The sequence below is a fragment of the Mchenga conophoros genome, linkage group LG11, assembly GCF_057382185.1.
Source record: "Mchenga conophoros isolate Kocher_MC1m ecotype Shallow Benthic linkage group LG11, M_conophoros_male_GT1.1, whole genome shotgun sequence".
Taxonomy (NCBI): Eukaryota; Metazoa; Chordata; class Actinopteri; order Cichliformes; family Cichlidae; genus Mchenga; species Mchenga conophoros.
In genome coordinates this window covers 28,564,976-28,706,628 of record NC_140536.1, presented here as the reverse complement: position 1 = coordinate 28,706,628, position 141,653 = coordinate 28,564,976, and the positions used below count along the sequence as shown (strand labels likewise).

The window sequence follows — 141,653 nt, the reverse complement described above, 5'->3', positions numbered from 1 at the left end:
TTTCCTGTGGACTTGTGCTGCAATCTGCTGATTTCAGTGGAAATATAGACATGACTTTTATTTTTATTGCACAAAAGGACAAGAGCACAATGGTAAAATACAAACTGTGTCCAGGACAGAAACAACTGCATTAAGCTGCTAACAGAACGTTGGATCTTTGGATGTCTTTGCACAGACAGCATGCTAACATAAAGCTATCCATGAACCCAGAGTGATGTTAAAGCGTATGTTGACTTCTGCCCAGCAGTCAGAACCTGAACTTCAACGGGTAATAAACGCAGTGATGAGCACTCAGGCTTGTTGCTGTTTGTGTTTTTGCATTTCAATCTGCACTTTGAAGACTCTTGGGGTTGCTCAGCTTTCATAAAAAACTAAAAGAAAGACCTTTATCCTCAGGGATTTGCGTCACTGTGGAATAGTAGCCTAAGGTTTATGTTGGTAACAGGAAATAATAAGACAATGTGTTTCAGGTAATTTATAGAGTAAAGCAACATGTACTGTAACTAATGACTTTCACTGGCAAGTAAGTGAAGTACTGCAATACTTTTATGGGTACTGTGTGATATATTACTTTTTTGAGTAACATTCCCAACACTGGGTAAGGCCTCATAGTATCACATCTGTTGTGTAAAAGTGCTTTTGAAATCACAGACTACACAGACAAATGTCTTTAATTTTGTAAAGTTAAAAATATTCTAAACTAAGATTCATGTGAAATATGCCTCTGCATACTTAGCCTGATTATTAATTTATATTTAGTTTAGATTTGAGTGTTGAGCCTTGAATGCTTTTCTGCATTTTTATGAAGAATAGATGGTAAAAACTGTGATGTTCTTTCTTTGTTTTGTCCTGTTTCACATGGTTTCTCTCAGAGAAATCCAAGGCTTTGCAGACATTCAACATTCAGAAAAGGGTCTTAAGAAGTATTCACTGAACTCTTATTAAAACCCAAATAAACACAGTGCTCAAAGAAGGATCTACTTAAGTTTTTTTTCCACTTCACAGTTTCAATATTTCTGCTTTCCCTGAACTATTAAATTTTAAGGTCTTCAGGTTCAATAAAAAGAAAAAAAAAAATTTTTAAAAAGCAGTGTTGTTTAAAATAAATTTTGCCATATGCTATCTTCACATTTATTTGTTTTTCATGCAAGCAAACTGTGTAAGCTTCAGGATTGCATTAAAGACTTACATTTTCAGCGCAGCATGAGGTGCACTCACTGTGGCCGAGCACATCAGTGGAGCAAATGGTACTTCAAGCAAAAAGTGTTTCCCATTGTCTGGAGGATTGGACCTTTAGAAATTCTCATCTCCCTCACTCTGTTGAGGTAAAAGTTGCCCTCCATTACATCAGGAACCAGCTAGCCTATCACAAGGGGCTTTTCTGAGTTTTCACACAGCACATATGCTTAATTGATTCAGCACAAATGTCAAAAGTGAAGTGTTTAAAGTGAGCAGGGTTACTGCTGCAGCTCCAGTCTTGCAGCCTAATTTATTGTGGAAGCCCCTGGAGGTTTGCAAGTAGGCTACAGCATCACCAGTGCCATGGTTTGAGGAAATGTTGCAATTCCTTCAGAAAACGAGCTCAACCTGGGCAAAACAATGTGATGATGAATAACTCGATGTTTTGGTTAATTCCAAGCGCATGTTGAAGGTGGTACAAACCTGCAAGCTTCTGTGTCTGTAACTGGGTGAATCCTCTTTAAAAATATTACAAGAATGCGTTTTGCAACAATAACCACTCTAGGAGATTTATTGTGATTTAAAGTGGATATTTCCACTTTACCTGCTATCTTTTCTTGGTAAGCTCTGCCAAGGAGTTACTCAAAGACAGAAATCACTAAAGTTTTTGGTCTTCTATAAAGTAATACCAAGCATTCATATCTAAAAAAAAAAAAAAAGGCTTAAAAATACAGTCATTAAAGTTGAATTAAGAAGCCATAAAAAGAGGAGAAATATAGAATAATTACAAGCTGCTCAGTTTAATATCCAGGCATTGAACTAAGTAACACTAGTTCTGATATGAACCATTAAATCATAGAGCATTAGATGGATTAATGGTTGTAAAAATGTAGGTGGAAAATTGAATGTAGTTTTGTGACTGTCTATGTGACATAGAGGAAATTCTTTTAAAGCACTGATATTCTGCCTTTCCTCGGGTTTTGTCCTAATTTGATCCTAATGTGAGCTGTGCAGTTTTACAGTGAATAAATCAACATGACTTCACGAGCACACTCGTGCAGGAGTCTAAGTATTCCTCCTATCCTGCCTTCAAGGGCTACAATCATAAAGATAATATAAAGCAGAATTTACTCACATTTAGATGAATGTGTAGAGATGAGCTCCACAAGGAGAGCCAAGAGCTGACTCAGTCTTCATAAACATGGATGATAACACATAAAGGGGAACTGAATTATGTTCAGAGGTCAAAAAGTCCAGGGAACCCTTGCTTTATACTACAGTGTTATAAATGGTTTGTCAGTATAGTCATAAAGGACACTGGACACAAGACTGCAGTTCAAAATGATTGTTTTTAATGAACTATGAAGAAGAACATTAGAGAAATAAAATGACACATGATCACACATCGTAATGCTTCGCTGCACCAAGACAATCTGGCAGAAAACACAGGGAAGAGTATTTATACTGAGGAAACTATTTATTATTATTGATGACAGGAGCTGGTGTAAAAGAGAAACCCCAAACTATTATACACATACAAAGCAATTAATTAACATGTTTTTCTTTAAATTGATTATTCTGATTAAGCATGAGATTGTTTTTTTCATAGAAATGAAACTGATTAATGACATTACCCTACCCAAAGACCAGCTGCAGATGTTTTCAAGCTTCTTCTGAATGACTTGATTTATTTATAGTGTAACTTTATTCACAAGTCAGCTTATTTTCTACTAGCACTCTGCCTGTGGCCTCGAACTCTAGCGCCCTCCAGTTTATCACATTCCCAGGAGTGAAGTTCAGATCTTCTAAGCTGGATCTCACAAGGGGAAAGGTCATAGTTCCACATGCGGAGATCAGACATCATCCCAACAAAACACTGATTGATGTCAAATCCCCCGCCATGGGAATCCTGCTCCTGTATAAATTGCAGAGAGTTAGGATGAGTTCTCACAGAAATATATTCATACAATAAATAAATTCTCCAGAATACCCAGAAAGTATGAATTTACCTATCCTATGATAACAACTGGATCAGTGATGACCAATCCCCCAATGAATTTCTTTATTGAGGGCTTTCCGTTAAGCCACAGCTGCACCAGTTCAGATTCGGAATCCCAAGTGGTGCAAATAGTTCGTCTTGTAATCGGAAGGTTGCCGATTTGAGCCCCGACTCGGACAGTCTCGGTTGTTGTGTCCTTGCGCAAGACACTTCACCTACTGCCTACTGGTGTTGGCCAGAGGGGCCGATGGCGCGATATGGCACCCTCGCTTCTGTCAGTCTGCCCCAGGGCAGCTGTGGCTACAACTGTAGCTTGCCTCCACCAGTGTGTGAATGTGAGAGTGAATGAATTGTGGAATTGTAAAGCGCTTTGAGGGTCCCGAAAAGCGCTATATAAATGCAATCCATTATTATTATTTTCATGGCCCCATTAGCCATTCAGTATATAAATATAAATTGAACTATTATTTAATACAAGATTTAATGATGTACAGCATGTGCAAAACTCTTGATCCACCCTTTTATTTTTTGCTAGGAAAACATGTCCAGCAATTTGCTGAAGCATGCGAGGGCAAAAACACAGTTTATACAACCAGATGATCATACCAAACTACACTTAATATGACCACACAGCCTGAACTCCCTGAGACAAGCTTTCTTTTCCAAGTAGCTTTAGTAGTAGTTGCTCTTCTTATTTCCTTCGTACTTATTCTGGGTGGGTCTTTTTAAAAGTCAACCATGTTATTAAATAACCTAATTATTAAAGTGTGTCTGTGAAGGTTCTCAGTCATCCAGGTCATCGTAGTCTTAGGACCTTGGAAAGAAAAGCGTCTGGACTTCTTTGAGTTGCTTGAAGACATTTCAACTTTTTTTCGGGAAGCTTCTTCAGTTCTAAGGTCAAATGGTGGAGAGTCCCAGATTTAAACCCAGTGGGAGTTTCCCCCCAAAGAGGGACAAAGGACCCCCTGATGATCCTCTACCTAATCACATGAGCCAAAGTGTGAAAGTGGGTGTGGGTCACAATCAGCCAGGGTTTTGGGTGAGCTCATTGTGAAACCTGGCCCCACCCTATCATGTGATTTCCTGAGGTCAGATGGCCCAGGATGTGAGTGGGTGTTAAGGTGTCTGGGAAGGGATCTCAAAACTGGATTATAGATGGCAGAGAGTTGGTGTCTTAAGCCACCGACTCTGTTCAAAGATGGTCGTTCACAGGGGACATAGATAGCTTCTTTCACTCCTCTTTCAAACCATCTGTCCTCTCTGTCCAAAATGTGAACATTGGCATCCTTGAAAGAGTGACCTTTGTCCTTTAGATGCAGATGGACAGCTGAGGCTTGTTCCGTGGAGGTGGCTCTTCTATGTTGTGCCATGCGCTTGTGAAGTGGCTGTTTGGTCTCTCCGATGTGGAGGTCTGGGCATTCCTCGCTGCACTGTACAGCATATACCATGTTGTTAAGTTTGTGTTTAGGGTTTTTTTGTCTTTCGGGTGAACCAGTTTCTGTCTGAGTGTGTTGCTGGGTCTGAAGTACACTGGGATGTCATGCTTGGAGAGAACCCTCCTGAGTTTTTCTGATACACCAGCTACATAGGGGATGACAATGTTGTTGCGTCTGACTTTCTTATCCTCCCTCGCTGGTGTCTGATCTTCTTTTCTGTGCATCTTTGCTGACTTTATAAACGCCCAATTAGGATAACCGCATGTTTTAAGTGCTTCCTTTACATGTGTGTTCCTTCTTTTTCCCTTCAGGCTTAGAGGGAACATGTTCCCTCTAGCCTTCCTATATATGCATATCCTATATATACATATATAAATATATATATAAATATATATATACATATATATTTATATATGTATAAGGGGTGCAACAATGCACAAAATTCACGGTTCGGTTCGGTTCGATACTTTGGTGTCACGGTTCAATATTTTTTCGATACAAAAAATGTTCATGCCTTTTTAATTTGTCATTTATTAAAATTATAATATCAGTATCTGTATCACTAGCTTGTAAATAAATCTAAAGATGGACTAGAAAGGACCCTGAGTTGTTGCTACATTTTAAACTAAACTAAATAGTTTATATGTTCATGTGAGAGCGTCCTGTTTTGTTGAAAATGTAATAGAGAAGAAAAAGAGAAAAAAGAAAAGAAAAAAAAATTATAAATATATATTTTAACTCAAAAGTACAGTTTTTAAATTTAATGTTGCTGAAACAACAAAATAATAAAACATAAATAAATCTATCTGATTGAGGAATCACTCATCTTTGGAAAAGAGAGTTTATTACAGAGAAATGGCTCTTTCCAAAATAAAAGCTATACTATACGCTTCTTCTGGGCTATATTCTCAGCAGCATATTGAACATATCAGGTCCCCATAAGGAGAATCATGTGCTAACGGCTGTCTAAATGACTCGGGTAAAATTTGTAGCATCCGTGCTTGTTGTTTTTGTCTGCTTCCACTTGTCTTTGCACTAGGATGATGTCGGCATAAATGTGCAGTCATATTCGTTATGTTCCCACTAGTGCTGTCAGCGTTAATCTCGTTAAAATGACATTAATGCCATAACGCGGCAAATCTCCATTAACGAGTTACCGCGGATCGCCCCGTGTGTGGGGCTGGACACGGCGTCAACACGTTAACGAGCTAACTGCGCTAACGCACTAGTTCCCACCAATGTAATTGAGATTGCGTAGCACATCCAACATACCGTTTTACTTTTGTCCATGACGTGCTTACCATCAGGGTCATGCTTCACATGAAAACCAAGATAGTTCCAAACGCCAGATCTGAATGAGGGTGGTGGAGGTTCAATTTCGGGTAGCGTTGAGGCAGTTGCCATGTTGCAACGAGCTTAGCATCTGTCTTGCTAGCTTGCGCTGCGCTCAGTGGATCTGCACTCGACAGTGCAGCCTAGGCAGAGTAGTCGAACACAGATTCACTGAGTGCTCAACACAGACAGCATCGTCAGAAGAAAAGTTGATAAAAATAAATAAGAAAATGTGTATTGTTCGATACATATGCGTACCGAACCGAAAGCACTGTATCGAACGGTTCAATATCGATACGAGTATCGTTGCACCCCTAATATATAAAAAAAACACCCAGCACGCCCCTGCGGGCGGTTTATCCTTCAAGCTTGGGTCCTCTACCAGAGGCCTGGGAGCTTGAGGGTCCTGCGCAGTATTTTAGCTGTTCCCAGGACTGCGCTCTTCTAGACAGAGATCTCCGATGTCGTTCCCGGGATCTGCTGGAGCCACTCGCCTAGCTTGGGAGTCACCGCACCTAGTGCTCCGATTACCACGGGGACCACCGTTACCTTCACCCTCCACATCCTCTCGAGCTCTTCTCTGAGCCCTTGGTATTTCTCCAGCTTCTCGTGTTCCTTCTTCCTGATATTGCTGTCATTCGGAACCGCTACATCGATCACTACGGCCGTCTGCTTCTGTTTGTCTACCACCACTATGTCCGGTTGGTTAGCCACCACCATTTTGTCCGTCTGTATCTGGAAGTCCCACAGGATCTTAGCTCGGTCATTCTCCACCACCCTTGGGGGCATCTCCCATTTTGACCTCGGGACTTCCAGGTTATACTCGACACAGATGTTCCTGTACACTATGCCGGCCACTTGGTTATGGCGTTCCATGTATGCCTTGCCTGCTAGCATCTTGCACCCTGCTGTTATGTGCTGGATTGTCTCTGGGGCATCTTTACACAGCCTGCACCTGGGGTCTTGCCTGGTGTGATAGACCCCAGCCTCTATGGATCTTGTGCTCAGAGCTTGTTCTTGTGCTGCCATGATTAGTGCCTCTGTGCTGTCTTTCAGTCTAGCTTTGTCCAGCCACTGGTAGGATTTCTGGATATCAGCCACCTCCTCTATCTGCCGGTGGTACATACCGTGCAGGGGCCTGTCCTTCCATGATGGTTCCTCGTCTCCCTCCTCTTTCTTGGGTTTCTGCTGCCTGAGGTATTCACTGAGCACTCGGTCAGTTGGGGCCATCTTCCCAATGTATTCTTGGATGTTCGTTGTCTCATCCTGGACTGTGGTGCTGACACTCACCAGTCCCCGGCCCCCTTCCTTCCGCTTAGCGTACAGCCTCAGGGTGCTGGACTTGGGGTGAAACCCTCCATGCATGGTAAGGAGCTTTCTTGTCTTTATGTCAGTGGCTTCTATCTCCTCCTTTGGCCAGCCTATTACCCCAGCAGGGTACCTGATCACGGGCAGGGCGTACGTGTTGATGGCCCAGATCTTGTTCTTACCATTCAGCTGACTCCTCAGGACTTGCCTGACCCTCTGTAGGTACTTGGTGGTTGCAGTTTTTCTAGCGGCCTCTTCATGGTTCCCATTCGCCTGCGGGATCCCCAGGTACTTGTAACTGTCCTCTATGTCTGCAATGTTGCCTTCTGGTAGTTCAATCCCCTCAGTTCTGACGACCTTCCCTCTCTTTGTTACCATCCGACTACACTTCTCCAGTCCGAACGACATTCCAATGTCATTGCTGTATAGCCTGGTAGTGTGGATCAGTGAATCGATGTCTCGTTCACTCTTGGCATACAGCTTGATGTCATCCATGTACAGGAGGTGGCTGACAACTGCTCCGTTCCGTAGTCGGTATCCGTAGCCAGTCTTGTTAATGATCTCACTGAGGGGGTTCAGGCCTATGCAGAACAGCAGTGGGGACAGAGCATCTCCTTGGTAGATCCCGCACTTGATGGTGACTTGTGCTATGGGCTTGGAGATGGCCTCTAGTGTTGTGCGCCACATCCCCATTGAGTTCCTGATGAAGGCTCTTAGGGTCCCATTGATCTTGTACAATTCTAGGCATTCCAGTATCCAGCTGTGGGGCATTGAGTCATAGGCCTTCTTGTAATCAATCCAGGCAGTGCACAGGTTGGTCAGTCTGGTCTTGCAGTCTCGGCTGACTGTTCTGTCTACCAGTAGCTGGTGTTTTGCGCCTCTGGTATTCTTGCCAATTCCTTTCTGTGTCCCGCTCATGTATTGACCCATGTGCCTGTTCATCTTAGCCGATATGATGCCTGACAGGAGCTTCCATGTAGTACTGAGGCAGGTTATTGGTCGGTAGTTGGAGGGGACCGGTCCCTTCTTGGGGTCCTTGGGGATCAGGACCGTCCAACCATTAGCCATTCCGGGTGTCTCTCGTTAACTAGCAGCTGGTTCATTTGTGCTGCCAGACGCTCGTGGAGTGCAGTCAGCTTCTTTAGCCAGTAGGCGTGAACCATGTCGGGCCCTGGTGCTGTCCAACTCTTCATACTCTTGGATATCTGCCACTGTGATGGTTACTGGACCCTGTTCAGGGAGGTCGCTGTGGTCTGCCCTCAGATCCACTAGCCACTGAGCATTGCCGTTATGGGTTGCGTCCTTCTCCCATATGCTCTTCCAGTATTGCTCCGTCTCCAGCCTTGGTGGTGCTGTTCTCTTATTGTTCCCTTGCCACTACGAGTACACCTTTGCTGGTTCTGTGGAGAACAGCTGGTTTATTCTCCTGCCTTCTATCTCTCTGGTGTACCTCCTCAAGCGGCTGGCCAAGGCTATGAGTCTTTGCTTGGCAGTTTCCAAGGCCTCAGGTATGGACAGCTTGCTGTATTTCTTAGGCACCTTCTTTGCCACACCTTTCTGCAACTCCGTTAGTTGGCTAACCTCCCTCCGTGCCACTTTGATCTTGCCCTCTAGCCTCCTTCTCCATGGAGGGTACTGCCCCTTGTCGCTGTTCAACTTGTAGCCAAGCATCTCACTGATCACTGCTGCCGTATTGTAGATCAGCTTGTTAGTGTCGGTAATCGTGGTTGTAGGTATTGCCCGTAGTGCTGCATTAACATCATCTAGCAGACCTTCTGAGGGTACTTCACGTAATCTTGGTAACCGGCTACGGGGGATCCAGGTTTCAAGCTTGGCCATGATCCTATTTTTCAGGTCAGTTTCTCTCGCACTCAACGATCCTTCTCCTATCGCACTTGGGGCTATGTACCCAATCTCGGGTGGGGGCGATGATATCTCCCCCCTGACCTGGCGTCCTGACTCCTCCTTGTTGTACCTCGTCAATCTCTAGGTGTGAGAGCAGTCCCTTCTTTCGAATGTTGGAACACTGAGCTACTAGTTGTTTTGCCGTCATTGTGGATGTTGGGTATCGAAGAATCCATAGGTCCCTCATCCTATTCATGTAGCCCCTTCCACCGGGGTTACTTGCGTAGTAGCATTCCAACAACACCCTGTTTTCGTCTCTTGCCCACCGATGCCTTCTTGTTCCAGTAGCCCACTTTTCGTCAGGGTGCCCTGGTTCCTCAACACCTGACGCGGATCCGGGCGACGTCCGAGCCGGCATGCCTTCATATTTATCTGTCTCGCTCATGTCTGCGGTAGGCTTGCTTTGCATAGGGGGTCTAGCCTTAGGACCCTTACTAGATACAGACGCCCCAGGCAGGAATCGACGAACTTGCGATCCTCCATATATATATATATATATATATATATATATATATATATATATATATATATATATATATAAAAAAACACCCAGCACGCCCCTGCGGGCGGTTTATCCTTCAAGCTCGGGTCCTCTACCAGAGGCCTGGGAGCTTGAGGGTCCTGCGCAGTATCTTAGCTGTTCCCAGGACTGCGCTCTTCTGGACAGAGATCTCCGATGTTATTCCCGGGATCTGCTGGAGCCACTCGCCTAGCTTGGGAGTCACCGCACCTAGTGCTCCGATTACCACGGGGACCACCATTACCTTCACCCTCCACATCCTCTCGAGCTCTTCTCTGAGCCCTTGGTATTTCTCCAGCTTCTCGTGTTCCTTCTTCCTGATATTGCTGTCATTCGGAACCGCTACATCGATCACTAACTATATATATATATATATATATAACACCCCCCCCCACTACCCCCCCCCACTAATAAAATAAATATATATATATATATATATATATATATATATATATACACACACACACACACACATATATACACACACACACACACACACACACACACACACACACACACCGCGGATATACACTCAACAAAAATATAAACGCAACACCTTTGTTACTGCTCCCATTCCCCATGGGATGGACGTAGAGACCTAAAATTCATTCCAGATACACAATATAACCATCCCTCCCAAACAGTGGTCACAAATCAGTCCAAATGTGTGGTAGTGGGCACATCTGCTATATTGAGATAATCCATCCCACCTCACAGGTGTGCCACATCAGGATGCTGATCTGACAGCATGAGTAGTGCACAGGTGTACCTCAGACTGCCCACAACAAAAGGCCACCCTGGAATGTGCAGTTTTTTGCGCTATTGGGGGTCTGGGGACCCAGAACCGGTCAGTATCTGGTGTGACCACCATTTGCCTCATGCAGTGCAACACATCGTCGCATGGAGTCTATCAGATTCTCAATTGTGGCCTGTGGAATGTTGGTCCACTCCACTTCAATGGCTGTGCGAGGTTGTTGGATATTCGTGGGAACTGGTACACGCTGTCGTATACGCCGGTCAAGCACATCCCGAACATGCTCAATGGGTGACATGTCCGGTGAGTATGCTGGCCATGCAAGAACTGGGACATTCTCAGCTGCCATCTGCCCTGAACAATGTGAACCATGATTCATCCGTGAAGCGCACACCTCTCCAACGTGCCAGACGCCATCGAATGTGAGCATTTGCCCACACAAGTCTGTTACGGCGACGAGCTGGAGTCAGGTCAAGACCCCGATGAGGACGATGAGCATGCAGTTGAGCGTCCCTGAGACGGTTTCTGACAGTTTGTGCAGAAATTGTTTGGTTGTGCAAACCAATTGTTCCAGCAGCTGTCTGGGTGGCTGGTCTCAGACGATCTTGGAGGTGAACCTGCTGGATGTGGAGGTCCTGGGCTGGTGTGGTTACACGAGGTCTGCGGTTGTGAGGCCGGTTGGATGTGCTGCCATGTTCTCTGAAACGCCTGTGGAGACGGCTTATGGTTGAGAAATGAACATTCAATGCACGGGCGACAGATCTGGTTGACATTCCTGCTGTCAGCATGCCAATTGCACGCTCCCTCATTGCTTGTGGCATCTGTGGCATTTTGCTGTAGACAAAACTGCACATTCCAGGGTGGCCTTTTGTTGTGGGCAGTCTGAGGTACACCTGTGCACTACTCATGATGTCAGATCAGCATCCTGATGTGGCACACCTGTGAGGTGGGATGGATTATCTCAATATAGCAGATGTGCCCACTACCACACATTTGGACTGATTTGTGACCACTGTTTGGGAGGGATGGTTATATTGTGTATCTGGAATGAATTTTAGGTCTCTACGTCCATCCCATGGGGAATGGGAGCAGTAACAAAGGTGTTGCGTTTATATTTTTGTTGAGTGTATATATATTAGGGGTGCAACGATACTCGTATCGATATTGAACCGTTCGATACAGTGCTTTCGGTTCGGTACGCATATGTATCGAACAATACAAAATTTTTAATTTATTTTATCAACTTTCCTTCTGACGATGCTGTCTGTGTTGAGCGCTCAGTGGATCTGCACTCGACAGTGCAGCCTAGGCGGAGCAGTCGAGTGCAGATTCACTGAGCGCAGGGCAAGCTGCACTCGACAGTGCAGCCTAGGCGGAGTAGTCGAGTGCAGATTCACTGAGCGCAGGCAAGCTAGCGAGACAGAAGTTAAGCTCTCCTTGCAACATGGCAAATTGAACCTCCCCCACCCTCATTCATATCTGGCGTTTGGAACTATTTTGGTTTTCATGTGACGTATGACCCTGAAGGTAAGCGCGTCATGGACTAGCTAGTGTGTTAGCGCAGTTAGCTCGTTAACGTGTTGACGCCGTGTCCAGCCCCACGCACGGGGCGATCCGTGGTAGCTCGTTAACGGGGATTTGCCGTGTTGTGGCGTTAACGTCATTTCAACGAGATTTACGCTGACAGCACTAGTGGGAACACAACGAATATGACTGCACATTTACTCCGACATCATCCTGGTGCAAAGACAAGTGGAAGCCGACCAAAACAACAAGCACGCATGCTACAAACTTTACCCGAGTCATTTAGACAGCCGTTAGCACATGATTCTCCTTATGGGGACCTGATATGTTCAATATGCTGCTGAGAATATAGCCCAGAAGAAGCGTATAGTATAGCTTTTATTTTGGAAAGAGCCATTTCTCTGTAATAAACTCTCTTTTCCAAAGATGAGGGATTCCTCAATCAGATACAGGGCTCGCAAAATTGGCATCGGTGAGCCACTGTCAATATGTGACTAAAACCAGCTGAATTTGCGCTTGTTTTTTGCTTTCACTTTCCAATCGCGCGAACTGTGTATAGAGAGCGACAGTACTGATTGATGAGTGATGATCATTTGCGCACCAATTCCTCTGACATCGTCTTATCAATCGTTAGCTTACTATGCAAACATGACAAGTGAAATCTCCGGCAGCTTAAACATGTGAGAGGTTGATCGCGCAGAGGATCGCTGAGCATTATGTGAGTGCGTGTGTAAAAGCAGCAGGATATATATTTTAGTTCTGCTGAACCAAATAAGACAGGTCAGGGTGAAGAAGTGACAGCCAAAGAAAAGCTCACCACAAAAAGGAAAAGTTATGACAAATCAGACTATAAGGCAAAAAGAAAGTGCAGCTTTATGGTTTCATGGACAAAAGAATTTCTGTGGCTGCAATATGACGAGCTAAATAACCAGGGCTGCACATAAGTGGTCCACAGGTGCGCATTCGCTGTCAAAATAAAAAATGTGCACAAGATAAGAAGTTGCAACGCGTGTTTGCGTACATAAGATTTTCAGGAGGAGGACAGACATTTGTTTAGAACTCTTAAAGATGTCGAAGAAGCTCCTTTAAGCAATTACTTTGGTGTTCCTCCACCTCCAAAGAAATGTCAGAAGGAGTCTGAACCACAAAAGAAGCACGTATTCTCAGAAAAGTAGTTGCAGGATGTGAGCTGGCTTCAAACAAATGATGAACGCACAGAGATGTGGTGCGGAATGTGCCGTGAAAATTTAATAAATGACAAATTAAAAAGGCATGAACATTTTTTTTTGTATCGAAAAAATATCGAACCGTGACACCAAAGTATCGAACCGAACCGTGAATTTTGTGTATCGTTGCACCAACTAATATATATATATATATATATATATATATATATATATATATATATATATATATATATATATATATATATATATACACACACACACACACACAATTCAGAAGGAAAACAAAGTACAGCCACCTTAACACTCTGGCTCTTTTCCATTAGACAAAAAGCCTTTGTCAAGATCAACAATGAACTGTAATTTTGAGTTCATGCCTTCACAGCTTCCCCATTCTAGCTGGAATCGATGTGCAATTCAGTTGGAGCATTCATGATTACACCATGTCCTGGTAAATAACAGTGTGCAACATGTTTTTCACTGGTTTACTGTAAATGTGACCATTTTAAGAAGAATGAACTTTAAAGGTCAGGACTGTGCTGGTGTTAAAAATATTGTCTCTTTATTTTAGAAAATGTTTAAATGGAGTTGCTGAGAGTGGATGAGAGGAATTAGGTTGATCAGTAATTCTAAATTGCCCATAGGTGTAAATAGTTGCCTGTTTCTCTGTGTTAGCCCTGCAACAGACTGGCGATCTGTTCAGGGTGTACCCTGCCTCTCACCCAGTGGTAGCTGGGATTGGCTCCAGCCCCTCCTGGTGACCCTGATGAGGATAAGGAGAAGAAAATGGATGAATGGACAGTGTAAGAGAAAGTTAAAATAAAAATTCAAATGATAAAAATTCAATAATGTGGGTGATAAAACTCATAATAATAAAACAAGGAAATAAATCAGCGTATATGCAATTTAAAAAAGATAAACACACCCTTGCATCATTAAATTGAGGCAATAAGGACTACAAGCAGACCCACTAAAAGGTAATTTGGCTGAAGTCCTAGTCATATGGGACGTCAAAATAAAACAGACTGCAGCAGCTTACAAAGTGTTTCTTTTTAAAATCCATGTGCAAACCAAGACACTGGGAAAGCTACATGTAACTGTCAGTGGTGTTAGATGCCTCAATCTGCTAAAGGATGCAATATATTAGAGATGGAAGAGATAGAGAAGAAATAGGGGAGGCATGATTAGATAACTATCACCAGCTGCGCCGGCCAGCCTCCCCTGGCATTACTCATGAACCCACTGCACCTCTCCTGCAGCTGATCCACAGACCACACCCCACCATCATAATATGGTACTTTAATTTAATGCCACCTTTTCAACAAATGCAACCAAAGTTTAGGATCGTGCTCCAGTCCTCTGGTTTTTCATGCTGCAGTTATCTGATCTTTTCGTTAGTCAGAAGTCCAGAATTTCTTTATTTAACTAGCATTGATGAGAGTGAGAAGCTCTTTTGTGAGCATCCTTTTTTGTAAACGTGTGCATTTTGATATGCGAGACAGTATTTCCTGATTTCTTTCTTTTTTCCTTTACGGTCTTTTTACTTACCCTTTTCCCGTTAGACTTAAATTAAATAAGGGTTGATTACTTGTGATAAGCAGCTGTCGGTGGTCTGATAAAATCATTGCTCTTGATTAGCTGACATGGCTTGTCTAAGCACAACATCAAGGGCCTATTTGTACTGTCACATCCAAATATTACACCATGTCTTCAGAGGACATCTGTGATGTGTCTGTCATGGAGAACAGAATCATGAACTGGAGGGATGAACCCTGGAGAGGGATCAGACTGAAATGACAAGGCAGAGCACACTGAACTCAGCAGGGAAAGACTCCCCAAGTTTCACCTCCAGACAGGATGAGACGTAGTTGGCAGGCAAGAAATGGAGCAAAACTTTTGAATCAGTTTGAGGAACATTTTGACGTTTTTTACGCTCAGGTATGAAGCTGGTTTTAGATATAATCGTGAATATAAAATGCTGTACTATTTTAATATTGTGTTACTACTGAAAGGAAATGAGTACTATTGTTCTTTGTTTCCCTTCTTAACAAGAGAGTGCAGAACAACAGGTGTAACTGGTCCTCAGGTATTCATACATTGAAGCATCTTTGTATATATCTGTGCCCAAGACATTGCTACTGTTTAGAATATGCAATATATCAAACTACTACAATACTACTCTTTCATAATTTATAACTTCATAAAAAAGTTCCATATTTTTCTAAAGCAATTGTAGTCTGCATCAAATTTTAATGGCTTCATCTATTGCTCATGCTCTACCTCCATCAAGTTTCAGGAAATTTAGCTAAGCATTTTTCCCCCAATCTTATCTTGCTGAAAGACAAAGAGAAAGATAAACATACAAAAACAGAAGAAAATGACTTTTCTGTGACGGTTCTGGGAATCGACTCTGTATTTGTAAAACATTTGTTATTAACAAGATTTAAATGCAAAATGGGTGTTCTTATCAGTTTCTCAACACAAGAGGGAATGTTTCATTCTCATAAATGTTATCACAAAGTAAAAAAAGACTCTAATACTACAGAGGTAGCAGTAGGAGGTGTGGTATTTTATCAACAAGAACCATACTATCATAATGAAAATAACAGATAAATAATAATAACTAGCTAAGCCAAAGGCTGCATTTTGAATTAGGCCTCAGTGAGGCCTGGCATCTGTGAGAGAGGATGACAAATAAAGAATGAGGAAGGGAAGAGCAAGAACGAACATATATGCCAGCATTTACATGCCTATGATGGGAAGAGGAGTGTTTCAAGTGTGAACCTGCTTTTCAACTTCATATGAAACAATGTGAATAAACAACTGTCAACAATATAGTGTGACATAACAGACATAAAGAGGAAATGGCACGAGATGTAAGTTATTCTCTGAGAAGTTTGTTAAAACAGCATTTGTATGGTGCAGCAGAGGACAACACTAAGCAGTGACCTGCATAAAGAGCCTTAGGCAACTGTCAGAGTGTCAGACTTTACCTTGTAACCACTGAGCTGCTGTGCAGAAATTTGGCAATGAAAAACATAAAATGTAACAGCCTGTCAGTAAAACCACAAGCCATGATGGTGATGAAACGGTGAACAAAATATTAATTATACCTATTATCTTGATGGTAATATTCCTTCATATAAGGGAATCATGATTTCACTACACACAATAGTTTTATTTTCCCTCTGTGCGTGCAGAAGTCTGGTGAATTACATTTATGTCTAGGAAACATTTTTAAGTAAAACTGGGGAATGACAAAAATCCTAAAAACCTTTTTGTGCCATGTAAAATAAATCCGTTTGCATGACTGGTTCGTCTTGTATGTGGGATGTTTTACAGGGTGAAAAAAGTTAAAACTACTACTACTGAAATGAAGACCACAAGCGCACATACACATGCACAGGGCTACATCAGGGTTTTTAAAAACAGTAATGTCCTTGACACAGAGCTGAATACAGCCACTATTAAGTAAAAAAAAAAATTAAATGATTAGAATAGTAATAATTAAAGGTAAGAAAAAATAATGAGTCTGTAGTATAAAAATGTTGCCATTTCCAAAAACATAAGGATATGTGTATGCTGAGCAAGTGAGGGATGAAATCACCATCTGACCAGTCAGTTCTTTGGATATAGTGCCACAATTCCTGCATTATCCCTCAGACCTCTTAACGTCCCTCTTAGACCTCTATATGCAGAAATCTATTTACCAGATTAGTGCAAATGCAAATGCTAGGGATGCAAGTGGTGCACTGGTACTTACACCCTCACTCAACATGAAATAAGCACACTAAAGTGAATTAAGGGTGCCCTGGTTGTATTAAGTGCACTGTTAGCCTTTGCAGTAATTTCCAGAGCTTAGTACTGCAAAATCAACAGTAAAAAACTCTAAAGGATGTTAGCAGTTTAGTACTGTAATTTGCATGTAAATGTGGGAAAATTCCATGAGATTACATTATTTTTACGGTAACTCATCGTACTCATGGAAACAGCTGTAAAATACAGCAAATGTAACAATTGGTGATGTTACTGAGATTATACTATTACACCATCCGGATTTCTGTTGTTTTCTACTGTAGATCTAAGAGTAATTACTTAAATTCTTATTCAGAGTGTATTACTATAAAATGTGATTCACTGTGAAAGTAGTATAACATATAAACTACAATATACAGCATAATTTTTAACTTAAGGAGTAAGTTGCAGCCACACTAAAATTTAATTCCTTGAACTGAATGGAACCTCATATATTAATAAATGTATTTGTTTATTCAAACAATGTGAAACATTATTAATACTATTAATTAATAGTATACTTGTAAGGTTAGCATTGTCATAGAGTCATAGAGACATTATGACATTATGCTAGTACAATTATGGTGAACAAAAAGTACATCTAAAAGTTAATTTCAAGAATACTGTTATGTACTAAAACGGGGGCCAATATAGTCCCAAGAAGCATTATTAGTATACGTACTAGGTAAGGTATACTTATTTTTTGTATGGCCAGCAACAAAAACTAATGGCTACATTTAGAGTAATGTTTAAAAATGACTTCATTTAGCAGGGTGTTCCTTTTTTTCTCTTCTTATTCTTTCTTATACTGGACCTTCATTTGTTTTGTATAAGGTGGTACTTTTTAAGACACCTCTGCCTAACTACAGTGAACTAACCTAATAATATGCTCTGGTCGTCATTTTACACAAGTTAAGGTGTCACATCCATGAAACCTACACCACTAACCAGCATCAGTACTACAACTTCACTCTCAAAATTAATAAATTCTGGGACAAGCAGAAACTGTATTTTTAGCGGTGCATTTTGTTGCAGGCCAGACTGCTATTAGATGCACTGTCCTAAAGAAATAATTCCTTTGTAGCACCACTTCGTCTTGGTTCAGAAGAGATGTCCTGGATATACATGATAATGTAACACATTACCACAGTTTAGCGCGTTGGGTTGTGTTTTTAAAGCGATTGTTACGTTTTTAAAGCTTTTTAATGTGACAGGTGCGATAGCCGACACCACACCTTCACCTGACGTACAATGTGACGTATGACGCACACGTCAACAATGGGGATAGAAAATAGAAAATATTGCTCGAGGTGGTTAATGCTCCTTTCGCTGGTTGCCAACCACCATTAAATAACAACAAGAAGAAAATATTGATCTGCTTCTCTTAGTTTTGCACGTTTAAGCCGCAATTCTCAAATAAAGCTGCAAAGCAGGAGAACAACATGGCCATCAACTATTCTGTGCCACAGATCCAGTTCGCTGCAGCACAGAGTGATGATGAAACCGTTAACATGTGCAACTTAGAAGTAGTCAGAGGCAGAGATGGGCACTGTAATCTGATTACTTTTTTCAAGTAACGAGTACAGTAAGGGATTACTATTGCAAAAACGGTAATTGGATTACCGTTACTTTCCCGTAGGAACGCTGCGTTACTGTGTTACTGCGTTACTAAAACGAGAATGTCTCACGACAGTGACATAAGCGAGTGCGCCGTTAGTGACAACAGCTGTGTGCAGATCAACATATCGATTGTGGGAGAGAGTATGAGCGTGCAGCGTTTAAAGCGTGGAAGTACTGACCTTACTTTGAGTTTGATTCCATAAAAAGTGACAAAAACATTAGCGTCCGTTGTGCGTGGGAAGAAAACTTCTTTTTACAGCGAAAAAAACCCCCTAAACTTCCAAGCACAACGAGGTAATGGGAAACTCACAGAGAAACTCGCGGATTCTTCAACTGACCGCGGCACACCTGCACCAGGGTAAACCTCCGCCTACCCTAGTCCTGCTTTACAGGTGAAAATAGAGCAACAGCACCGCAGAGTCTTTGACTTTATTTATTTTCTGCTGTGTTTTACTTGCATCTATTTGAAAGAGTGAGTGTAAACACAAAAAATATTTTATTTTATGTGCTGGAATGTGCAGAAAATAGGTTTCAATGTTAAACTAATTTATTCAAGTCAGAATGTTGCATATAATTAAATTTTTGCTTGATGCATAAAGTTAAAAGATTAAAACTGATAAAACAAGTTAAAAAAAGAGACTTTTCCATTTGATTACATTTTGTATGATGGAGTATGTAGAAAAAGTAGAATTAGGCTGAAAGATCTATCACTCTATCACCTATTCAGGTTGTAAATCGGGTTTTTAAAAAGTAACTAAGTAACTAAGTAATTAATTACTTTTGAAAATAAGTAATCAGTAAAGTAATGGGATTACTTTTTTGGGGAAGTAATCAGTAATTAGTTACTGATTACTTTTTTCAAGTAACTTGACCAACACTGGTCAGAGGTAACTGGATGTTCAATCGGGTTAAATGCAAGGTTGATTGGATTATATCTGAAGATCATATGCTATTCGTGATAACTCTGCTAGACTCCAAATTGCTCATCCATGCGGGAGTATCTCAAAATTAAATGAAACCACTTCACACTTTTTCCCTAAAACGGACTGATTAAAGTTTGATCGGAACCAAGTGTTTTTTTCACTTATTCGAGAGAAGTCCGAAATGCGTTCCTAATACTGTTTGTTTTGACTTTTAAGCTACCCTACCCGGATATTTTCATTCAAATGCTAAGACAAAATGTCAATAGCTATGAATGTGGAGAGTCAAAAGACTAGTTTGGTAATAGTTGCCGATGGATTTATGAGAATTGATAGAAACTTGGACGTTTCCAACAGGTGAACTACCGAGGTTGCGCCCAAATGCTTAAAGCTGTTAGCTGGTCAGTGTTTTCAGGTGTGCTTGTACTACCTGTACGGTGCGGAGTGCTGACTAAGTCATGTTAAACCCATTAAAGCATCGAGCTCAAATATCTTTTCATTTTTCTGCACTGTTCTCTTGTCGGCACACATTTTCTGTTTACTGAAGCCTTTTGTGAATAATTTTGATCATGTAAAAACTGGGAATTGGTCCCTATTGACAATACTCTTATTTTTTGCCATTTAGGAAAGGTAATTGGTCACTGAACTTTTACAACTATGTGTATTTCTAAATTTTGTGGCTTCAGTGCACGCAAATTTATATTGTTCAGTTTGCATGTTAAAAGCCTGCCAAGCACCCCAAGGCTGATTATGCTTGGTAAGAAGTCATTCATGAAATAGAGCTGATTAGACCATATTAAAATTTCTGTTTGGCACAGGAGCTTTTCGTGGACACAGGTATCCAGTCTCTGTTTTGTTAGCTCAAATTTCTGTAATTTCCTTTATAAACCAAGGTTGTTGGACATGTGTCTCAGTGAATCCAGCAAAGTAACAATATCAAATTTCACATTTCATATTACTGATCAACATAGTAGTCTAGCTAGACCAACAGCAGAAATACTGAACTCAATACTGTAAAGTTTAACAGCAGCACAAACTATAAACTCCTAAATAACCATACAGTTGATTCATCTCCGGTCATCTAACTGGGCTGACTCTTTGTTAGGTGTGTTTAATGTGCAGAATAATTCCCAATTATGTACAATTATAATATGTTAAAACGGACTTATGTACATAAGGCCATTAATAATTAACTGCACATAGCTATTTGCTTTATGACTATCAAGACAGTGTGAAGAAGTGAAGTACTGAAATTATTTTATGTTGCATAATGACAACATGTTGCCCCTATACATTTAAGGACAAAGTTCAATGACCGCCACCTGCTGGATGGTGAGTGCAGAGGGGCGTGTAATTGTTGAGCTGGACAAAGAGAACATCTTTGCTGATGCAATGTCAGTCTTCTTTGGTTCATTTTATGTATTGAACCTGGAATACCAGGAGTCAGCATGTGCAAGGTCTTTTGTAAGGATAAACCCTGATGAAGCGCCTTGAGGCGACTTTTGTTGTGATTTGGCGCTATATAAATAAAATAGAATTGAATTGAATTGAATTGAAGAGGGAACAAAATGTACCTCCAAGGTTGGGACAAGCAGAAGGACTGAAGCGAAAGGTTGTTCACATTAACCCTCATGTCACAACTTTCCTCCAGCGGCTTACTGAATTTGAGTGGAGAACTTCAAATTAGGTAAGTGTTTTGGCCATTTTTAGTGAATTTCTTGTATAATTTAAGTATCCAATGTGTTGTTACCTGTGTCTCCACAGATGATCCATGGCCCATGCTTTCTGGACATTTACACAAGACGAACAACAATGAAGACAAGCTCTCTTGCCATCTTGCAAGACGCTGTCTCTGTCCAATAGGTTTTTTGAGTGCAACAGTTTTGATTTTTTTCCCTTCTTTTACCCGTTTGTTAAAAATTATTTCAGCTACTTACACTTTAATTGTCACATGTATTGGCTCACCCTACAAATCAATGAACTCATTCCACAAAGCAAGATCAGGGTTCAGTGCAGGTCAGTCAAGTTCCTTCACACCACACACGCTCATCCATGTCCTTGTGGACCCTGTTTTGTGCATTGATTTGGTAGTGTGAGCCAGTATTTTGGACAAAGTGTATATAAAGGCAGAAGTGTGGGGCTTGATATTATATTCATTACAATTCAGTTTATTTGTATGGTGCCAACAAAATGAATGCCAAGGCACTTCACATTGTAGGTTTAAGACCCTACAAAATATAACTAAGAAAACCCAACACTTGAGCATATGTTGTCTGCCATGATATGGATATGACATAATATCGTTATTGTTTGTGTTACGGAGTATAGCATGGTGGGAAAGGACGGAGAGAACCCCCCCCCCCCCCCCTAAGTTTTGTTGGTTTTGTTTTTGAGTTTGTTTTGGATTAATTGCATGTTTTTGTGTTTATTTACAGTTGTTGCACCTGTGTGGGAGGGGAGATTTTACTCTAGCCCAGCTGCCAGTGAGGCGGAGTTGAATACAGGGAGCGGCTGATTGGAGTTCCTCTTTATAAAGGGGAGAGGAAGCAGGAAGTGTTGTTGTTGTTTTTAGTAGGACCTCGGTGAAGCAGGAGAGCCCCGGAGATCCAGGACAAAGTGTGCGCATTTTTAATAGAAAGGATTCTTTTTTAGCCTGGCCTGGTTTTTGCTTTTAACGAAACGGAGGACGTGGAAAGGAGGACGTATTCCTATGGAGCTGTGAGAGGACGTGCTGGAAAAGAGAGGACGTGCTGGAAAAAAAGGGACGTGTTGGAAAAGAGGAAAACGAGCACTAGACTGGAGACCTCCTGCGCCCCGATAAGAAGAACTGGACCAGCTCGGGGAAGTTTAACTGCCGGGAGGTAATGTGGAGACCCAGCCTCGAACAAAGTTAAAGCCTGAAAAGGTGGGTGGCAAACCTGTTTTAGGGAGCTGCAGGATTGATACGTGTTGGTTGCGTGTTCGTGCAGTGACCCTCTCTCCCCTGTTTGTAACTAGGCGAAGAACTCGGACCGCGGTGGTCTTTGGGCTTTGGATCCCTGGCCGGGGTTGTCTTCAGCCGGTAGTTTGCCTAGAGGAAGAACAAATAAATTTTGTGTAACCCATTGCAGTGTGTGCGTGGTGGTTTGTTGCTGGTCCCTACTAGAATTCCTATTCTTTTTGCACGGAGGCTCTCTTAACAGACCTCCCGTAACATTTGGCGTTGTCGACAGAATTTGTGACCAGTATACAAACCTACCTGCCTTAGACTGATTAATATGGCGGATGAGTTATCTGAAACCAGGAATATGGCGTCACCATTTTTTATCGGTGCGCCCTGGGTACCAAAATTTTGTGGGCTTAATACGAATTATGAAGATTGGGAGAGTCAAATTAGCGCAATGCTCCGTGCTCAAAAGTGGTCGATAGAACAGCAATGTGATTTTGTATTGAGTGCATTAGGAGGAGAATCACGACGTGAAATTCTTATTCTGGAACAAGCGGAGCGGGATACGCCAGATAAAATCTTTCTTCAGCTTAAAGAACTGTATGGGGACAAAACAGCCGTGGGTACCCTGCGTGCCATGTTTTATGAATGTAGACAAAGGACAGAAGAGCCTATTAGAAAGTTCACGTTACGCTTAAGGGAGTTGGGCCATCGCCTGCAGACAAAAGAGCCACAAGGGTTTCGGCGGGCTGACCTGCACCTGCGTGATCAGTTTGTCTTGGGTCTTAGGGAGGGTGAGATACAGCGTGATCTGCGGCGTTTATTAAGGCACGATCCTGACCTCTCATTTGAACAGGTGCGTAAAGAGGCTCTGCAATTGGAAGCGGATGCGCTGTATGGCGTACATGAGGACTCCGCTTGTGCTGTAGTAAGAGGGGATTTAAAGTGGCAGGATACTCTGAATTGGAGAGATAAGTTTAAAGTGGAGATCCTTGCAGAAATGAAGGAGCAAATTATGGATCTCAAAAATACTCTTCAGGAGGAGCTGAGGGAATTTGTCCGACCAGCACCAATGCCACGGACGTTTTCAGCTCCTAGAGGTGAGCGAGAAAGGTGGAACCTTAGTTCCCCTCAATATAGGGGAGGTGTTGAAGTGTCCGAGCCACCCCCGGTGACAAAGCAAACCCCACAGTTAGTGGAGCGACCACGGCACAAGTGGGATGAGCATGGGCAGCCTATTTGTAGTAGGTGTGGAGTTAGTGGACACATGGCAAGAGAGTGTCGGGGCACTTCATCTCAGATGGCTTTAAACGAGTAAATCCAGTCGCTATGGGCCAGGTGATTGGAAAGGATGATAGTGGTCCAACTCAGTTAAACCACCCTCAATTTTTAGGGGCATGCCGTCAAGTAGAAGTATTCATTGATGGTAAAGAAGTGACATTTTTGCTGGATACTGGGTCTAATGTAACATTAATGCCACAAGCCTGTTTTAGGAGATTGTTTGGTGAACAGGAGCTGGGGAAAGAGAGTGATCTTAATTGGCTAAAGCTGAAGGCCGCGAATGGATTGGCTATTCCTTACGTGGGCTATGTGTTAGCTGAAGTACAGGTGGGAGACATTACCCTGAAAGATATGGGAATTGTGATTTCAAAGGACGACCCCAATAATTCTAATGCATTACCTATATTAGGTATGAACATCATCGTTCCATGTTGGGATGTGTTTTTTTTGAAACCTCAGACGCAGACCCAGACCTGGCCTGTTGGCTCGACTGTAGACGCTCAACAAGCGTGGGCATCTGCTTTTCAGGACTGTCAAAGAATTCAGGCAGCTGTCCCCGTACCACAAGTAGGGACCCTGCGACCCGCTTACCGCCACCCGGTGAAGATCCCTGAGCACAGTGAGCAGGTGATTTGGGCTAGGGCCCCACAGACACTGAGGAAAGGACAATGTATCTTGGTGGAGCCATTGGAAGGGCCTAGTACAGTTGCCGTTGCTCGATCGCTAGGAACTGTCTATAGAGGCCGGGTCCCCATCAAAGTAAGGAATCTCAATCCTTTTCCTATTACGTTACGACGTTATGAGGCCCTGGCTACATTCTCCACGGAAAATGTCGACATTCAGGAACCTTTTGAAGTCACGTTTGAGCAAACCAGGCCAGGCATCGTTGAAGTGGGCGTATCCCAGGTGAGCTCGGAACCATCTGGTAAAGCTCCTCACATTGAAGTTATGACACAAGGGCGGTCGAATCTATCTATGGAGGAGCAGGAAAAGTTAAATGGTCTCTTGAGGAAGTGGGGCGATGTGTTTGCTGCCGACGAAGAGGATTATGGCCACACAGATGTAATTACGCACTCTATTCCGACAGGTATGGCACCTCCTATTAGAGAGCGGTATAGGCCAATCCCCCCTAAAATGTATCAGGAAGTGCGAGAATTGCTGAATAATATGATTCGATCAGGGGTGGTGCGAGAGAGTACAAGTCCCTGGGCAGCACCCATTGTCCTGGTAAGGAAAAAGAATGGGGAATTGAGATTTTGTGTGGATTACCGCAAGTTGAATGCAGTGACACATAAAGACGCCCATCCATTACCTAGAATTGAAGAGACCTTGACGATGCTGACTAAATCAAAATACTACTCCACCCTTGATCTAGCAAGTGGGTATTGGCAAGTGAAAGTTTCTGAAGCTGACAGGGAAAAAACTGCATTTTGTACTCCTTTTGGCTTGTATGAGTTTGAAAGAATGCCTTTTGGATTGTGTAATGCTCCAGCAACATTTCAAAGGTTGATGCAGAGTTGTTTGGGAAGTCAAATCACAGAGTCCGCTTTTGTCTATCTGGATGATGTGATAGTATATTCACCGGATTTTGACAGCCACCTAGAACATCTGCAGGCAGTGTTTGCAAGATTGAAGAGCTATGGGCTGAAGTTGCGACCTGATAAATGTGTTCTTTTCCAGCAACAGGTGAAGTTCCTGGGTCACCTGGTGAACAGTGAGGGTGTGGCTCCGGACCCTGATAAGATTGCCGCTGTACAGAAGTGGCCGGCCCCGCAGACTATTCATCAGGTGCGTTCCTTCTTGGGCTTTGCCGGTTATTATCGGCGGTTCATTGCAGGGTTTGCGGGTGTTGCTAGGCCTCTTAACTCGCTGCTAGTGGGAGTACCGAAGAATAAAAAACAGAATATCCCCATAAATTGGGATGAGGATTGTCAGCAGTCCTTTGATCTTCTGAAGCAGAAATTGCTCGAGGCTCCTATTTTAGCTTTTGCTGATTTCAGATTACCCTTCCGGCTTTATACGGATGCCAGTAAAGTGGGCCTTGGTGCAGTACTGTCTCAAGTACAAGATGGGAAGGAATGTGTGATAGCCTATGCTAGCAGAAGCTTAGCACCCGCCGAAAGGGATGATGCAAACTATAGCTCCTTTAAACTGGAGCTGCTCGCTTTGAAGTGGGCGGTGACTGAGAAATTTAAAGATTATCTATGGGGGTCTCTGTTCACAGTTTATACTGATAATAATCCATTGGTCCATTTATCGACTTCCAAAGTGGGCGCAGTGGAACAACGGTGGGTAGCCAAGCTCGCAAATTATCAATTTGATATTAAGTATCGGCCTGGCCAGGAAAATGTGAATGCTGATGTTCTGTCTAGAATGCCATTGCAGGTGCAACCCCAGGATTTGGTGCCTCCACAGAGGGTGGACGAAAAAGCATGGGTTCAGGCTGTGAACATCGATTGGGATCCAGGATGCTGGCAAGGCTTACAAGAGCAGGACCCCACGCTGCATAGAGTGAGATACTACATGGCCCGAGGAAAGATGCCATCTGGGGAGGAAAGACGCCAGGAGCCTACTGCAGTCTTAAACTACATGAAACAATGGTCACGGCTGGAGTTGTTGGAGGGTGTTCTGGTCCGCAGGGGGGTGGATTCCAACACCTGTGAGGCGTACTACCAAATCCTTGTTCCTTTGGAGGAACAGCAACCAACATGGAAGGCTTTCCATGAAAGGAATGGTCATTTGGGGGTGGCAAAGACACTTTCGATGCTGCGCCGTAGTTTTTATTGGCTTCAAATGGAGAAGAGAGTGCGGGACTGGACAACATCCTGTGAACGGTGTGTACGTCATAAAGGTCGTGGTGACGGTCAGGCCCCACTTAGTCCTGTTCTTACACACGCACCTCTCCAAACCGTGGCAGTTGATTTCCTGACATTAGGTAGACCGGCAGACTCATACCAGTACATTTTGGTCGCCACTGATTTGTTTACAAAGTATGCTTGGGCAATACCTACCAGGGACCAGACCGCTGCAACTACAGCGAAGATGTTGTTGAAACATATTATTCAGCCAATTGGATGCCCAGAACAACTGCACTCGGATCAAGGTGCTAATTTCGAGTCCGCCCTCATAAAGGAGCTCTGTCAGTATTATAATTGTCGGAAAAGTCGAACTACTGCCTATCATCCTCAGGGAAATGGGGCCTGTGAACGTTTCAATCAGACATTAATAAATATGCTGTCCACCCTAGAGGAAGAGAGGCGGACTCGGTGGGTACAATGTTTGCCCGAACTGCTCCAGGCTTATAATAACTCTGTCCATGCGTCTACAGGTTACACCCCCCATTACCTGATGTTTGGATGGAATGCTCGTCTGCCAGGCGAGCTGTTTATGGGGACGAAGAGACCCATGGAGTCAACCACGACGCAGGAGTGGGTGAGGAGACATCATGAGCGCTTGAGGCTGGCATACCAGATGGTGGAAAAGAACAGCCAGAAGGCTGCAGGCCGGATGAAGGACAGGTATGATGTTGGGGCTAGGGCAGCACCATTGCTCCCGGGGGAAAGGGTTCTAGTCCATACGACAAGAAGGGACGGACAGGGTAAACTGGCAGCACACTGGGAGGAAGAGATCCAAATTGTAGTTGGCCAGCCAAACCCTATGAACCCAGTCTACAGAGTTCGGCCAGAAGGTAAAGATGGGCCTGTTAGAGTGGTCCATCGTAATCGCCTGCGCATATGTACTTTCTTGCCTTCCGTCAATGATAAAACAGGAGGTGGCGCCTTAGAACCAGGAACGGCAGCTGCGCATGATATAGCGACAGCCTCAGACCAGTGGTTACTTCTATGGAGTATGGCACAGCAGATGCCAGGGCCAGGTCACTATCCGTCCTCCAACAAGTCCGCCCCTGCAACTCAGGAGGGTTTAAGGAGATCTGCCCGTGAAAATCTCGGGAAGCCCCCACCTCGATATACTTAGTAGAGTGCCCGAGGACGGGCTAGGAAAAAGTTGGGGTGGGTGTTACAGAGTATAGCATGGTGGGAAAGGACGGAGAGAAACCCCCCCCCCCCTAAGTTTTGTTGGTTTTGTTTTTGAGTTTGTTTTGGATTAATTGCATGTTTTTGTGTTTATTTACGGTTGTTGCACCTGTGTGGGAGGGGAGATTTTACTCTAGCCCAGCTGCCAGTGAGGCGGAGTTGAATACAGGGAGCGGCTGATTGGAGTTCCTCTTTATAAAGGGGAGAGGAAGCAGGAAGTGTTGTTGTTGTTTTTAGTAGGACCTCGGTGAAGCAGGAGAGCCCCGGAGATCCAGGACAAAGTGTGCGCATTTTTAATAGAAAGGATTCTTTTTTAGCCTGGCCTGGTTTTTGCTTTTAACGAAACGGAGGACGTGGAAAGGAGGACGTATTCCTATGGAGCTGTGAGAGGACGTGCTGGAAAAGAGAGGACGTGCTGGAAAAAAAGGGACGTGTTGGAAAAGAGGAAAACGAGCACTAGACTGGAGACCTCCTGCGCCCCGATAAGAAGAACTGGACCAGCTCGGGGAAGTTTAACTGCCGGGAGGTAATGTGGAGACCCAGCCTCGAACAAAGTTAAAGCCTGAAAAGGTGGGTGGCAAACCTGTTTTAGGGAGCTGCAGGATTGATACGTGTTGGTTGCGTGTTCGTGCAGTGACCCTCTCTCCCCTGTTTGTAACTAGGCGAAGAACTCGGACCGCGGTGGTCTTTGGGCTTTGGATCCCTGGCCGGGGTTGTCTTCAGCCGGTAGTTTGCCTAGAGGAAGAACAAATAAATTTTGTGTAACCCATTGCAGTGTGTGCGTGGTGGTTTGTTGCTGGTCCCTACTAGAATTCCTATTCTTTTTGCACGGAGGCTCTCTTAACAGACCTCCCGTAACATTTGTACAACCATCTGAGAAAATAATGGATTACATGGTTTAGTAAAAACAAATGCTTCCTCAATGAAAATATGTTTTCAGTTCTTTTCAGTTTTTGATTTTGGAAATGTGTATTTCAGCAGGGAAAAATCAGAATTGAAATAAAGTGGTGTAAAGCACATGAATTATATTTTGTTTGTGAGTGTCTATGTATCTATCCATCCATCCATCCAATTTTTTTGGAACCCTCCAGTCTCTTACAGTATGTTACTGTTAACTGAAATTACGGTAAATTGCGACCTGTTAAACAGCAAACGACCGCCTGTTGGGACACGGTATCCTCTAGCAGAGATGAATATTTTTGGTACTGATGATGCGTGATAACGGTAAGTTACTGGTTAATATATTGCAGTTTATTACCTTGCAGCGGGCTTACAGTGACATACCGTGAATAAACGGTAGTATACCAATTTCTTAATCACAGTATGATGTTACTTTGTTGACGTAATTTACGACATAACGACATAACGGTATCTCACTGGCGTCACTGTCGCCAGTGAGATACCGTAAAAAAAGGCTACAGGTGCGTTACCATAATTTGTCCAAGAGTATTATACCACACCAGCAAAAAACGGTATCATCCTGCAGAACGGTAAGCTACCGTAACACGGCGTCATGGTATGACGCTGGCAACAGTGACGCCAGTATGTTACCGTAAAGTGGCGATGAAAAGCCTAACAGTGTGTCATATTTTAGTTCTATATCAAATTTAAAAAATAAAGAAAAACATATAGATGTGGATATTTAGTGCAAATGCACATAAAGTATGTGTGCAAAATGATCAAAAAAGTTTGTAATTCAATCCATAAAATGCACAATACCTTTTTTAAATTTGGCTGATTTCTGTTTCAAGTTAATCTCTCTGTGGACCTCTACAGCACTACCACCACACCTGCTTTATTCGGATCCCTGGAAACATTTTCTTTCTTTTTTTATGACTAGTTTCACAAACACTTTTGCAATTTCAGCCATCATGTTAAGGATCATCACTGATGTCGAGAGCTTGGTCACCATGTGTGGGCCAGAGGGCAAATAACAGTCTTCTGTGGAAGAGCCCAAAGGCAACATCAGGTAAGCAGGATTCATGTTATTTTCTGTAACATTCACAGGGCTATACAACATGTGTGTGTGTGAGAGGAAACTTAGCGCAAACAACCTGAATTGTGACATGAGACCTCATGTCTTTGTAGCTCACCGCGCACTGAAAAGACAGGAGGTTTTTTGCTATTTTTTTCTGTAAAACACAAGGAGAACCTCATATGCACAAAGACCAAAATCTGCATGCAAATGATTGAGTGCAGAGAAGATGAGAGAGAGAGGAGTCTGGTGTTACACGACAATACATGCAGCACCTTTTTTGCCCAAAGCTCAACATTTAGCCACTGAGATCGCATTATCTAGCATCTAACAATATTACCTGCACACACAATTTACAATCCCTTTGCACCAACTTGGATTGAATTATTCTTCTATTATTCATTTCAGCCTATTTCCTGGGTGCACTATTGTGTTTGTGGCTGTTTTCAGGCAAACATAAAAACAAACATCTTAGAAAATCGAAGTTTTTTCTTTTCAAAGTTCTTAAAAATGAGGCAGACCTGAGTTTTTATTTCCCTATTGTTGTTAGGATGCCTGGGTCGTTGACCCAGGGTTTTTGAGTTTATTATATTATTTATAATTTCTAGTCTTTGGGTTTTTGTTAGAGTCATGTCTTATGGTTTGTTTTAATGTGTAATCCTTAGTTGCTGTCTCCCCTGTCCGCTATATCCCCGTTTCCACTCAGTGTCTGTGTCTGCCCTGGTCCCACGTCTCTGTTCCCTCTGTTGTAGTGCCTGCATGTGAGTCTGTCTTTGTTCAGTCTGTGTTATGTGTTTCCTGTTTTACTTTGAAGGTCTCTGTCTTATCTCAGTGTGTTCAGTTTACGCTTCCTTGTCTCGTCAGTTCTGATTTGCCCCAGCTGTGTTTCCCTCCTGTTGTCCATTCCCTGATTGCTCCCTCTATGTATTTAAGCCCTGTGTTTCAGTTTGTCATTGTTGCGATTTACCCTTATTTTGCTGTGTGTTCTGTCCTTGGAGTCTCAGTTTTGTTACTTTTTGGAGTTCAGCATTAAAGCTGTATTTAAGTTCACCTTTGATTTCTGTGAGTCTGCATTTTGGGTCCTTCATATCACCACCCCTGCGTGCACACAGCCTTCACATAACAATTGTAGATATATAAATTTATATTACATTATGACCTCAGCCTTTATGACCCTAAACTTCAATAAGTAGTAAAGGCAGAACGATTTGCAGCATTTTAGCTTTCACTTCTAGCTTTACATGTTTCTACAGTAATATCACCTTGGTGATTGTGTTTATTTTGTGTTCACATGTAAAAACTAAAACAAAGAACAAAGATTGATGCGGGTCCTCAGGGATTTGTGTTGGTGTATTGAACTGTAGGTTTATATTGTTAACTGGTAATTGCGTGACAATTTATTTCAGGTCATTTTACAAAGTAATGTGAAAGTAATGATTACTGTAATGAATTACTTTTCAATTATTATAATTTTAATATTCTTTTTATTTAATTTTTTATTATAATTTCCACTGAGCTCACTGCATGATGTTTGGTATTGTTAGATTATCTCCGGCAAGTTTGGACTTAATCTTCTCATTCTTTCACAGTACGATAAAGGTAAAAGGTTGAAGGATTTTGTGCACATATACTGTGGCTGCTGATATAAATGGTTCATTTTTCATTGCATTCACTGTCTCTTATTAACCCCGATTATTTTGTCCCCGTGATAGAACAGAGAAAATCGACTCATAGTGTGTTAAAACATTTATATTTCTTTTTATTCAATCATCTTTGGGAAGAGAGAGACCCCTGCACAGCCCAAATGCCAGTTGCAGGATCTCTAACATTAGAATCATAAACTGTGCCTCATATAGGTTTTATTTTGGTACTTTACACGTCACACAGCTTCAAACATTGCTTATATGGCAAAGTTCCTCTTTTCTGTGTCTTATCTATTAATATGCCTGTGCACTAAAACTTCCTGTTTTTCAGTCTGGCTGAGCACTTTGTGAGTCAAAAGTGGCCTTGCTCTACAAGCCTTCATTATTAAAGTACATAAAACAATATAATAGGAAAATAAGGATACTAAGGATATTGATTTCATGACACTCTTCAACAATGAGACCTCTGGCCATGGTCCACTAATATGGTGTTTATAACACCACCCAGTTCTCCTGCTTTTTTTGTGATTGTCCAGTAAAAGTGTTGAATTATCATACTATTACAAAAGACATACATATGAAATTAATGCATATTGAATATAATTTAAATGTTATTATAAAAAGCAAAACTTCTTGCTTTGATCATGCCTCCAGTACACAATTAGTAAAAAAAAACATACATAGATAATTGAAATGGAAAACAGTAACACAATTTGTTATAAAAAGATAACATATTTGTCAAAAATTATTTCAACACTGAGCATTTTCAAAAATATGCTGTAAAATTTTACGTCAGTAATGCAGCACTCACTATACAACAAAAAGATCAAAGAAACAGTGCAGTTACGCCAAAAAATTATCAGACAAATATAAAAAACAAAGAAATAGTGTCGAAAAGTAAAAATTCTTAAAAAAAGACTTGATTTTAGATATATACATTTACATTGCAACACAGACAGTAAAGTTTTTGTACTTTTTCAGAAAATTAAAATTTAAACCTTTGACTTAAACATAAAATCCAACTTCAGATATTGATTTTTAAAATCTTATAAGAATTCAGAATTCTTGCCTATTGACACAACTCTTGTTTGTTTTCTATCAGCACTCTTCCAACTGTCTGAAACTCAAACGCATACCAGTTCAGCACATTGCCTGCTGTGAAGCTCAGATTATTCGAGTAGTTCTGGATCTCACAGGAGGAAAGGGTGCGGTCCCACATGTGGACATCGGACATCATGCCAACAAAGGACTGATTGATGTCAAATCCCCCACCATGGGTATCCTGATCCTGAGAAATAGCAAAGCGTTTAATTAGAAGATGTATTGTTATATTTTGATATACCTAACTGTATGGTCTCAAGCAAAATCATCTACAGTTAGACATCAGTCAAGCTGTAATCACTGGCTAAAAACAGTTTGGTGATATCACTGACACATCTTTAAATTGTATGATCTAATAAACTTTGAGTATTTCATTTATGTGTTTTAGTATTCAAATGTATAATTTCTTCTAGCCCCAGAGTATATTATACATATATTGGATGTAACATGTAGCCCACAAAACATACTCTAAATATAAACGCTCTTATGCCGCAATGAACCACATGTCCATGAACATGAACAAATGGATCAAATTTTGAATTTGTATTATATTTGTCAGTGTCTGTTTGTTTGAAGATAAAGTAAAAGCTTTCTATGTGTGGTGCTTTGTAAAGGTACCTGTCCTAAGACAATGATAATGGGTCCATTGATGTTGGATCCAGAGCTGGTGAATTTTCTACTTGAGGGGACTCCATCGACCCACAGCTGCACGAGTCCAGAGGTAGCGTTCCAAGTGGAACAAATAGAATGCCATGTGTTCAACTTGTAGGCAATCCCTTCAACTGTATTCAACTTGCCCCTGGCCCACAGTTCAAATAAGCCATTTGCAGCTTTCTTGAATATCAGGAAGTTATTGGCAGCAGAGGGTGTAGCCAGAGAGAACAAGGAATGGTCTCTATTGAGGTCAGTAAAGGACCTAAAAGCAGTGAAAAATGGATTTAATAGTCTGATATGCGGTAGTTACATGTTTCTTTATTTAATTCAGTTTGTTTAATTAAAAATACCTGAAACACACGGTTACAGCCTTCAGATCTTGTCTTGATGTAGTCACCCTCACATGAGCTGTATTGGTTTGTTGTGGGAAGGTGAATATTTTATTTGCCAGATCTTTAAAAAAATAGAGAAACATATGAATAATGCAAATAGAAAAGGAAGTAATAAGCAGCATACTATAATAAAAATGAATTAATAAAAGAATATTTGAGAAAATCTAAAATCAAAACAGAAGAATGATTTTTGTTGAAGCTGTTTGTCTTTACGGCAAAGTTTGCCCTCCACAGAGCAACAGCACTAGTGCAGCTAATGCTTCACAATACAACAACACTTCACATTCACATTAAATATTAACTATAGGAATTCTGTTCCTGAGAAATGGCCGAGAGATGAATTAGCAGGTGTATTTCACTCTTATGTTTTTATGACAGATGACAAAAAGTCTAATAGAAGAATAATGAGCTTTTTTTGGAAAACATATTGCAGACATGCAATGATTTATGCAATATGATTTTTCATTTATGCAATATTTTATCATTACCAATGCGCATTCAAATGAAATGTATACAAATTTAATTGGTAGTGAAAATGTTAAATGCAACCTTTAAAAGCTCGAATTTTCCCTCCATAATACCTGCCCATATCTGTGTGCCCTGAAACATTCTAGCTGGAAACTCAGATCACTGCATATTAATATTTGCCATTGTTTGATTATTTCTGACATATTTGGAATTAATCCCTGCCTCTAACACTAAGTATCAAATGAATTTTAATTTTTTTTTTACAATAATAGGTATAGAATTTGAAAGGAAAGAAAATTGGTTTAGCCATAAGTTTTGCCAAGTGAACGTAAGGTGTGGTGTTTAAACATATTCTGTCTCTTGTCATCGTAAGCTGTGTAGCAGGCAGTCTATGGACCCAAATGCAGGACTGAGATGCAGTATTAAACCCGAAGGCGGCAGTTTTTATTCACTGGCAGAAAAGGAACTGAGAAACACAATACTTGAGCACTAGAAAATAAAACCAAAACTCAAACTAGGAAGGATGATCTAAACTGGGAGTTCATGACGAGACCAAGGGAAGCGAAACTAGAAACTCTAACATGAAATAGGACTTTCAAAGTAAAACAGGAAGCACACGACAGGCACAGACTTGACACTGAGCTAAACCTACACTGAACACGAGGACACAGGAACAAAAATTTACAGAACATAGAAGAACTTGAGTGCTAGAAATACAAAACTAGAAGTCATAAGCCACCATAATGAAATCCAAGACCAAAAATAATAATACAAAAAACTGAAACACCAGGTCACCGACCCAGGACCGTGACATCTATTCCTGCTTTCCTTTTGAATAAGGATGAAGGAGTATATATCTAAAATGGTAAACATGGACACCTCTAATGTTAGTATTTATCAACACAGTAGGCTACACACTCTAAGTCTAATACACCTTCATTGTTATTAATTTTGGTTGCATATGTTAAATACTTGATAATTAAGATAAAAAAAAAATAGAAGGTACTTTGAGGGATTGCAGTGCACGATGTCAGCATCACCAGTAGAAGCACCAGCAGCATCTACAAAGACATGCAAACATACCAATTCACATTGTTTATTGGTACTGGTGATACAAACAAATCTGATGTCACTTTCATCATCCGCACCACAATACACGTAAAAGGGTTTCTGCACATGCAATACATTTTGTTTCAATATGAAAATCATATCTTACCTTGGATACAGTGTCAGGATAGAGCCTTCTATACTCTGGGTCCTTTTGTGAATGGTTTGTTTTTTAACAGTGCAGAATGGTTCCTTTTATACCATGGCTGCTGCTGTAAATGGTTAATTTTTTATAGCAGTCATTGTTTCTGTAAATTTCCATGTTCCTACTTCCCGCACGTGTGTTTACAACTTATGGGATTAGATCCGAGGAATCTGAAAACTTCCCCTTCACGCCTATAGCGAAGTTTGAATCAACAGTCACTAACATTCATGTCTTTGGGTTATAGAAATAAGTTAGAGTATGCGGAGTAGAGTCTGTTTTGACAATCTTGTCAATTATAAGTGACACAAAAGTGTGCATTTCATTCTTACAAATGAAACAGAGAAGAAAAAGGGGTACGTATCAATACATTACACACAAAGCCCAGCTTTGAAAACTCCAAACTATGTAATAAAAAATGCAATATACGCTTTAAAACCATTTTTATTGTGTAACATATTAATAGTATAGATTGGAAAAATTCTTTACATTGGGCATAAAATTGGTATTAACAGTATTAACAGTAATGGTATCGCTTGTCTTCTATCAACACTCTTCCTGTTATCTGAAAATCCAGAGCATTCCAGTTCAGCACATTCCCCAGAGTGAAGTGAAGCTCATCTGAGTATTTTTGGATCTCACAGGAATGCATGGTGTAGTCCCACATGTGGACATCAGATATCATGCCAATAAAAGACTGATTAATATCAAATTCTCCACCATAGGAATCCTGTTCCTGAGAAATGGCAAAGAGTTGAATTAACAGTTATATTGCACTGTTTCTGACTGACACAATGTCACAAATAAGGAGAATGAGAATATTTGGAAAACATAAATAAATAAATGCTGTGAAATTTCGAAACATTTTAATTATATAACATAATAATAGTATTGTTTGTCCAACGTACAGTGGTTTGGCTTGTAAACTTTTCCACATTTTGTCACATTGTCACTCTATTTAGTCATTAGCACTCATCAGGCAATGTCTATGGGCAACTGACTGCACTCAGACCAAAGGGGGCTGAATAATTACGTGACAAACACGTGTGAGCTGTGTTTGTCGTTTGGAATCATGTATGATTTTCGTTCCACTTCTCACATGTACACCATTTTGTGTTGGTCTTTCACGTGGAATTCCAATAAAATTGATTCATGTTTGTGGCTGTAATGTGACAACATGTGGGAAAGTTCAAGGGGGCCGAATACTTTTGCAAGCCACTGTAAGTAGTCTGAGTCACCTTAGCATAGTACCTACATAAAATGGAAATGGGGAAATCTAAAGCAATGCTGATCCCAAAAATACTAAAACCAAACCAGGAAAAATGCTTCACTGGAAGTTTGGAGCTGCACTCCTTATGGATATCAGCACAGGTTCCAGACAAGTATTGTCAGGTCTTATACTCTTTTTGTTAAATATAAAATTGTGGTTTTCACTTTAATTCTTGTCTTTAATATAAAGTGAACTTGAAGCACTAGTATGTTGGTTACAGATCCAGAGCTTCAGCCTGTTCTGTTTCCCCATCGCTCTGTGCTAAGCTAACATAATTAACCTCTCAGACCAAATCACTGTACTTTATCTAATATAGCAACTGTACACCAGTCACAGTGAGTTTGAACTGTACCTGTCCTAAAACAATAGACATGGGTTCACTGATGTTGAATCCAGAGCTGACGAATTTCCTGCTGGAAGGCTTTCCATTTACCCACAGCTGAATTATTCCAGAGGTAGCATCCCAAGTGGAACAAATCGCATTCCACGTGTTCAACTTGTAGTCTTGCAATGCAAATTCAGCATTTTTGTCCCTGACCCACAGATCAAACAAATCACTTGCATCTAGTTTGAATATCAGAAAGTCATTGGAAGCACGCGATGTTGCCAAAGAGAAAATAGGGTGGCCTCTTCTGAGGTCTGTAAAGGATCTGTAAGCAATGACAAGACACTGACATACATGATGATGCTTATGATTATGATGATGATTATTATTATTATTACTATTTGATTTTGCATATTCAACATTACCTGAGACAGACAGTTACAGCACTTAAATCTTGTTTTGTTGTTAACAGCTTCGTGTGAGCTGTGTTTGTCGCTTCTGGGAAGGTCAACATTTTACTTGCCAGGTCTTAAAGGAATTAGAGAAATAAATTAATAAAATGATCAGTAACTTTCCGTGATGCTGATAACCAGACCAGATTTCTCACACCTACAGAGAGTGCAGAATTATTAGGCAAGTTGTATTTTTGAGGAATAATTTTATTATTGAACAACAACCATGTTCTCAATGAACCCAAAAAACTCATTAATATCAAAGCTGAATGGTATTTAATGGTTTTTCCACACACTTCTTGCGACCCTGTTGACTATTTTGAATGAAACGCTTGATTGTTCGATGATCACGCTTCAGAAGCTTTGCAATATTGAGACTGCTGCATCCCTCTGCAAGATATCTCACTATTTTTGACTTTTCTGTGCCTGTCAAGTCCTTCTTTTGACCCATTTTGCCAAAGGAAAGGACGTTGCCTAATATTTATGCACACCTTATATAGGGTGTTGATGTCATTAGACCACACCCCTTCTCATTACAGAGATGCACATCACCTAATATGCTTAATTGGTAGTAGGCTTTCGAGCCTATACAGCTTGGAGTAAGACAACATGCATGAAGAGGATGATGTGGACAAAATACTCATTTGCCTAATAATTCTGCACTCCCTGTAGTGTTTAATGACTTAATACATAAATTTACTTTGAGGAGTGGCAGCACATGTTGTCAGCGTCACCAGTAAAAGCAGCAGTGCCATCTGATACAAAGAAAATACAATAATTCAAAACAAACATTGCTCAAATGTTCACCTTTCAACTTTAGTATGGAAATAAGGTGTCTGTCACTTAAGGCAACCTGCTACAATATATAATGCAGGCAGAAAAATTTTAAAACTTTTGTGTGGAAAGCATTAATTTAATTTGCCCTGTGTATCATGTCTTACCTTGAATTCAGTCTCAGGAGGTTGTGTTGCATGAGGCCAGCGAGGGAGTGAGTTTTATAGTGGCAGTGTTTGTTGGTGAAAATAGGTCTCCTTCATTGAGGTCATTGACTCTGGGTTTGTCCTACCCTTAGATCAAGAACACAGCACATTTTGTAATATTACCTCTGTAAACAACCTCTGGATTTTAAATCAAACAATCAACATGACTGGAGTACAGACAAGGGTTTTTTCCAAAGTGTTGCATTAACTTTGTAGGAATTTTAACCATTCTGATTAATTGACCCCCAATTTCACCTACTTTATAATTGCTTCCTTTAAGGCCTCAAACTCTTACAGTGAATTACAAAAAGAGAACGCGTCTCAGAAAGAGCTTTAGCACACTTAAGCAAACGTATAATTAATTCTAGTCAATTCTCTAAAATCCTATCAAACACTGGTTAAAAAAAGAATTAAGTATTGTGCTTGTACTTGTTTTGTTACTACTGGGGAGGCCTGGGCAGGAGATCCCCGGACCAGCAGCCAAAACCAGTAATTTAATGTTCTCATTAGGCTGAAAGTCTCAAAATTTCTCAACCAATTTTAAATGGAAGAACAACTTGCTACCACAGAACAGTAGACCCGTAACACTTAATAGACATTTTGATATACCATGTCATTTACTCATTGAATACTATATAGTTGCATTTTTGTGAAGGAAAAAAAAGGTGTTAAATGTAAAATCCATCAGTTTACTGCACTCGGTGACCTATTGCGCTCGACTGCACTAGGATTTATGAAAGCAATAGTAAAAATAATGTATTACGATGTCATTCTAACATCTGAAACATGTGGGTCACATTTTCAAGTCTCTGAAAGGATGCTTCACATGACATTGTGTATTTACTGCTCTAATTATAATGGCTGAGAAGAGGTCTCTTCTCCAATGAAAAGTGAATTCCATAGTCCTCTTTCTATGCTACCATAAAGCTTGGGAGTCTGAGTTAGTCAGATTAAATTGATATTTTCGAAAGTTCTTTTCCCTCCTTTGTATGACCATAGACAGTGAGTCCAGTAACACAGAGGCATTTTGTACAAAAGTGCACCATTGAAAGATCCTGTTATTTTGTCTAACTGAGATCTCTTTATGGCCACTACGGGCAAGAGGAAGCAGTTGTAGTAGCAATATTACTTTAAAACAATATTACTTTAAAACAATATTACTTTAGAGCATTGAAATGAGCATTATCTACCCTGTGAAACAAAAGTAGTTCAGTGTACTTTTGCTTTAGTGAGGACTTGGCCGTCATTTTTTTCCCTCCTTTCTAGACACACAAATGAGTTGTGTTGTTGTCATATCTCAGTCTAAAACAGTCTATAGAAGTATATGATAGAATATAATAGTTAGATGCATGTCTTCTCTGAAACATTAAACATTTTAAAAGCTGCTCTACCAAAAATATGAACTTCGTCCTTGTGAGCTGCCAAAATTCCCGCTAATCCACTCTGATATTTATGTTTGCCAAAGCTTCATTATCTCTGACATGCCTTTGGACATTGGACTTGTTTACTTGGTGAACTCTGGTGAACTCCTTGTTAGTGCAAAACAAGTCAGTGAATTTATGGAGCAGCCAAAAGTCAAAATACAGTCTATAAGACAATAGATATACAATTATGGACAACCTGTATAATTTATCTATTGCTGTTACTGTAGGAGGCATGGGTTTAAGATCTAGTAATGTTAGTTTCATCCTTAAATCAAACCACTAAGCGATAACAAGCATTAAAACTTAACACATCTAAATCCTGCACACAATTTTCATCAGCATGAATTTTCTTTGAGTTTCATTTTAATATTTATCTTCTGTACTTTTAGGACTGGCAGCAATGATGCCAGCATCAACAATAGAAGCCACAGTGCCATCTAATACAAAGACACTACTCATATTACAAATCAAACATTGCTTAGATTTTTAATATTTGACTTAGAAATAAGTTTTCTGTAGCTCAGGGCATCCTGCGACAATGTATAATACAATATTATATATTATATAAAATTGTATTATCTATATGAGTAGTTTCATGGCCAAATCAGATCTGTTTATTCAATATTTCATGTCAGATTTAACAGATAAAAGATCTGGAGATAATTCAAAGTGTTAAACTTGTAATTTGGTAGCTTTTTCTTGCATCTTATGACCATCATCAGGGTGAAAAATAAAATAAACCTGCTGCACACTAAATGCCTAAAGGCCTGGAAGACCATTGTTAAGAAACTACAATCTCAATGAAGCAGATATATTATTTTTAAAGTCTGCAATCAAGCTAAACCTTCCTGGGCGTAAATGTAGAGAGTTTACAAAGTGCTAACAACTGGTTACACTTGGAACAAAAATGGCTGAGTAGACTTTGCCAGAAAATATGTAAAAGAGCATGCACAGGAAACAAATCTTTGGACAGATTAAACCAAATTTAACTTGACTTAATTAGTTTTTCAGTTTCCAAAGACAAAACTGACGGCTGAAAAACCCACAAACAAGCAGCAAGTGAATGTGGCTGCTATAAAGGCCTTGGAGAGCATCTAAAGCCAGGAAACACACATCGGATGATGTTCATGGGTTCTGGATTCCAGACAGTAAAGAATTTTCATCCTATTGTCATATTAAAACAATCCTTATATTAGTTTGATAAACTTCCTTTGAGCCTCTGAAAGTGGGAGAGTGTAAATAAAGCTGTAAGTCCTACTTTGGTCACCAGTTGCATTACAGTTTGGTCCAAACTAAAATATCTTACGCACTTTATAGCATTATTGTGTCCTATTTAATTCCAGCCAGTGCTAAGTTACATGTAAGAAATGCAAATTTACTGTTGAATTTATTTATTTATTTATTTTTTAGTGGAAATGCAGAAGGTCACTAACACTAAGAATCGGGCCTTCAAGAGGTTCTCTTTAGTTCCCAACAAAAATATCAAAAATAGAGGTGATTGGTGAGTTGTTTTTCTACCAGAGCTGATATTCTGCAGTCATTTACAGATCAAGTCTCTGTACTTTCACTTTGATTTTGGACGCATGAAAGGCAGAAGTAGTTTTATTGACTTTTATTGACAGTTAGTATTTGTTTGGCTGAAGAACGACCTGCACGGCAATCAAAAGTCCACGTGAGTGCACGTTTCCCCCCATTTTATTAGCAAAGCACTTGTTTGCTCCTGCATGTGCTCCTTGGACTTGTTTACTTACACTCATTGATCGTTTGAACATTTGAACTGAACATAGCAACACAATTTTCATGGCAATGCCATTTCTGTATTGTAAATACATGAAGATTTAATAGATGTGTGCGTTAAACAGCTCTATGGTAATCTAAAAACACTTTTATGTGTTTTGTCATGTTTGATCTAAACAAATAAAACAAACACAGCTTTCAGTGTTCTTACACAGTGTGTGTTCATCTGTGCGTTTCACAGATTGCACCACTGTGGGGCATCTGTGAAAAAGGAACTACTCACATAAACAATAAAAATCCCAGAGTCTTCTGTGTATATGGTATAGGTCCATTTAATCATAAAATTACACAAATAGTACTCGAACGATCTGATTATTTTTTAAAAAGCCAAAACAAGGAAAAAAAACTGCATTTATCAGTTTGGGCCAGTAGAGGGCGACATCTAAAACACCACCTTTTAGATTAAGTTGAAATACTTAAGTAGAGATGCAGAGTTTTCAGATTTAATGGAGAAGTTTGGACTTCTCTGTCGATTGCACTTTGTGACACAGTGCTGATGGTGATATTTTGGCAAAAAAAAGCTTCTTCTTCTTTTCTTTTTTTTTTTTTTTATACATTTTATTGTCATGCACTGACTAGAAAAACATTTATAGCACAAGTTGATGAATTGTTCACTTTACAATAAATTTACAATTAGAAATTCGTAAAATTATTTTTTATTTTTTATATTTATGCTCACCAGTTTTTGTTCTCAATGTTGTTCATGAATTAACCAACATGTAACGTAATCACAGCGACCAGTGTAACGCTTTCATATGATTATCGTAAAAGGGTTTAAAAAAAATCATCAAATATTCTTTATGATGGACATAAAAACAAAGTAGTTTTTTTGACCAGATTTTTGACTTTGTAATTTTCTGATTAGTGACATGTCATGAGTTTATTTTCTATCAGTACTCTATCTATGATCTCAAATTCCAGTGCGCTCCAGTTCAACACATTCCCTGGCGTGAAGTTTAGTTCATCCACATAGTTTTGAATTTCACAGGAGGAAAGGATGTGATCCCACAAGTGGACGTCAGACATCATGCCAACGAAAGACTGCTTAATGTCAAATCCGCCACCGTGGGAATCTTGCTCCTGTAAAGAATGCAGTGTTTGAGATACAATAGATTAAAACTACATTGTATATTATAGTACATATAGTACATTATTAGTATATACAGCGTCTGACTGAATCTAAATAAGTATTTATAATTTATCAATAAAACATGTACCTGTCCTAAAATTATTATAACAGGTCCTACGATGTTTGTTCCAGTGTTGACAAATTTCCTAATCGAAGGTAGCCCATTAAACCAAATCTGCACCAGTCCAGACTCAGAGTCCCACGTGGTGCAGATAGAGTGCCACATGTTTGGCTTGTAGTCTCGTCCTCCAAATTCAGCTTTCCTGTCCTTGATATGGGGCTCAATCTCTTTATTTGTACCATCCCAGAAGATCAGGAAGTTATTGGAATGAACAGGTGTAGCCAGAGAGAACAAAACGTGGTCTCTTTTAAGGTCTGTAAATGATCTGTAGGCATGGCAAAGGATGACTTATTTCACAATCAGAGATACAGTTGCTTCTTATAGGAAATGCATACATATTCATTGCTACCTGTGACAGAGTGTTAAAGAACTGAAATCCAATCTCGACGCATTCAGCCTCACATGAGCTCTGTTGGATTCCAGTGGGAAAGTGAACATTTTACCAGACAAATCTGAGAAGAGAGAAAGAGGAAGACACTTTTCAAGTGGTTTTGCTTTTTTTACGAAAAAGGAAAATGCAGGAAATTATGAACACAGAGAAGCATGTGCGCGGGGTCCCGCCAACACTCAGATTTAATAAGAAATTAATAAGATTAATAAGAAAACTTAAAAGAAGGAAATACAATTTTTTTTCAATGAGTCAAATTCACATGAAGCCAGAAAGAAACAACATTAAAAATACAAATTTTAAATGTATGTAAATCCTTTTTGTTTCTCAGTCTTGTTACAAAGATTGGCTAGAAATTTTAATAACGTCATTAAAAAACAAAGTATCATTAAAAGTGAATAACAAAATACATGAACATCGTAGAAATCTGCTGTTGTATTCACTTTGTTCAGAAAAAACCAAAATACCTTGAGGTCTTGCAGCACATGCTGTCAGCATCACCAGTACAGGGAACAGCTTCATCTAATACAAGCACAAATTATACTTAATTATATAAATGGAGTTTTTTCGAATTATTCTCAAGACTAGTGACACCAGTTTACTGCTTGCTTTGGATTCCTACAATAAACAATAGAGGCGTAAATTATCTACTTCACCTGTATTGCTCGTTGTAAAAACAAAATGAAGTTTTGTATATAACAGAATGAAGGTTACGTTCTTACACATGCCAGTTTTGAATGTCTCAACTTACCTTGAAATCTGTGTCTGGTACTGTCTGTGCAGCAGTTGTGAATGCTGTGAAAGTTTGAGTTTTATATACTTCTTCCCCATTTCTGGCGGTTTGTCTGTGTCAGTGTGTTCACTTCCTTCATCCACTTCTTCTTTTTTCCTACTTTTTTCTTTTTTGCTGTAATCTGCAGTATGATGATAATTCTACAGTGGTGAAGGTCAGTTCAGTTGAAACTTCCTTGGTTTGTACTACTACTCAACTAAACCATGAACTGATAAACGGGAGACTAATGAGCTCAAAACGTTTGACTAAGGGAAATAAAACAGTGAGATATGAAATTATTATGGAAAATTCTCAAAGTGATGCCTAAGAGTTGTAGCTGATGCTACATTGTATAGCTAACAACACAATAAAGGCCAAATTTTGGTGGCATATATATTAAAAAATCGAATGGTATCCAGGACCACAGCTATTACTTGCTTATATAAGCTACTTGTTCTTTCATCTTCCTCACTGTTTGATGGCGTGATCGTGGACAGAAGAGGGACGCCTGCTGTCGATCTCTGTCTTGCTGTTTTATAACATGTCCTTTGTTCGCATAGAGCTGTCATCGGTAAATTCAAAGTTAACGTTGTACATGATAATTAATGGTTATTCTGTATTACACTAAGGCATTCATAATGATAATAATAATGTAATGAACAATGGTACTGATAATAGTTCAGTTTTGAACATTCCAAAATATTAGACTAATGATCACGTAATTATTCCTGCTGTCATACAAAGAGTGAAAGTGACTTCTCTTGTGCATTTTAAAGTACCTTGCATTTGATAAGCTAATTTTGCGGTATAATTGCTAATGTTTAACTGCCTAAATTGATGTGTTTTAGAGGTTTTTAATTACATAGCAATAACAAATGTGGATGAGGCCAGTGCAGACACTAATGTTACCTGTCTGTAATCAGTAAAAGCAGGTCTGAGATGTGACGCTGCTCCTCAGAGCTCTTCAATGGCACGAGCAACTGATTGTGACAACAAGGAAAGGCGATGCAGGGGCCAGGGGGTGTACGGCATTGCAGAATTATAAAAACACAATTGTTGGGCATTACATGCTTTCAATTAGGAATTGATGCCATGGGACTACTTTGAAATTAAAATGTAAAATTATAAAATAGACACACGTGGGAGAAAAAACTTTCCTGCCCAAAGGGTCAGGTGCTTGAGCACCACCTGGGGTCTATCTGTGCATGTGCCTGTTCAGCACTCTTTCTAAAGTCTGTAACTCCAGTGCCCTCCAGCTGATGGTATTCCCAGGTGTGTAGCTATTTTCTTGTGGATGTCACAATAAAACAAACAAAAACACACAATCCCTCACATGGACATCACACATCAGTGCCAACAAGCACTTGCTTTATTTCTAGCATCTTGCAAAACAGAAGGTAATTGGTGTTTTGAGTATTTGCTTGGAAAGCATCATGGTCATGGTCCTGAATTTTTGACCCAGCATTTTGATTTTTATTGTGCATTTTTACCTTAAGAAGATGATTTACGTTTGAGCTTTGTGCGGTTTACTCTTGAGTCTCTAGTCTTGTTTGACATTGTTAGGTTGCTTTTGATGTTTTTTGTTTTGTCCTCATTGACTTCTGTGAAAGTCGGCCTCGTCTCCATGTTTACCTATGTTTCCCCATGTGTCCCTCTCTCCTTCTCTGTTCCTCAGCCCGGTCATATCCCACTGTCTAGTTCACATGTCTTAGTCTGGGTCTTACTGTGTGTTACTTCCTGTCTTATTTTGATAGTCTCTTGTCCTGCGTGTGTTATGTTTTGTTTTGCCTCCCCCGTGTATTTAAGTCCTCAGTTTCCTTCTGTTTCTTGTCATGTCGTCAGTCTTCATGTCAGTCTTGCCGCTGAGTTTTCTCTGCGCTGTGTGCCCTGTTTCATTTCTTGTGTCTAGCTTGAAGTTCTGTGTATGTGGTTCATGTCTTGCCACGTCAAGACGTTGTATTTTGTATTTTCATTTGTAACTCCCAGCAATAAAACTGCCTCTTAGTTTATATTTTGTCTCTGGAGTCCTTTTATTGCTTTATTAAGTGTTATCATTACCAGGAGATAGCATTCCTTGGACTGTCCTTATTAGATGGCGTTATAAGGGCACTCCTTCATATCCTAACTGGCTCAAGTTAGTTGTTATCACTTCACCCGTTTATGGATAGGGCAAAAAGTTCAACTTTGACTGACACCACCAGCAGTGGTATAGATCTTTAACTGATAAGGCCCATTTAAAAGGCAACTTTATGAGACCGGAAGGTTTTTATCTCAGTGTGATGGCTGCACTTACAGCCACACAGTGGTAATACCCACCATGTTAGTGTAGAGGCTTATAAGTAACATTGCATTCACATTTGTCTTTCTTTACATATGGGAATTAATTTACAGGACAATAAATAACTGGTTTTGGTTTAGAATTAATTCACATATCCACATAACGCTGCATTCTAAAATAAGTGCGCGCATTTTAGTTTACACTGTTATGTATGATTAATCTTTTGTTTTCTGAGTTACCTTAGTTGCAGCTGTTCCAGTCCCTTGATTAAGGAGCCAAGAGGTGGAAAAGGGGCAGAGCGAGCTTTAAAGGAAGACTACAAATTGGTTCATGCCATAACTCGGGACCATGGGGGGGAATTGGAGTTCATTATGCTAGGTTTAGTTAGGTTTTGTGTGTTTTATCCCTTCTCGTGTTTTTTGTGGGCTGGTCAGCCACTATTTAAGTTTCCCCTTTGTCTCGTTAAGTTAGGTCAGTTTGTTTGAGTTATCAGTAGTGCTGTCAACTTTGAGAAGAGTTCTGTTATTTTGACCTCTTTTATGGGCCCAAGATTTTGATTCTTTTTGCACGAGTTAACCAATTATGTTTTTTGGGTTAAATAAAAAATCTTTTTTTTGGACTTTAACCTGTGCCTAAGTTTCCTTCACTGCGCGTCCATCACACTCAGCAGGAGTCACAGGAATGGTGTATCCTTTACTTTGAATACATTCTTTCACATCTACGCCTGTACTTGTTGTAACCCTGGTTAACATAGCTAACAACAAATAAAAGCCTGTTAGTAAAAACAGTCATAAGAAATATATTACAGGTGATAAATAGTCAATAAATAGATCATAATGGTTAGAAAATTCATTAAAAAACATCAGCAATGATATAATTCATGGTGTTTTATGTTAATTCAGGTAAAATGGCTAAAATATGTGTTGAGACTCTTATTGTGAAAGGGCACGCTGCAGCGTGACTCCTGTGATTAGCCACACCCAATCGGGTTGTTCCTTCTTTTTGATGCTCGAGAGGGAGAAATGCAGACAGTCCTTGCAGAGCTGCTGCTTAAATGAGTGAAAAAATTGTAAAAATAAGCCAAAAATCTACTTAAAGCCATTTTTGTACTCTGGAGAATGTATTTTTGTTTTTCCGACCTGTCCTTGCCTTGGTGACGTTGTGAACATAACCGAACGGGACTTGGTGAGTTCAGAAATTGTCTTTTATTTCATGCAAGAAATTTTTGTTGTATTATATTGCTCATTTCATGCAAATGGAGAGCCAAGGTAGCAGATTTATGTTGTTTTATGTTAAAAACGGTGGATTCGTGCTTAAACGACACACAGGCTGCAGTTCAAAGGCCTTTGACGGTGTTTCAGCGCGCCATATTGGCATCACCTCATTTACGGCTAAATAAGCTGGAAAAAACGGACTTTTACTGTTATTTAAGGGCTACCCGTGTGTTATTTTCGAATGTTTATGCACTTAATTTTGTTGTTATGGTAGGCCATTAAGGTTTGGATCGGGAAATGCTGAGCTAGAATCGGAGTTTGATCCGCTGAGCGAGAAACAAGATGGCGAGCCACCCACGGACCCATTGAACTGTACCGAGCAGGAAAAAGGAAAACGCCCCCTGCTGGACGTTGAGCTCTTTCGCTGAAAAAACTGGTAGGATTAATCCATACACCTCTGCAAAAGAACAGCGGACTTTTCAAAGCACTGGATAATCATTCGGAGTAATTCCAGGATTAATAGTTAAAGGACACAGAGACAACTTTCTTTTGTTTATTTGTTTGTTTAAGGGATTTATTCAGCCTTTTGCTGAATTGTTTTCAGTTTTACATTTATTTATTTATTTTTGTAATTTATTTTGGTCAACCTTACATTTAATGCTGTAATGGTGTTAATGGAAATGTAAATAATTTTGTTGGGTTAAAACAAAATAAGAACTGGTTGAGAATTTAAAGGTGAACCTAGACCAAGATTAAATTAAATCTTGGGCCTAAAGAACTGAACTTGATTTAAAATAACACAGTGTTAATGCAAATAGATCAAAGGATAAACTTGAACTTAGAACTTGAAATAAATAAAACAATAACCTAGGTTGAGAATAACATCCTTCTAAAGCCAAATAAAAGGTTTTGAGACAAATAGGATGAACTAACAGAACATACTGAACTAAGAAGGGGAAAGAAAAACCTTGTTTTCTTAAATGTGTGATGTTGAATGTTTTATGTAATGTGTCTATAACTGTCTATTCTCTGTCTTCACAAAATAATAAGCCGGCAATTTAAACGTATTTACTGGTCTGTGGTCTTTATTACATGCTACGCTCATTACTGCTCTAGTAGTCGAACCTAACTGGTCCTAGTATACTGTAACGACTCCAGAAGTGTTACATTGTCATGATTAGATTTCATTTACAGCTACTAATAAAATGACGTTTACGTGTTTACGTGTTACTCACTTCAGGAAATGACTTGATGCAGCGCAACATCACGGGGCTATCTGAACTGTGACAACCCAACAATAGATTCTTTCAACAGACGACGGTGATGGAGGAGTCTTAAATTCCTCTTTCCTAGTGATGAGATCCAGCGGTGACTGGGGAGAAGGCTGGTTTTCAGGCCAAATGTTTCTGAGAGAACGCTATCTGATCAGCCAGAGGGATGAACCCTGGAGAGGGATCAGATCGAGACGACTAAACGAGACACAGCCAACTCAGCAGGGAAATCTCCCAAAGTTTGAGCTTCTGGATAGAAAGAGATATAGAAAGAGAGACAAGACAAGACAATCTTGGTCTGTTACACTGCTGTTTATTTTAAAGAGTATTTACAGTGGTTACAATTAACATAATGGGTGTTTAACAATAAAGAACAAAGGAAAAGCAGTGAGAACCAAATACGTAACTATAAATGCAATAAACATAACCCACTACACACTGCAAGTTCAGATTGATAGTTCTTTTTCTTTTTTCTTTATTTTTTATAAGGATGTCATAGAGGACACAACACAGAATCTCAGATTACATTGTGTAACACTTCTGGATGTGGAAATTATTGAGCTTCAATGGAGGCGAACACAAAGGCAAAGGAAAGCTGCTTTTACATGTACCACGTTTACAACACTGAACAGTTTTCTTGTAAACATATAATCCTGGCTCTATGACATCTATGCCTTTGCGTCTGTGTTTATAATTCATTTGTACCTGCAGTGCCATTGCCTTATGTTAGGAGTAATTTTTTGCGTTCTTGCTCGGGATCAGTTCTCTCCCAGCCCTGTCGAATCCGGGTGAGAGTGCTGTCCACGCAAGGCAGGAGGAGAAGCAGCTTGAGCACTAACACCACGGAAGGCACCACCAGACTAAGCATGTAGCCAGGGAGCATAAACCATTTGTAGGATGAAGGCTGAAGAAACTCATCCCAGCCGTACAGGTAGGTGTGAAATGTACAGAAGAACAGTGTCAGGTAGCCCAGCTTAGACTGAAAGACAGTAAAACAATGAAACAGGTTCATCATGTTACATTTCATTCACCCATTTATTTTCAGAAAGCACTGATGTTATGATGTGCAGTCAGTTTTCTTTCTGGCAGACTTGTTTGCATCTATGCATAAGGAACATGTCGTCTGTGTGTGAATGCCTCAGCTACTCAGAGGAGAGAGGTGCTGAAGCATAAATGTGAATAAAATAAAAAAAAAAGAATAAAGATAAAAGACAATTTCTTTTCTTTTATATGAAGTCAAAAACTGCAGTGACAAGCTGACCTTAATAGAGACATAGCTCCATATGTGCAACGCATGCACTCTTTGACTTTGTGTACTCATATACATAAAGGTACACATACATACTTATGCACATTTAAATACATTATATACACATGAACAAAGCCTTAGGACTGAGGCCCAGGATAATATATGCCCCCAAATTACATCTGATGCATAACTTAACATTTAAATATCTGCTCTAATTTGGGCTGCAGTAAAGGGAGGGGTGGAATAAGAATATGAGCTTGACATGACCCAGATACATTTATGAATGAGTTTGTTCCCTGTAGTGTGTCCCATTTCATTTTTGATTGGTCAGAGTGGGAACAAAGGTAAACATTATTTGTGTCTGTTTAAGTAAAGACAGAGTTAGAAAGAGAAGGAGGGAAATATAACTAACAGATTTCTGACAGTTTGTTTCCAGTGGGAACTTTAACACAGCTGCCTGGCCCATGTGTGTGTTTTCCTATCCACATTTGTACTTGCCAGTCACAGTTTGTACCTTTGCAAATTAGACACAATGTGAACAATTTACCAAACAATTTTTCTGCCAGAATCGTTCCTTGAAGGCGCAGTAGCCTCTCTGTCAATTTTCACACTAACTGCTCCTCAGCAGCTTCGAGTATAAATAGGGGCAATAGTGGAGTAGCAGTACGTGGAAAATTTCAGGGTGCACTTGAAAGCATCTCCAGCAGACATATTAGAAGTGAGTGCCAACGAGGGATATTTCATAAAAAGCATCCGTGTGTTAACTGAATCATCAATCTGGTTGTCATTTGCAGCTTTTCCTGGCCAAGTGAAGAGATGATCAGTTGAAACAAATTAAATTTACCAATGAGCTTTATTGTATTCATTTTATGAGAAATTGACAGATTAAATATCACAGAAATGCTCTTTCCTACCACTGTGTTTATTTGTTCTTTGTTTAAAAAAAAAGTGTTTTGAAACTTCTGTTATTTTTGTTTTTATTTTTAAGCGTGATTGAGTAAACCAGAGACTAGCAAAAATACTCATTTACTGTAGATCCGGGATGTCAAACACATTTTATCTTTGTGACATCTTTAAATTATAGAAATCTATAACTTAATTAGTTTGGCTTTGTATGGATAGCCACGGGGAATCTCTTTATCATCAGGAAAATCTGTAAAACTTTTGAAAACACAGATGTAAATGTCCAAATGTTCTGTTTTCCAAAACCATCCAGTTGGTTGGTTTGGAGTCTTCACCGGGTTGATTCTGGCCCCCAGGCTTTATGTTTGACACCCCTGCTCTAGATGGAGAGCATGTTTTCCATTTTCTATCTGATATTAATTGATTCCAGTAATAAGCAAAGATGCCAACTTCTGTACAAGCACAAATCTGTTGGATGGATTGCTCGGAACATCAGTGGGCCAGCTCCAGGGAAAAATCCCACACTCTCATTCCTCCACTTGTGACTTGAAGTTTTTCTTCTTATAAACAGGATTCACTCATCAGGCCAAGAGTTTTGTTTCGCTGATGTGCCAATATGAGTTTGCACGAATCACATACTATAAATCAAAGATGGAAAACCTACATTTGTTTTAGTGACCATCGGAGGACAGTTCCTCTGATTGTAAAAAGTGGTGTGATTATATACAGGGAGTGCAGAATTATTAGGCAAATGAGTATTTTGTCCACATCATCCTCTTCATGCATGTTGTCTTACTCCAAGCTGTATAGGCTCGAAAGCCTACTACCAATTAAGCATATTAGGTGATGTGCATCTCTGTAATGAGAAGGGGTGTGGTCTAATGACATCAACACCCTATATCAGGTGTGCATAAATCAGAATCAGAATCAGAATCAGAATACTTTATTGATCCCTGGGGGAAATTATTTTTTGTTACAGTGCAACGTAAATATTAGGCAACGTCCTTTCCTTTGGCAAAATGGGTCAAAAGAAGGACTTGACAGGCACAGAAAAGTCCAAAATAGTGAGATATCTTGCAGAGGGATGCAGCAGTCTCAAAATTGCAAAGCTTCTGAAGCGTGATCATCGAACAATCAAGCGTTTCATTCAAAATAGTCAACAGGGTCGCAAGAAGCGTGTGGAAAAACCAAGGCGCAAAATAACTGCCCATGAACTGAGAAAAGTCAAGCGTGCAGCTGCCAAGATGCCACTTGCCACCAGTTTGGCCATATTTCAGAGCTGCAACATCACTGGAGTGCCCAAAAGCACAAGGTGTGCAATACTCAGAGACATGGCCAAGGTAAGAAAGGCTGAAAGACGACCACCACTGAACAAGACACACAAGCTGAAACGTCAAGACTGGGCCAAGAAATATCTCAAGACTGGTTTTTCTAAGGTTTTATGGACTGATGTAATGAGAGTGAGTCTTGATGGGCCAGATGGGTGGGCCCGTGGCTGGATTGGTAAAGGGCAGAGAGCTCCAGTCCGACTCAGACGCCAGCAAGGTGGAGGTGGAGTACTGGTTTGGGCTGGTATCATCAAAGATGAGCTTGTGGGGCCTTTTCGGGTTGAGGATGGAGTCAAGCTCAACTCCCAGTCCTACTGCCAGTTTCTGGAAGACACCTTCTTCGAGCAGTGGTACAGGAAGAAGTCTGCATCCTTCAAGAAAAACATGATTTTCATGCAGGACAATGCTCCATCACACGCGTCCAAGTACTCCACAGCGTGGCTGGCAAGAAAGGGTATAAAAGAAGAAAAACTAATGACATGGCCTCCTTGTTCACCTGATCTGAACCCCATTGAGAACCTGTGGTCCATCATCAAATGTGAGATTTACAAGGAGGGACAACAGTACACCTCTCTGAACAGTGTCTGACTGGGAGGCTGTGGTTGCTGCTGCACGCAATGTTGATGGTGAACAGATCAAAACACTGACAGAATACATGGATGGCAGGCTTTTGAGTGTCCTTGCAAAGAAAGGTGGCTATATTGGTCACTGATTTGTTTTTGTTTTGTTTTTGAATGTCAGAAATGTATATTTGTGAAAGTGGAGATGTTATATTGGTGTCACTGGTAAAAATAAATAATTGAAATGGGTATATATTTGTTTTTTGTTAAGTTGCCTAATAATTATGCACAGTAATAGTCACCTGCACACACAGATATCCCCCTAAAATAGCTAAAAACTAAAAACAAACTAAAAACTACTTCCAAAAACATTCAGCTTTGATATTAATGAGTTTTTTGGGTTCATTGAGAACATGGTTGTTGTTCAATAATAAAATTATTCCTCAAAAATACAACTTGCCTAATAATTCTGCACTCCCTGTAGATGTCTTTGAATCACAACTTAAGTTAGCAGGGTACAGTATATAATGCTGGCCTCTTTTATTCAATAAGAACATTTTAAGTCAGCTATATTTTCTAAATAAGTGGATGAGCAGGTCAATTCTATTAACTTGTTAGGACAGGTTTACAAGGCAACGTTGGGTCTAAGCTTTCTCCAGTTAACGTTTTTATTACTTTCTTTTCTTTACTGTCTAGCAGGTCTTGCTAAAGTGCTCCATGCTTTCATCTCATGATGTTTGGGCTGCTATAAATCCCTCCTCTTCTGCTTCCAGCTCATTGAAAACTTGGCTGCCAGACTTCTAACAAATTCAAAGATCAATCCCCTTCTGCTACATCACTTTAGATACTAGATTTTATATCCGTCTTACCTGTATAAAGCTGAACTCTCTCCAGCTGAGCACATTGCTGACAGAAGGGAGGGAAGTTATTCCCAAAAGGAGATACAGGCCAAATCCCAGAATCCCAATAACGTAGTACGAGTCAGTACGCCAGGCCATGGTGGTGTCAAACAGTGACGTTTTGTTCTCCTTGATCTTAAAATCACAGTAAACATTTTTACCAGCTGTTTACGGAGTGGTGGAACTAGGTATGATTAATAATGTTTCCAAGTCTTACCTGTGAGATAGTATGTGCTGCCAGTCTGTATCTCACATAATATCTGAGGGCAAAAATGATTATTTAGAGAAAAATCATGTGGACAATTCAGATGGGCATAACTCTTTAAGATCTGAAATAAAACCTAGATGAAGACTTCACAAGAATTGCTGAATTAACATTATTCACAAGTTTATTAAAGCATGATTTAGCCTTATCATTATAGCTGTATATATGTGAAAGGGTTACCTAGGCAACCAGACCCTGACATGTCATCTATGGGTAGTCTAAAACTAGTGCTTAAAGTTGAATCCACACATGAAGCATTTGTCAACGATGTGGCGACCAGAGACCAAAAGAAAGTCAATGATATTTGGGACCATGTACATCTTCCCAAACAATGTTATTCTAGTGAGCAGTTATAAACAGTCCCAGATATGTTTAATGAAGAGGCATGAAGATGCGCAGCTCTTACACACCTGATAGGGATGATAAGAGTGTAGAGCACATGCAGAGAAGCCAAAGCAAGAGCTACGAGTCCCAGCTGTTTCCTGCACAACATCCAACGATCCAACCAGTCGGGGAAACGCCTGAAACATGGGTTTGAGTAGTATGGCACAAAAATGATTAGAAAATTGCACACCTCTCTGCTGGGATCAAATATAATTGCATCCTATTTTGATTACTGACTTGTATTTAGTTCCTCTGTAGAGCTGAAGGAAGGCAGCTATGACTCCAGGCAAGTAACACAAAGACAGCATAATGAGCGACACGATGGGGAACACCTGAAAGAAGGAGACAGGAAGTTGTTTTGAGGATAAAAACCATGAGTTTTAAGTGAAAACTTTTTATTTGTTCAGTCATTTTTTATGGGATACATTTGGCGGTGACTTTTCAAAGTGTACCATGTGCTAATTTGTAAGGTAATAAACAGGATTTACCTTGTTGGCCAAGGATGCCATGATTCTAAAGGAGATGTCTTTATCATTCACCACATACGAATAGATGACATCTCTGATGAGTAGATAGAAGAAGAAGAAGGCAGTGAGGCCAGTGGCCAATTGCAAGGGCAGCCTCCACTCTGGGAAGAGCTGCAGAGGGAAATCCTCCAGCTCTCTGGCGGCAGTCAGAGACCCCCTGTCCAGAACAGTGAAGCCTAATTTGGTAGCCACCTCTATTACTGCCTGCTTTGCCTCAAGACTGTTCCCACACACGTACACCTGGAGAGGTAAGAAAAACAATCTATATTTTTTAACGCTCAAGAAGCGCCCCATGTGAGAAGTGCAGGTTTTCATCATTCTACATTTACACATTTATGTTTATGAATCTCACACACATGATGATCAACCAACAGAGACACACTGACAGTCAATGTGGTCATAGGAATGCTCAACACCTATGCAATGTTGCTGATGGTGCTCAAAATTAAACATAGTCCAGTGCATAAACATGTACTCCCCACAACACACGCGTTCTCCTGTGGTTTTTATTTTTTATTTATTGTCCACTGGGACTCCGAAACTGGATCAAAATGAGCAGAAAAATACACACATGCTGCAGTGAGAGAGCAAAACACATGACGGGATGCTTAGATCTAAGAGAGAGTGTGGAGTTAATTGATTCAAGGATACCACAGAGACAGCATTCTCAGGAAAGACATGAGGCTGACTCCTCTCCTCTTTCGCTTGGCTTTGGTTTGATCAAAACTTCAAAATGAGTTAATAATATAATTTGGTTGGAAATATTTTCCTTTAGGAAAGAGATTATTATTTTTAACTTCTTGGTCAGCAGTTGCTGTGTGAACATATCAGAGACTGTCAAATGCATGTGGTTCTGCATGCAAATACGTAATAGTTTTTACTATAAGGCCTTTTACATGACCCCTAGTATTCATGCAAGCAAGGAGATTGTAACACAACAAGCAGATGTAGCTTTTACCTGTCTGTTGGCATCTGAAGGTCCATTCTGAAGGGCCCATGCAGACAAGGTGTTAAATCCCTTCACCACCTGAGCTCCAGGGATTAGCCTGGTTATTAAACAACAATCATTTGCCTCATGTTCTTACATTTTTTTAGGTGATTCAACCCACATGGTCCATGAGATATCCCAATATTTCATATTATTACATTACTGCCCTAGTTTCCTCTTACCTCTGCAGATATTCAGCATTGGCCTCGGGGTACATATTCTTCTTGAGGTTGTTGCTGACATCCACCAGAACCTTCCAATCAATTAAATAAATACAGTGGATGAAAAGTTAGAAATGATCCAAGTGCTTTGTCACACAAAGTCATCTCACTGTGCAACAAGGTACCTTCCCCTTGAGCTGAGGTGCAAGCGTCTCCAGGAAGTTGTAGTTTTCTCTGTGAATACAAACAAAAACCAGCCTGGCTGATTGGGCTGCAGCCACATGACTCATCGCCTGCACAAGACATAAACACAGGAGAACTGTCACGCACGGCCATGACACATAGTAACACGACCGCTGACAAATGGTTTCATTTACTTTGACATTCTAGTTCAGTCGGGACAAGAAACAAACCAATGCACAATGTAGAGCACAAACAAAAACAGCAACATCTGGAGAGATGCTTGCATGTCCACAAATTATCAGCAAACATGTTTAGCTAAACAAGGTCAAGTCTGATTAGAAGAGCTGCTTTTCTCACAGCATTAACTATGCACTTTGAATACGGGGTATTTGTTTTGGTTAAGGACTATCCTTCAGTTCACATGTTGTGATATCAGCTGTCAAATAAGAACAAGAACAACAAAAACAACAGACATCATGCTCTGTACCTGAGTTCCCGGAGGCAATGGGCCACAGCTGTGGGGTCTGCGGCTGCCGTACACCACCTTGTAGCCAGTCTGGAACAAACGTTGGCCCAGAGAGCGCCCTAAGTCCCCCGTCCCAAAGATACATAGCATCTCCTGCTCAGTGGCTGCTGGTGTGCTCAAAGGACACAGCGATACGCTCTCTGAATTCACCTCCTTTGACATGCTGCTCAGTCTGTCACACAATACGGCCACAGTCTGACACAAAAAGGGAGAATACCTCCTGTGGTTCTGAAAGAACAAAACGCTCTACCAGGTCTTCTGCAAGCCCAGTGACAGCTGGGTAATGTGTCCAAGTTCAAGACAGTTGTAACTAAATTACTGTTACTTCAAATAAGGAAATCTTCTGGAAAAAGTGCCAGTGGACCATCTGACTGCCTCTCAAGTTCATGTGTCTGTTCTGTCATTTTCTAGACTGACAGATTTTTCAGTCCTGAGTCAGTTTTTGTATTGGTCTATCCCCTCCCATTTTAGGATTGGCTCAGACTGAAGTCTGTTTAATCTGGGAAACTCCATGGCAAAAGGTTGGAGGCAGGTTTCAGAGAGCCCTAGTTTTCTATCTGAGCCTCTCTGTCTCTCTGTGCTTTGCTTTGCCAGGAAAACTGTGGCAAAGTAAAGAATTATGGCAGGCTTCTGGGAAACCACACATATTATGCAACACTGGAAAACAAGACTTCAATGTACTATAGCTGGAAAAAAATATTTTCCCCAATTTATCACATAAAGTCACAGCACAAGAAACCCAGATTATGCAGTAGATGAAAGTTGTTGATATGAGGACATGAAGGAAATGCGCAGTTAAGAATCAACGTGTGGAATGTTTCTGCTTAGACAAGCTCACCATAACAGGTTCATACATGTAGATGGAAACCGTGCCTCAAATTAAACACACACAAAAAACTTCATAGACAAAATCACAGTCACCTCATATTACATGTAAAATTCCCACGTCCTGTACCTACATAATTGCTTGGTCTTGAGTGCAAAACAAATAACACTTATTTTAATATCATAAGGATAATTGTGGTTCACTGGGAGTCAAAGAATACAATCCTCATAATCAGTCAGGGATACAGTGGTCAGAAGAGGTGCACCCTGATTCATGGAGTTTGTAGGCAAACCCACCAATTACAGTCTAAGCTGCACTCATGTGTTGTCCCAGTGAGTAATTAATGTTCTTAGCCTCATAACTTAAGCTGGCCTCTGAGTGCAGCCCTTCCTATTTTCCCAGAGGTCCAAAATAGCTCCACCGTTCAGGGCTGAGGTGAACCTCAGGCCTAGTGACCTGTCCTAATCTGTAATTACTCCCTCTGCTGTGCTGCATCACTAAGTGGTTGGCGTGTGGATGTATTGTGCACAAATATAACTATACTTTACTAATGCAAACAGACACACACACACACACACACACACACACACACACGAGTATATATGCATATATGCACAAAGAAACAAAAAAAGTAATGAAATTTGTTGCTGATCTGGGTTCTTGGCCCATAATTAGCCAGAGACCTTAACTGCAATTAATCTCCTACTTGGTAAACAATTACTCACTTGCTCTTCCTCCCACAAGATACCAAGGTCAGAGGAAAAGCAGTGTTCAAGAGAAAGCATCTGGCTTGATCAGATCAGTAAATACAGTAAGAAGAAAAGTAAACAAATGAATGTCTGCTGGGTGAAAAAAAATAGTTAAAGTTTATGTAAATCTAGCAGGTCAGTGTTATTTATATGATACAGTGTTTGTTTTTTCCCATATCAAGCGGTCAGTTATAACTAACCAGGAGTCCCTTAGCCTCTTAGACAAAAGTTCAGAGTTCAATCAGTAAAAGCCCAGGCACAAAAGCGCAGAGCTAGACCTCAGTGAGCACAAGAGCTGCACTTAAGTACTTCTGAGCTCTATGCACCAAACAATCTAGCTTAAAACAGTGTGGGTGGATTTCTGATGATCAAAACAAAACTGAATGGAAGCGGCAATGACATATCAAATGTCAAGTCTGAAAAAAGGCACTCTCAGGCTGATGATTGGGCCTTCCAGTATTCCCAGGCTAAAGCCATTACCATGATTGGCTTTACACTCTGCAATATATGAGTGTCTAAGCAAAAGCCAGACTGCATTACAGCCCCATAGTATGTCAATAGATTTTTCTGCGTGAAATGAGGCTTATAGAGAGAGTAACATCCAGCTTTCTTTGGTGTTATAGTGAAAAAGAGAGACTTTTAGTCACGCTGTTCAAGGTTTCGGTGCATACATACATGAAGAACGTTGATCGCAGAAGAACTTAGACCGTGATCATGTGTTACTGGATGAGATGGACACCAGGTTATAGATTATCTGAGTGTGATGGTCGGTTGTAGTGATAGTGACACACAGCAGAAAAATTTCCTGTAGATTGTGATTGGATGTCTAAAATCAAGGTCGATAATACAAAGAGGTGGTTGGTTTGTTAGAAGTCATTCTAGATAATGGTTCCACAATATTGTAGAGGTTTGACGGGTAGAGGTCATTGGATCTGAGGTGTGACCAAGCAAACAAGCTCCTGTGCCACTGGGCAAAAGAGAAGGGCAAAAAAACATCCTGGTCTGAGGCTAGTTTAGTACAGTGACTTTTCCCTCTTCTCGCTTCACCTCCTCTACATGACACATCTGCTGTTTGTGTTTACCTTAAGGCGCTGAATGTCCTCATGTGAACCTCCTTAGCTATCTTTTTGAAGTAATGTTTTGGGTTGCAGGCTATGACCCAACACAGCCAGAGACCACATCTAAAAACACCCTAGGACCTGGCGTCCACATATGTGGACATCACATTTTGGGTTATTTAGACCAAAATACTCAATTTTGCTCTACACAAAATTACTATACTATTACTATCACTGTGATCCAAAATACTCAATTTTGCTCTACACAAGGGCCTGATATCCACTTGAGGACATTATACTGCCACTGTTCTAATGAAATTTTAAACAAATATCCTCATATCGTTAGCTTCATAGCATAATTGCCTAAGTCATTTGACTAAGTCAATGACTTAGGCACTTATGCTATGAAGCTAACGATATGTGGCTCTCGTTTTTCTTAGAAACAAAAATAAGGCTAAAAAAAAAAAATCGGGTAATTCTTTGTTTTTATAATTCATCGGGTGCCAATATGCCCAAATATCAAAGAGGAATTAAAAAAGCATGCTTTGGAAGAGTTCGGGTCTTAGGAGGTTAAGGCAGAAATATGAGAGACCCAGAAGGAAAAATAACCCAGGGCTAGTTGCAAGAAAATGTTTTTGAACATTCACCAGGATTTGTGCATTGATTGTACATAAAATCTGATTCAAAATTACAGACAAACAGAGTTTGAAAAAACTAATAAGACAAAGTTTGTGTTTGTGTGACAAACTTTGAAAAAATAATCACTGTGCTCTGTACTAATGACTTCATCAAAACTTTAAAAATAAGATTTGATTTGTGGGCTCCAGATCAGTACCGGCTTAAAACAATATGGTGTATTTAAGCTGATTAGGAACAAAATCAGCTCTCGTAAAAGGTTGGATCACAGTGATAGTAATAGTATAGTAATAAGCTACAAAACCTTTATGAAATTTTGGGGGTTCACCAGTCCTCAATAAGGGAAACTTTCAATACATGGAGAAAATTCAGAACTGCTGCTGCAGCGGGCTCCCTACAAAAATTCCATCTGCAGCACAATGTGGAGTGCCGAAAATAGGTGAAAATAACCTGTGTGCAGCAGAAAAACACCAGCAGCCAACACCTATCAAAGACCATCCAGAAACCATTTGTGGACAGATGGGACAAAAGTTAAAGTTTTTGGCAAAAAAAAGCAAAAAAAAAAAAAAAAAGCACAATATGTGTGAAGGAAAAGCGCAACTCTGAAATATGATGAGGAATATGTCACTGGCTGAGGGATGTTTTTCTGCCTGACCCAGTATTTGTTTGTGAGAAAACCCAACTCAGAACCCAACCTTAACCCACCCATGATGATTTAATATGAACTGCAGAGAACTGTTGATCAAGATGTCCTGGAAATGTTGAGAACCAGACACAGTTACATAAGTGTCCAAAATCCCTCCTCCTCTTCCTCCTCAACGTCCAAATCTCACAAACAAAAACATGTGAGGAATGTCGCTGCCGCAATAAGCTGTTTTTTTTAGACACAACCCAACACAGTTTGCAGTTACTTGATTAAATGTGCTCAATAAACAGACGAGAAGTACAACTGTTTGTGCATTACTAGTTTAGTCTGATTAGGTTTGCCTAATCCTCATAATTCAGGAGGGTTTATGAACTCTTTTATTTTTTTGCCAAAGGTACTTTTTCACCATTTACACTGAAAATAGCAAAGCTGTCAAAACCTCCCTTTTGCAAATTGTTTACACGAGTAACAGAGGAAAATAAAGTCCAGCTGGCTGTTTTGGACGCAGATGACATCCATAGTGAAACTTATCTTGGCTTTGGACAGAGTCAGAAACATTGCTGCAAGCTGTGCTTGCTCGTTGCTCTGCTACTCTCCCTCTCTTTCTCCCTCCCTCTCGCTGTCCCTCAGCTCTCTGGTCTATCATTTTGATCGTTTTAGAGATTTACAGTGAAATCTCCCTCCTGACCCCTAGTGCTCTGGAGCTCAATGAGTGATCTGTAAAGTTAATGGGTCAGATCCAATCTTTCCTTGTAACACACTTCACTCCACACGCACATCCGCACACACACATGTGCTCCCTCGCCTCCGCTCATATATCTGTCTCTCTATCTCTTACAATGCAGAACAACATCAGGCTATGGTCTCAGCTTTATGAGCCCTAATCACAGTGGTTATAAAACCTGACTAAAAGATTGAACGGTTGTCTTGGTAACACTGATGTATGCAATACTGGAGGGGACCTGAGACTCTGGATATTGGGTCTACTTAGTGTGTGCTGTTGACTCGGCCCATTCTGCCCCCTCAAAATAACACTAAAATTATGTGGAGACGTTGGGCCCCTAAAGCTTCTACAAACACTCACAGGTATCTGCTTGCCTGGTTAGACCTTTACTCGGGACTGCTTGTCCAAACTGGTTTGGGTTGGAGGCAGTGCAGTTCCTTCTGTTATCATTCATCATGTAGTATCCTGCATAAAACCACCAAAGTGAAGCTTACTATACCAAAAATCCAGAGTAATTGAAAACATGTTGGTGGGGAACATTTCCTCGTGGCCTGCCGTGAACAGTCAGCTTGATCAGTGATAACATAGCAAGCAAGAACGTGATGGACTGTCCCAGCGCAGTGTCTGCAAAACAAGGGTACATGTGCTTCAAACGTCTGCTGCTCTTTTACGGGTATTATGTAGATTAGTCATCCTATAATAAGGGAAAAGTGAAAGGTTTAAAAGTAAATACAACTATAGAACCGCAGATGGAGCCACCACAGATGTAGCTACAACCTACTTTGGTGTAACCTCTGTTTTATTTCAATTAATGTGTGTGCAAAGTTATTTAATAACTTTAATATCCTTGAATGCAAAGGTTAGAGAGCCAAAGTTAGAGAGACACAAATATGGGGAGCAGCAGAGAGCTCACACAATCAATGAAGTATTTATGCCCCAAATTCTGACATTAAGCAATTTGACAACTTGTAAAACCTTTACATATGATCTATTTACATATAAAATGATAACCTTAATGGAATCTGGTCATTCTGGAACATTCTGTTTAAACCAAGCTCATTTTCCTTCATGATTAATTATCTGAATAAATAAACCTTTGATTTTGTATGTTTCAGTTGCATTTTACTCAAAATTATTACTCCATGTTTACTGGAGTAAACTATTTTTTGAGTGCACACTACCAAGTACACTTTAGTGCACACCATTTGACCTAACTAAATCTATTTCTTTCTGTTTAGGACTAATTGTATGTCTGTTGTGGTACTACACCTGTACGTTTGTATGTGCGGGGATTAGTGTATTACGTTTTTGCACTTTTGTAACTCAGTTTTCAGTCTTTTCCATTAGTTCCTTTTTGTGTGTTTTGTAATACGGACTTTCCCGGCAGAAGAACACAGTGACCAAATTAATTTGTAACCTGGTACTTTCTATATCAACACATAGCCAGTGTGTGTTTTGTAATACGGACTTTCCCGGCAGAAGAACACAGTGACCAAATTAATTTGTAATCTGGTACTTTCTATATCAACACATAGCCTACAGTATTATCTCTCTGGTGCTTTGCACAAATAGGTGGACTTGCATGGAATCGGATTTTGGGATTGATTTATTATTTTGGTCCAGGCATGACAACACTAACCACATACTTAACTCACAAGTGAAAATGAAATATGAAATGTTTTAGCTTCTGTCTTTGCTCTTGTAAAGTAAATGACTTCTAAGAGGATTTGTTTGTTTGTTTTTTGCCAATTCTCTTAGCTGGCTCCTTCATCGCTCTGCTCAAAGATATTTTAGGCATTGAATTTCTATTTTTTTTTTTATGAGCAATGGAGCCCAGTTAAATGATCTGATGTTTCAAATGTTTATGTACAGAATCTGACAACAGCCACTGGGTTTTAGTCAGCTGGATTAAATCACATTTTGGAGTTAAGATCTTAATAAATAATGCCTGCATTTGAAAGCCTCATATGTGATAATAAATATTACAATAGCAAGGTTTTTAGGCATGCAGTTTGAATGATGCGGTGTATAAATCCGGGAGCAACATCAGAGGCAGACACGTCTGTCATATGTGCTGTATTATGCGGGACTTTTTCCGTCATCTTTGACTATTTTACGACCTTGAGCAACCATCTCCCAAGATAAACTTCTATCTTATGAGCCCTGTGTGTGGGTCAGGTACCAGCTGTTGATGAAATTTAGCAGCAGCAGAAGCAGCGGTAACCGTGGCAGCACGAGTTGCAAAGTGAGCCATAAAAGCAGCTACACTGGCAGAGCAGGAGTGTAACCGGGGCTTTTGACAGCTTAAATACACCACCTTATTACAAAGACTCAGTTGGATGTTGCAGCAAATACTGTGTCACATGAGAGTCTGGAAGTGCTGTGCAAATTGTCTGCCTGAACTAGCTTTGTAGGCTTTGCTCCATTTATGCCATTTAGGATTTATTCTTTGTGTATTCTGACAAACATGCTATAGGGAGTGAAAAGCAACCTATTCTAAAATTTTACTGCTATTGCAATAAGTTTTATGATTTGCCAAAAACACCTCTTTCCCAACACACTAAAAACAAGAAGTGAAACGGTATAAAGTGGAAGCAGAATGAACCGCTCATCACTTTTGTAAATATGTATGTATTATGCTTCAGTGAATTATCTCTAACTACAAATGACCAGAAGGACGTTTACTCAGTGTTTAAACTGCAAGTTTGTGAACAGCATATGTTAGAGTGAAAACAACAATAAAAAAAAAAACTGTGTAAGGCTCTAAGTTGCTTGTGCCTGGCATACATGTTTCATGCACCTAGAGTATTGCAGAGATCTGCGAGCTGTTGAGTAAAACTTCACTTCCTCCACATCTGACCTAATGTGGCCACCCTTCATGTCTTTTAATCACACCGCTCACTCCGTTTCTGTGTTTTTCCCCTCCATTTGACTCCAGAAGCCGTTCCTTCTCAGCACCTACAACATCAAATCCCACTCTGGAACAGAAGTCCTCACAGTAGTGAATATATAATTCATCCCCATGACCACACGCTGCTGAATATTTCACTCTGACAGTCATGTATAATTATGAGTCTGTGTCAAGCTGTCACTCTACTGCCCCCTCTCTGGTAGTTTCTCCACACAGCCCTTCAGGCCTCAAAAAAAAAACCCCAAAAAACTGTTTCCTTGGCCGTGTGGGCTGCCTTCTCGTCTTTGGGAGGAAGTGGATTGCTCAATTACTGTCAATCGCAGGCTTACAAACCACCATTCATACCTGGTCCTACCGCCAATGAAACACATAAGGAGTCGCAGTTACTTGCAAAAATTATGTGGCACTGAGCAGAAATCCACAGAATGCATACTGTGGTGTTTAGGTAATGAGATAAAGGAAGCTGTAACGACCCTCACGAGGGAAGTAATGAGACTTAATGGGAGTTAATGGGGTTACACTGATCAGGAGAGCAGAGAGACCCCAGGTTAATACCGCTACTAACAGGACAGAGACTGAGTGAGGGGGGTATACACACACACACACACACACACACACACACACACACACACACACACACACACACACACACACACACAATATAAAGGCCTATCTCAGCATTCGCACCTCAGCCTGAAATCATTAGATTGTTATAACACTTCTCAGTTTAAGAATTATACATGAGCCCTCTGGAAGGTTCCAGCTTTGATTTTCTTGTCCTATGCAACTGTTAGGGTTATACAAGCTGTGTGTGTGTGTGTGTCTGTGCACATGTATGTGTGTTTGTGTGCACATGTGTGTGTTTGAAACAGTGTGCTCTTTCAAGTCTTGCGCGCTTAGCAGCAGTTAATGAGATCAGGGTGAGTGTTACCTGTGTGCAGGGCCTTTGATGAAATATGTTCAGAAAGAGAGAGAGAGAGGGGGTCTCAGAGAATGAGATGGGAAGAGAGAGCTACGAGGAGCAAGGAGGGAAGAAAGTGTCACTGTGTGTGTGCACGCATGTGTGCGCGGAGTGATATATAGAGATAGCTTGAAGAAAATAGAGAGGATATAGAGGGGATAATAGTGAAAAAGAGAGGGAGTGGGTGCAGAAGCAGGGAAAAGTGACAGAGAGCAGAAGGGGAGGCATTCATTTTTAATCGAGAAGAAAAGTCACCGCAAAAAAGAAGAAGAAAGGCAGACGGATGAGACCCATTCACTTATAGCCACTCACAAAGAGACACACTTTATCCACACACCTACAAACACTCAAACATTTTCATGCACACCCAGAGAAAACATGCACAAACCCGCTGACAGCTTTACTTAAAAGCAAATCATGTTTGGTCTGTTTAGCTCTGTTCACTTGAAAGGTGGTATTGCACTGAATTTTTTTTTCTTTTCAATAAGGGAGAGTTTGGATTATTTTTTCCTTCATCATAATCAGACTGAAATCCTCCTTTTTAACTCTAATACTTTAATTCTAATTACTAAACACACGCACAACGAGCTCTAGGCTGGGAGGGTCTTTATCCCTTGGGACAGAAAGAAGGAGAGACTGTAGGAAACAAAGCCAGACGGAGCCAGAAAATGAGAGCGAAAAAAGAAACAGACAGTTGAAAGTGAAAAAATGGGGAGAACTAAACAAGTGGGGATAAGAGTACTACTTTGCGCTCCACTATTTCATTGAAGGCTGGCTCTGCCATCACGTAATGTCGCATACTGCTGTTTCTGATGTCATTTAAGAAAAAAAAAAAAAAAAAAAAAAGAAGGCTGGCTTAAAACCACTTCGATTTATAAATGGCAGGGCCAGCCCACAGCACTCCAACAACGACTTAAAGGTATATTTTATTTGATGAGGTAAATGGCAGCAAAAATACAAATGTGCCATTTAAGAACGAGTAGGTGAGCCCAAAGAAAGGTTCTGTAATATTGAAGAAGTTTTTAATCCGAACCTACCTGGAGACAGTATATATTCAAATGCATTAAAAAAATTATTTCTTGCTGATTTGCAAAGGAGCGCCTAAAGCCAGGTTTTGCCACTGCTTCTGCAGAATTTTTTCTCCTGCTTCACTGATAGTGTTTTTGGTGCGTATGTTCCCGAGAGGGCGTCGTTATATCTGCCAAAGAGCACTTATTTAATAACACAAAAGTCAGTCATGGTCCAAAATGTGGCAGAAAGATGAGAAAAAGCTTCATTTTGGTCAATTGCCTGATTAAAAATGTATTCACCAGCAACTTTATTTAGACTCCCTTTTGCCTTCAGAATTGCCTCAATTCTTCACGTCATAAACATTATCGTTCATGATAACATGAAACATTGTTGCGGATTTCTCGGCAGTGCATCATTGATGTGATTTACCTGTTCCACCACATCCCAAAGGTCCTCTATCAGATTGCAATCTGGTGACCATGGAGGCCATTTGATTACTGTCAATTCATTGTCATGGTCAAGAAACTAGTTTAAGATGATTTGACCTTTTTGACATGGCGTATTATCCTACTGGAAACAGCAATCAGAAGATGGATACGCTGTACAGTGTGGTCATAAAGGTAGGCTGAGTGTCTTACTCTCCTTACCCCCAGCTGGTCACAGCAGATGGCTGCCTCTCCCTAAGCCTGGTTCTCCCAGAGGTTTCTTCCTGTTAAAACTCAGTTTTTCTGTCCCACTTTCGCCAACAGATTGCTCATTCTGTCTGGTTATTGAAGTTTCCTCTGTATTATTGTAGGGTCTTTACCTTACAGTATAAAGTGGCTTGAGGCAAATGTTGGCATCTGTTTATTGCCATAATAAAGAAATTTGAATGGAATTGAATTGATGTGTAAATGCCTAAATGCATTGTATTTCTGCCATTTGATTGGCTGATTAGATATTTGTGTTAATGAGACGTTTAGACATATCTACCAAATTAGTCAGTGATTGGTGAATTTAAATGCTGTGGATAATTAAGTCACTGTTCTTTTGGCACTGTTAAAAAACGAGCAGCAGAAGGTTAAAGTGTTCTTATCTGCCAGGCTAACCATTAGGATTGTTTTCTCGCTCTTTTATAAATACAAATGCCTTTCGATTGACCCAAACCTGTCCCAGAATGCACTAAATACCTACCACATTTACAACTATGTCCTTTGTACCTTAAAGCAACAACATTTAAAGGATTATCTGCTGTATTGCCAATCCAAAAGACAGATTCTCTGTGGGATCTAATAACACTTTACTGACCACTGGCCCGATGGGATTTCCGTTCAAACCAGATCTGAACATAAAAACGAAACAGTAAGGATGTTTCATCTTCCCCCAGGGGGCTATCTCCCTCTTTTAGCTCATTCCCTACTGTTATCTCTCCTCACATTGGCTGCTTTCATCCTGTTTCCAGAACTGAGATGATACACAACACAGGGAGACACACAAAATTAAAATAAATAAATAAATAAATAAAAAACCATACACACAGCAAGAGGAGGAAGCATATAGAAAAGAGAGATGCTCACACACAAACATACACAGACACACACGGTCACTTATATACAGACACAGCGGGCCCTATTTCAGGATGCTGTCAGCAGGGGGACAGAGGCTAGAGGAAACACAGGATGAATTCTCCTTTGCCTCATTCCATCACACTGCCATGACACCCCTATTTACCTCTTCCATCTATCTCCACACTGGCTGTCTACTACCTTGGCTTGTTTGTGTGTGTGTGTGTGTGTGTGTGTGTGTGTGTGTGTGTGTGTGTGTGGGTGCTTGTTGTGTGGGTATAGCTGTACATGTGCCACCCTAAGCACATTCACAGTGATAGAGTGAGTGAGTTGAGTTGAGCTGGATACTGTATATTGTGCACTGCGGTGTTAAAACATGCTGTACGGCCCATCAGCGTTTGTTTCTCAGGCTGAAACACTGACGCTCGCTCTCGCAGGAAGTTTCCTTATCAGCGTTTGCATTGGTACAATTCTGGATGTTTCCCAAGCAATTTCTCCAAATGATGAGCTCTTAATTCTGCTGCAGTACTTTTTTTTTCTTATCAAGTCTTCGAGATGCTTGGGAACCCGGTCGTGATCCAATGCCTTTGCTTCACACCTCATACGTCCTCCTGCGATATGAGAAAGCCCCTTTCATTGGAGGGGTGGAGGAGCGTTCTATCCAATTCCCCAATCTCATTTTTGCTCTGAGAGAAATGTTCCTTTTCTTGATGCCTCTCGCACATGCACGTATACAGACACATTCTCACAAATGGTCTCTACCCTGCTGTCCTTCTATTCCCCAAGGCTACGGTCATGCATTTTCACTTCATATTAATTTTTTTTATTTGTACTTCCTGGCCTTCTGTGATTCATGACCACAAGAAGAGAGAATGAGCAGTGAGGGCAAACAAAATGAATATTAGCGGTACAGACATGCAGGATTGAGCTGTCCAGTGGCCTTATCGCTCACTGAAATATTTGCTTGCACTTCTCAAGGCAAACAAAAATGCTTTCTGAACTTTTGAGTTTTCTCCGTATCGACAGTAACTTACATTTATACTCACATATTTGCACTATAAGATTAGCCGATTTTGAGTGGTAGAAGTAGATTCTTGCACTTGTCACAAGAATTTCTGACTTCAGCATCCTTAGGCTAAATTAGTTTCCGAAGATGCATGTAGTTGAAGTTGACTATTTATTGGTAAATCCCACAGATACAGATACCTGAGAAGAGGTATGCAAATAAATTAGAATTACACTAGTGAAAGCTGGACAGTGCGTGCAAAAGCTCCTGTTACAGGCTTCTTCTTCTTCTTTCAGCTGCTCCTTTCAGGGCACAGCCTCAGGTATCTCCATCTCACTCCATCTCTTGCATCCTTTGCTGTCACGCCAACTGTCTGCATGTCCTCCTTACATCCATGAATCTTTTCTGTGGCCTTCCTCTTTTCCTCCAGCTTTGGCAGCGCCATCTTCAACATCCGATTCGTAGTAAATCCACCATCTCAACCTTGCCTCTTTTATTTAGTCTCCAACTCGCTCAACCTGAGCGGTCACTGATGGGTTTGTCTGGCACAGACCCACCGCTGGAACGAGACAATTCTACTACAATGGCAAAAGCAAGACGCAAGTCACCAAAGTTCTTTGGTAATCACGTGCACGAGGGACAGAACTGTGACGAGTGCTGTTCCTGATGCTCGAACCCCAGTCACTCTCAGTCAGCCCCCCCGTAGCACTGTTGTTTATTGAGGTTACATGAATATGCATAGTCTCATTAAGATATGACATCTTACATAGGTGTACATGTGAACAAAGAGTACCATCTGTGTGTATGTGTAAGTATGCGTGTGTGTGTATGTGGGGGGGGGGGGGTGACCCCATGAACGAGTCACCTGCTAAACAAAAGGCACTTATACCTAAACGGACATAGATGTGATTCCAGAGCACTCTGGAATGCATACAGTCTTTGCAGACCACTAAGGATCACACATCCTATCACTACACAATCGATTATACACCTCTAAGAATATATGGTTATATATTTCTAAGCATAAATGACAATCCACAATATAAACCTAACAGTCACTCTGATGTACTCTTTTCTAATCACAAAGCAAGCCATACTATTTGTCAGATAATTGTTCAGGTTTAGTGAGTGGAATTAGCAGAGGTGAAGACCAGCATACAGCTACTGGCCACATGTGTTACAAGTGTCAGTCCAGGCTGTCAGACTCTTAATTATACAGCCTTTAAGTAATATAATTTAAACATCTTATAAAAGCTGGGAAACTTGGACACATCATCTCTACCACATTATAACCATGTTTATTTCTGCTGTAAAGTTGCACATTTTAATATGGGAGTCTAATCAAATTCTCATTTGGAGCCAGCTTCAAGTGGCCACTCATGTTAGTGCGGTTTTTGCCACTTTGAGGCTGTTTTAATTTTCCAGACATGGAGGCTGTTGCTTGTACGCACTGCATCTCTATCGAACATGACCTTCGTAAAAGTTAATGAAATTAGACTGCAATGGGCTGGATGCATTAATTCCAATCATGACTTACAGCCATGTGTGACAGTCAGGAAGACTATGCTTATATTTGTATTTGAGAGGGGCACAATGGTGCCAAATATCTTATTCTATGTGTAGTAATGCAACAATGCTCATTCACATTCAACTCTTCAGTGCAGTGAGGAGGCAATCAGTTCACAGCACTGGAGGAGCAGCAGATTGAAGCACAGATACAGTTCTGCATGTACTGATTAATATCATAATTTCCTATCTGCTAACACACTGAGAAAGTTCCTTAAATCTGCTCTAAAGCATGTTTGAAAATCTAGTCCGCTCAGGAGTTACTATTTTTATCATGAAATATTCATTAACATGTGATAGTCAAATACCCCAAGGACGTATGTATGAATATTTGAAGAGTGCTTACTTGCTGTAATGTGGTTTAAGATGTAATTCCTGCTGGGTTTGCAGCAGTTGGTTTGATTAAATTCCATGCACGAACTCAGTTCATAATACTCACACTCTGTTCATTGTGTCAGCTTAAACACAGCAGGGTGACAAATTGTTGCTCATATGAAAAGGCCTGCATATCCATATGCATAAGCAGTTCTTGGATATGCATGCCTACTGGTGGATGCAACAGACTGCAGATGACCACTGGCAAAAAATATCCTTCCTATCGTTCAAGAGTTGATGGCTGAATATTATTCATGTCTCTCTCCCTCTCTCTCTTTCTTTCTATGTTTTTCTATGTGTGTGTGTGTGTGTGGGGGGGTGTGGGGGGGGGGGGGGGGGGGGTGGGTGTGGTTGACAGTCTGCTGATGGACTAACACCTTTTTTCCCTCTCACTAGAGCTTTGGAGACCCATTCAGCATAATAAATGTCCCTCAGATCCATCTATCTCTATATTCACAAGCATGCAATTAAGTCTGTAAGTATTCGGACAATCCAAAAATTGTCCTAGTAGTTTTCGTCCTCTGTCCATCACAATGATCAACATGTGATTGAAGTGCAAATTTTCAGCTTAATTCAAGCGGTTTTAACAACATTTTGGGATTAACTGTTTGGGAATTACATACATACGGAGCCCCTCTGATGACATGGTACAAAAAATAAACAGGACCAAATTTTAAATATGAAGATAAATGATGAAAATCATTTTCCCTCGATGCCTGCATAGCCATGAGCCAGTGGACATCACTAAATCCCATGTCCCCTTTGCTGAAATGATTTGGTAGGCTTTTACTGCAGCCGGCTTAAGGTGTTATTTGTTTGTGGGTGTCTCATGCTTTTGTTTTGTCCTTCATAACTGAAAATCATTCTCTGTTGGGTTGACACAAGGTGACTGACTTTTTCATTAAAAATATGCCAATTCTTTGGTTTGACAAACTCTTTGGTTGCTTTTGTAGTATGCTTTGGGTCATTATCCACTTGTCAGTTTTTCAGCATTTGGCTGAATCTGAGCAGAGAGCATAGCCCTGTACGCTTCAGATCCTGCTACTTCCATCTCCACTCACATTATCAATAAAAGCTAGTGACCTGGTTCCACTGGCATCCATACATGCCCATGCGTAACACTGACAATCTTTCCTTCTTGTTCTTAAATGTAACCAGGGGTTTGCATCTTGTTGTAAACCAAAGATGTCAAACTCGTTTCACATCAGGGGGCACACACAGCCCTCTTTGATGGTAAGTGAGTCATTCCAGTGAAACTTTGCTTTCTACAAGTGTGAAGAAGTGTAATTACACATTTGATGTCTGTGATATTTAATATAAGAAGAAGAAAAACAAAGCACACAATTTCAACAGCAAATCTCAATTTTCTTTCAGTGTGATTAAAAAAAATGCTGTCAGTGTGACTCCTGGGGCTTAAAATGCAAGAAATAAAACATAAATGTGAAAAATTACAAAAAAGACTGTCCTTTAAATATAATGCAGGCTGTTAATTTTAATTCACAGGTATTATCATTAATTTTTATTATTATTTTAAATTGTGGGCTCATTGTAAAAACAAATGATATTTTTAGAGAAACGATGAAAGAATTTTAATTTCACTGTTTGTCTATTGCTTGTTTATTTTAGTGTAGCGTAATTGCTAATAGGGGAGGACTTTGTCAGCAGGAAAAGCTGTTAAAATGATCCAAATATAGCTCAAGGTCAACAAATTTTCCAACACTGTCCAGTGGACTAGATTGGAGTCTTTGTCGGGCCCCGGGGCCTCGTTTTTGACACCCCTGTTGTAAACGTTCTGTATTCCATTCAGCAAGAAATCACTTGACAAGCTCTAGACTTTGACAATAATACACTTACCTCCCCCAGATTTTGACAATGATACACCTACCTCCCCCAGAGTGTTCTTGAGTTGGCTAGACATTTAGAGGCTAGAACAGGGGTGGGCAATCTCAGTCCACAAGGGCCGGTGTCCCTGCAGGTTTTAGATCTCACCTTGGGTCAACACACCTGAATCACATGATTAGTTCATTACCAGGCCTCTGGAGAACTTCAGGACATGTTGAGGAGCTAATTTAGCCATTTAAATCAGCTGTGTTGGTTCGAGGACACATCTAAAACCTGCAGAGACACCAGCCCTCGTGGACTGAGATTGCCCACCCCTGGGCTAGAAGATTTTCTTCTTCTTCACCAAGGAAAGAATTTCACGATCATCCACTTTAGTCATATTCTGTGGACCTTAAGGGGTTTTTTTTTGGTGTTGCTGACCTGGTAAGTGCATTCATTCTTTTTTAAAATGTACCGGATTTTCAATTTGGCCACTTCAAGTTTTTTGCTAGTTCTCTGATTGGTTCATACATGTATCCGTTCTCTTTGACTTATTCTTATCAGGGATGGGGCGTCTAGAGCCTGTCACAGCTACCATAGCGCAAAGGCAGGTTACACCACGGTCCAGGCCTTCATATTAAGAGTTCCAGTGACCAGCTACCAAATGAAAGTTTAATATGCATTTTTTTTATCTGCTTAATTTGTCATAAAATAGAGAAAAAGACTCATCTTTCTGCGAAACTGCTTGTCAGTCAATTGTCTAATTAACTTTGAGATTCTGAAAATGAGGGGATATGTATGAAAATGATTTTAACTCCTAAACAGCTGAGGTGATGCTTTTGTTTACCCCTTGTATTAAAGATGAAATCATGCACTGCAGTGCTGTACTGAGGCAAAACTACAACAATTGTGTCGCTGTGCAAATACGTGCAAACCTAATTGTGGCGTTTAAGGGAACTTTATTTAACGCTAACCTGAAGAAACACCTTAGCATTCCCAAAGCAAGGTCATGAAAAAGTACTTAATGATACAAGCACAGCCCAAAATAAACCAAAGAGGCACCATCTAGAAATACAAAATTAGCAAGCCGCCAAGCCCAGCCACAAAAGCTGTCCTAGCTGGGATTTCCAGGGGAGTGGGGGTGAGTGATTGAGGGGGTGGGGGAGTGGAGTGTTTCAGTTTGCCATCTTAGGGAGAAATCAACACATGTCCTTTGTATGTCCTTTGTTGCTGACATTTATTGATGAAAACAGTACAAAAAACCAACCATTTGTACACATATTTACAAATAATGATAAAAAGTGAGTGAGTACATTTCAACATTTTCAGCAATCACTCACAATCCTGGCACTGCCACGGTATCTGTCGTCTGCATTTACCACATGTGTACCTGTAGCAGTGAACATATCGCACAGTGGCCTGATTTTTTTTGCATCTGTGTTTGACCTGACACGTGGCCCTTTTTCCAGGGCTCGGTGTGGAGGGTTGTGTCCGAAGCAACTGATCTTTTCTTGCCTTCTTCGCAGCTACATGAGAGCGAGCCAACTCCCTTGCAAGCTCCACCAGGAAGTCCACCCGTCTTTCCTTCGTCCCGGTGCATGCTTGATACAGCACATGTGCATTCAGTGCTGCCATGTCAATCATGTTATAAAACACGGCGACTGGCCAGCGCCGTGTTCCTTTGCGGACAGTGTACTCCCGAACCATCTGGTCCATCACATCCACGCCACACTTTGTTTTGTTGTAAAGGGTGACAGTGTTTGGCTTCCTTTTGGTAGTGTTATCAGTCTGAACCACGCTGTGCATGCTGCTAAGAATATAGACTGTCTTCTTCCGTTTGGCCGCATATGCCGTCAGCGTGGCAGCAGAGGTTGAAAACACCTAAGAAATAAGATAAATTGTTATTTCCATAGCCCTTTTACACACAATGAAACACATAAACATAGAACCACAAAAGACCTGCAACATACCTGAGTGGTGAATTCATTGCGATCTGTCTGTCTAGTGGATTGAGGAATTTCCCTGCGAATCTTGTTGACTGTGCCGAGGATGGTGGTTTTCCGTCCAAGAAGTTTTTGCGCAAGTGAAAGCGATGTGAAGCCAAACACTGTCACCCTTTACAACAAAACAAAGTGTGGCGTGGATGTGATGGACCAGATGGTTCGGGAGTACACTGTCCGCAAAGGAACACGGCGCTGGCCAGTCGCCGTGTTTTATAACATGATTGACATGGCAGCACTGAATGCACATGTGCTGTATCAAGCATGCACCGGGACGAAGGAAAGACGGGTGGACTTCCTGGTGGAGCTTGCAAGGGAGTTGGCTCGCTTCTTGGGCTGATTTAATGCCATTTAATAGTTGTCATACAAAATAATATTTGCAGAGCCAGGGAGAATTCTTGACACTACAGACCCTAATTATTGCCTCTGAAAATAACAACCCAGCCTTAAGCATTCTGCATGGGCTCCCGAAGGCGCTTTTCTCAGCATCTAGCTAGCACTTAGACCCCCGGAGAGCAGTCATTTTGGTTTTCTACCTTAGACCCCCGCGGAGTCATCATTTTGCGTTTCTACCTTTAAAAGCCGGAGAGCAGTCAGTCAAATGCTGGAGTCATTCATATGTATATTAGGTTGTTACCTAGGAATTCTGGAGGGAGGGGAGTGGGGGTGAGTGATTGAGGGGGTGGGGGAGTGGAGTGTTTCAGTTTGCCATCTTAGGGAGAAATCAACACATGTCCTTTGTATGTCCTTTGTTGCTGACATTTATTGATGAAAACAGTACAAAAAACCAACCATTTGTACACATATTTACAAATAACATGGGCTCGCCTTCGGGAGCCCATGCAGAATGCTTAAGGCTGGGTTGTTATTTTCAGAGGCAATAATTAGGGTCTGTAGTGTCAAGAATTCTCCCTGGCTCTGCAAATATTATTTTGTATGACAACTATTAAATGGCATTAAATCAGCCCAAGAAGCATATTAGCTATGTTACTTGGGCATAACTATTTAAACTTGAATATGCATAATGCCGGGTGAAAAGAAGCAGAGCAGAAGGAACGGGCAGCAGATCCAAATGCTAAAAAGAGTTAGAAAGCCTCTTTAAACACTAAGAGCTAGAAGGAAATTGAAATTATGTACAAACAGATGGACGAGTGGGAAAAAGTTGATTGAATTCACTTTCTTCCTTGATATCAATTAGTCATGACCCCCTTAGACTTAATACTAAATTATAAATACCTTTGCTGGAACCTGTCAATTATTACACACATCACTTTTAAATGGAACTAAAGGGCCCTTGAAATAAGTAATTACTGAAGATTATTATATGCTGTCGGAGACATCACCGACCCGTCGACTGACAATTGATGCGTGAGAGCCTGCAGTTTTCTGAGAGACTGGCAGTCTCCTTGTTTTAATCAAAACATGACACATCAATCAATGTCAAGGTCAAATAATACTTGTTAGTGCTGCTCCCATAGATCCACATCATAATCAGCCTGTTACTTTCTCCTCTTTTCACAGTTCAAGGTATCAGCTGACACAGTTCTCCACAAACTTCCTGTGAACATGCATAAATGAATGCACGCTTGCTGAAGTGTGTGGTTTGAGTGCGTGCATGTGTGTCTGTATGAGAATGAGGATGTGAGGATAATTTAATTATGGTCCAGATAGAGTGGGTTACTGGGGTTAATATCCTGCATGCACTCTGTTCCTCTCCGGACACAGTAATTGCTTTAAGCACATTAGGAACTTTATTGACTGTGATGGCCTTTTAAGACATTACATTTCTGCTGCTTAGTGTCAGACAAGCGTCGTCCAGCTCTTACTGTCTCCCACTATCTCGTTTTCTTTCTTTCCCACTCCAAGCCTTCCCTCTCCTACCCCTGTCACTCTCTTCTTTATGCATGTGTCTCCTTGCCTGTATCGGCTTAATTGAGGCTCCATAAATATGATGAGATTTGTATAGCGCCTCATCCGTAGAGGCGGCTTGATGAGGTTTGACTGGCAGGTGATTAACTCCTCTTAACCCACAGAATCATTTGTCCTCCATGGAACAGTTGCACTAATGACACCATAAAAGACTTCTTCATGTGTCAAATTCTGGAGCGGAGCTCTGGAGAGAGAGAATCCAACAACTGCCTGGAAAAAAAAAGTGCAGCCCCCTCACTTTCTTTTTTTTTTTTTTTTCTCAGCCGAGATCAATCCTCTCAACACCCCCTCAGTAGATGTCTCCATTTTCACTCAACTAGACCCCTTAATAAGGATGGAGGTGAATGGAAGGAGTTATTAAAAAGTCCTCACCTTCCTCCTGGGACCGCTAAAGAGGAATTATATGAAACTAAGTGCACTTACAGCCCCAGTATGAGTTATTTCATATTTCTGTTCTCATAAATCCACATCCACTGCAGTCATGACAGGAGTGGAAAACCTGTTCTGTTCAAGAAAGAATTTGTTTTTTTCTTCTCTTTAGGACAAGACCTGCGGGAAGATTCCTCGGAGGTTTCAAGTGGAAAAAAAAAAGAAAATTACAGGTTGACGGTGTGGTGGTCCGGGATACGAGACCTGGAGAAAGAGATAGGGATGGGGAGAGAAGTTAAGGAATGATGTCACAGCTGACAGGGAGGAGAGCCAAGCAATATCTACAGCAGATAAGGACAGTGTGCAGAGATAAATGATCTAATATCTGCATGGATCAATGTCTGTACTGTCCCTCTAAAAGGGGCTCTCCTTATAAATTGTGCTATCCCTGTTACCACATGCATACAAACACACACTTTCGCACTGCGTATACTCTTTGATATTACACACTCAACAACTATCTCAATTAGTACGAATTAAGATATATTGCTGTAAAGTTCCGGCGTGTCGAGAGCACTACGTAAATGTCTTCTTCCAGCTGTCCAGTCCCATCACTCTGCAGATGGTAGCAGGGAGGAAATCTATTTGTTAAGATAGCACTATCCAGCTAATGAGAAATCAAGTGGCTTGACTTTTCACATGAATCCCATCATGTCCACTCGTATTATGAAACCAGGATGCCATTAGTTGCACTTAGTGTGACTAATGGCCACACTGAGTACCTTTGCTAACAGACCCACCTTGTGGCAAATGAAATAATTACAATTCAAAGCATCACAGAGTTTGTCAGTAAAGTCTTATTTTCATTTATTAAAGATGAGTGGATGATTGCCTCAGTAGGATATATAACTAACTTTAGCTATGTCTCACACTTATTTAACCACCATTTCTGGATTTGTTCTTGAATTTTTGGCCCAGAGAACAGCACATACGTCGTCTGACAAAACAAGGACCCATTTTCCCCACTTTTCCAAATTTCACATTTTTAAATGCTGAATCATTTCGTTTTCATTGCATCTCATTAGAGACCAACACCTGAAGCCTATACTGCAAATTAACATTCAGCTGACTCATTTACGAAGTTGTCTTTGGGATTACCATGTATTGTATTCACGGCATGAACTGCTGCATCAGTTGCCAGAACAGCAAAAATTACAAACCGTTGCAGAGAGCATAGCCTCAGTACAGAGCTACTTTCATCTACCCCCTTATTCACAAGGGGTCGCCTCTGCAGGTAGTTCAACATATTTGATTTAGCAGATTTTTACACCAGATGTCCTTCCTGACACAACCCCAAAGGGATTTGTGTATCCGTCTGGGATCAAAACAGGGATCTTTCACTTGTTAGGCAAGTGTGTAAACCGCTGCCCTACGTAGTCAAATATAAATCCTTTTAAGTCTGAGAGGTTTTACAGCGGTCCTCTAAACTACACGATAACACTAGCACAGCAGTAGGCTCACGAAATATACAACTGTTTATTCTGTTCAGTTGTTGAGCATGTCAGCATTACTGCCAAATGCAAAATACAGCTGAAGACATGATTAGTTTTGTATTTATGTCATTATAAATAGACTGTCAAGATTTTATGGCGTGCATCCATCAGTCTTTAAAATATCTGCATATTTGCAAGACGTTTAAATATCTTGATCCTACGTGCATTCATATTCCGTGCTGCGTGTCCTCATTGGCCTTGATTTATTCAAGCCCAGCAAACTGTGGCTGAACAACTGGGAAATTAGCCAGTAAAGACTCTGCATCATCTGCTTTTAAACATTAAGTAGTGTCCTCAGAGCACTTTGGTGCTGACACAATGAAATCCTATTGATGGCAGTAAGAAAGCTGTAAGAGTGTTTTGTTTTCTAAAGTATTCTTTACACAAGCTGTAACATGAAGAAAATACTCCAGACACGATTTCCAAAGCAGAGTCAGACAGATGTGTGATAAAATATGAGGTAATTCTATGTGAGGTTTTGCTGCAAGCCAGCCCTGCTTTTATTATTTATTTTGAAATGACAAATATCTTTGGTAGAAGACATGGATAAAGTGTGGTGGGTAACATAGCAAAAGCTCTGCAGCTTTTCTGTAGCATGATGAATATTGAATCACTTTGTTTCAAGGGGAAATTTGTCAGTTACTAATTTCAATCCAGGGAGGGAATTAAGGAATCGCTCATTTTCATTTGGGTGCACTGGGAATAACAATGGAACATATTGATCCTCGGGGTATTAAACGAGTTCCCAGTAGTGAAAGTGAAAGACATTTATTGTCCTTAGTGCACACTATTTAGCTTAATTCTTCATCATGAACATGTAGATTGTGAGAAAAGAAGTACAGGGCTACCAGGGGCAATGTTTTCCTGAATATTAGGAGTTCAGAGCCATATATGGGCATGTGTCTCACAGAGATGATGTCACCAGTGACTGCAGGGGCTCCCCTGCTTGGGTGTGTGCTTCTCTAGGCCAGAAAGGAAGAAGTAGGGCATGCAGATAGTATGGTGTGTGGCCAAAGGAGGGACAAATGAAAAAGAGGAATAGTTGAGCAATAATTGTTACATCCCGATAGAGCTAAAGGGGAAGACTGCATTTATATTTATGTGAGTTCACGGTAGAATGAGACAGGAAAAACCAAGAAATAAATGCATTAGAAGCACTGTCAGAGTGCCAGCATTACACTGCACTTAAGAAAGAGAAAGTAACAGTGAGAGAGTTGAGTCTGAAAACAGCACAGAGGAGAGGCTGCTTCTAGTTTGCTCTAAGCTTGTTCCTGATCTTACTTGAAGGCTTCCTGTGTCAGCAACATGGGAAAATCAGGTAAGCAGATATTACACCCTGAAGCTTTTGATGTTTATTGTTGGCTGAACTTTGTCCCCATGTAGCTGTACAAGAGCCATGTTTGTTTACTGTCTGCATTTGTGGGCAATGCTCTTTTAAAATTAGAACAGACCACATACAGAAGTCTAAATCTAATTTCTGTCCGATGTCCTTTTCCGTTATTAATTTACTGTCCTCTTTGATGGCACTAAATTGTAAGGTAAGATTAATAGTGGTGCTGCATGCTTTCTCTCAGCCTTGTTGTTTCTGCGGGGCTGTTTCAATGTGCCTATTGTGTGAGTGCTCAAGAGACTGTGAGACTCATGAAAAGCCCCATGAGTGATAGGCACCAGTGGTGGTGGTGGTGGTATGGGGGAGGGGGCTGATCCAGATGATGTTTTCTACTTCATCACCTGTCACCAAGTTGGTACTCGCTATCTGAGGTCACTCAGGCTGTAGGTTTCAGCTTGAGTTTGTATTCTACAACCTTCCCCGAGTCTTCATGTTGCATCATTACGTCTGTTTTGTCAGAGGCTGACTTAGTCTTCCTGTCTGTCCTGTTTGTCTCCCAGCCTCAAAGCAGTTTGCTGAGGAGGTGCTGCGGTGCCACAACGACTACAGGATGAAGCACCAGGCTCCTCCGCTAAAGTTGAGCAGCAAGTTGAGCAAAGAGGCTGCCCGGTGGGTTAATGCACAAACAGATCAAATTAGAAACCTAATTAGCAAGGACTGCACATACTAGTCACTGTCAAACTGCTCCAGATAACAGTGACAGTTCCAGCGTAGCCTGTCAGATGCAATAACCACAAATTATAAAAAATATATCTTGGGTGTTTGGTTTGTTTTCATTGTGATTACAGGTTTTGTTGACAATTTGTTGTCACTAATTGCAGCTGCATTAGCATTTTATTCAAATGAAGTTTGAATAAAGCTTCATTTCCACTAGACTCTTAGAGAAGCTCCACAAGAGAGTTAAATCTCTCGAGTATGTCAGCTTGTCCACCGCTGTCAGGAAGGACCGAGGCAGCTGTCATAAAAGTCTTTCTCCATTTTCTTGAACATGTGTGATGGTGCAAAGCACCAATAACATGGCGCTAAAAACCTCTTCAGTTGTGTGATCCCTCACAGGAACATTTGAAGCACAATTAAAATGACAGTATTATTTTAAAAGCCATGTATGAACTTAACTGTAATATCTATCAGTATTCCAATATCAGTATTGGAATTTTGAGATAATCTGATGCTTGCATGGAAAACTCAGTTCACTGGAACTCGACGAATGGGGTCTGTCTCACTCTTTGTGTAAACTGACTGGGCACACAGCTCTTACACGCTGTGTGTCTTGGACATGATTTGTGTATGAAAAACATAAATAAACTAAGTTTAAAGCACAGTTCAGCCAAAATGGATAACAGATCTCACTGCTTCCACAACATATGTTTTTCTTTTCATCCAAAAACCCCAAATGACCTCGACAAGGAAGAATTTAACATGTATTCTGGATCCACAGCACATTGTGTGGGTCAATCAGGCCACTGCACACCTATATGAACAGCTATGCTAACATGTGAAAACTGTAGAAACTACCTTGGAATTGATTATAAATTAGAATAATCTGGACACTACTCCTGAATTATATCACTACAAAGTTCATAGGACAGCAGTTACTCCTATATGTTTGTAGTGAGTTAACTTTATGACTTTACAACATCAAATTAGTCTATGAAAATTTATTTTGACCCCTTGAAATGATCCAAGGGTTGGGCTAACCCAGATTGTTTACAGAGGAAATGGTTTCTGTTTCTGCCCCACAGGTTTAAGGTTGTTGTTCTGTTTCTTGTAGAAGTGGAGAGCAGGATATTGCAGCAAGCTTTAAAAATGTGAAAGCTCTTGAAATTATTCTCGATGAAATATGTCTGTATAAGTTCCCAATCATCCAGGTAGTCCTTTGAGCTTTTCAAAAAGAAAGAAACTAGACTTGTTTAAGAAGAAAACATCTCGTCTAAGACCTTTCATCCAACAGGCTCCTTCAGCTAGGAAGAGACTGATAGTCCAGTCTTGAGATCCCTTACCAGGTGCTTCAACCCCCACTCACACCTTGCCTGACAACGGCCATCTCCAAAATATCTGGAGACTGTTCACTGTTTGTTTTTAGAACTGAAGAAGTCTCTGACATGACAAGCGAAATTTCTTTCCTTTTTTCCTAGCTCTTCAATTTACTGATGAAGACTTGGACTTTTTAAAGTGTGCATCCACACATGCATCACCCAAAGTATAAATGGGAATTAACTCAAGCAGTACACTGTACAATTTTCTTTGTCTCTCTTTACAGTTATGCTGAAAGTCTGGCCAGCACACGGATCCTAAAACACAGCGTGGAGTCCAGTAGAGGGAGCTGTGGCGAAAACCTGGCTTGGGCCTCGTATGACCAGACAGGTTATTTTCTGCATTTGAATTTGTCTAAACTTTACAGTAATTCAGATGTCCTGTACATGTAGGTTTCTGTGAGAATGTGGCAGGAAAATCTAATAAGACACCTTCTTCCACAGATGCATTATTTTAGCCTGTGAAGCCTAAATTAGATCCTCTGTGGTGTCTGCCAAACCCTGCAAGTGAACAGCTGGGATCCATTTCCCTTCCACTTCAGATACTATGACTCAGTGCAGAAATATGTCAGCACAGACCGGTGTATTTCACAAGATACACACACAGTGAGGCACAGCGTGACAAAAAGTGCAGCACTGTAAGCAGGAGCTTAAGGAGGATTTGTAGAGTGCTTTCTGCTTACTGTGTAACACAAGGCTAATTTGATTTTCCTTTAAGTTCAAGCCAGTTGTTTGCATGTGCAGGTAAGGATGTGGCAGACCGCTGGTATGATGAAGTGAAACAGTACAACTTCAACCGTCCCGGTTTCTCCTCTGGCACCGGTGAGATTCATGCACATCTATCTCTAACTGTCTTTTTTCATCTTCTTTTTTTCCAGTTTGTTGTTTTCTCTGTTTCTTTGTCGTTTTTTTGTTTACTCGATGTCAGTTTCTCCCTCTCAGTGTCACATTTATTCAGGCATGGAGAAGGTTGTTGTTATTCTTGTGCTGATGTCACACCTCAGACAACGTGCAACTGCTTGACTGTGACCAGCCAAGGAGAAACTGAGGGGAAATTACAATCCTATGCATCACTTCTAACCCTGCATGTCACATCCACTGTGCCTTAATTCCTCCAGATGGTTTCCCATAGCCTCAGACACCAGTGTACATGAGCTGGTGTAACTTAATCACACATGAAGCAGATCACTAGTAGGCCATCGCAGTGATTCACACTGAGTCATGCAAAGTTCCCTTAAGAAAGGACTAAAGCGGTCGAGGCAAGAGGAGAGATTTTGAAGCGATGAATGAGAGAGGAATTAAAATTCCTGTGTCTGCAAATATTTGGATAAACTGAAGAGCGTGTGAACTTAGCCTCAACTGTTCACTACAGTAAAAGCACGTTTCTCTCTCTCTTACGTGGTCCAGATTTTGCCTTTCTAATTTCTTTCTATTCATCATTTCTCCTTTTATATGTCGCCTAGGCCATTTCACAGCAATGGTGTGGAAGAGCACTAAACAGCTGGGTGTCGGTAAAGCCATTGCATCAGATGGTTCTTCCTTTGTGGTGGCCAGATACTACCCAGCAGGGAACATCACCAACCAGGGACACTTTGAGAATAATGTCCTCCCAGCCAAAAGCAGCTCTTAAAGAGATATTGATCTCCTGGCCTGACTCGGGCCAGAAAAGGTATTTATTCAGTTTTCCAGAAGAGAAGTTGCTGCTCGAACTGCTGTGGAGCACATTGAGGTGATAACCACTTTTTGCTGTACTACAATTTTGGATGAATTTTGATGATACAAAGCAGGCTTTAAGTCCTATGTTTATATTTTGGAAGGAACTGTGTGTGTTCATAATGAAAGATTTACCACTGTTTGATGTTTGCTAACAGTACATTTCCACTGACCATGGTGACTAATCTTATTTTATAGTTGTTGGGGTTTTTCCCCCCCTATGGCATCATTTTCCTTTTAATACGATCACAGACTGAAACAGACATACTGTCCTTCACATCTGCTTTTGATGCTGCTTTTACATGTGGGAGTTAATTCAGTCAAAGGAACAGGCAATACTCATTAACAGTGGTCATTGCTTGTAATTTGATGATTCATCTGGATCAGTGTGCAGGCTTTTTTTTTTTTTTTAACAAAGCACCCAGTAAATGTCAAATGTAGGTAGATCACCCACACTAGCAAGTAGATATTTGTACCAAAAATGTTATGCAACAGAACACTGCACTTTAGTGTCAGTGACACATATACATAGTACGTATTATTTTCCCTTTTTTTTTTTTTATAGTTGTGTTTAAGTTTAAATGATTAACCAGTGATCAGTCATTGTGCTCTTGCCTCTACTTGTCAAAACAGACCCAGCATTTCCTCATCTATGCCTTGTATTTTAACCACTTTTGTACAATAAAAAAAATCATTTGGCATCTCTCTGTGATTGTTTTTTTTTTTTTCTTTTTTGTGGCATTGTTATATGTAAGTTGTGAGGGTGAATTTTCAGTTTAGGTCACATACACTTAAGATTGCCTTCCAAAAACATTAAAACAATTACTTGTAATGTTTGTTTAAGATACAACCTGCGGCCAGTTAAATAAAGGTCATCGATATACAATATATTGTGCCAAGCATATTTTATACAGTCTTCATTTATCTCACACATTTAGACCACAAGACAAGACAGTTTTTTGCAGTTTTGCCTTTGTACATGACCACAGCGCATTGGAAATTGACTGATCATAAATATGTATGCGTGCAGACTTTCAGCTGTAATTCAAGGGGTTTTAGAAAAAAACTGCATTAACTATTTTGGAATTAGGGGAGACCGGGGATAGTTGTAACATTTTTGACATTTCTATCTGTAAATTGGAGCTCTTTTAAGGTAGTGGATTCAAAATGTAATGCAAAGTATTTACATGTCTCGGCTATTAAATAGTGCAGCTATTTTCTCTGCAGCACAATTACCCATTGCATGGTATGGCCTCAAACACAAAGAGTGAAATGTTACAATTAACCCCATAGTCTGGGTTAGTTGTAACATATCCTGGGGTGAAATGTAACACAATGAAATAAGGGTACTAACAAAACATTAACATGTAATCTTTGTTTATTCAACACATGAATGCACTTAGAGCCATTTATGTAGCTGTGTGTGTGTGTGTGTGTGTGTGTGTGTGTGTGTGTGTGTGTGTGTGACAGAATACAGAAATCTAACTTTTGAACATATTCCAACCCCCCCAAAAAAGACAAATTATGGAATTTTCTGCAACTGAATATTTCATTAATTTTGGTTGGTCTTCCTTGCGTTTGGCCTCATTGGTCCAGTGGGCATTATAACCTACAACTCTTGCACCAATTTTGAACATAACAATGAAGCTGAAAAAATGTAGTTGTTCACCAGCATCGCAATTCCATTACTTTTTATCATGGCTTACCTTGGTGTGGTTTGCAAAGTGCTTCAGAAAGATGAGGAAATCTGTTTCTTGCACCCATCCTGATTTATTTCCACTACCAGTACTTCTTATTGGTCCATCTCTGACACAGAGGTCTGCATAATGTATGTGTGGGAACACAAACAGTGGAGGAATTGTGTTGCCAATGGCATTAACCGCATATACAAAGGTGACCAGTGAACCTCTCTCTGCTGATGTCGTTGCCCCAACTTGTTTAATATAAGTTAAAGTAATAGTGTGGTAAGTTGTAACATCTGCATTATTGTTACAACTGACCCAGACTCCTATAGCCATGAACTAGCTAACATTACAGCCAACGGCTAAAACATTAGCACTAAAGACCTACACAGAATATATCCCCATAGACATACAAATAACACAATTTAAGTTTGATGAGTTTAACTGAAAAGCAGATAATGCTATTAGAAATTGAAATAAAGTAGAAAAACTTACTTTTTGGCATACAAATTACTTTTTTTCATGTTAAATTGTCTGTGTTTGACAAAATGTGCTGATTTTTTACATGTGATAGCAGAACTGAATTGGGCATGTACAGGATGAATCACATCATTTGAAACTTAGCCCTGATTGGAGAAATTGGAAGTGTTACAACTGACCCACGTTACAACTATCCCCGGTCTCCCCTACTGACATTTTTATACATCCACCTCACTCATTTTCATAGGCTCAAATCAATTAACATTAACATGGTTTTTAATATTTGGATAAATATTGTTTGCGCCCAATGACTGCCTGATATCTAGACCAAATGAAAGTCAATAAATGCTCTGTTCTTCAGAGCCTTTACTGCAACCACCTTCTTTGTGGGTCTTTCTGCATTAAGTTTTATCTTCAATAACTGAAAGGCTGCTCTGCTGAACTAAGATTAGGCAACTGACTTTTTACAGAACATCCCATTTGTTTGCTTCTTGGGCTGCCTTTGCTGTTTGCTTTTGCTTCTTACCTAATCGCTTTGTCTGGGTCAGTCAGAGTACAGCCCTGTACACTGCACAGTTCATCCTGCTGCTTCTATCAGCAGCCACATCATCATTCTCTTCTGTTTTTTTTCTCCATACAGGTGATCCAGGTGTTTTGTTTGTTTTTCTTTTTTTTTCTTTCTCTCCCCCCCCCCCCCCCCCTTCTCACCATCTCTTCTCCCCTTTGGTTTTCTTTCTCTCCCTCTCTTTCTTTCATTCTTTCTCCCTGTCCTGTCCCCCAGTCATGTCTGTCCCGTTTGTAGCAACTGAAAATAAAATAAATTCATAATTATAATAAAGGTCAATCAAATGGACCAATATGGCAAGGCCATGATGATCCACTTGGTAAAATAAATTGCTTGGCATCTTTCTTGGCCTCAAGACAACAATTCTGATGGCTAAAGATCCAAACGGGACACAAAAAGTAAAAAAAAAAAAAAAGCAGTCACATCATCAATAAACAGGCATTATATCCATATTTGACAGATGATGTGGTATGCTTTGGATCATGAGCTGTTTCTTTCCTTCTTCATACTTATTTCTTCCACCATTCTAGTACTATATATTGGAGATAAAATATCTGAATTCCAGGAGCAGGACCACGACTCCAAACATGCCCCTTCTGGGTCTTATCTATATATGACACCCCCAGTTCTAAGGGCTGTTCGTTCTTATTTCCGTGCCCCACCCTCCTTGCCCTTTTTTCAATTCCTTCACTTCTTCACTTTTCATTAGTTCATGTGCCTTTATTCACCTTTATCTACTAAATAACGCTGCAAAACCTAAACTGAGGATGTGGGCCCAGCTAATGAATCCTCTTTCATCTGTTTTCTGGAAAAGTCTAATTTGGATTTCTTGTTCTTGCTTGTAACTGGTCTTTTGCACCTTGTTGTAAAATGTCTGTATTCATATTTTCTGCATTTGTGACAGCATCTCTTGATTATAGACTTTGGCAATAAACCTTTTCAATATAATTCTTGCCTTAGTTAAATTCTGTGAAGTGGTTTTTCTTAACCATGGAAATAATTCTGCAATCATTTACTTGTCGTCTGTGATCTGTCAGACTCTTTGCTGTTGCTTAGCTGGTCAGCGCATTCTTTCTTTTTAATAATCTAACAAATTGTTGATTTAGTCACTTGGTGGATTTGGTTTTGCAGCCAACTGACGACCTTCCTCACTTGCACTGATATCGTTTAACTTCATATTTTTAAATTACAGTAAAATGCTATAAAACACTGCTTCATTCCTGCTTCATTTGTAATGAAATTACAAGAGACTGAGCCTCAACTGGCTATGAAACTGTTTTCCACTCGATTTTTCTCATTATTTTTGAGCTTTTCAAACATGGGATTTAAAATTGTTTGATTTAAAATCCCCTGTGGTGGTGTACAGATGCAAAACTGCAAGAATGATGTTTTTGTCCAATAAATTAAGGACGTAACTCTAGCATGGAATCGAATAGCACAGATTTTGCTTCCGATAACCAATCAGAAACATTTCGCCTCTTCTTTCATTTAAATATTTTCAACTTCTCCTGAAGTGAAAGTTGGCGTAAAGGATCAATATAGCATGTTTGATTTAATGAATGTGAAAGACTAATCTTTTCAGTAAGATCAGTTTCAGGGTCCAGTCAGAGCCCACGTTGGAACAGACTTTATTTAGCAGATATTGGGGATGCAACATATAGTAGCAGCGATATAGAAGAGTCAGGTGTTTAGGCTTTATAGGCTGGAATAAAGGGGTCAGGAGTTGAATCGTCTTCACCGCTCACATGGTCAGCTCCTGTGGAAATGCAGGGGAGAAAAGTGAAGGTGAGAAAGAGAAAAGGTGGAAAATTGAATTCAAGATAAATGAAAACAACAAAAATACTATCTTCACTTCTACCCAATGAAAAAGATGTGCCACTGTGGAACATATCTCTCTTTGTATATAATTAAAAGGGATACTCATTATGTGAGGCTTCATTTCCCAGTTATCTTAATAGTATTTTATCCTGCATCAAGAAACAAAACATCTGCGTCACTTGAACAGCTCCAGTTCTTATGAGAGCACTTGCTGCCATCTAGTGGCCATGAGACTGTACTGATGACCTACAGAACAGTGGAGGTTATTCAGTTACTGGGGAGAAATTCTACTTGTCATTTGTCCTCTGCTCTTTCATCTCACCCCCTCCCTGCTCACTGGCTGTGACTCATTATTTTATTCACCATCTGCCCTCCCTCCACACTCTCTGTCTTCCCCTCTCTTTCCCGCCTTCAGCCTCATCGTTTCTCACCATGATAGCATTCACAATGTCATTCTTGTTGTGTTTCAGCGCACGGACGGCTTTGGCTCGTGACACATTGGCCTGAGCCATCACCAGCTCAATGTCTCTCTGCTCAAGGCCTCCCTCATCCACCTGATGTATAGAAAGAAAGAAAGAAGCAAGGATAAAGAGAGATTTCAGAACATACGTTTTAACGGTTGTTGAAATAGGTATTCAGAAACAATAGTTCAGAAAATACCTCTTCTTCTTCCTCTTCACTCTCCTCCTTGATGGTGAGGCTGGGTGGGACAGGTGGGGCTAAGGGAGAAGAGGTCACAGGCACCTTGAATTTCTCTGCGGCTGCTTTGTGAGCCTGCTGAGACAGGTCCTCAATCTGAGGAGAGAAAAGGACCGGATAAGTAAGCTAAAACTGAAAGCTGAAACTTGAGTAACCAAATAGACAAACAGTACTCACCTTTGCCTCTCCGAACACAATATAAATGTCTGATACGGGGCTTTTGAATACATCTGGTCTGCTGATGACAAACAAGATGCTCTTGGACTTCCTAATAGTGATTCTGGTCACACCGTGGACTGGCTTCAAACCCAGCTTAGACATGGCCTAAATGCACAATAGAGAAAACAAGAATTAGGGATTGAAATGAAAGAAAAAGAATCGTATCACTTTTAATATTATATTTGACCACTTATTAAGTTTATGTAGTAGCATATAGTAGTCCAACCTTGCGGGCCTTCTTTTCACTACGGCTCTGCTTTGGCCTGTTTAACCCTTCATCCGCAGAGGAGATAGACTAGAGAAAAAACAGTTAAGTTTATGAAATAATCCATTATGCTTTTAATATGCAAATGTTGCTAATATGTTTATGCTAATATACCTAAATATAACTCATGATGCTTCTGTTTTGTTTTGTTTTTTTGCTTTTTGCAATAGCAGCAACGTTTTGATTAAAGTTTGCCTTAAAGAGTAGCTGGAAATCAGGGCTGCCACTGCTACTGGCTAAATAGCAAAAAGGCTAACATCTGATGAATATTAGATTTTATGAGTTTAAAATGCAATGCTAGTTGAACAACATGTTAAACAACATGCTTGGCCAGAAGTACATTGTGTAAAATATATATACTATATATATATGTATATATACTATATACTATATACTATACATATACATATATATGGAAAGATGGTCACCTTTAAAATCCCATAGACAAACTCACCTGTGGCTCTGATGGTCTCAGTGGTTCCAGTTCTTCCAGCTCAGGAACTGAACCCTCACTCTCAGACTCATTACATGAAGCCAGCACTGAACCTTCACAAAAACAAATTCAAAGCACACATATATAAAATAAGTCCATAGGAAAACTAGAGTAAAAATAATTTGTCTATCTATCGAATGATCTTCCTAATTAGTACATAATTAGCCTATTTTAATGATAGATAGATTAATTATGTACCAATTATGTACATGAATAATCTATATCTGATATCTAATCAGTACCAGAGACTTTAATTAGCTTATTTTGATTAAAAATATAATAAAAAATCACTATGTGATATTCACGTCTTTTGCAATGTGGCTTCACAATAGTATGTAACACAACGTAGCAGTGTGCTCAACTCCAGCCTGAATAAACATGAAAATGACAGAATGCTGGCACACATTGATAAGTGCACTTTCCTTGCTGGGTAATAACACTTCATCCATAATTTAGGTTACAAACTTTGAAACAGTTTAAAATATCCTCTCTGTCAGTAAACTTATAAATGTAAGATGGAGAGAGCGTTATCACGTTGCATAACCTCAAAGAGAGAATCAAAGAGAAAGAGAAAGAGAAAGAGAGAAGGGTGGGTTGTATAACACATAGCTAAAGAAATTTTGGGGGATTTCAGTGCCCCAGAGGAGGTATGAAACCACTTACAATTGCTCTGGAATGATAGGTCAGTCTCTTCACAAATGTTGTGGCTGTGTTTCATAGGACAGCTGGGCCGCCTGCCTGTAAGTTGGTGGGTAGAGAAGGGCTGAATTTCCCTTTGATTGGCTGAACCAGAGTTTTTCTGTAGTGATCCATTTCTGCTTCCTTGAACTCCTTTGGGCTGGGATGTTTTACCTCCATCGCCCTCACTGTCTGTCTCTTCCTCAGCCAAACCAGGACCTTACAAAACACACAATGATTATCACAGCTTTTATGATAACAGTGTTAGGAAGTGTTTACCTTTTCTTTGACAAACTCGCTAACTCAAATGTTTGGATTAGAGAGGGAATGTTTGGTTTGAGGTAATCATGACTTTACTCACCTTTGCACCTGTCTTGTGTGCTCCATGTGTGACCTTGACTGACTTGTTTGTGAGACTGTACTCTTGCGTTAGCATGAGACTGGGAGTATGACTGAGACTGGGGATGGGAACTAGAGTCTGGAATACAGACTGCATCTAAATTCCCCAGCTCGGGTAAAGATGACTCCTGGGCAGACTGAAACAGACTTAATGGCATGGCAGTGGAGAATAAGGGTGAAGAGACAGTTGTGGCAGACACAGTTGATGTACTGAGGACATCAGTAATCTCTTGGAGGTTAGTGGTAGGAAGGAACTGGGAATTAGGGGTGTTCTGTGTTGTAGGGGAGGTTGACAAACGGACAGGGGTGGTGTGGCACGTGAACAGTGAAGGTTCTTGCCGTTGTTGGGCTGAGAGGTCAGGTTGGGATTCCTGCACTGGTGTGGAAAGATCATGCTCTGGGTCTGTTGAGGCACAAGGTAGAGAGCAGGAGGAAGAGGAAGAGGAAACAGGAGATGCTGAGAAGCAAAGTGGATTCAGAGAGTATGGTATGGTATTGTGGGTAATATCTATGTTGTTATCATTAATGTCCACTGTAAGTCCTCTCTGATTATCAGGTAGCGGTCTATTATCAAGAACTTCCTGCTGTACGTCTTGGTTCATCGCCACAACAATATTTAGGTTGTCTGTTGTGTGTGTGGTAGAGACATCAGGACTCGGATTGTTTTCTACCTGGAGCTGTGAACCAGATTCAACCTTGTCTGTCCCAGGCGTCTTCTGTTGACAATCCAGTGATGAAAACTTGTTGCTTGCATTATGTCCTGTCTTAGATTTGGATGTTTCTGCATTCCCCTTTGACCGTACCCCTGGTGTGTTATTTAAAGGAACAGCAGGTTTCTCTGGATCAACAACAGATTCGGGGCTAGAGGCACCTTGACTGTCTGTCAGAGGTGCCCTCTGTTTCTGCCTTCCTCTCCTTCCTTTCTTTGCATCAAATGATGTATCTGTGCAATGTCCCTCCTTGGGGCTGTCACAGGGAAAGTGCTCTGAGTCATTTTGTGCAGAACGGGATTTCCTTTCCTGTTTCTTCTTCTTATCTTTTTTTGCACCTCTCTCTTTTGCTTTCTCTTCCACTTTGTCTTCTTCATTGTCTTCCCCTGAGTTATAAACAACATGCTGTTGTTCTCTAAAGGCATCTTTAGTCTTTGGTTCATCTACAACTTTGTCCATGAGGGGACTGCCATCACATTTTCTTTGGCTTTCTGTCTGAGACTCCATTATCTCTGTTTCTGACAAAGAACCAGTATTGACCTTTTCTTGACAAGCTTTACTTGGTTTGGAATCATCGGATTTGCATTTAGGAGTGAATGATCCAAAGGAGCCCTGTACCAAAGAAAATGATGTGTCACTCTCTGGAGTGATTGTCTGACACTCTGGGCCTGTATGACTTCTTAAGTTGGTTTCATTTTTTAAATCAAAGTGTTTGTTTGTTGCAGCTGCATCTGAGTGAGTTTCAGTTAATGGCACAGAGATGCTGGAGCCACCTTTCTCGGGGAATGGTGTCTGTGTTGTTTCTGGTGTCTGGTTTATCAAACTATCTGTTGATTTCCTGTCTCCATCAGGAATCATGTCCGAAACCTGAGGTGGCATCTCCTCAAGTGGAATATTAGAGACAGAGTCTCTAATACTGACACTCACACTCTGGTGTCTGACTTCCTCTGACAGAGCATTGAGACTCCCATGAGCAGAGCCAAATGCAGACTCACTGTTATTGTTACAATTCTTCCAAGTGTTTTGTATTTGTGTTTCTGTGTTATCGCCGTCATTGTGTGGATTTAGATTACTGATATCATCCTCCAGGAAGCTGGCGTTCCCGTCTTCTCCCCCTCCTTCTACTGAAATCTCCTCAGTGGACTTACAGCGTGCCAAGTTGGACTCAGAAACTCCCTCTCCAACCAGTTCTTCGGTATCTGTTTGGTGCTTCTCTCCATGCAAACTGTTGTTATCGTCTTCATCTAGCATAGACCCGAGAACATTATCATAATTTCTGCATTCTTCACTGTTCATGTTAGAAACCATGGCCGTCTGCTTGCTTTGGCCTTCTGCATCACACATGAGCAAACTTTCCGCCTCTAACTCATACCTCTTCCCCAGAGACAATGATAGAGATTCCCCTGCTCCCCAGACACCAAACTCAGCCTCTGCTCCTAATCCAAGACTGAACCCCATTCCCACCCTGGTGTCACACCATGCCCCTGCTACAGAACCCATCTCTCTGCTTGTGTCCATTTCTGAATTTTCCCTTTTCGGAGAGATGGCAAAAGGTGAGTGTGGGGAACCAACAGCTCCCAGTACTCCCTCATCAGTACTGAGGGTGTTTTCCCTTAGGTTCTCCTGGGAAGAGTCACCAGGGCAGTGTTCAGGTGTTAGGGCCAGATTGTCAGCTAGTTCTGAGATGACTTCTGGAGAGGCCGAAACAGGGATATTACTGGGATTGGGACTAGGGTCTTTAGGACAAGATAGAAGAGGAACACCTTTATTCAAGTCATTAGTAGCAATGACATTGTTCAGAGACGGACCAGAATCACTGATTCTACACTCCACACTCACTGACTCTGCTGAAGCATTCCCATTCTTCTGGTCAAGGTCAATATCAGACTCACTGTGAATACTGGTTCTGCACATGGCCTCTGCCCCTACAGGCACATCATATTTACTGCAGAAAGACTTTGACAACACACGTCTACTTGCTCCCACAGTCCTTTGGCTTTCAGAGTGATAGTGGCGAGGCTTGATGAGCAATTTGAAAGAATCTCTTTCTGGCCCATTTATGGGCTCAATTATTGAGTTATCACTGTGTAATTTCAAAGAGTCTCTTTCTGGTTCTTTTTCCACTGTGCCACTATTACTGGGCAATTTGAAATCAACATCTTTGCCCTGGTGATCTTCTTCTGGAAAAACTGAAATGTTCTGGTCTGTTGTTTCCTGCACAGAAGTAGCAGAGGGAGGAATGTGGGACATGTGGGACTCTGTTGCAAAAGAAGGTGACACGTGGCTGGTATCAGGAGTGGAGGAAGGGTTAAAAAAGGGACTGGGCTTAGGCCCCTCAAGAGGATTGGAGAAAAAATCAAGATAAGTCATTTCACTCTCATTTGCACTCTTATTCGGGTCGTCGGAGTCTGACAGAGAAGAATTCGCTTCTGCAGGACAGGATAGTTTCTGGTGATCCAGTGGTTTGTCTGTGCTTGCTTGTAGAGGGAAATGTTTTGCCTGACCTGTTTCGCTGGTAGATTCTAGTTCAGGGTCTGATTGGGTCTCAGGGATTTTACATGCATCCACAGGACTGGGATCTACATTGTTTCCTTTAGGGTGGGCAGTGGCTTCAGACAGACAGGTGGTTTTGCAGCGATCCGCTAGTTCATCCATGCTCTGCTGTGAGGGCAAAGGTTCATTTTGTACTGTGTCACTGACAGTTGCCCGTTCAGGTTCTGATTGTATTTGACCTGGATCAGGTCCATCTACTGATGTGGGCTCTAATGATTGTGCATGCCTCTCAGTGCTGTACAGACGTTCGTCTTCCTCCCCGTTGTAGGAGGCAGAATCTGATGACTCCTCTGTATCGTCTTGGAAACAAAAAGACTCATCCAACCCCTCATTAAGAGAAGTTTCTGAAAGCGAATGAAGGAAGGATGCTGAGCTATCCTCATCTGTGGGATCCTCCACTGCTCTGCTATGACATTCATCATCGTCGTCCTCATCTTCTTCTTCTTCCTCCTCCTCCTCTTCGTCCTCTTCTACCACTTTCACTTCCACCTTAGCTTCCTCGCCTGACTCTTTACGGTCATCACTGCCATCATCTTTATTAGTTTTCTCATATTCATCACAGCTGACAGCACCATTAGCATTACCATCAAAATCATCATCATAATCATAATCGTCATCCTCTTCGTCTTCATCGTCATCTTCTACATCTGCCTCCTCTTCTCCCGCTGCATAGGCATCAACGTCCTTTTCTTCGTTTCTGTCATTAACTTCTATTTCATTCTCTTCTTCAGTGGGGAAGAGAGTGATTTCCATTGAATCAGCCTTAAAGATAAGGCTGGTGTGAAGGGGAAAGGAGATGAGGGAGGCAGGGATCATCCTCTCCTCCTCTGGTATATCATCAGCACAGGCTGCCTGGGATAGTATGAAGGAACTGGGACCAAGCCTATCAAACGCTCCAGGAAAGAAGGCATCCAGGGAGAGGACAGGTGAGTCAGGGCTAAGGCTTGATGAGGCCATGGTCATGTTCTCTGTGTCAGGAGTCAAGGCGGTTGAAGGAGGCTCTTGGTGGACATCCATCTGTCCATAATGTTCCTCTGATACGCATGCCTCAAGTTGCAGTCTCAGTCCCGACTGGATAGGTCTAGACGACTCAGCTCTTTCTATACTGTCCTCATCTAGAGGGCAGAGTGAACTTTCATAACCCCCTCCATCCTCCTGGGAGTCACTACTGCTACTGCTCCTCAGAGGGGATGTGTCCTCAGTTACCCAGCAGGGGCGACAGCTTTCTCTAGAAACACTGACCTCGTCCCCTTTTAAAATTTCTTCCTCCTCAACTATGACTGTGTCTGTTATACCTGTTGGGGAATTCAAAACAAAATCCCCCTCATGGTACAGACAGAAGTCCCCTGCCCTTTCTTCCTCGCGTTCTGGAACTATTCTTCCCTTTTCCTCCCCAACTTCATCTCCAATTTCAGACAAGGACCCCACAAAACAAGCAGGAGCCTCCTGTGTTTCTTCTGTGAGGAGTGGATTTGGAGATGTGGAGGGGGAGGTGGAAGATGTGTAAGAGGAGGTCCAGCTGCCTCCCTCTGCTGTGATGTAAGAGCCAGAAGGAGAAGTGAGAGGGGAACAGAGGTCCTCACTGTCAGAGGGAGAACCAGGGGACAGTGGAGAGACAGGGGAGCCAGGATATGAATGATGTTTCAGGTGTGAAGAGCGAGATGCCATTTTAATTGGGGTAGAAGGAGCAGTGTAGTAAAGGTCAGGGTCAAGACGTGAGGGGACACCCACTCGTAGTGGGTCAACAGCACAGACTGGCTCAGAAAAGGACAAAGCAACTGGACAGGAAGGCTCAGAAAAAGAGTGGGAAGGCACTTCATCTTGAGAGAGGCTTTGACACTCTTCTTTTTTCTCCATCAAGCTGTCATCTGTCGTGAGTGACCCTGGGGAGGTAGAGGGAGGGAGCAGGGGGTTGTGAAAAGGCATAGGGAGAGTCGCTGAGGGGTCTGCACGGTCTTTTTGCTGAGCCTCCTGTTTTGGGGATTGATTTTCCTCTTTTCTTGTTTCCAACTGAGTCTCTTTTGCCTGTGCCTGAGGATCTGAAAAGCTTTGAATATCTGGTAAAGGTACAGCCTGATCACTTGGGGCAGTAAAGGGATTCCCTTTCTTGATCTCTGTTGTTTTCAGCAGTGTTTCTTCACCCATCACCACCCTTGTATCAATAGTTTGTGGCTCCTGGTAGTCACTCTCCACCTCAGAACCAGTTAAGACCTGGGAATAAAACATTTTACATACACAATTACAAATGTTCATAATGGTATCCTAAGTGCTATGAAGCTACAACATGATCAAACACACATACATGCACGCACACACAAGACACGCACCTTGATTCGCTCCATCTTAACAGGGACATGGCGGCCACATGGTCCATGACCACCTAATTTTCCAGACAGTCTGGGTGTGCTGTTGTTGCGATGATCGGAGCCTTCAGGTTGAGGTCTTGGGGTACCAGAAGAGCTAGGGGACACATGAAATAGTCGTGGTCCAAATGGAGAAGTGCATGCTGGGAGCAGCTTTTGTGGAGTACTGGGAGAGGCACTAGAACCACTGTCACTCGGGGATGAACCACTGTCACTTGGTGTGGAGTCAGTAGATGGGTGTCTGGTCATGTCTGAAAAAGAGAAATGAAAATAAATCAACTTCATAAGTAAAAGAAAAAAAGATCAAAACAAATATTAACCTCCTATGACCCGAACTCTTCCACGACATGCATTTTTGATTTCTCTTTGATATTTGGGCTGACTGGGGCCAGATGAATGTAAAAACAAAGAATTACCAGATTTTTTTTTACCTGATTTTTGTTTCTAAAAAAAATGAGAGACGCATATACGGATATTTGTTTAAAATTTCAATAGCACAGTAGAAGTATAATGTCCTCATAAGTGGATATCAGACCCTTGTTGAGCAAAATTGAATATTTTGGTCTAAATAATCCAAAATGTGATGTCCACATATGTGGACACCAGGTCCTAGGAGGTTAAGAGTTCGGATATTAATACATTTGAACTCTGAGGAATTAACAAAAATATCATATAAGCAAGCTGACTAAATCACCTTAGTACCACGGCACTAGACGTGATGTGGAAAGTCATGCCTCTTTTATTGTATAATATTAGACTTTAGATTTCTGTGTTTGAGTTTCACTTATCTTAGCCCACACATTAGTTCAGAAAGAGCAAAAGAAAATTACACCAAAATGCCAGTCAGTAAACAAATACCCCTCAGCTCTCATGACACAGCAAATGGCTTTCAGTAGAAAAAAAAGAGTACTGAGACTTAAAACAAGACTGTTTTAATGTATTTATTATTATTATTTTTGTAATGCGTGCGGCAATCCTCCAAAAGCTTGGTCTCTATAGATGGAAGTCAGAAACAATGTTTCTTCACATACACAAGAATCTTTACCTCTGCACGTCTCTTTCACAATTAGCACAATTAGCCAGAGGCAAAATAAGCTGTTATTCTATTACAGCGTTCTCTGTCCTCTTGTCCTTCTGGACCTTGTTATCATTTTGTATCCTCACCTGTCATTGGGAATGGAGAAATCACTGAGATGAAATGTCAGGCTGAATGAAGGAAATGAATCAAGAGGGAGTAGAGGAAGTCTTGGGTATGAGTAAGAAAGTAAAAAGCAAGAAGATAAAAAAAATTTAAAATTCTATTTGTCATCTTAAATCAGTTCTTTGATGCTCTTTGATTACTACAATGCAAAATTGTACTTTTTTCAAAATATCCCTCAGAAGATATGCTCTAAGCTCTTTGTCATCCACACACCGAGAACAGAAACCTCATTTAACTGGGCCATTTGTAGGGTGACCTCAATTCACATGCTGATTGGTCATTACAACACACAAGTGGCTCAGCTCAGTGCCAGCCACATATACACCCTCACTGACACATGCACGTGTTTTGTTCTCCATGGAGCATAGATATCACATTCACTTACTGTTATGTAGCTCATTCTTTCTATCACTCCCTTATATTACTCCTTAGCCTTTTCCTAGCTGATCCTCGCTTTGGCTCTGCTTTGTACGCAGATGTATCTAGCAGGGCGTAGTAGTAACTAAGCACATGCTCTTTTCTTCTCCTCCCTCGCTACTGTCCTGCCCTCCCTGGGGAGGTGGCAGATGCAAGCATCAGCACTTAGAAGCTCTTCCCGATCACTGCTCCAATATTAAGATGAAGGTGTGTTTGTGTGTGTGCTGAGTCACGCCACATAGACTAAAAGCTGCTGTTAGGTCAGAGAGATGCACAATACATAATACACAAAAGACAACTCTTCTGCTACAGCACAGCCTAGTCTCAACGGAACATAAACAGGCTGATTCTGATTGTCTTCTCCTGCAGGAGCTCAACAAAACCTCACTATGCTACGGTGACAAAGGCTAATATAGCACTGGTTTTCAACAGCATATCTGAGTTCAAGAAAATCAAGCAATATATACCTTGAAAACACATCTAGAAATGCTCTATCGTGCTTTAGTGACAATCATAGGAAGTACATAAAAACTGTTTGGCTAGGCTGCTAAATAAGTCAGTGACATAATACGACTGCCTGGCCTTGGAGCCTGGTCTCAGGGAATGCAGTTAATCTGAGCACCTAGCTTGCTGTATGAAGAACAGGCCGCAGTTGAGCAGACTAAAGCTGCGTCACAGTGGATGCAGTGCTGGATTTGCCACCCCCAAGAGCGAGTCTCTGATCTATCTATCTATCTATCTATCTATCTATCTATCTATCTATCTATCTATCTATCTATCTATCTATCTATCTATCTATCTATCTATACTCTAATAAGATCAAAGTAATTTATAATTATAATATATAACAATATAATGTATAATATAATACAATAGAATGATTATAAAGTTTAAGGTAAAACTTTCACTATAACCTATAACCATATTTAATGATCTTATATAGTAAACAATAAACAACAAAAATAATGAAAGCTCTTGTACCTGTGAGGTTGTGTTTTTGTGTTAAACTGTGCTCTGCCATGCTGCTGTGTCATGTTCCTGTTGAAGCTGGGGAGTAGGGAGGAGCTACGCCACACTGCTCTGCACTTACAGCTTGCATAAAACTGATGTAGAGATGGGGATGCGGATGTGGCATGAACATGGGGCAGTGGGAGGAGTGATAGAGACTACGGGGGCCAGATTTAGGGTGGGGGTAAGAGCACTGGGAATCCGATGAGGACTGAGGCTGGATGCTGGGGGGGGCAGTTACACAATGAAATTAGTCGGTACATACAATACTGTGGTAGCTGAAAGGAACAGATTGCTAATTTGGATTCTGTAATGGGGAGTAAAAGGAGACGAGGTAAGAGTTGATGTCTAGGGGTGGAATCTCTTGGGAGGCTGCTAATAGCTGCAAGGGGGAAGGAGAGGCAACATGCAGTTTACCGAGGAAGCAAACATGCAACTGAATCACAGCTTACTCAGCCTGCACATGTCAGACACACAGAAATCACCCAGGTCTAAAGTGAGATCTCCCAGGTACTTTTGAGCAGTTAGTGCTTGTCAAATAATCCTTTACCTTTGCTTTTCTTCCTGCTAATACTTCAGTCCTTCCTATCCTATCTGTTAAATACTACTTGCTCAACACAGTCTTGAGCCTTTCTTCTCGATTACGCCCTGGTCTCTGTCTCAATTAGTATCAATGGAAACCCTCTCCTTTCCCAGTGCTCAAGCCCAGTGGTCCTACCTGGTCCAGGGAGCCCTGTTTCCTCAGGTTCCTGCCCTGGATGCTTGTCGCTGGGCACGGATCTGTGAGTGCTCTCCCCCGGCATGCTTCTCGCTGGCTGTCTTTGACTCTGACGCAACGATAAACCATACAGCCAGAACAGACAAGGTGAACGAGGAGAGAGAGTGAGAGTGAGAAAGAAGAAGAAGGGGAGGGGGATATGAATGCTCAGCGACCCAACACTCAGATCTTCCCTGCAGCACGTGTCTGCCTCTATGTGTGTGTGTGTGTGTGTTTGTGTGTGAAAGAGAATGAGGCAAACAGAGAATGAAAGAGGGAGAGTCAGAGATGGGAGTATAGGCTGGTCTCTCTCTGTGGTGCAGCACAGTGATGCTGCTGTTGTGGGCGTGTGCTTCAGAGCCTCATGATCCAGTTCATCGGTGTGTGCGTGGTGTGTGTGTGTGTGTGTGTGTGTGTGTAGAATCTGAGAGGGAGCTGCAGTATTCTCTCTTGATGCCCAGTTCCTGCTTTCCTCCCTCCTCCTCTTCCTCGCATCTTCCATCCTCCGTGTATCTCTCTCCCTCCTCTCCTCCCTGGTCCCCCACCCTTCCCTTCACGCCCATCCAAGCTATGACTGGATCTTTGGAGATGATGTCAGCACATTTCTGCTGATCTCTCAGTGCTGCCCCCAACCTTAAAGGAAAGAAGCGGTACTGCAAAAACAAGAGTGAAATGGATAAATCAAATGGAAAACAAAACAGACAGTGGAAAGAGAAACCTGGAACACAGAGAATCGAATGCGCAGAAATGAATCCTGAAAGTATACTGCTGATTACACCCTCTGCCTCCTGCTCTGATTTGATCCAACAGGAATCAGGAAGGAGATATTTGCCCCAAGGGCCACTAAAACATCTGCTTCTGCCCTCCATCTTCATCTCTCATTAAGACAGCATCATTTAAAAAGCCAATTCAAAGTGCCTTACAAAGACTAAGTGGGTAATAGATGGTGTTAATCTTTGAGCAAAGGATTTTGGGACCTCAAGCTATGCTTATAGCGGCTCACTCTGATAGTTAGATGAGGAACATGCACATGAGTATTCTGTTGGGGTCATTTTGTAGGGCTCTAGGAGCACTCCTCCTGTTCCTCCTCCTACAAAGGCGCAGATACAAGTCCTGCTGCCAGGCTGATTCCCTCCTAAGGCCCTATCCTTGTGTAACAGCCATTCTCCTGGTATCTCTCTTCAGACTCTGCTGGGAGATACAGAAAACCTTCTTGCAAGGAGTTGGTTTAGCTGTAACTTGAATGGGCTGCAGGTACAATATCATACGACATGCAGTGGACACTTGCAACAAGCAAAACTGGAGTAAAATCAGTCAGGGGGGATAAGGAGATAGCAATGACCCGTAGCCACCACCTGCAAAACCATCAATTTTCAGGAGGGTCGTCTTGTTCACCTGGCTTACAGTGGTTTATGCCTCCATTCTGAATGGACTGATATTGCTTAAGTTGAGGTGACTTTGTGTTATACTGTGATGATCAAGTATCACACTCTTTTGAGCTTTTGTACTTTATAATGCTCAAGTAATCTAGTTCTAAGATACCTGATAGACCAAAGTCTGTTGTTGATATGGTTGATGGGCTAATTCTTTTGTATATTTAAGTGATATGCCAAATATTTCTCATCTAAAGGGGAAAAATAAAATAACAGCAGGCCAGAAACAGAGTGGCAATACTGTTTCAGTGAAGCTATAATTGATAATAACAGCCTCAAATTGCAACAAGAAACAAAGTAACAGTAGAACAAAGAAACTCATCAATCAAAACCACAGAAGAAGAATAAAGATTTTCATTGGGACTGAAGCTGCTATAATTAGATCAGATGTGAATAATCATGGAGGTGATTTCATGTGTGTGCAGTTAAAAAAGCTTCTGTTTGTTTGCTTCAGACTCCATAATGACCTAAGAGCTCTCGATACTAGGTTTATTCTTCATGAGAAATGTGTTTAGAGCCAAGACTGCTTAAATGGTAAATGGACTGATTCTTATATAGCGCTTTTCTACTCTCCCAGAGTACTCAAAGCACTGTATACAACATGCCTCATTCACACCCAGTTCTAAACACAAGTGCAAACTAATCTACAATCACACTCTGATGAACACATCAGAGAGCAACTTGGGGTTAGTATCTCGCTCAAGGATACTTGACATGCAGACTGGGGAAGCAAAGGATCGAACCACCAACCTTCCAATCAGTAGCTGATCTACCACCTGAGCCACAGCCACCCCTGCTTATTAACATTACATTAATATACAGCAGCACTTTAGCATAAGCTAATGCTGTGTTACACTCTTGGGGTATTAAAGTATTAAAATAGTTACTCCTGAAAATGAAACCACGAATGAGCTCCTCTTGGCAGGATACGTGACCTTTAATGTCTTTCTTCGAGATAATAGAGCTTGAGCGTGTCATGCAAAGCTGTGATCAAAATTATTCTCAGATAAGATTTTTACCAATGAAAGCATTAAAACCTGGAAAACTCCAAAATGTTGTAGTAGTCTGCTTAGATTTCAGGACTGTGAAAGATAATATCTGTCAGTTTTCCAGTCTGCCCAGAAGTTTTTCTCACCTAAATGGTAGGGATTATACCCATCCCCAGCTCCATGGTCATGTTATCTCCCTTTACCCTGCCTTTAGGCCAACTTTGTTACTTGATTGGCTGCTCCTTACAAACAGCAGGACCAAAAAGAAGATAAGTTTATGGCTAGAACCTCTCACATATGCATCTGCACTTTCCTCATTTCATTCAACATGAATATGATCCAACGGTATGCGCAAAGACGATATTAGGACCAATCAGTACCATAAAAGATGTTTTATGTCAATATTTTTTTTAAACAGCCAAACAGCATTCTCAGTGTCATTTTCAATCACTCTGGCTGAAATGTGACCAAAAGGGCATTTGCATTTTCCTTTAGGAAAACATGTTGAGAAAGCTATTTTGAATAACTTGCCTCCAGAAATGCAAATGCCCTTTTGGTCACATTTCAGCCAGAGGATTTAATAATGGGTCTGTATTAAATTAATAATTCAAGAAACAATGGCGTCAAGGTCAGAACAGCAGGTGGATGAATTAAAATGCTCCATTATGTCCTCCAGAGTTTCGACTTTGTTGGCTGTACAGTGTAGCCAGTTCATTTTCTGCACACCTAGAGCAGGAACCCTTGTTCCATTGTTCAACATGGAGCAATTTATGGCCACTGTCATGTTTTCAATTAAAAAATGGTGCAAACTCATTACATTTACTGAGAGATAAGAAGTCAAGGGTAACTGTGTTGGGGATTAGTCAGAGCCCAAGCAGTGATAAACAATAATTTATTCCTGCTGACCGTGTCAAAAAAACTCTTGTTTTTCCTCATTTATGTCAAACTAATGTCTTCTTGTGTCATACTCAATCTGAATGCGTTTTCCTCTTCAGTGGAGCTGCTTCCTGATTTTCAAAAATGTTCTTTTACCTTTTCTCATAAAATTGCAAGAGTAAAAATTTGGTGTCTCATTGATGTAAGTGCCACAGAAAGAACTCTAGCATAACCATTATAACAGCAGAAAACAGCAAACTACTGAAAACACTGAAGCTGTCAGAAAGGCGTTAACAACATTGCTTAAAATATCTTCTTTTTTCCCCAAAAAGAAAACCACCCTGTGGCCTTGAGTGCATGTGTGGGTTCCAACAGCTCGGCTTACCTCAGAAGTCCTCAGCAGTTTTCTCTTTATTGTTGTGAATAAATAAATAAATAAATAAAAATGTGAGACAAAAGATGAAAGCCTCTCAGTGATTTTTGTCAATCATTTGTCTCAGATTATGACTCTTTAAATAATCAACTGCCTATCAATCACTGGGTTTTTTCCCTCCTCTTTTATAGACAACTAGCGAAGGAAATCTAGCCAGAAATAGAAAGCACGAGAGGGGGTGGCAGCAGTGAGCAAAATAAACAGCAGTGGTAGTTTCCATGGCAACCCAAAACTTCCCATGATGGAGTGCCAGCTCAGCACAAGTAATTAATGCTTCACTGGTCCGATAAAGTCTGATAGACTCTGTGCAAAACAGTTTACCTCAACCTTCAAAGCTTAAAAAACTGAAAGAAAAATGTATTTCTGGGTTTTCAGCTCCCAGATTGTCCTCTCAGATTGTGAGTTTCATGTGAAAGTGCTGCTGTGCCCATTAAATCTGCACCTGAAGCCATGTGCTAGGAGCAAAGGGGATTTAAAAAACAAAAGCAAAAAACATATATAACAAATAATATGGCTTGCTTTGTGGTTCAATACACTAACAGCTGGAGCGGGAGAAGCTGACAACAGACAGAATATTTTGGATGAATTTTTCACCAAGCATGTAACGGTTTTTCTTGTCTCTGTGCTGTGCCTGATATCATACTATATAATACTAAATTAATGACTTCTCTTAATCTGCATTTGGACATTGCATCATATATTATGACGTGCTTTGAGGGATGGTGGAAACTCAGCTTTCCCTCATCAGTGACGTGAGGCCAACAGATCTAATCTCATTTTACGTCAGTGCTTGTGTGAAGCTCTGTTAACTTCCTGGTCTTGATGGAGGTTAAAGAGTGGAGCTGAGCAAAATAGAAATGTAGCAGATTTCCAGAGAACATGCTGTCAGCATAGCCATCACCAGTGTTCCCATTACACTTCTTCTGTTCTGTTATTACTCCTTGATTCAGGTACAGAGCTTGAAAATGCCTGCAGTCCTGCCCAAGTCACTGATTGACCATCAGAGAAAGTGTTCTTTAATATCAAGATGCCACACTTTTCCTTATTTGATTTCACTTACTTTAACATCAGCAATCCCACTAAGCAGTCACAGGAAGGTGTTATCAGCTAATTTTGTCAAATCTGCCAATATTTGTGATTAATAACATGCAGAAAGTGGGAGTCAAAAGCGTGGACCATAAACACACATTTAATTTTGTGTATTGTCACAGTGCCACCATAGCTTGTTCATGTGAGACACGCAACACAAAAAGTTACACATTTCATGTTTTTGTTTTTTACCAGAAATACTGTTCAGGTCATGATTTAACTTTAACCCTATCTTACTTTTATCATGAAATTTAGCTTAACGCCACTAAGCTGCAACTTTTAAACAGCAGGAAACAAAGGAGAGAAGAAGCAGCAATCTCAAATCGATTTCTTTGGAAAGTGCATTCGAGTTAAGTAATATTTTCTTTCTTGCTGCCTCATTCTTGGCTCTGGTTTTATCCACGCAGTGCTTTAACCATCGTTAAGTTCTCTCCTCTGCCCTGGTTTGCAGTTGTCAGTCTTCCTTTATACGCCACAACTGAGAGCTGCTGCAGCTGTCCATGATGATGTGTAAGCAGTTTCAAGTGAGCAACGTGTTTTATCAGTGAAGTTTACCCTAGCATGTTTCATCGTGGCAGTACTGCTGGGCTTCAGTAAACATGCACATTAATGCACATGCATATGAAGTTTGGAAAAATTACTTCAAATGCGGTGGAGTTATTTAAGAGATAACGCATTCACAAAATTCATGTTGCCGCTCAATACAGAAAATCTGGGCATCAAATGACTCGTCATTTTATCTGACATAGCAGTGAGAAGACACACACACACACACACACACACACACACACACACACACACACTCACTCACACACACACGATGTGCAAACCAGTTGCGAAACACAGAATTGAGCATCTTGTATCTGAGTGCCACTCAAAGCAAACGAATGCAACAGCATTAAAACACAAAGGGAGGTAAAAGAAAATTAAATAAAACAATTTATTCCATCACAAGATGACACACATTCAGAGATAAGTTATTTCAGTATATTCACACCCTGACGCTGAGCACATTAGGAACAAATTGAAACACAGCCGTGCTGCTTCGGTTTTGCCTTGTCACCACTGATGACTTAGTCCTCGATCATAAAATTTCTGCAGAAGCCTTGTGTTCATTTCAGCCTCTCTCTGGCTCCAAAACTCTATCACTGTCACCATGGAAACAGGGAAAGCCCCACACGTTTCCAAGGGAACCAGATGGAAATTATATGCTTTTTTTTTTCCTTTTCTTTTTTTCATGCCAGTATATGAGAGCTTCTCTGCAATGCTGCTCTGTTCTGAGTGTGTGAACGTGGGTGTGTGTATTCCCGGTGGTCCCACATTTGATTGGGAAAGCTCCGATTTAGCTGAGCCTGCAAATGTTGCCCAGTTCACTTGGCCATGTCCTCGGCCACAGCCTTCCCCATTTTATCTTTGAGGTAGGCTAATTTCTGCCACTCTGTCTTGAGCTCCAGCCACTCGTAATACGGCACCTGAAAGAAAAGAAAACAGACAAAGCATGTGTTTACAGAGCTGATGACCATCTGTCACCATTAAAGATGTATATTTAAAATAAAATGTTGGTTTTCACTCTTAGATTCATATAGTTGGTCAGTTAATACAGTCTGAAACACTGCAACCCGACAAGCAAGTGAGTATACAGTTGGCTAAGGAGATTGTCCTAGATGAGAGAAGAGACAGAGCTTGGATTGGCCTAGATGAGGCAGAGCTGCGGCTGGAGCTCTATTTATACCACAGACTGCAGCGGGGCCCACCTGACTCTCAGCTCTACAAGTATTAGCTCCATTGTTTGCACACAATCAGCCTGACAGAAACAGCAGCAGCGGCGGTGCTGGTTCTCTGCTTCTTTTCTTTGAAATATTGCTCACGAGCAGAGAACAAAAACAGAAGATCTCTATTTCAGTTGGCTTTAGTGTGTGTTTGAGTTTGGGCAATAAAAAAAACTAATCTAAAGAACAAACAGAGCTGTTCAGCCTATATAGAGAAAATTATTCAGTCACTGTGGGGGGGGGGGGGAAACACCACCATCTCAGGCACTGCTACAACGCTGGCTTCTACTCACCTCTACTGTGATGAAGCCAGCCAACTGAAGATGTCGCTTCATCATGACAAAACGTCCCAGAAGGTCTTTACTCTTTGAGCCAAAGTTGGGAAATTCCCAAGATAGGAAAGCTACCCTAAAAAAAAAAAAAAAAACATATGTGGGGAAACAGGAGGACAAATATATTTAGATTCCTGGAGCAAAAGATGCTGCAACATTAAAAAGCTCAAAATAAATCTTTAAGTACCCAAACCCACATGACTCTTCCCTATGACTCACCGTCGTGCTCCTGTGGGTAAAGCCTGATCTCCTCCTCCGCTTGGTAGATGAGGGGCTTTTATTGTTACCATGTCAACTGGTTTGTTGTCAGCATCCACGACGAGCTCACCATCTGAGAACATAAAAAACAAAACCGCTCTAGTAGTGATGAAGCATGTAATCTCATATTATATCTCCAGGCTTATTATATCTCCTTACCAATAGTCCATCCATACACTGTGTCAACACCAATGCGAAGGGCTTCTGACCTCCCGCCCACAAACTTCAGTAATGTTTCTCTCAGGGTTCTCTGCAGAGGGGACAGGGGGGAGCTGCTGGCCGGGAAAAAAGGGACACTCTGAGAGGACAGAGTATCCAAAGAACCAGGATGCTCCAAGCTGAGAGTAGCAGCGATATGCAAGAGCTTCAGTTTGTAGTTCTCTGCTCGAGCTGGACTTCCTTCTATAGTGAGGGAAAAAAAAAAAAAACAACACAAAGGAAAGAGAAGGAGTGACGACAACTCACTGGCAACAGGGCTTCCAAAACCCTTACAAGAAGGTTTGAGGAAACAAAGCAATTTTTTGTCTCTACAGGAAAATGGGACTGATGATCAATCTTGTCCAGTCAGAAGTATAGTGGTGTAGTACTGCCATCTGCTGAGCAGGAATGGTATTTAGGTAGTTAACCATAAATGCCCAGAAAGACACTACAACACAACGTTAAAAAAAGAGAAAAAAAGATGGGAATCAGAGAAATCTGAGGTCTTTTATATATATATTTTTTTTCTTTTTTTCCTTAAAAGTTTCCTTCCTGTCTTGCCTATATAGCCCAGACAGTTTCGTGGTTAGCATCCCTGCATTGCAGTTACATTGATTCAGTCACTCAGCTCTACTTCACCAGCTACTGTGAGTGGTAAGAGGTCTATACAATTGTCTTTGTTTGTGCACACCAACCACAGTTAGGGCTAAAACCTGTGATTAAGAAAACTACGGGGCCAATTTATTTTCATTTATCTATTCCCTTTATTTAACAAGGAAGTGCCACTGAGATCAAATCTGGTTTTACACGGGAGACCTTGCAAAGGTAGCAACCGAACAAACTCAAAATCTCTCAAAAACTGAACAAATACAACATAAAATGCAAGAGACACTCAGAGAACGCAGACCACCACCAAGGCAGCTCAGTATTTATTTTAAAGGGAACAGTATCATATTTTGTATCTAAATTCCATTTTCTTTTAAATATACTTTAAGAAGTTTGCACTAAAGGTAAAACAAGCATTAGATTATTGTAATGCACATAAAGTCAGAATAAAATGAATCAACTGCACTAAAAAAGTATCCCATGCCAACATGTTCCTGTCAGCTCTTTATTCTGGTATGACTATTTAGTTTACAATCTTTGAGCTGCTTTATGTATCGGTCTCCATGACAACTGTGGTGAACATTTCCTCCATGTTTCAGCTTGTAAAACTTTCAGCCTGTGGTATCACATAGGTGCCGTGTGGGGATTCAGCTCTGAATTATGGGAGGGATGTTTTTCCAAGTCTTTTATTTTATTTGGCAAAACAATCTTTGTGCTGGTTTTCTGGGTCTGATTGGATGTCCTGCTGTTATCATCTGTTGTTTCTGCCTCAACGCATACCAGGAATTTTGGTAATGTGCTAGGGGCTTCCTTATCAGTTACCTGAAGCACATTCACCAGCCTCTCCTACTTTAAAGGAGCAGGCCGTGTATTTCACCCTGAACGTCTGACAATTTAGAGGAAACCTGATTTACTTGTGTGAGCCTGCTGTGTCACATAAAGCGCATATCTGCAGAACTGAGAATTGAGGATAAACGCACACACAGTACCGATTCTTACCTGAAAGTTTGGAAACATGATTTTGCTGTATGAGGGGAATGAGATAGTGGGGTTTGGCCTGCTGTAGCACACACAGAGACCAAACCACATCCGTTTTCAGAAAGGGTTCCAGGCCTGAGACAGCCTTCTCCAACACAGAGTGCACCTTTAATCAAAACAGCACAGAGAGCAATCGTTTCAGTTAGGAAGAAGAACGAAATGTGCACAATCAACAAAAAGCCTTTAATGACATTAGCACCTTGTTAAAGAACTCTTCTCCTTTGCTGGGCTGAAAGCCCAGTCTGGCAAAAGTCATGAGCAGATTACACAGCTGAGAAGTAGTATACTTGTTGCTGTTTGCTGTGTAGTGCTGATAAAACAAAATGTATAGAGAGAGAATTTGAAATCACAGATGCACAATGTTTTGAAAATGACTTTTATCAGGGGCTGATTACTCACCTCAGCAAAGGCTTCAAATAGAGGCATATGGAGCCATTTGAGAAAACCAAGTGACTTAGCACAGCGTGTGATGTCAGCAGAACTGAGCTCAGGGACTCTGGGTAATAACTCCGAGGCCATTCGCTGAAATACCTGAGAATGGTGGAAACTCAGCTTCCCTAAAAGCAATGATAAAGGTTCTGTTGTTAGCAGCGCAGAGCGTGTGAGCAGACAGTCATATACAAAACACAACAAAACCTCATTCATCAGGTTTATCAAACCTAATATAAAGACTTGTGATGATAACACATACATAGCCTATTATTTATGGTGTTATTACCGTATGCAAAGGCCATGTCCATTATCAAAGGTGTGGTGAACTCTGCCGAGGGTTTCTGGAGAAGGTGGTAGGACAGAGCCCTGAGAAGTGGGACGCTTCTGCGACTCTGAGCTGCCAAAGATACACAGACTTTGCGAATATCTTCTCCTGAAAAGCCCTCTGCAAGCTCCAAAGCCTAAAAGTGGAGAAAGAGGATCCTTCATATGATTTCAATATATGTCAAGTCAAATCAGTGTATTCATATAGCACATTAAACACAACTGATCTTGCCCAGCTGCATAAGCAATTAAAATTAACAAAGAAACAACACAAGTAATTAAAGAAGAATAAAAACAATAATAATAATAATAATTAGGGAATGGAGTAATAATATAAAAATGATAATAGTGAGTTACGGTAGATGAAAACAGTAAAATGATATTAGAATAAATGCATAGAGGAAAATGACAGTAAGCTTAGGTTATATTTATACTCCAAAAGAAGAAGATGACTGTATCGCTGCCTTAAATACTAGGTAAAATCTCTGTACAGAGTTTTATGTATATGGACACAGTGTCTAACTCTAAGTTACTTTCACTGTGCTGCCACTACAGACACAATCATTTTTATCATTTCTAATCAACACATTAATATTTCAACTTTTTCTATAATATATATATAAAATTTCACACGTGCTTTCTCCATTTAGCAATCTCAAGGGATTGCATGTAAATGACTTTAACCCAGTGAGAAGGGCCAAACTTTTAAACACAGAAATCTGCCTAAAACACTGACATTAAAACTTTAAACTTCAAAACTGGAACTTTAACCGTGTTTTAAAGGTGACCGTTGTTTGAAGTCTGATACCTTGTCCTCCAGTCTGTCCATCAAGCTTGGCGACATGCGTTCTCCTTTGGATATCAGCGCACTGACAGTTTTCGTATCATCAATCTCAGTCCAGCGCAGTTCAAGTTGTTTAAGCGTAGCGTTCACTAGTTCCACATCCTGCTGAGCTTTCCTGCCTGCTCCCCAGTCTACCAAGTAGCCCAGCTGTCTGTACGTCAGCCTTCGAATTCTCCACAGGACTTCTGTCTGGACAGAACTGAGCACCGGATCACCGGGGGAAACACCCATAATCCAGAGAGTTCGCAAGACAGACACTAGACTGCTGTTCCACACAGAGGCCACCTTGAATACACAAAGATAAATGAGATATTTATCTCAACAGACAAGCTTAAAGTTCTTTTGAATGTTGATAACTTTAATAGATGAGGGCAGAGCTAGTGCACTTCACTCATGTACCTGCCGAGATAAAGTATTCATCATATCCAGGAGCCTTGAATCCATCATCAGTTCTGGTTGTTGTTCCTTAAACTTTCCCTTGGTTTTTAGTACCAGCTGGGCCCACTTCATGAGGGCGGTGGCAGCTTGATTACCATTACCTCCATACTTTTCCCAAGCAGACAGGATGTCCTCTGGCACTGTTGCCTTGTCCACCGATTCGTCCAGCTGTGTGCGAGTAGGGCTCACTGAATAGTGGTCTTCTTTGGTAACTGCTGTTCTTTCACACATTGACCTCTCTGTGAGCCATGGCCAGCCCTTGGCTCTTTGATACTCTGCAGGCCCAGCAGCAGATAGAGGTAGGCGAGCAGCAGCAGCAGCTGAGGCCTGAGAGGAGGACCTGCAGAGCAGACGGGCACATCTGCCCAGGAGGCGGCCAGCCATGGAGTCTGAGAGACAGAGAGTGGCTAAAGACAGGAAAGAAGGGCTTTCTCACGGCTCAGCAGCTGGTGTCACCATCCCACTTTAAACCTGAGGGGGCAGTAAAGAATTCAACATTAAGTGTGGCTATAAGAAAAGGGTCGCCTTTTAAATCTCACTACAAGTTAACACATTTTCAAGTCCGCCAAATGCTTTAGCCATGTTTCATCTTCTACTTGTGATACAGATTTCCTGAACAGCGTCGCTAATGGTGATAAAAGTGGTTGTGTAACCAGTGGTACGCAGTTTTTCTTCGTCAATAATGCATCTAAGCCTAGCTCTGCAGTACATGCCACTGTAACGCTGATTAAAACCCATCTTCTTTACACTGAACCCGGCAGCAAGAGAGAACACGCTGGTCTTGTCATGTAACGTTGAATCCTGACCTTGTAGAGAGGAAGAGGCGCAGTGAAACGCCGGTCTGCCATCTACCTCCCCTCATAATACTCGTGTCTGTGCGTCGGAGAGCAGACTCACTGCACGGTTTCACCGGCTACCCAAATAACCAAAGGCTTACCTTTAATTTACGATCATTTTGGCGAAAGTTGTTCACATGGAAAGTGTCTAGGAGAGGTGGTCGCAGAAAATTGACGTCGTCGGACGCTGTCACGTGATCAGCGGATGTCGCTGTCATTGGCTGGAGTCGCCCGACAAGAATCGAGAGTCCAGGTCGCGTTCAATAGTGTGTGTTTGAATCTATTTTATAATGTAATGCATTTCTATATAAACCAAATCCAAACGTTCGCCAGTTCATGAATGAAATGAAGCTCACATTCAGGGCAAATCTGTCTTATTTGCAAGCTACTTAGTTTACCGTCACAGTTGGTGTGAACGCTCTCATCACACTTGACAGGAGAAAGCACTGTGCAAAACTCTTGAACCACCCATTGCATTACTTTGTTATATTTTGCTTACATTTTTTTTTCTTCTTGAGCAATAGTTCTACAGATTTTCTGAGGGTCAGTCAATCTTTCGACATTGGCTGCTTTTTCATTCGTCAGCACTGTCCTTGTACCTGGCCATTTTCACAGGAATTGGGCTTTCTCTTTTTCTTCTTCTTCTTCTTTTTTTGTTTTTGATCAGCCACTTAACATTGACCAAAGAATCATTAAAAAAGGGGCGAACCAGTGCTGTGTCTACACATAACAGACAACTTAGCAAAGAACTAATTTTAAATTCTATCTTTAGGCACAAAAACCCATCACTAGTTCCCATTTTATTTTCCATATTATTGTAGGTTACCATTTTGACAGGCAAAGTGATTTCCAAAGAGCTACAGCAAAAACAAAAACTTGGGGAAACCAGAGCGGTGGAGGCAGGGCTGGACTGTCTGAATGTGGCATACCTGGATTTAATGGGCCAATGGAAAGTCTAATGAAAGTGGTGAAAAGGTAGAGCTGAAAAGCTGAGAGAGAAAAACAAACAAACAAACAAACAAACAAACAAACAAACACACACACACACACACACACACACACACACACACACACACACACACACACACAGTACCAGCAAAATCAAACAAAATACAAACCTTTTATGGTGACTTTCTCACAGTCACAGGAGGCAGCTGTTGTTAGCATTAGTCATGGAGAAGTGCAGGAGGCGGGACAGCAGCCCCAACAACAGAGTGAGGAAGAGACAAAGGAGGGGTTAAATTAACTCGGTAAGAAAATAGATGGAGGGACATAATAAGGAAGGGAGAAGTTCAAGGGTTCAGGCAAAATGAATGGCTACTTGACCAGTGAATGGCCACTGCTTATAGTACCAACTGACTAAAACTTGTGTCAGTTTCAATAACAAATATATACTGAGTAATCATGGTGAGCCACCTCGACTAAGAGTTCAGCCCTGGATGGAGGACAAAAGAATAAGTAGCAGCCCAAAACACTATTTACAACAGATGAATAGTATCTGAAAGTCATGTTTTCATGAAATTGGAAACAATTAAGCAAAGTCCTGATACAGAACATGAGATATGCATCTGGACCTTTATTCTACCCATCTACTGTTTGCTTGAGCCTCATCAGAAATGGTCTCTGTGCAAGGTTGGCTGTAATGAAGACATGCTTAAGGAAGAGAAACGGGGAGAAAAGGCTGATATATGTCAAATTACATAAACTGAACAAAAATCAGTGGCGAGAGGTCTGATGGAGCAATATTTAAAAATTTGAAATTTTGCGTTCAAGCCATTGTCAGTATGTATAAATGAGGAAGGGAGAGTGGTTACAACAATGAGTGTCTGCAGACATCTGTAAAAACACGGCAGAGGCTCTGTCATGTTTGGGCCCTGCAGACGACAATCTGAGCAGAGAGTTTCCCCTCACCTATCCACCCTCCAGCACTGCGTTCTTAGAGCTGATAAAAGTACTTTGATTATCTAACCACTGTACAGACTATTATACAGTGTGGTATAATATTGACTCTCACAGCTTATCGTACCTGCTATTTATCTTTTTATTTACACAGCATGCAAAGAGTTCTACGTAGGAACAGGTAAGGGACAGTATGACCTTAACTCCGTTTGGTACATAACCACAGGCTATTATAGTTAAAGTATATGTTGATACATAAATCAACTCTGAACTGTCCATTTATTATTTTTAAATGTATTTCTAAAAATTACATATTTTTTCTTCTTTGCGTCTTTCCAATCTAATATCTGATAAGCAAAGTCCAAACTGAGTCAAAACTACTAAACGTTTTGTCCCTCAACACGACGGTCTCTATACAAGCTAAATCTTTTTTTGTACTTATTAACCAAATAGCCTATTCATCATTACAGTTTTTTGATTTGGATTAAATCGATTGATTTGCAATTGCTAATGTTTAAAAATCAAATAGCCAGTAAAGGTGGAGATTCAGAATAAGGTAGAAGGAACTGGTAAAATTAATTTGTAGTTTGGGGTTAATGCTGTAAACGGAGGAGGATATGGGCTTAGACCGAACGAGTATGAGCTGTCACAGTGCCAGTCTCTGCGACACTCAGCTTGCAGCGGGAGGCAAGCGACATCAGTGAACACGCTGACACCATTAACCTTCCTCTGTGGTCGAGGTAACCTGCTCCAGCACCGCGGATAAGCTGAGATTGGCAGCAGGTGTGACAGCTGATTAACACAAGCTGCAGGCAATTTCCCCTCTGATGTTTTTGTTTGTATTTTGCTTTGTGGAGCTGCAGGCCGTCATTGGCTGTCTGGTCCTGTGGCACAGCTGTTAGGGTGTGAATTTTAGTTATGTCTGTTTTTTCACATCTTTTCCATCAGAACTACATTTTATTATATACTTATATAATTAGTAATAATCAGTGAATTATTTTCAATAATTCAGTCAATTAGATGTCTGAATTTATCAGAATCTATCAATGTAAAGTAGATTGTTGTTCAATAATGAGAGGTAGTGGGTGCACTGCAATGTTAAGATTATGTGGTTGGAATGACATTGGTCTCTATTAACCTTCACTGTTCCTTGCTTTTAATTTCATTCAGTTTATCAGGAAAAACATGCTAAGGTTAGATAAGAGATACACAATACAGTTTCACTCGTATCATAAGCTTGTGTGTGTGTGTGTGTGTGTGTGTGTGTGTGTGTTCCGTGTAACCTGACTAGAGGTGACATTTTACGCAGGCTGCTTGATAAACACGAGTCTGTTTCCAGCAGTGGGAGTGCGCATGTGCAAATTAAAAGGACTTTTTGAGGTATAAAAACCTTTCCCAGAAAATTTGTTGTGTCTCAGACCATTGTGTGTGTGTGTGTAAGATCGCGTGTGTGTGAGAGAGAGAGTGAGAAACAGGGCGCGTGTTCGGGACTGTACCTTAAGTGACAAAATTTCGGGGGCAAAGAAGGACAGAGTGGTGTGGACCTCCATTGATTTGGGAGAACCTTCCCGTGTCACACCTGCAACCATGAAAGTAGGTGACACAGAATATTATGAATTAAGCGTGAAAAAGAGCAGCAGGTCGATCTAATATAAAAATAAAATGGACCTGTTTTGTAGTTTCTGGTATATTTGGGAATGGGTTCAAAAAAGCTTATATGTTTATAGATGTCTATAAATAACTGTGCAGTATACAGAAATGCCTCAGTTGAAATAGCAATACATAATTTCAGATATATACATAAATACATAAGTATTATTTATCTAACTGTACAGTTCATCTGTGGGTTTTGTAATGAAGTGGTAAAAAAATAATTTAACAAAAAACTCATTTAAGAAGCATTTAATGTTAGCAATACAAAGGTCACATTGAAGGGTGCTGTGTATACCAAATGTATGAAATTATTTTTGTTTTGGTCTCTTCACCATCAAAAATATATGGACTTAAGTATTGTTTCCATATCTACCTGCATTCAGGACTCATACGACATGTTCGAAATGAATGGCGACATGGACAAGAAGAAGAAGAAAAAGATGAAGAAGAAGGAAAAGCTGGAGGGCATGAAAAAAGAAATGGATATAGTGAGTGATTTTAAGAAAGCTCTGTTCTTTTATCACCTTTAATCATGTAGAAAGGATTGGGCATTAGTTGAATAAAGGCTCTATCACTTTCCACGTTACTTTTATGACTTATTCCAGCTGCTGTTGAGATCTGACCAAATGCATCAATTTAGATATGAGTACATAACCTTAGCTCACTCCCCTTTGGAAGATTTCTGAATCTGTAATTTTGTCTGTCTCCTTCTGCAGGATGACCATGAAATAACAATTGAAGAGCTTGAAATGAGGTACACCACCAGTGTCGATAAAGTAAGACATTTCTCATCTTTTATTTCAGTCTTGTTTATTTATTCTTTATTATGCAACATTAAACAAGACAAAGGCAGTGCCTCTGTCCTTTTTTAAAGTTCACTTTTTTTCATGTGTCTTGCTCTGTACTCCATCCACAGGGCTTGACCTCCTCATTCGCCCGAGAGGTCTTGGAGAGAGATGGTCTTAATGAGCTGAAGCCTCCTAAAGGAACTCCTGAGTATGTGAAGTTTGCCAGGCAGCTGGCTGGAGGCCTTCAGTGTCTCATGTGGGTTGCCGCTGTTATCTGCTTCATCGCCTTTGGAATTGAACTTGGAAGAGGGAACCTCACAAGCTTTGATGATGTGAGTCAGCACTCTTCCCTTTCTCTTGCTTCTCCTTTAGTGTACAACTGAACCGAATGCATTATGGCTCATGTAAATTGATTTGAGCAGGAAGTATCGGAGAGAACTGGGAGGCAAATGAAGAGAGACTGTGGGAAGGAGGGCAACGACGTCCTATTTTAACATCCTCTGTCTCTCTCTCTCTCACTCCAGCTGTACTTGGCCATTGTCCTTATTGCTGTTGTCGTGGTAACCGGTTGTTTTGGTTACTACCAAGAATTCAAGAGTACTAACATCATTGCCAGCTTCAAAAACCTAGTTCCACAAGTAAGTTGCACAAATGCAGGTGTCAAAATGTTACCAAATGTTGGCCTATATTATTAATGACGTCTGTTATATCTCTCTGGCCTTCATGTTTTAATCCTCTTTCATCTTGTCTAATCTGGCAACCCACTCTCCAACATTAGCAAGCCCTAGTAATCCGTGATGGTCAGAAGAACCAGATCAATGCTAACGAACTAGTGGTGGGGGATCTGGTGGAGATCAAAGGAGGAGACAGAGTCCCTGCTGATATTCGCATCATCACTAGTCAGGGCTGCAAGGTAAAATACACACATACTGCAGTGCACTGTGGACAGGATACTGTCCTATAGCATTGGATACTTTATTAGAAATGTTATAATGCTATGTTATAATGCAGGCCTATGGTCAAAGTTTAAAAAGTAAAATTTCTTTAAATAACACGAGTTGATGATTTGAATAATGGAGGGACACTAAAAGGTTCACATTTACTTGGCTAATGGAATTAAAAACATGAAAGAGCTTGGTCCATTATCGCACACCTCTGTTTCTTATCTCGATTTCAACATGCAGATATGTAGGAAATCTTTTGTAAATATACTTTGTGTGCCAGGTTGACAACTCGTCCTTGACTGGGGAGTCTGAACCACAAACCAGGAGCCCCGAATGTACTCACGAGAATCCCCTGGAGACCAGGAACATTGCTTTCTTCTCCACAACCTGTCTGGAAGGTACATTAGATAACAGGGTTGGCTTTTGTACTCTTTAACACATTATCTTTGCCTAAAATAGGTCTATGATGGCTTCTGCTAATATTTTTCAGTTTGTTGTGAAGCAGAAGCAGTAACTAAACACGGTAAACAAACATACAGTATCTCCTCTCCCCTCCAGGTGTGGCCACTGGCGTGATCATTAACACAGGCGATCGTACTATCATCGGTCGGATTGCCAGCTTAGCAAGTGGTGTAGGAAACGAGAAGACGCCTATCGCTATCGAGATTGAGCATTTTGTGGACATCATTGCTGGTCTTGCGATCTTTTTTGGGTTTACCTTCTTTGTGGTTGCCATGTTTATTGGATATGCCTTCCTGGAAGCCATGATCTTCTTCATGGCTATTGTGGTGGCTTATGTGCCAGAAGGGCTACTTGCTACAGTAACCGTAAGTTTCACATCTACTATAACATCTGTGTGTGTCAAATACCTGTCTGTCTTATAATAAGAGAACCCAGCTTTACAAGTGCTCATTTTGAAGAATCACGTGTTGTGTATTAGTACACAGTTACTCGTTTTCTCTGTGGTTCTTCTTTGTAGTAACACACCAGCCCATAACAAACTGTTTCTTTTGGACAGGTTTGTCTGTCTCTCACTGCTAAGCGACTTGCCAGGAAGAACTGTGTTGTGAAGAACCTGGAGGCCGTGGAGACATTAGGTCAGCATATCAGACTGTTACTCAGCGGAGACAGCTTATTATAAAATCACTTCATGATGAAAGGGATCATTTTATTTATAATTCGATTATTTAAAGTCTCACTGAGTTCAATTGTGGTGATAAAATCATTGCAAGTTTGGCAATATTTAGATATTAGTTAATAATAATGTGCTGAGTGGTTTTCCACAGGCTTGACAGTTTATATCTGTCTGTGTGTTAAATTGTTTTGGTTTTTTTTGGCTGTTTTATTGTCTCAAGTTATAATAAACCTACATTTTTTATGTTTTCTCTTTCATATGAAGCTTATGTAATGAAATGTCTTATGAATAAAAACTGTCATTGCCATTCATCAAAAAGTTTATCACGTATGCAATTCATAACATCGTAAAAATGTCCTCATAAAATCCAGTCTCTCGTACGTTTAGAAGACGCGTGTGTAACCTTTGACCCTTGTGTGCTTAGGCTCCACTTCAGTGATCTGTTCGGATAAGACGGGCACACTGACCCAGAACAGGATGACTGTAGCTCACCTTTGGTTTGACAACCACGTTCACGCTGCTGATACCACAGAAGATCAGTCTGGTAAATAAGCACATTTAAAGCAGTGCCTTTTGAAATCACCCAGTTGTATTGCTGTAAACAGTTCTATAACAATAATCAAATATGCATAGGTCAAAGTTTCGATCAGTCATCAGAGACATGGCGTTCCCTGGCGAGAGTTGCAGCCCTCTGCAACAGAGCTATATTCAAACCGGACCAGGAAGGAATACCCATTCCTAAGGTACAGGATGATCTCTGGTGTTACTGTCTCATATGTACGTAATTACGTGAACTCTGTGCTATTTAATTAAACTTGGTTTGACTTGATTTGGAGTCAGCTTGCATATAGTGCAACTCTGGCCCTGCAAAATGTTGCATTTAGTCTTGCTTTATTATAAACATTATATAAAGTTATAGTAGCTCGGTGGCCCATTATCTAACTCTTTCATGAAAAGATTTGTTCTCATCACATTGCTTTTACCGCCTCTCATAGCGGATTGTGGTTGGAGATGCATCTGAGACCGCTCTGCTCAAGTTCACTGAGCTCACTGTAGGAAACACCATGGACTACCGAAACCGCTTTAAGAAAATTGTGGAAGTGCCTTTCAACTCTACCAACAAGTTTCAGGTAGCAACAGAGATATTTTGTCATGCTTGATGAATCCCTGCATTCTTAATGATAAAAAAAAAGATCATTTTGTGGTCACCTGGAGCTTTACATTACTTAATTGTCTTGTCTGATCCTTAGCTGTCTATCCATGAACTAGAGGATCCGCTGGACCTGCGTTATCTGCTGGTGATGAAGGGAGCACCAGAACGTATTTTGGAACGCTGCTCCACCATTTTGGTAAAAGGCCAGGAGCTGCCGCTGGACGAGCAGTGGAGCGAATCCTTTCAGACGGCTTACATGGACCTGGGAGGGCTGGGAGAAAGAGTACTGGGTTAGAGTGCTTCTCATTAAAATGTTGCTAGAGTTGTTTGTTTTTCCCGCCACACACTGTTGGAGGTTTGAGCAAATCTTTCAAAACATTTTCACTGTAATCAGCTTTGTTTTATGGCCCGTAATAATTGATAGTACATAATTAATTTTGGTGGCGCTTTGGGTTTTGTGTTTTTAACCATCCTTCCCTGCGCTCCCAGGTTTCTGTCACCTTTATCTAAATGAGAAAGAGTTTCCTCGTGGCTATCAATTTGAAACGGATGACATGAATTTCCCCACATCTGGATTGTGCTTTGCTGGCCTCATCTCAATGATTGACCCACCAAGAGCCACTGTACCCGATGCAGTGATGAAATGCCGTACTGCTGGTATCAGGGTGCGTTACTATGGCCACACTTAAACGGCTTGTTTTTTTAGATGGTTTGAGTTCTAAAAAATAGTTTTTACTCACGTAATGCAATTTTTTTTCTCATAACTTTAGGTTATCATGGTAACTGGAGACCATCCAATTACTGCAAAGGCAATAGCAGCTAATGTTGGCATCATCTCAGAAGGCAGTGAAACAGTTGAGGATATTGCCCAGAGGAAGCGCATACCTGTGGAACAAGTCAACAAGAGGTGACTGCATCGCTTCAGACCACAGTTTAAACAATTCCCATTTCAGTGGCTTATACATTTGACTGTCTGTACATTTGAGTCTAATGTTTATTTCTCACAATCATTCAGCATATGTTGTGACAAATAAATAAACGATGTATATGTATGTGTCTGCACAGTGAAGCTCGTGCTTGTGTGATCAGCGGTGGCCAGCTGAAAGACATGAGCAGCGACGAATTGGACGAGGCGCTGCGCAACCATCCTGAGATGGTGTTTGCAAGAACATCCCCTCAGCAGAAACTGATTATTGTGGAGAGCTGTCAGCGTTTGGTAAATACAAATACACTGTGATCTCTCACTACCCTGCCTCCACCTCATAACTCGCGGCCTGACTTTTAAACTTGTTGTGCACATGTTTCATAAAAGCATATGCTAATATCTTACGGTCCCCTTACAGTAAGATATTAGATATTAGACCTTACTATGGCCCCCCTGTGAGGACAGTGAATGAAGAAGCAGCAGGGGAAGAGATTGGTTTGCTCATATCATTTTACCCAGTGTGTTCAGGTTAATGACTGTTTTCATCTTTCACCACCCCAGGGCTCCATTGTGGCTGTGACAGGTGATGGCGTGAACGACTCTCCCGCTCTTAAGAAGGCCGATATTGGCGTCGCCATGGGGATCGCTGGCTCAGATGCTGCGAAGAACGCAGCAGACATGATCTTACTGGACGACAACTTTGCTTCTATTGTCACCGGAGTGGAGCAGGGTGAGACTTGAGAAGAAACTCTGCTGTGTATTAAAAGTGGTCGTATGTAGAGTGAATTTATATTTTCCTACTTAAAGTACTATTGATTTTGAGGTAAAACCTGTGGTAATTATAAACATCCTGCAGTTGCTTGTACTAAGCAATGAACAGTTAAAGCTAAAGCACATTGAGTCCTTTTGTTGTCACACCTGTGTATGTGTGTCTGTAGGCCGTCTTATCTTTGACAACCTGAAGAAGTCTATTGCCTACACGCTAACAAAGAACATTCCTGAGCTGACTCCATATCTGGTCTACATCACCGTCAGCGTGCCTCTTCCTCTCGGCTGCATCACCATCCTGTTCATTGAACTGGCCACTGACATTGTGAGTAACTATGTCATTAGTACCAGTTCCTTAAGGAAGAAAATTGCTTAATTACAGTCATTACGCTGATAATTTGGTTTAACTAGCGATGATTGCTGTTATCCTATATTTGCTTGCACCACTCACACACAGTTTAGCCCTTAACAGTGGGTGATTTAGTGATATTAATATATTCTTCACTCTCATATGTGCTTTGGACTGATATCTCGTATGTTTATTTCTCTCTGGTGTAGTTCCCCTCGGTTTCTCTGGCATACGAGAAAGCAGAGAGTGACATCATGCACCTTAAACCTAGGAACCCCCGGCGTGATCGCCTAGTGAACGAAGCCCTGGCTGTGTATTCGTACTTCCAGATAGGTGTGGCTATAAGTGTTTGTGTCATTAAAATATACATGCAGTACAGTTTTACTATTGGAATTGCTTATCCCAGTTACCCTTAACTGAATGACAAACACAAAACTATCTCAGTCCATCCTGTAAAGTGCAGCAGATGAGATGGTACTGCTAATACTTAGAATATCTATTTTTGTCTCTCTGCATCTACATACTGTTTAGAAACTTCTGACCCTTTTTATTCTATGTATGTTTTAGGAGCCATTCAGTCTTACGCAGGTTTTACTGATTATTTCACCGCCATGGCTCAGGAGGGTTGGTTTCCACTCTTATGCGTTGGCCTGCGGGGTCAGTGGGAAGACGTCAAACTTCAAGACTTACAAGACAGCTATGGACAAGAATGGGTTAGCTTAGACCTTCTGTTTTACTTTCAGTGTTACTATAAGTGTTTTTGGTAATAGGGATATTTGTAATTTCTTTATGGAAGGACTTACTCTCTCATTTCCTCTTCTCTGTGTGCAGACCTACAGTCAGAGGCTGTATCAAGAATATACGTGCTACACCGTGTTTTTCGTCAGTATAGAGATTTGCCAGATCTCAGATGTGCTCATCAGGAAAACACGACGTCTCTCTGCATTCCAGCAAGGCTTCTTCAGGTCAGCAAAGACCCGTCTATACCATGACTTGCTACTAGCTAAATGTGAAGCGGAAACATTTCTAGTTTGTCAATAACTGTGAAACCAGGATAAAGTAGAAAACCAGCATAATTCCTGTCTGAGTGTTTAACTGTTATCCAAGATGGCTAACCCTGCTGATTGTCTTGAAATTAAGCAAAAAGAGCTTAAAGTGCAACACATGAAACTAGAGTCAGGAAAGTGGCAACATTAGATGCTTGTATAGCCACTTTTCTTAAGAGCTACAGCTGACTACAGAGTCTTTGTTAAACACTAATTTTGCAATTCCTAAACACAAAACACAAGTTTGATACATTTATCTGGGAAATTTCCCATGTGTTTGGTCTAATAAGTGACTGTAACAAGATCCAACTGGGAGATTTTATGTTTTCGTGTGCAGGAACCGAGTCCTGGTGTCCGCCATAGTCTTCCAGCTCTGCCTGGGTAATCTGCTTTGCTACTGCCCTGGAATGCCCAACATCTTCAATTTTATGCCCATCAGGTAAAAACACAGGTCCTCATTTACATGGTCACCATCTTAAAATCATAGTTCAGACTGGATTGGAAAACAAATTGTCAGTAATCTACAGAACACATTTTTTATTAAAACATAATATTGAGACAATAGGTAGAAAATGTTTAATATTATACTTACTAACTTACACAATCATTTTTGCTTGTTAAAAACCAAAAGGTTCTTTAAATGTTAACACATTGGGTTATTTTCTCTTCAGGGTTCAGTGGTGGTTTGTTCCAGTTCCATTTGGTATTTTAATCTTTGTCTATGATGAGATCAGGAAGTTGGGAGTGAGAAGACACCCAGGAAGTAAGTTTAAAAATCTTCTTCTTCTTCAATCATCATTAAATTAACCATTCTCATTCCATGACGATGAATCTATCTCTTGCTATTTCACAGGTTGGTGGGATCAGGAATTATACTACTGAGATCATAGAAGAAATTTCAGCCTTTTGTCCAGTGACATGCATGAAAGCATCCTTTATTCACAGAACATGACAAACCAGGAGAATGTCACCCAATTCAACAATTATCTACATTTCACTGAGATTTATGTATTTAATTTAATTTCAGAAATTTATGAATTTTCAAAACTTCCTAAATGCTTTTGACAAAATAAAAAAGGGTTAATCGCTATTTCAAAACTTCACAGATGTGTGTTTTTGCAAATCTTTGACTGATTGCATTGTATTTATATTAATAATGAATTTTATGACTGTCAAATCAATTACGTGTCTTTTTAATAAAATATGCTTCATGTGTGCTGACCTTTTCCAACCTACAATGTGTTTCACAAATGTTAACACTGCACATGTGATTCAGATTTTGGGTTATCAGTTTTAATGGTTAAGGATAACCTTTTTAAATTAATTTGGCAGAGGTCTTTATAGCTAATATGCAGTGCAACTGTCATAAATACAAACACACACAGATATTTTAGAAATTTGTCAAAAAATTATTTAAACTAAAATTATATCGTTTATTAAACAAATAATAAACAATTTGGATTTTTACACCCAAATTTGAGCTGGCACATTGGACTTCTATTCAAATTAAAATAATTTTTTGATTTAGGATCTTAATCAAAAAACAAAATTAATGATTTTTTGCAAAACAGTACATTTGCAAATTTTTGACTAACAATGATATTTTGGCATTACAAATATAACTTTGATTAAAGACCTTGCACACATTGGTGTATTGACGATTAAAAACATAAAAAAATGATTTTGATAACTACGAATACTGTTAATTTGCAGCAGCTGTGACATAAACCTTACACTGGGAGGTGGTCTAATACATTTGTTAAGCACTGTGTGCAAAAGAATTTCTCCAAGAGAAATTTGATTTCAGTTGTTTTTGAAAAACACCAATAAACTGACAACAATTCCATGTAGAACTGATATTTAAAGGATGGGAAGCATATGAATTAAAGTTTAAAATCACACAATCATGTGGCAGATTGAATCTTTTTACATGTTGTGAATATGCAAAAATTAAAATCTCAAAATGCCATGTTTAAGGGCTTTTTGAGATTAGGGGTTTTTTGTTCTTAGATATCATTTACATTTGAAATATTGGTACAAATGTTTTCCCCTTTTTTAGTCTTCAGCCTTTTCAACTTTGTTGTATTACTATCACAAATGATCTGTGTACAGTAACAGATAATGTGTCTTCAAACATGAGATATGAATTCATTTCCTGTGATATTTTGCTGTTTCATTAAAAAAGAAAAGTGTTGCAGCTCTTTTGAGGACTCCTTTTAGGAGTTTCCACTTTTTCCTTTCACAGAGGTAAACTTTGCATTAAAGTCTATTTTGCCATTATTTAGTGAACGTCACGCTTAAATACGACTTGAGTAACGACTTAAACCATAAATATTTTAGACAAGTGTTTACTGATGGTGTGAATAAATGAGACGTAGGGTCATTTTTCTTCCACACATTCTTTTTTCAGCCAGATGAGTTGCACCCTGCTTTTTCGTTTTCTTTTTTTTTTTACAAAAACAAATGTAATAATAATGCTGGTTTAAGACATGCATTGGCTTTCAGACTAACAAAACTGTTCAAAAATAGTAATTCTAGTAGTTCTTTTTTCTCTTCTTCTTCCATCTCTTTGGATCCTTCTTCTTTTTTGGACTCTATTCGACCTTCCAGATGGCGATCTTGCCGTCACGACACGCAGAGCCACTGAGGACATATCGATCCTCGGCAGAGCAGAGCGTCTGAATGCTGTCTGAATGGGCCTGCAGCTCCTTTGCTACCGTGTGGCTCTCTATGTCCACTACCAACACTTGGCTACTCAGCTGACCATTACACTGACCCCCAGCATCACTCCTTCCAACCCAGATCTAAGAATACAAAAGGACATCAATGAAAGGTTTCATTGGATAAATGAAAATGTTTTGAATGATTAAAACAACTGAATGGTTGACATGTTTGTGTAAACCTCACAAGACATGCTGACAACAATAGTAAAAATATCAATACAAAGCAGCAAACATAAGATCATTTCGTGACCTGACATGCTAATCACAGCTCACCTGGTCTTTGACACGAATCATACATGTGACCCCTGAACTTCCAGGCAGGGAGATTATTTTAAACGGATGCCTGTGATTGTTTGTGTGCCAGAGACACAACTCTACTGAGTCTGCACAGCCTGTCCACAGCTGTCCTCGCTGAAACAAACACACAAAACACATGAACAATCCTGTAACTGTAGGAGTTCAGAGTTAAGAGGTCAAGAGTTAATGTTTCCATTGTAACCCCTCCAGATTTGACAGAGAAACACTCATTTTTAACACTCGATTTTAACTACTATCATTTTACACCTCAGAGTTACATTAAAAGAATGTGACTCTGCTTAGAGTAAAATTAACTCTACTTTTGCAAGAAGACTATTAACACCAAAACATTTAACACTTTTGAATTTGCTGTGTACACTGTGACTGCATGCCACCTACTGACTGAGACATGGATTGACACAATGAATCACCACTAGCGTTCTTAATTAACAGACATATAAGCAAGGATTGTAAAGTCACCTCTGGTATATAAATGAAGCTGCTGAAACTACTGGGCATGCTCTGTAGGTCCTTATGAAGTGTTATCTTTCTTTGTGGTGTCCCACTCTTTTTCACTTCCACAATGCCGTCACCACAACCTGCACGAACACACATCCTCAAATCATCATCCAAACACATTTGGCTTAAGGTGGCTTAATGTGTAGACATAATTGATCTACTTAGACCACCAAGAAAAAAATGTTAGGCATTGTCCCAGATACCTCTGGGCAATGTATGTAAGCAATGAGAACAAGTGGACTGTCATGCTCCTGGGCCTCCAGCCCAGTGTTTTGTTTTGTTTTTTCTGCACTTATTATAAACTTCCTTGGATTTAAGAAATATGCAAATTCAAGCTCTGTATTACTGAGTCTGGAGTTCAGTATTCCCTAGTACCACTGCACTTTTGTTATTTATATAGTTAATTCTTGGTTCTTGTTTATGTTAGTTCCCTTTTGTGTCCACTTCACCCTAGTCTCGTCTCCGTGTCTTGTCTCTGTGTTTTGTTACCCTTTTTTCTCCCCGGTCTGGTCTCCCTGTGTCCTGTCTCTGTGGCTGTATGGTTTCCCTGTCTTGCCAAGTTGTTACATCTTAAGCCCTGATCCCTGTGTTTGTCCCATCCTGTCCCTGTAGTCATCTCTCTGTGTTTCATCCTGTGTTCATCCTTTTTGTGTCCCCTTAAAGTCTGTTAAGTCTCTGTTTTTATAAGCCTTTCGTCTTGATCAAGCAGGTATGTCTTAGTCTCTGCCTCAGTGCTTATGCTTCCTGTTTTATTTTGACACTCCGTCGTCTCTTGTGCAATATGTTTGGTTTAACTTGCCATGTCTTTGATTGGCAGCTGTGCTCCCACCTGTTTCCTCTTCACCTGTATGTATTGTCAGCATCGCCCTCATTGTGTGTAAGCTTTTCTCAGTCTGCTTTTGCGTTTGTAAATTACCATCAACTCTGCTCTGTTATTGCCTGTCTCACGCCCGCTCTGTGACATGAAGCTCTTGAGAGAGAACTCATTACTCCGAAACACATAATCAGAAACATTGATTAAATGAGGGAGAAAGAGGAGAGAGCGTGTACTCACAGCACCACAGAGCACTGTTGTGGATCTGTATGGAGGAGAGATAATCACAGCTGAGTAAAAACTGCCGCTTCACTTTAAGACTGGATGAGTCCCATTGCAGGATCATCCCATCGCGGCTGCAGGAGTATGTCAGCAGGCTGGGAAAGAAGGCTCATTTAATACAGCATCACAACATGTTCATTAACACATTGAGACTCACTGTAATAAGACTGCTCTCATTTTTGCGCGTGTGTTGGTTTTTGTGCTTTGTACGAACTACAGATTAACACGTCTCTACCTGTTGGCTTGGTTGCTGGAGTCCACTGTGAGGCCAGTCACTTCATGTCTGTGTTCGGTCAGCTGTTTGTTGCTGGACATGCTGTGAGTGTCGATAATGTAGATTACAGAGTCCTGAGAACCAATCCACACCTGCTCCTGGACCAGTCCTATCATACAGTTCTACACAAAGGATAAGATAAGATGTATTTTATTCATCACAAAGCTGCCAAATTTCTATTTTTTACAACAGTTAAGCAGAACAAACAAATAACAAATAGTTTAAATAAGAAGATGAGTATGTAGCTCAATCAAATACACTACATATGTCTAAAGGTAAAAACTAATAAGAAATTAGAGAAGAAACAAATGTTCAAATTAAGTATGAATTTAAATTAGAATCTTAAATAATAATAGATAAAAGTAAAAATGTGATGGGAACTTGATGTATGTAGCTTAATGTAGCTTAATGAAAATCACTATATCTTAGAACACAAAGGCAATACAATGTTGAAATATTGGTATCTGTTTTACTTCTATTACTATAAACCTGCTCTTTTTGAATAATAAATACAGAGAACAACACAGAGAACAACAATACTGAAAACAACTGAATGTTGCACGAAAGCCCTCGACCAAAACAAATGTGTCCATCGACCACGCTTCCTGTGTCCCTTCACATCCTCTGCATGGTGTGGTAAACATAGACTGTGGATAAACAATTGGATGTAGCCTCTGGGTCTGAAAAGTGAAACTAATGTGGAAATGTCCCAGACCCCCTCTCAGCAGAAGGGACAGACATGACCCAGCTTTACACTTGCCATGTATTTGTAACTCAGCATGATATTTCTGGCTACACCTGTGGTCTAAAAACTGGCAGCTTGTGCGATAATATTGCAAGATGGTCTAAAGTTTGAATCACTGAGTACTGTAACAATCTAGCAATGCAAAAACTTATTGCATTTTCAGTATACGAATAACTAAGTCAAACAGCCATGACACTTTATACACATGTTGTTTGAGATCTATAAGCATGTTTCATTTTCATGGACAAAATCAGTGGAGAGATACATTAAATAGCTCATAGCTCAAATAGTAAAAGCACGCTTCCTCTCACCAGCTGCGACTGTCCAAGCTGGATACAGTCCTGCAGCATTGACCAACTCGCCGCATCAAATACAACCACCTTACCCCCACTGAGAGCCACCCACAGCTTTGGGTTCATATCACCCACTTTGCCAGTACCAGTCAGCTGACCTGAAATGAGAAAGAAATGTGCAAAAAATAAGAAAAAGTGTTCTAAATACATAAAAAAAAAGGATAACAGCAGTCAGTTAACACTGATTTTAAATTCATTAATTAACGCTTATTTCACATTTTCCATACATAGTTTTTTTACATAACTATATCACGTGGTAATAGCTGTTTTATATAGTTGTACAAATATCAGATCCTCTTCAAAATAGTGTGTATGGATAACCAATGTTGATATTGACAAAATATAAATAGGTTTAGTGATATTCTGTTGTAAAGGTAAGTAGCCTCCCCCTCATTTCAATGATACCTGGAGTGTAAAGCAGCACATGTACGGTCTGTGGCTCAGCCAGGTCCAATGATGGGTTGATCTTGTGTTTGAGAGTCTCTGAGGTAGTTTTAGGCACTATCATAGGCACTGGCCAGAAACAAGAACACGATAAACAAATATAAACAGCATATACTGAACATACTCTTCTATATTTATTTATTTTTTCTTTTATCAAAATTACACGATTTGACAGAAACAGTCAAAAACAAAACAAAACAACAAACTCTGAGCCCAGACCTTCTTGTCTGATTTTATCAAAGTAAGCCAGCTTTGAAGCAGCAGTGATGGATCTCTGATTCTGCAGGCAGCCTGTGACAGCATCTATTAGCAGAACGTTGGTCAGAGCCTGAGTCATGTACTGAGGGTCCTAGAGACACAAAGTGAGATTAAAAACCTAAAATAATAACAAAAGGATTAAAAGAAGGGGTAAGGCAGGTTGTACTTAAGAACAGAAAAGTTATGGCAAACCAACAGAGTAGCTAAATCAGTAACACTGCAGCAAAAGCTATAAAAATACTGGTGACCAGTGGTACCCATCAGCCTCCTAGTAGATACACCTATGGTATAAATTTTAAAATGTTAGGCGACCTATTTCTTGAGTTGTTACAAGATTTTTAGAAAAGTTTGAGGTCAGCGTCACTGAGATTCAAACTCATGAGAGATTTTTAGTAGATACAGGTGTGGAATCAAATTCAAAGTCCTACCCCACTTTGTTCTTGAGTTATCAAACTAACAAACTTGGGTGTCCACATCGCCTGCCCACTCGCCAGGCATGGTGATGACAATACCCCATCAGCCTTTTATGGCTGACAGGTAAAAAGTATAATTTAGACGCAGCATGCAAGCAGCAGCCAAACGTCTACGGCTGACAACTTGAAGGACAGTAAATCCTCGATCCTCAGCATTACATAGATGTGGACTGGGAAGGTACGTCTAATAAAATCACATCTGTTAAACTGTTTTAAGATCATTTGAGTTTTCTGCACCTTGTGTTGATCTGCCATCTTGCGTCCAGCCCACATCTCTTTGATCACGAGGTTCCAAAGCTCAGTCTCTGTTTTTAGGTTGGCCTCAAACACTTCAGGCCTGCGGGATGTCTGGATACGAAGGGATGGAATACGAACGAGCAGAAAGGGAACTGAGGTAATTTTTACCTCCTGTAAGAGATTGTTTATTTATTAACAGACGAGAATGAGAACACACAAGGCACAATTATCAAAAATAGTCTTAAAGATGCTACTTGACCTGTATATCTCTGAACTTTGTGATTTCCAAGAAACCGGGCCGTCCTTCAGTGAGCAAAAACAGCCGTTTCTGCGTCATGGCGATTTTACCAACGCCGTGGGAAGTCTTGACACAGGAGGACAACTTGTAGACACACTCATTATTGTCAAGTCGGTCAATGACATCAGAGGGCAGGTTGACATCTTGTGCTTCAGCTTCCATCTCTTTCCAGAATGTGTAGAAGACTCTGAAAAGTTCAGGGTCCACCTGCTTTGGCTGACCTCGGACAGAGGGGTGTGCATACGCAACTAGATGCAAACAGACAGAGATATAGAAGACAAAGACACCCAATCTTACAATCTTAAAGTGATCCAAACCAAAATGTCAGTGGTTTTTCCTTTGTCCATTTATCCACAGCTTTACCAAGAGCTGTGGATAAATGAGGCAGACCAAAAACATACCCATGCTAAGGTCCACTGCTTTGGTGCACAGCTGAAAACAGCTGTTCTAAAGACGACCGGCATAATACTACACCATGAGCAATAAATTTTCACACTCAGCACTGAAACAGTTAGCATTTGGAGTCATGTTCTTCCACCACAGAGTGAATTAAAGGCCAATATTTACTGCCCTTTTAGCTATTTTGTTGTTTTTGTTGTTGTTGTTTGCTAGCCCCCTGGGTTTTGCTAGCATTGCTTCTTGCCCAGCATCCAGCTGCCCACAACCCTGAAATCACTAAGCAGTTAAAAAACTGATAAATGGGAAGCTTTGGTTTGTTCACAGAGTTTCTTTTTATATGCATTAGCGTACAGTTTTTAATTTCAGCAGTTGATAAGAGTAAAGAGAATGATCTTAAACTATTAGTCTTGGTTGTACAAACCCAAACTATGGCCTGAAAGACTCAATCTGAGACAGATATGCAAATCAGAAATTATAATTTCTTCGTTAAGCTGTAATCTATAGATAAAGGATTATACTAGATCATCTGATAGCTGCTTAAGTTAATCATAATGGCAACTCTGGAGCGTTAATGGAGAAAATAATTAGTGTAAGTAACTTCTGTGTCCATCTTATCAGGTCATCTAATAAAATGACTTGAAAAATGTCTTGGACATTCACAAGCCAATTGTGCACCGCAGCATTTTAGTGAGTTCCCTTGGCTTGCACTCCTGATTACAAATACACACGTAACAGTTTTAATTCTGAGGGATCTTGAGGTTACACACAGCTCATAAGAGAAAGCTTCAAAAAGCAGAAGACAGCTTTTCTGTTTGACTTACTGTCAGTGAGAGCATCAAATAAACGCTGTATGGTCGCCACATCTCTAACAATCCTACACTCTTGAACGCATCGCATAAACTCCTCCTGATACAGAGGCTTACAGGGAAGCTGAAACTTCTTTACATGGTCATCAGGCTCCACCAGCGGCTTCTCATTGTCTGTCTTAACCTAAGGCAGAAAAAAAAGACAACATCACTGCTTCATCACCAGCAGGTGCAGAACTTCAACCACGATGAAAACGTGCGTGAACCAACCTTGAGGATGAGTCTCTTGAGATCAGGCCGCCTTTGAGCTTGTTGTCTCTCATCTCTTTGCAGCGAGTCTACGAGCCATGTGACCAAGCTAGTGGGAAAAATTGCAGTGTCGGTCTTATTGAGGTTTTGGAAGTCGCTCAGTGCGTCCAGTCGCCGCGAACACAGTGTGTTGATTAAACCACGCAAGTAGTAGTATCTGCAGGAGAAAACTTATTTTATTCATGTCTCAGGTCACTGGTGTCAGCAACAGCACTGAAAAGCTTTATAAAAGAATAAAGCGCAGGGAAAGCTGATTCTAAGCAGCGGGAAGCACATAAATATAGATATAGGTATATATAATATAATATATAGGTGCGTATAAAGAATAACAAGAGAATACCTGGCCAGCATGGCAGGGTTCTCACTTTGGACAGAGAAAATGGCTTTTCCGAGCTGCTGGATGAGCTCAATGTAATAACTTTGGACAGAGTGGAAGGACAGAGATGCTGGGAAGTCTGGAAGCTTGAACACCTTTATAGGTTTTGGAGTTGTGCTTGGTGCTGGTAGAGACAAAAAACACAAAGGGGAGGAAGGCAGATTAGACAGATTTTCTTTGTCTTGACAGTGTTTCCTTCATTAAATCAGTCAATCAAGTATTATATCTAACTGGGTATTAACCCCTGGGGTCTCACCGGGGTCAGATAGGAGGATCTTGGAGAGCGGTGTGTTTCTTTGGAAGCCGATAATCTTATCTTCTCTCAAGTTAGGGAGACTCATGCCCAGTCTCTTACTCAGCCTCGTCTCTGTGATGGAGCCCTTTCTCCTGGCTTGAATCTGCTGCATGGTGGGTCTGTGTGGGGCTTCAACCATGGCCTTCATCCTAAAGGATGGAGGATAGAGACAAAAGAGTGCTGCAGAAAAAGTGTTCACCTGAACATTTACCAGCAGCGTAGTTGTCATATACCAACATAAGCATATCCATCATAACTTTATATCAGAATATATTTTTACTTTCCGGCTTAACAGGTACATGTAAGTAAAGCTGATACAGCCAAACGCGACATCCCTGTAACAGATCCTAACTTGATGAAGGTTGTGGTGCTTCTGAGTTTTTCCAAGAGCGGTTTGACCACCAGATTTGTGCCTCTTTTAATATTATCAGTTACCTCGAGCTCATTAGGTTAAAAAAATGGACATACTTTTGCATCTCAGAACGAGTGCTGAGCTCCATTCGTGCAAAGCTATCCATTTTCCTGTTGAGACGATCCTTGAGAAATGAATGGAAGATATGCGTCTCCAGCACCTGCAACACAGTCCTGTCAGTTCTTTTAATTATGCGTAACCTCTCCAGCATCAGTGTCTGTTGAAAGATGCCGGCTGATCTGTCGCCCTTCTAAGCAAAGCCGCACCGAGTCAGCCTTTACCTTCTTATAAAAAAGTTGCTCAGCTGGCTCTCTGGTTTTCAGGAACTCTTCACTGTGAAACACTCGATGTTCATAATTCAGATGACTGCTCACATCCCTGTTACACACACACACACACACACACATCAGCAAAATATTAACACATATCTAAAAGAAGCATCCCACCAATAGTGGACTGATTAGTAAATTCAGAACCTGAAAATGTTGACAATTAATTCCAGTGCAATCCTCTGGATGTCGTTGTTAAGGCTGCGTTGCCATGTTCGCCTCTGTGCCCGCTGTTCACTGATGTCAGTGCAACTTGCATGGTGGCACTGATCCAAGTCTAAATGTATTCGTAATAACTTACACCTGCAAAATAAATTCAAGTTAAGTGAAAGTACGCCCTCAAACCCTCATCAGGTTCTTATCAAGGTCTACACCATGTTGCTACTTATTTACCTAATCCAGAATGCAGAAGCAGTGTGTGAAAAACTAAGTACACCCTTACTTCTTAAGTAGCAGCCAGTTGCTGCTAATCTAATGCACTTCCAAGATCATCAACAAATATGAGCATCTCTATAAAAGCAGATGTTTTGGCAGTTTGCAGGTCTGGAGTACTCAGCTGTATGTTATTAAAATGCTAAAGGAAAGGCTACAGCAATGATCTTAAAGAAGCGCCTGCTACTACCCATCAGTCACAGAAGGGTTTAAAGCAATTTCCAAACAATTTAAAGTCCATCATCCTACAGGAAGAAAGATTATTTATAAGTGAAAAACTTTCAAGACAGTTGCCAATCTTCTCAGGAGTTGACATCCCAGCAAATTCACCCCATTGTCACATGAGCAGTGCTCAAAGAAAGTGCCAATAACTCAAGCGCTGCATCTCAAACTCAGGTTAGATGTTAAAGTTCATGACAGCAAAATTAGAAAAAGACTGAACAGAGGTTTCAATATAAAGACTCTTTTTCTATTTAGAAAAATAAGGCAGCACAGTCTCCACAAGGTTTCTGGCACAGTGTCCTTTGGACAAATTACCAAAGAGGAAATGTTTGACCATAATGCAGATTAATATTTGATGAAAACCAAATTGAGCATATTAGCACAAACACCCTAAAACAACGATCAAGCACGGTGGTGGAGGGGTGATGCTTTGGGCTTATTTTGCACCCACAGGAACTGAGCATCTTGCAGTCACTGAGCTGAACTCCTCTGTATACCGAAGCATTCGAGCGTCAAATGTGAGGCCAACCTTTAGCTGCCCAATAGCTAAAGATGGTTCTACAAGTTTTTGAATCATAAGGTGTACTTAGCTTTTACTCACTGCTTCTGGATCTTGGCTTAGTTTGTAATAAACGATGACACAGTGTAATATGTTCTTGTTCATCTGAGGTTGTAACTAAATAACTGTAAGACCTACTTAGGATGAGATGATTTGTTTTTTAATGATGTATTTAAATTTAAAGTGTTACAATAAAAAGAGGGTGTACTTTGGTTTTCACATGACTGTAAGACTCTGACTTTTTAATCATTACCTGGTATTACAGCATAGTATTTACTTTAACAGTTTTTTGGCAGTAAAATAAAGTACCTCTGTGTGAAGCAGTGTGCAGCAACTGGAGGAATGTCCGGCAGGTTAACAGTATCAAAAGTAGAAGTGCTGAGACTTCCATTATCAATGTTAATTAAGATCAGATCATCTGTTTCCTGTAGAACACAGTAACATGAACCAGGTTCAAACAATTATAGAACTACTAACTTATATTTGAGCTTGGGGGGTAACTCCATTTCTTAACCTTATCCTTTACAAGAGGTGGGCGAATTAATGGGAAATTTAAAGTAGAAGGTTATGTACTTACAGCTGATACGTCTGCAAAATGACTGAGATGGCAGCCCATAAGAAAGGCTGTAGGAGCCATTAGAAAGTCCAGCATGCCTTTAGCCAGGACAGGAACATATGGGTGCTGCCACAGCAGAGGCTGGAAGAATTATTAGACAGGCAAGGAAGAAATGAATGGACCAAAGATTAAGGAGCGGATGGCTTTATTGTGGACTGAGGGGGTCCATCGCCCACTAGTGTTGGCACTTTTTAGACATAATAATTTAGGTTTTCTATACAGAAGCTCTAAAGTTTAATATATGTGACTTTTTTAATGCTTAAGGGGAAATTAATAATTGAGTTATCCATTTTTATATCCCTTACTGTAATTTGGTGTAACATTAATACCAATTAACATCCATCATCCAGACACACTCATTTACATAAGAGGAATTTCATTTTGGCAAATTTTATGAAATACCCATATTCCCAAGGTTTCCAACTGCACCCTTTTTTTTTTTAAAGGATGGAATTAATAAGTATTGCATGCTTATACTAACTCTAGACCCTTGAAGATATGCTGTGGATTTTGATCTAACCTGCAGAAACAACAACAAGCTCTCTGCCATCAGCGTGAGTCTTGCCCAGTCAGCAGAAAATAACACCACCCGCTGCTCCTGCAAGAGACAAGACAGCACCTACAGGGCGGGAGACAGAAGAACAGAAACAGAGGGAGGGAAGTGGAAATGAATGTGAGTCTCCACTCGTTCGATTAACACAAACACAAAACAATGTGTGTGTTACCTGCAGCAGCTGCTGTGGCCTGAAGCAAAGGAAGGGCAGGTGGAGGTCTAAATCTATAACCGGGTGGTCCTTGTCTTCTCTGGAGGGCAGTATGATGGTCAGAGGACGTATTGTAAACATCTGTAAAACATGTGGATATGAATGTAGTGCACTGTGCTGGATACACTGGCCTACTCTGAGCTCCAGATTTTGAAGTCTCTTAAAGACAAATTTCAAAGTCTTTATTTAAGCCGATTACAAACACACACAAACCAAGTGCAGCTGTCCAGGAGGTGGAATTGGCACAAGTGTCAGTTTGGCCGCAAACTCCTTCACTCTCTCTTCCATGTCTGACAATCGACAGGTTCTCAGCTGGATTAAAAGACTAGCAAATCAACAGAAAGAGTCAGACGAGAAGAAGGCTCTCTAACCTGCTATAACCACACTTCTGAAAGTCAGATTTCTTACAGCTATTTTTAAACTCAAGAGTCAAAAATGTCACAAAAACCCCTTTTTGATCTTAGCAATTTAATTTGCTGAGTAATTAGGTTCAGTTCTCGGGTTTCTTACCATGAAAGACAGTCTTTGAGTGCAGTGAAGTAAGGATGCTTGGATATGACACAGATGCTGTAGGCACAGAAGAGTTTAGGACACTTTGAAGACCCTCTACCATTTCGATAGAGAGACATCCCTTCCTGTGGAAACACAGATAATCCAACAGGGACTTATTTTCTTTTAAGGGTTTTGTTAGTTTCATGAAACATTACAGTACACTGCACACATGCTGACTGCTTATCTTATTATTATACTATCATATGCAGTATTATGTGTAAGTAATTCGTACCAGTATTGGACGGTAGCACTGCATTACTACTCCATGGGTCTTGTTGCCAAGGATGTCTGTGAAAACCAGGAAGTGGAATTGTTCCTCTTTCTGTTCACTGGTTACTTGGAGGCCACCTGGTTAAAAAATGAAAATGCACATGTGCATTGTGTTTTATGAACACAATGTGTCATTATAGTACCGCTACAGCACACACAGCCAGAAGGCACATGTACAAAATCTCTGAAAAACTCTATAATTAAAATATATTTAAGAGAAGACTGTTGGTGTTTTTTGATGGTATTTAGGTGCAGTATATACAGTACAGTGCAAAAGTCTTGAGCCACCCATATTTCTTCATTCCTTATATTTTGCTAGAAAAACAGGGAACAGGTGCAGAAATATATTGAAACATGCAAACATGAATGGACATACAGTATATAAGGCAAAAACAGAGTTTGCACTATTCTAATGATCTGGTGTTGCATGGTGGCTCAAAATAACATGCAGTTAGAAACAACGAAAGCACCTCCACCATTTTTACCGATGCCTGTAGACACTCACTGTTGTACTTCTCTCCTGTTCTCCTCTGTAGATTCACTCTATCAGGGCGTTTGCCACTGATTTTCGCTCCAGTTCTTGAGTAATTTGACATACCTGAGGCTTTTCTCCCTGTTTCCTTTCCTGAAGAAAGGCTTCATAACAGCCACCCTTCCACAGAGACCATTTCTGATGAGGCTTCAGTGAACAGTAGATGGACCAGCTGAAAGGTCAGATGCATCTCTGAGTCCGTGTGTCAGGTCTTTGGTGGATTTTTTCTTATTTCATAAGGATGTGACTTTCATATGCTGTAGATTGTTTTTAGGTCTACCGCTTCTTTTGTACTCCACTTGTCCATCCATCCAGCCATTCATTCATTCACTTCCACTTATCCTTTTCAGGGTCGCGGGGGGCACTGGAGCCTATCCCAGCTGTCATAGGGCGAGAGGCAGGGTACACCCTGGGTAGGTTCGGTGAGATAGATACCACGGTGGCCTTGTCAGAGGGGTAGGTAAACCCAGAGTTTGCTCCCCCAAAGTCAACGGGGCTCTGTCTGGCAAACACGGTTTCTCAAACCCTCACCACGGTCCATATTTGCATCCAGAAAGCCTCACCCTGGTCAACAGGACTCAGTAGCCCCGAGCGAGCACTCTCGCACGCACGCAGCGGTACCGCCGCCGCCCGAGGGGCTACCTGGTTGATCCTGCCAGTAGCATATGCTCAACACCATATACAAATGTTTGTTGTAAGTTTGCCAATGTCCGCCATCTGAATGTTTCATCCCCATTAAAAGAACCATTACCATGTTCCAGTGGACGTCAGTAACATGAGCTTTCATCGTGCATTGTGCATGTGTACATGTACTATACGTGTGAGTGAGTTGTCTTAGTGTGTCTTTGTGTCTGACGTTGTGTGTGCTATGGAAAACCTTTTACCGGGGAAGCAGAGCTGAGGTAAAGCCATGAGATCGATGTTTTTAGGTACACTGACATCTTCTATTCCTCCTCTTCGACCTGCCTCATCTCCACCTGCAAAAAGGCAGCTGGTTGGAGAGACATAAAAACTCCAAGACACAAAAAATCTATGGTAAGATAGGTAAAATGAAGAAATACGATATTAAAGATCAATAACTGTTTTGTATTTAATAATAAAGTGTTTTTTTCTCATGTTCCAACTGGTGTATTTATGGGTCAAATGTACCAGACCTTGACTGGGTGTTGGTGCAGCTGAAGGAGGCAGTTCTCTCTTTTTCCTGATAAAAGAGCGCCGCAGCTTCCCATGTGATCTCAGCATTTCACTTTCAGCCTGTGTTCTGCTAACAAAAGGTGGCGCCAAGACTGAAAGAACCTCCGGCTCCAACAGGAGGTGTTTGAGAGTTTCATCATCGTTAATGGTCTGAGTGGGGCAGAAGATGGGAAAGATTTAAGAGGGTGGGAAGGGGGAGGAGAGTCCTTTCTCATACTGTACCTAAACTGGAACTTTGCTGATATAACCAGTAAAGGTTTCTGTTTATCATTACCATCACCCTTTTATCAGTTTATAGTAAATTACTTATGTCAAACATTTGTGTATCGGAGTGTATTTTAAGGCAAAAACCTGGCAGATTTCCTGGAGTTTGTCACTGGATGCTCCAACCACCACGCAGGCTTCCAGCAGAGCAGGCAGCAAAGAGTCTGCCATCTCTGAAACCAATCCACGACCTGGGTGAATACACCTGACCAAGGGTCTACTCAGATGTGCTGGATCTAGAGAAATAGAGAGGCAGGCTAGAGTAAAATGAGCCAGAAATTAGATACACATTAGGAGGTAAAGATAGAAGACAAAAAAAACACTTAAACTTGTTTGTGTAGTAATAAATCAGACAGTTGTCTAAGCTCTCTGATCGTCATCCTTCTCTTTAAAAACAACACTTCTCAGCTAAATAAAGCTATAACACATGACCGAGCGGCTGTTCCAGCTCATTATTAGAGTTGCTGTTTTTGTTAGCATCATAAGAAAAATGGCTCAGATGAAAACTTCTCAGAAACCAGTGAGACAACACCACGCATTTTATTTGCATAAAACATGCTGAATGATTCTGTTGTGCACTTGTTTTTGCACTTCCCTCCATAGTCGGTTGAAATTAATTCAAAGAGAAAAGTATCGATACAGAGCAAAGCATCTCTTGTTACTCTTGTTAAATGCACAGGGCTTTAACTTCATATAAAATTATATCACAACATTTCTCCCTTTCATACTTTAACATGTGAAACCATCACTGTCTGACTGATTTTACATATTGATACCACTAAAGAATGGTAGGATTTGCCAAATAAAAGCATAATTTTTCCATTTTCGTGACAAAAAACAAAACTCCTGAGACATGGTGTTGACATCATAAGTTTAAAGCTGCTGACTGAGTGCTCAAAGAGCTCTGTGAGAATATAAAATGAACCTCGCCATGATGACTAACAGCCCTCTGGTTGTCACAGCACCGTACATCACTTTGTAAGTGCGTTATAAACACAGTTGATGTGGACAGTCCAAATTTTTCACTACAATTTATTCATCAGCTAAACCTTTAATGTTTGTTGTTTAACTCTCAGACTTGTTAATGAAACAAGCATATTAATATGTTGTGGCCTGTAAAATGAACAACAATAAATGGCCAATAATATTGAGAAAATGTTGCCTTGCAGCTTTAATCTGAAGGCAACCATAAAGCAAATCCAAAGTGAGGCCATACTTTACACGATTACATGTGGAAAGTATGGACAGTATATGTCATTGCACCGCATATATTTCCTGTAGCACAGTTTCCACAATTCTGTCTACGTTGTATTATTATCTTTGGCTGTACAGAGCATTATTATTATTAGTAGTATTAGTAGTAGTAGTATTAGTATTGTAAATCCTATCAATAGGCATCCTATTCCCTTTATCATCTGCTTCTTTTTCCTTAGAGCTTAATCACCACATCACATTTCCCTGATGGTCCAGACAGTCTAGTCTTTTCCTGGAAAATTGGGATCATGTGTGCAGAGGAAAATGGAAACATGCACAGAAAGCAGAGATTACTTAGAAGTAGGCCACAAGTTCTACATGAGGGCTACATGAGTTGATATACTACCAGCTGGCTTTGATATAGTTAAAAGACTAAAAGGACTTTCTTAGAATCTGAGCGGCACGAAAGTACTTTAAATGCTCTCACAGGGACATGAGCACTTCAATCAACTCATTCTAACAATATCTTAACCTTGACCAAGTAACCATGGGAACAGGGTGAGACTCCCCTTGTTTAGTCTAAATTAACAGCTACTGGACAACACCAAGAATGTTAAGAATAAATAAAGTATTATTGCAAAAGCATGCTGCATACACATGCAGACGGCTTCTTTCAGTGATGTGATTATCATTTTATGCAGTACAGTCACATGACCCCTGGAGAAAAAAGGGTAAATTCCATACAAAACCACCACAGCACATATCAAGGCAAGTGTAACATGTTCTGATACCGCCACAACACAATCGTTTACATGAACACTTGTATCTTTGATACAAGTGCTTGATAGCAGCCAGACGTAAACATGATTTAAAAAGGAACATTGTGATTTTTACTATCAGTTTAGTGGAAAATGCCCTGAAGTTGCCTGATGCCTAAAATATGATGTCTCCTTTGATCTGCTCCCATACTAATTGTGAAAAGTGCATCAAACAGGGTTCAGCTTGAACAGTGGCACTGTTACCAACGATCGAGATGAGGTTAAAGTGCAGTCAAAACGGCTCACTGAGATCTAACAATGATTCTTTTTACTGTTTTAATTTTTACTGTTCTTTTTATTGTTTTACTGCTGGGGCCATCCTAAGCTGCCTTAAAACTATGCAGCCCCTGAAACATAATGTCCAAGTCAGATCATTGCCACTGTTATGATGGAAGGTAGCATATGCTTTTTTCTGTATAAAGGTCACAATGTATAGTTGTATATCGACACTTGCATTCCTAGAGAACATTAAAGTGCCACACTTTAAGTTTAGCAATAACTGTTGTATAGATGTTGTGACATGTGATTCCGAGTCACACGCTAAACGGGTGAGACGCTTCTGTTTGCACAGCACACACACACACACACACACACACACACACACACACACACACACACACACACACACACACACACACACACACACACAAATGTGTTTTAAAGTTTCTTTGACTTGTCACTAACCTCCTCACTCACAGGCTTCGCAGCTCCTTCTTATTTTTCCGCTCTCACATTAATAACGCCGATGCGGAGCTGAGCAGTGCGCGGCACGGACTGCGCAACCATGTCCTGAGCTGCTGAATGAAACAAACTCATCCCAGATAGTTCCCTTTAACGCGGTCTGTTTCCCGTTTCGCTATTGTAGCGGTTCAACCATGCGCACTGAATATTTGAGGAAGCGCAAAAAGCTTTTATGGACTTCAACACACGTTAGGTTTAAAGAGTGCATAAAGCGTAACTGGGCTCTGTATGAATGACTGGAACAATCTTTAACAATCAGAGGTGTGGACTCGAGTCACATGACTTGGACTCGAGTCAGACTCGAGTCATTAATTTTATGACTTTAGACTTGACTTGAAAAAATGTTCTAAGACTTGTGACTTGACTTGGACTTTTACACCAATGACTTGGGACTTAAATTGGACTTGAACCGGTTTACTTGAAAAGACTTGATATTTTACCCCAAATATAAAATTTAACATGCATATTATATAGAGATTGAAAATGTGACGTCATTCACGGGTAGAACCGCAAAGGATTCTGGGAACTCGTGGCAAGCGGTACTAGCGCAAGCAGGCTTTCAATTAAAATCAGTTA

The 141,653-nt window shown here is 40.6% G+C and overlaps 10 protein-coding genes and 3 long non-coding RNA genes across 14 annotated transcripts; 6 read left to right on the top strand and 7 right to left on the bottom strand.

Annotated features, from left to right (window-relative positions):
• The first annotated feature begins 21,921 nt into the window (after positions 1-21,921).
• On the top strand, positions 21,922-22,580 carry LOC146564445 (uncharacterized). Its single transcript, XR_014894431.1, has 2 exons — positions 21,922-22,381; positions 22,474-22,580. It is a non-coding gene; the product is annotated as an uncharacterized LOC146564445 (long non-coding RNA).
• A 1,132-nt stretch (positions 22,581-23,712) lies between these two features.
• On the top strand, positions 23,713-28,486 carry LOC146564444 (uncharacterized). The gene is made up of 4 exons (XM_085292241.1): positions 23,713-24,770; positions 25,364-25,471; positions 26,056-28,287; positions 28,380-28,486. The coding sequence occupies exons 1-2, from the start codon at positions 23,732-23,734 to the stop codon at positions 25,399-25,401; spliced, it is 1,077 nt and encodes a 358-aa protein (XP_085148367.1). The 5' UTR covers positions 23,713-23,731; the 3' UTR covers positions 25,402-25,471; positions 26,056-28,287; positions 28,380-28,486.
• Positions 28,487-31,447: 2,961 nt separating this feature from the next.
• On the bottom strand, positions 31,448-35,479 carry LOC146564443 (serum amyloid P-component-like). Its single transcript, XM_085292244.1, has 5 exons — positions 35,167-35,479; positions 34,957-35,011; positions 33,441-33,543; positions 33,055-33,352; positions 31,448-32,623 (listed from the first exon to the last, which is right to left on the bottom strand). Exons 2-5 carry the CDS (start codon positions 35,009-35,011, stop codon positions 32,405-32,407), a joined length of 675 nt encoding a protein of 224 aa, XP_085148370.1. The 5' UTR covers positions 35,167-35,479; the 3' UTR covers positions 31,448-32,404.
• A 146-nt stretch (positions 35,480-35,625) lies between these two features.
• On the bottom strand, positions 35,626-38,287 carry LOC146564442 (jeltraxin-like). The gene is made up of 5 exons (XM_085292242.1): positions 38,188-38,287; positions 37,947-38,001; positions 37,220-37,322; positions 36,822-37,119; positions 35,626-35,935 (listed from the first exon to the last, which is right to left on the bottom strand). The coding sequence occupies exons 2-5, from the start codon at positions 37,999-38,001 to the stop codon at positions 35,717-35,719; spliced, it is 675 nt and encodes a 224-aa protein (XP_085148368.1). The 5' UTR covers positions 38,188-38,287; the 3' UTR covers positions 35,626-35,716.
• A 3,414-nt stretch (positions 38,288-41,701) lies between these two features.
• On the bottom strand, positions 41,702-43,933 carry LOC146564441 (mucosal pentraxin-like). Its single transcript, XM_085292243.1, has 5 exons — positions 43,837-43,933; positions 43,553-43,607; positions 43,047-43,149; positions 42,665-42,962; positions 41,702-42,527 (listed from the first exon to the last, which is right to left on the bottom strand). Exons 2-5 carry the CDS (start codon positions 43,605-43,607, stop codon positions 42,309-42,311), a joined length of 675 nt encoding a protein of 224 aa, XP_085148369.1. The 5' UTR covers positions 43,837-43,933; the 3' UTR covers positions 41,702-42,308.
• Positions 43,934-47,026: 3,093 nt separating this feature from the next.
• LOC146564440 (uncharacterized) lies at positions 47,027-48,416 on the top strand. Its single transcript, XR_014894432.1, has 2 exons — positions 47,027-47,320; positions 47,624-48,416. It is a non-coding gene; the product is annotated as an uncharacterized LOC146564440 (long non-coding RNA).
• Positions 48,417-48,917: 501 nt separating this feature from the next.
• Positions 48,918-57,106, bottom strand: LOC146564439 (metalloreductase STEAP4-like). The gene is made up of 10 exons (XM_085292239.1): positions 56,555-57,106; positions 56,070-56,177; positions 55,906-55,976; positions 55,694-55,781; positions 54,697-54,975; positions 54,446-54,540; positions 54,235-54,345; positions 53,777-53,819; positions 53,530-53,694; positions 48,918-49,599 (listed from the first exon to the last, which is right to left on the bottom strand). Exons 1-10 carry the CDS (start codon positions 56,753-56,755, stop codon positions 49,342-49,344), a joined length of 1,419 nt encoding a protein of 472 aa, XP_085148365.1. The 5' UTR covers positions 56,756-57,106; the 3' UTR covers positions 48,918-49,341.
• Positions 57,107-72,737: 15,631 nt separating this feature from the next.
• On the top strand, positions 72,738-78,153 carry LOC146564438 (uncharacterized). Its single transcript, XR_014894293.1, has 3 exons — positions 72,738-72,871; positions 76,620-76,786; positions 76,898-78,153. It is a non-coding gene; the product is annotated as an uncharacterized LOC146564438 (long non-coding RNA).
• A 1,087-nt stretch (positions 78,154-79,240) lies between these two features.
• On the top strand, positions 79,241-84,119 carry glipr2l (GLI pathogenesis-related 2, like). The gene is made up of 5 exons (XM_085292238.1): positions 79,241-79,596; positions 80,169-80,277; positions 81,929-82,032; positions 82,446-82,523; positions 83,165-84,119. The coding sequence occupies exons 1-5, from the start codon at positions 79,584-79,586 to the stop codon at positions 83,329-83,331; spliced, it is 471 nt and encodes a 156-aa protein (XP_085148364.1). The 5' UTR covers positions 79,241-79,583; the 3' UTR covers positions 83,332-84,119.
• A 3,633-nt stretch (positions 84,120-87,752) lies between these two features.
• On the bottom strand, positions 87,753-100,224 carry nacad (NAC alpha domain containing). Of its 2 annotated transcripts, none has more exons than XM_085292236.1 (10): positions 99,683-100,224; positions 96,303-96,589; positions 90,675-96,186; positions 90,299-90,532; positions 89,597-89,688; positions 89,104-89,172; positions 88,836-88,982; positions 88,620-88,754; positions 88,391-88,513; positions 87,753-87,897 (listed from the first exon to the last, which is right to left on the bottom strand). In XM_085292236.1, exons 1-10 carry the CDS (start codon positions 100,221-100,223, stop codon positions 87,883-87,885), a joined length of 7,155 nt encoding a protein of 2,384 aa, XP_085148362.1. In that variant the 5' UTR covers position 100,224; the 3' UTR covers positions 87,753-87,882. The 2 variants fall into 2 exon arrangements, with proteins under 2 accessions (XP_085148362.1, XP_085148363.1); XM_085292237.1 differs by lacking the exon at positions 99,683-100,224 and adding an exon at positions 98,938-98,992.
• Positions 100,225-105,467: 5,243 nt separating this feature from the next.
• tbrg4 (transforming growth factor beta regulator 4) lies at positions 105,468-111,847 on the bottom strand. Its single transcript, XM_085292234.1, has 11 exons — positions 111,718-111,847; positions 110,742-111,251; positions 110,307-110,627; positions 109,461-109,635; positions 109,142-109,299; positions 108,942-109,052; positions 108,704-108,848; positions 107,060-107,302; positions 106,862-106,973; positions 106,604-106,718; positions 105,468-106,013 (listed from the first exon to the last, which is right to left on the bottom strand). Exons 2-11 carry the CDS (start codon positions 111,162-111,164, stop codon positions 105,912-105,914), a joined length of 1,905 nt encoding a protein of 634 aa, XP_085148360.1. The 5' UTR covers positions 111,165-111,251; positions 111,718-111,847; the 3' UTR covers positions 105,468-105,911.
• A 3,703-nt stretch (positions 111,848-115,550) lies between these two features.
• Positions 115,551-123,258, top strand: LOC146564434 (potassium-transporting ATPase alpha chain 1). Its single transcript, XM_085292233.1, has 23 exons — positions 115,551-115,656; positions 115,885-115,944; positions 116,085-116,288; positions 116,481-116,594; positions 116,735-116,869; positions 117,181-117,298; positions 117,459-117,727; positions 117,919-117,997; positions 118,460-118,579; positions 118,669-118,778; positions 119,031-119,165; positions 119,286-119,478; positions 119,678-119,853; positions 119,959-120,095; positions 120,254-120,404; positions 120,675-120,843; positions 121,052-121,206; positions 121,440-121,563; positions 121,798-121,943; positions 122,062-122,195; positions 122,614-122,715; positions 122,948-123,039; positions 123,130-123,258. Exons 1-23 carry the CDS (start codon positions 115,564-115,566, stop codon positions 123,156-123,158), a joined length of 3,045 nt encoding a protein of 1,014 aa, XP_085148359.1. The 5' UTR covers positions 115,551-115,563; the 3' UTR covers positions 123,159-123,258.
• A 181-nt stretch (positions 123,259-123,439) lies between these two features.
• LOC146564433 (DENN domain-containing protein 3-like) lies at positions 123,440-141,112 on the bottom strand. The gene is made up of 28 exons (XM_085292232.1): positions 141,021-141,112; positions 138,412-138,560; positions 138,021-138,210; positions 137,751-137,843; positions 136,297-136,412; positions 136,023-136,147; positions 135,726-135,837; positions 135,474-135,593; positions 135,269-135,367; positions 134,710-134,829; positions 134,442-134,557; positions 133,067-133,222; positions 132,872-132,968; positions 132,647-132,750; positions 132,140-132,327; positions 131,848-132,007; positions 131,469-131,664; positions 131,214-131,382; positions 129,955-130,241; positions 129,696-129,866; positions 128,947-129,076; positions 128,689-128,796; positions 128,242-128,381; positions 127,147-127,307; positions 126,870-127,006; positions 125,777-125,895; positions 125,273-125,410; positions 123,440-125,080 (listed from the first exon to the last, which is right to left on the bottom strand). The coding sequence occupies exons 2-28, from the start codon at positions 138,493-138,495 to the stop codon at positions 124,871-124,873; spliced, it is 3,846 nt and encodes a 1,281-aa protein (XP_085148358.1). The 5' UTR covers positions 138,496-138,560; positions 141,021-141,112; the 3' UTR covers positions 123,440-124,870.
• Positions 141,113-141,653: the final 541 nt, after the last annotated feature.

Coding starts and splice junctions, on each gene's coding strand:
- LOC146564433 (XM_085292232.1), bottom strand. CDS start 138,495: ATGGCAGACTCTTTGCTGCCTGCTCTGCTGGAAGCCTGCGTGGTGGTT. Junction 135,838..136,022: donor CTCAAAGACTGTCTTTCATG/GTAAGAAACCCG, acceptor TTGATTTGCTAG/TCTTTTAATCCAGCTGAGAA. Junction 125,896..126,869: donor CAACAGTGCTCTGTGGTGCT/GTGAGTACACGC, acceptor GTGTTCGTGCAG/GTTGTGGTGACGGCATTGTG.
- LOC146564439 (XM_085292239.1), bottom strand. CDS start 56,755: ATGTCAAAGGAGGTGAATTCAGAGAGCGTATCGCTGTGTCCTTTGAGC. Junction 53,820..54,234: donor ACTCTTATCATCCCTATCAG/GTGTGTAAGAGC, acceptor TTTTGCCCTCAG/ATATTATGTGAGATACAGAC. Junction 49,600..53,529: donor GAGAGTTCAGCTTTATACAG/GTAAGACGGATA, acceptor ACTGTCTTTCAG/TCTAAGCTGGGCTACCTGAC.
- LOC146564442 (XM_085292242.1), bottom strand. CDS start 38,001: ATGGCACTGCTGCTTTTACTGGTGACGCTGACAACATGTGCTGCCACT. Junction 37,120..37,219: donor GCTGTAACTGTCTGTCTCAG/GTAATGTTGAAT, acceptor CATTGCTTACAG/ATCCTTTACAGACCTCAGAA. Junction 35,936..36,821: donor TGTCTATTGTTTTAGGACAG/GTACAGTTCAAA, acceptor GCCATTTCTCAG/GAACAGGATTCCTATGGTGG.
- LOC146564441 (XM_085292243.1), bottom strand. CDS start 43,607: ATGAAGCTGTTCCCTGTACTGGTGATGCTGACAGCATGTGCTGCAAGA. Junction 42,963..43,046: donor TCTTTAACACTCTGTCACAG/GTAGCAATGAAT, acceptor CCATGCCTACAG/ATCATTTACAGACCTTAAAA. Junction 42,528..42,664: donor TTATAATAATTTTAGGACAG/GTACATGTTTTA, acceptor CATTCTTTACAG/GAGCAAGATTCCCACGGTGG.
- LOC146564434 (XM_085292233.1), top strand. CDS start 115,564: ATGTTCGAAATGAATGGCGACATGGACAAGAAGAAGAAGAAAAAGATG. Junction 121,944..122,061: donor ACAGCTATGGACAAGAATGG/GTTAGCTTAGAC, acceptor CTCTGTGTGCAG/ACCTACAGTCAGAGGCTGTA. Junction 122,716..122,947: donor TTCAATTTTATGCCCATCAG/GTAAAAACACAG, acceptor TTTTCTCTTCAG/GGTTCAGTGGTGGTTTGTTC.
- tbrg4 (XM_085292234.1), bottom strand. CDS start 111,164: ATGGCTGGCCGCCTCCTGGGCAGATGTGCCCGTCTGCTCTGCAGGTCC. Junction 109,636..110,306: donor TGGACAGACTGGAGGACAAG/GTATCAGACTTC, acceptor CTCCACTTTTAG/GCTTTGGAGCTTGCAGAGGG. Junction 106,014..106,603: donor CTGGCTTCATCACAGTAGAG/GTGAGTAGAAGC, acceptor CTTTTCTTTCAG/GTGCCGTATTACGAGTGGCT.
- LOC146564444 (XM_085292241.1), top strand. CDS start 23,732: ATGGGCCAGGTGATTGGAAAGGATGATAGTGGTCCAACTCAGTTAAAC. Junction 24,771..25,363: donor TACGCACTCTATTCCGACAG/GTATGGCACCTC, acceptor GTTCTTTTCCAG/CAACAGGTGAAGTTCCTGGG.
- glipr2l (XM_085292238.1), top strand. Junction 80,278..81,928: donor TTGAGCAAAGAGGCTGCCCG/GTGGGTTAATGC, acceptor CTCTCTTTACAG/TTATGCTGAAAGTCTGGCCA. Junction 82,033..82,445: donor GGCCTCGTATGACCAGACAG/GTTATTTTCTGC, acceptor TTGCATGTGCAG/GTAAGGATGTGGCAGACCGC.
- nacad (XM_085292236.1), bottom strand. CDS start 100,223: ATGGAAGATGCGAGGAAGAGGAGGAGGGAGGAAAGCAGGAACTGGGCA. Junction 96,187..96,302: donor TTAAGATGGAGCGAATCAAG/GTGCGTGTCTTG, acceptor TTTTATTCCCAG/GTCTTAACTGGTTCTGAGGT. Junction 89,173..89,596: donor TGAGACCATCAGAGCCACAG/GTGAGTTTGTCT, acceptor TTTTTTCTCTAG/TCTATCTCCTCTGCGGATGA.
- LOC146564443 (XM_085292244.1), bottom strand. CDS start 35,011: ATGCTGCTGGTGCTTCTACTGGTGATGCTGACATCGTGCACTGCAATC. Junction 33,353..33,440: donor GCTGTAACCGTGTGTTTCAG/GTATTTTTAATT, acceptor CACTGCTTTTAG/GTCCTTTACTGACCTCAATA. Junction 32,624..33,054: donor TTATCATTGTCTTAGGACAG/GTACCTTTACAA, acceptor GCTATTTCTCAG/GATCAGGATACCCATGGTGG.